General features: G+C 34.5%; 3 protein-coding genes across 4 annotated transcripts; 1 reads left to right on the top strand and 2 right to left on the bottom strand.

Annotated features, from left to right (window-relative positions):
- Positions 1-23,176: 23,176 nt before the first annotated feature.
- On the bottom strand, positions 23,177-54,762 carry LOC124365767 (GATOR complex protein WDR24). Of its 2 annotated transcripts, XM_046821770.1 has the most exons (12): positions 54,322-54,762; positions 52,380-52,496; positions 50,886-51,108; positions 49,593-49,806; positions 48,492-48,740; positions 44,726-44,883; positions 43,486-43,672; positions 39,560-40,016; positions 35,549-35,593; positions 25,734-26,011; positions 23,930-24,091; positions 23,177-23,814 (listed from the first exon to the last, which is right to left on the bottom strand). In XM_046821770.1, exons 1-12 carry the CDS (start codon positions 54,416-54,418, stop codon positions 23,686-23,688), a joined length of 2,316 nt encoding a protein of 771 aa, XP_046677726.1. In that variant the 5' UTR covers positions 54,419-54,762; the 3' UTR covers positions 23,177-23,685. The 2 variants fall into 2 exon arrangements, with proteins under 2 accessions (XP_046677726.1, XP_046677727.1); XM_046821771.1 differs by lacking the exon at positions 35,549-35,593.
- Positions 54,763-61,027: 6,265 nt separating this feature from the next.
- Positions 61,028-69,631, top strand: LOC124365765 (ras-related protein M-Ras-like). Its single transcript, XM_046821769.1, has 5 exons — positions 61,028-61,139; positions 62,661-62,921; positions 65,112-65,265; positions 67,573-67,738; positions 69,009-69,631. The coding sequence occupies exons 2-5, from the start codon at positions 62,735-62,737 to the stop codon at positions 69,093-69,095; spliced, it is 594 nt and encodes a 197-aa protein (XP_046677725.1). The 5' UTR covers positions 61,028-61,139; positions 62,661-62,734; the 3' UTR covers positions 69,096-69,631.
- Positions 69,632-79,795: 10,164 nt separating this feature from the next.
- Positions 79,796-91,452, bottom strand: LOC124365764 (splicing factor 3B subunit 4). The gene is made up of 6 exons (XM_046821768.1): positions 91,309-91,452; positions 90,327-90,410; positions 85,597-85,742; positions 84,573-84,701; positions 80,688-81,702; positions 79,796-80,030 (listed from the first exon to the last, which is right to left on the bottom strand). The coding sequence occupies exons 1-6, from the start codon at positions 91,340-91,342 to the stop codon at positions 79,840-79,842; spliced, it is 1,599 nt and encodes a 532-aa protein (XP_046677724.1). The 5' UTR covers positions 91,343-91,452; the 3' UTR covers positions 79,796-79,839.
- Positions 91,453-144,179: the final 52,727 nt, after the last annotated feature.

The following is a 144,179-nucleotide window of genomic DNA, read 5'->3' as shown; positions in this document are numbered from 1 at the left end:
TAGTGAATATAAAGTAAGGCCCATTTTGTTTCTTAACAAGTTCTTGACCAATTTCTTTGTTGAAAATGATCTTTCAATAGAACATGTCAGTAATACTGAATTATTTAAATAATAATAACCGTTTACTAAAAAAGTAATTTTACAAAATTAAAAATTTGGAGAGGGTCCGGACCCCTTGAATTTCCTTGCTGGCTACGTCTTTGAGTAGCAGACTGTTCATTTTTCTTAAATCTACATGACTGATATATATGTAATGAGAACTGAGCATTTGTTGGTGCCACAGGAGCAGTGTTCGTGCTTCACTCCTGCGAGGGATTGCCGAAGCCCAGAGCAAATCCTCTTCCCATACCTGACCCGAGCTTCAGCTTTGCCAAGCAGATGGGACCCTTCAAGGGCCCTATTAACTTGAGAGGACCTCGAGCCGAACACAGCGCTGAAGAATTTTCAAGATAACTCCACAAAATTGTCAGCTTTTTCTTGATTGACTACCAAAAAAGTCAAAGTACATCTTAAAACAGATAGCACAAATTATACACCTAAGTACCAGATTACTATGTAAAACTGTAAATATATCTTCCAAGCTTAATAGCAATATGTACTAACGTTACTAATAAAATTGAGGGAACTAAAATATACTGCTTAAATGTCTATGTTTGGCTTTTCTCTGTTTACAAGAGTAACTTCCTATTCAATTAATTTTCACTTTATTGAAATCAATGTTTAGCAATCAATTGTGTGTATTTGAGACATTATGTTGTTGGCTGTAATTGTTAATGTGTTCACAAACAACTGAAACGCACCACTATAGAATGTTTCCTTACCTCTTCAGTTGATGTTGTCTGCAGGTGCATTAGAGTACCTATGAAGATCTTTTAGTCTACTTCAAGGATTGTAGTGTTATTTATAATTGCCACATATATCCATGAGTGTGTGGTTTGGATGGCATAAGTGGTTGATCATGCAATTGTTTTTTATGATGCAAAGTTTTTTTACTTATAACCTAAAAGAATTAAACATTTATAATTATGTGAGATTATGACATAAATTATTACCATCCAAACAAAATGACTAATTTAACAGTGTGTTATTTTTTTTAATTCAAAAATTTTTGTTAGAAAGAATAAAAACAGTATAATTTAATAATGTCCAGTACTCAGTTTGGATTGGCTGATTGGAAGTTGACAGAACAAGTTTGACCTTGCAGGTTTTAGCCCTGACTGTCCTGCTGATTATTATCAGTGTGTTTTAGCTTAGTGGATGAAGAGTCAGCCTTCAGTCATTCCCCCTGGCAGAGATTAAGTTCAAACCCACTAAGAAGGAGAATATTTTTGTTTCCTGTAGTAATATTTACATGTTTTTTTAAAAATTTTATTTTGTTGTTATTGTTTTTTATACTGGAAACAGTTGGTAGGCTTTTAAATGTATTATTGTGATGTAAATAAGTAAAATTAATAAAAATAAACTAAATAGCTACCCTTATTTCACTAGGCTTAAGGTGCAAAATAAATCACCTGTGACAAACAAGAATTTTGAATGTGCAAATAAACATATAACTTTTGTAAATAAACATAAATCAAATAATGTTAAAGATGGGGCTTGTATTAGATATTTTTAATTTAATCACCACATTGAGAACACACCAACCAATACTAATAACTTTTTATTTTTGAGAGGCCTTTCGATGGCAAGGTTATCTTCTTCAGACACATCACAAAACATTGCATTTTGTGATGTGTCTGATGAAGATAGCGTTGTTATCGAAAAAAGGTTGTGCAGTTAAGATAAGCGTTGCAAATTTAAAATTGATTGTAGCTGGATTATATAGAACACCTTCAGTTGATGAGTTGTTAATAAGAATGAATCAGGCAATAAATATTCTGCCTAAGTTGTCTGATAAAATAGTTTTGGGGGGAGATATTAATATTAACATTTTGGAAAATACAAGTACCTATAAAAAAGTTTTTATTAATGTAATCTAATCACATGACATGTACTACTGTACCATTGATATTGCTACTAGAGTAACAGATCAAAATCTTGTATAGATAACTTCATTACAAATTTAGGAAGACGATTTATAAAGTCATATTCACTGATAACAGAGCTTTCAGACCATGACAGGAAAATTTTCACAATAAGTCAACTTTCAGGAAATAGAAATCTTTTTTAAATTACATTACTGTATAGAAAATAATATTTAGTGAACAAAACACGTTAATTTCTATTTGATCTAAACAAAGAAAATTGGTTAGACTTGTATTTATCTCCATGTGAGATGAAATTATCTTATTTTTACTCCTTTATATTTTGCAAACAATTCCCTAAAGTTAACAAGAAAATATAACCGGAAAATGCAAATGGAATGATGAGATAAAAATTTAAAGAAATATATAAATTAATAATATATATTGTAAAAACCAGTCATTCAGGAAAAAATACAGACAACAAAGTAAAAATTACAAAACGACATTATTTCAAAAAACGCATAGCTACAAAGTCCAAAAACTAAAGAATCAGCCAATATTTAAAAAACTATCTAGCAATTAGTGCATTCTGAAATTAAAAACAAAAAAGACAGATCAACCAATACCTTAGTTTTAAAAGTAAATAATGTCTTTATTTCGAATCGCAAAGAGGTATTGAATATGTTTACGTCTTTTATATTAACATGGTAGAAAATTACATAAATCCAGAAATTGCAAGGAAAAATACTGTCTGTTGTTAACAATGAACTTTCATAATCAATTTATTTTCATTATATGCCTTTGGGTGAAACAACATTGCTTAAAATTATAGGTTGAGTTAAGCTTAAGTAGTCTTCTGGGTATGATGAGATAGCCACAAAGTTAGTCTTAAAAGGAAAGGAAGTTCTTGTTAAATCTCTGGTAAATGTAATAAAAAGTTCTATTATATCCAACACATATCCTGCAGAATTAAAAGTCTCTAAAATCATTCCTTTGTCTAAGTAGGGTTACAGCACAGATCCCAACAACTACAGGCCTGTTGCAGTTCAGCCGGCACTGTCAACAGTTTTTTTTAATTCATGCTTTATCAGTTAACTGAATTTTTTGAGAAAGATAATAATGTCACTGGAGTGTTCTCGAATTTGACCAAGGCGTTCGACAGTGTATCCCACAGCAAATAACTAGAAAAATTATCATATTTAGGAATAAAGAATAAAGAACAGTCACGGTTACAATCTTATCTTGAGAATCGCCAACAATATGTTGAAATAAAAACACTTCAAAATAATTTCTTACAAAATATAAAATCAGATATTAAAGAAATTACATACAAAGTTCTCCAAGGATCAGTGCTGGGATCTTTTTTATTTTTATGCTACATAACTAATACAAAACTTCATTTAAATTCTATATCATGTGGATTAAACTTATGTATGTATACTGATGATTACAAGCTTGTTACTTCATGTCAAACAATCTTCTACTAGTAGAAACAAATATACAATCTCTAATAAAAGACATTGATAACTTTTTTGCAGACGAAAATTTGTTGTTAAACCTAAGTAAAACAAAATTGGTAAACTGTACTTGTAGGTCTTCTGTAAAAAAAAACATAACAATTTAAAAGTGCCAGTGTCATTTTTATTAAATAAGAAACTGGACTCCCTAGCTGAATTTCTGGGAATGATCTTAGATGAAAACTTAAACTTCAGACTACATATAGATAAAATATATAATAAAATAAGTTCAGCACTGCTTGCTCAAAAAATCCATTGCATTCAACAAATTCCTATTAAAAAAGACTCTCTGGTTAGTACCACTTGTGTAGTGTGTAGTCTGTTCTAAGTTTTGTAGCTCCCCCAGGAGGGTTCACTTCTGGCTGGTTTATACCTTCCAGTTGAACCCACACTGGGCACAGTAAAAACCAACGTGTCACTTAAATCTGGGCAACCTTATGGACGTCCAGGAGTGGCACATCACTAACTGAAAATTTCAAGATTCTGGGGTGCAAGGATAATTCGATAGGTCTAGTCTACTTTGATAGATGACTGTTGGAATTGGTGGGGTTCATTTCCTAAGAATCAAAGGTTCTTACTAATTTAGACATAAGGATGTGCCACCAACTGCCTGCTTTGACTGGAGAGACTGGTTCAGAGCTGCTTTCCCCTTCTTCTGAGGGAACATGACTTGAGATTAGTGCCCTAAATTCTTCCTCATGGATCTCAACAGGAGGCGGCCTCTAACCCAACCTTACCCATCAAGAATATTCGGTCACTCCAGAAGCACCGCAATAGTTCTTTTAGAATTAGGTGCAATTTCTAAACATCTTGTTCTAAAAAAAACAAAAAAGTTTGTAGCTTTTGTAATGGTTAAAATAATATTAATCCATCCCATTTAGTTGGAAAATAAGATTAATAACAATATTAAGAGTGAGATTCAATCTCACAATAGTTCATGTGCCGTGCTAACAAAAATTTTCTAATAATTGAAAAGTCTAACCTTTTAAAAATGTTTTTAATGCTAGTATATCTGGTTACTAGATTGCACACACTGAAACAAGGAAAAATAAACAGGTTTCTTATACAAAAAATGTACCTTGAAATATTTATAAAGCTGAAGGAGGAGAAAGATAATATACAAATTTGTATCGCTCATCTAACCCAACCAGCTGTAGAAAGTTCTAGTATACCATCAATGAAAAGAATTTCATATGAATATAAATAGTTCACTTGCTATAGCTGTCTAATTAAGTTCAACATTATTAATGGTAATGATAATAATTTTACATTGTCCTCAGGACAATCAATGATGGGTTAATTGGCCGTCAATTTCACACCTGAATCAATCCTGGCACTTTCCTCTTAGCCCATAGAGAGAAGCTCAAGTTTATCAAGCAGCACAACATGATCAACATAATCGAAAACGTTTAATACATTATAATACAGAGCAGAAAAATAATCAATTTTGTTTAAGTTATTTAAAAAAAAAAAACAAGTTTCACACAAACCCTTGATGAAGAAAATAATAAAATTATAAAGGTTTTCTAAATAATTTTACAAGTTGCCCTGTCTAATAAATTAGTAATTATCTTATGATGTTCTACAGGCACTTAAAAAATCTTATTTAATTTTATATAAATACATACTACAACAAGAAAAATGGCAATTAAACAGTTTAAATTGTTGTACTGCTTAATATCCTGCCAAAATTTTAGATTTCTTAATTAGATAAAGACTTGATATAACTTTTAACAGAGTTATATGAGAATCCCAAGTTGATAGAGCATTTTATATGAACATTTTGCTGATAATTTGTACCAATACATAAATATATATTGCCTCATGTTTCTGTTAAAAATTTGAATTCTATTGCGAAAACTATAAATCACCAGCTTTATAGAGTCTTCAAATAATTCCCAACAAAATCTAGGTCTAGATTTGAGGTTAATAATAAAAACAAGAAAGTCATTGTTATTCAGGGTTTAATATTCTGTTAACATCACCCCATATGTGGCAATGTGGTGAGTAAAAAGGGTAGTTATTGTGAGTTCAAGTGCTTTTCACATAATTCCATTAATCCATTATTCTAGTTCTGTTAAAACACTGTGCCATATGTATACAACACTGCCAATTGTAGTATGTGAGAGCTGTAAATAAATACAATTAAAAAGAAGGACCCAAAACGGAACCTTGTGGTATACCAGTAGTATCAGTTTTACATTCAAGAGAACAACTCTTAAATTGTTGGTTTGTAATTATTGGTTTTTGGCCTTAAATCTACAGCAATTGCAATACAGAAGAAAATTAATTTCTGCACATGCAAGGCAACTATGGTAACCTATACGAACTGAATGAAACGTACTTCCATATTGCCAGTTCTTAAATAAACAAACTGATAAGAACATAGTTTATTGTCAGTGGTTTTCTCACAGAGTAAACTTCTTCTTTACTTAAAAATAAAGCACAAACCTCGATACTGACTACCCTGCAAGTCACAATGTTGAGAGCAGCTTTTTTTCTTCTACTGGGTAAGGTTTAGATATTTTACAACCATTTATCAGTAGTTCTAGATAAAATATGAAATGCCACAAAAGTGCAGAATATCTGAATAATACATTAACACATTATTGCAGTACAGAGAGCAGACTAACTCAAAGACAGGAGTGATCGATCGCTCATATGTTCCGCTAACTGTGATAGTTAAAAATGAGTAAGAGACACGATAAGCCTGACATAGACTACAAAAAAGGTTATGATCTGTATATCTTTGGGCCAACTTTTAAGTGTTTTGTGGTTTTTAAGTCTCTACAGTTATAATTAAATTTATTAATTTAAAGTACAAGTTGTTATGTGTTGTGATTCAATTTGAAAAAGTAAACTATTTTAATAGTAAAAAATCTATAAGTTTATGATTTAACAAATTTTTCATTAATTATTTACAATTAAAAGTTTACTTACATGTAGGCTCTGTAACATATATTTTGTCTGAGCACACATATTGAACTTGCAGAGAGTGGATGTTTTGTATAAAGCAACTGTTATGAAGAGTTATTCCTTTTGAGAAAAGAGTTATTCCTTTTGAGAACTATTTATTTACTCGTTATAAATTAATTAAATAAATTGAATTGAATAAATAAAATAGAACTACTTTATTAAGCTGTAACTGGTTATTCTGACAACATCAAGTTAAAACTTGCCAAAACAGCTGATTGCCGATATTATTCACTTAGTGATTTAATCCATTTGACAACTGATCACTCTGCCTCATCTGGCCATAGATTGGTGACAACAATCAAACCCCATATGACATTGCATGACCTTGAACATATAAACCGGTTCATTCTTAATCTACTTTCTGATTTATCATCAGTTACATTTTTACTAATTAACTTTGCTTGTATATATATTTTATAAATTTTTAATTCGTATATTATAATATTCTGTCTATATATTTAGTTTATATTTTATTGTTTGTAACTTGACAAAAATGAAGCTGTGTAAAGTATAATGATTGATTTTAAGTGTGAAATTTAACTTCTACAATGGCTACTTCAATGAGAAATATGTCTAAAACTGATATTAAAGTCAATGACTTGATATTTGCCAAAGTGAAGGGGTTTCCCCATTGGCCTGCAAAAGTAACTGGCGTTGATGATGAAACGTAACAAATGTAACTAAGTATGAAGTTACCTTTCTTTCAACAAATGAAACTGCTTTTTGTTAATAAAACTGATATTGTTAATTATAACGAATGTAAATTGAAATATACTTTCGAGTCTGTAGCAAAAAAAACATAAAGAAAGTTACAAAATGGCTCTTTCTCAGATAGAAAATATGAATTTGATAAAACGATCTTACTTATGAAATATTATGATAGTAACCCATCCTTTTGGCATCCCGAGAAAATTAATAAATTTAGTTAAGATGAGTGTCACAGAGTCAAGAGGCTCAGTAAGAATTAATGGTCGGGACTGTGTACCTTTTGGGATAAACTCAGGAGTCAGGCAAGGAGATGGTCTTTCTCCAATCTTATTTAATATTGCCATAGAAGAAGCACTTCAGAGTGTAGCAGAGAGGGATTTAGGGGTGGAAGTTGGAGCTAAACTAAACATCCTAGCTTTTGCAGATGATGTTGTCATATTTGCAGAAAATGTAGATGATTTGAGGTCACTAACTAGACTATTTATGAGTGAGGCAGAGAAAGTGGGGTTGAAGACGAATGATGCAAAAACTAAATATATGCACTTTAAAAGGAATCAAAATCAAAGAGGAGGACCCCTATAAATTGATGGGCATGTTTTCGAACAAGTGGAGAACTTTAAGTACCTTGGGGTCACAATATCAAATAAAAACACAGATGAACCAGAGATACAAAATAGGATCAACTCAGCAAATAGATGTGTATATGCATGCAATAGGATACTTTCAACCAAATCTCTCTCTCACAAAACTAAAACTAGAATATACAAAACAATTGTATGTCCAGTGCTTTTGTACGGATCTGAAACGTGGAGGCTAAATAAGAAGGATGAGAAAAAGCTTCTAGTTTTCGAGAATAGAATTTTACGTAAAATTTATGGGCCATCATATGAACAAGGGGTATGGAGAAGAAAACATAATAGAGAAATCAGGGAGCTCTACAATAGTACGGATGTAATAGGAGAAATAAAGTGCAGAAGACTCCGTTGGGCAGGCCATGTTTTGAGAAGAGAAGAGGAATGCAAACTGAGGAGGGTAATGTACGGTAACCCAGAAGGAAGACGACCCCGTGGGAGACCGAAAGTGAGATGGTGGAACCAGGTGAAGGCTGATATGGAGAGGGTGGGCGCTTCAGAGGAAGATGCAGAGGACCGTTCAAGATGGAGGAGCTTTGTTGGTGCGGCTAAATATCACCTCCGATATATAAATGGCCCTGGGAGTAAGTAAGTAGTAAGTAAGTAACCCATCCTATCAAATGCCTTCAAGACTATGACCATTTACTTGAGCCTTTACAATTATTTAACAAAAACTATGTTTATCTTCCCAATTCATGACTTGAAGCAAGATGTTCAAGATAATTATCCAGAGAACACACAATACTTGTACAAAACAGAAGAGTCCCATTGGGCCTTAAGTTGTTTGTAAGAAACCTGTAAAAGATTTTATACTTTGATTCATGTGGCACATACAATCAGGTTCATGCACAGAAGGTGGCTTGAGAAGGTTCATAAGCACCTGGGTTTGGAAGGTGATATTCCTTTTCAAATCGTCAAAGTCCCTCAACAACCTAATACTGTTGGCTGTGGAATTTCCTTAACAATTTTCAAAGACATTCTTATACAACTGATAGGTTGTGGTTCTTTGGACCCACATAAGTTATAAGACTCATCGAATAGATAAGAAACTACATCTTATTCTTACAACAAAACTATATTACATTTTCAAAATAATTTTTGGAATGGCACATCATTATTTACACTGTTTCTAAATTCCTAGTGAATCTGGATTAAAATCATCATATGTGTATATTTCATTTTCCAGAAAAAATTCTGTAATAGTTTGTATGACGGAGTTTAATGTTGGCATCTCTTTCCACGCTAGTGGTAATTTATTTGAAAAATATTGGCTGTTATAAGAAAACTATTTTTTGTTTGTGTAGTTTTGTGTATTATACGTATCTAGCTGTAGTTGAATTGTTAGTTCTTATACAGAACTCTGTTCTATTATGAAAACATTTTGTTTGAAGGAGAAATCAATAAATTGTGAAGGAAACTGGATTTTTCCGGATATTTGCTATTGTTCAGTGAAAAAATATATTTGCTATTGTTAAAAAGTCAGTAACAATTTTGTTTCACTGAACGATGGCAAATGTCCGGAAAAATCCTGTTTTCTTCACAATAGTTCCATTGTCAAAAATAAACTTCAAACAAAGAATCAATAAATTGTGGCACATACTTCTCTCTTCCATACAATAACATACATTGTACAGAGTGTTTCAACTGAAGGTTATAATTTTACATAGACAACATTGTGAAAATAAACAAGCAGATATTTTTAACCCGTATTAGCCCAGATAATTAAGTGAGAAATTACTGTGACCATATGGTGACACTAGGCCATTACTTGTTGAATGGGTATTGTTGACTATTAACATTTTTTATTGCGGAATATTGCTCATCTCAAGAACACATTTGAATTATTTCTTTCTTTACTTTAAAGTGGTGAATACTTAACCATATGATTTATTAACTAAAAAATTAATTTGGCAACCACAGCGATAGAACTGGGTCACTTTTGGATGTGCAAAACCCTGAATTCATGTCTATAAACATCCACAGAAGTTACATGGAAAATAAATTAAAATTTCATTAAAAGGGTGGAGTCTGTTCCAATTAGTAAACTGTCTTCATTAAAATGACAATTCATACAGTAACTGAAATCACCTATAATGGATCAACTTTACACAGAGATCAAACTTGTGTGTGTGATTTCTTTATATTTCAAATTCAAATTCTTTGTTGCCGTTAAATAACATTAATGTTACAATAGGCTTTGTCACACATCATCTAGATATAAGTGTAATATTACATACAGTAGTATGGTCACAAGACTATAACGAATTTTAAAGTTGTATGTTGTAATTTAATTACAATATTGAAATTAATAGTATCTAGATTTAAATAAGTAAAATAATGATAAAATGCAAAACAATGAATACAAATTAACAAGGAACAACAAATAACGACAATTTAACATAATGAACAACAATGACTGTATGAAAAAACAAACAAAGGTTTAAGTAACATAAATAAATTAAGTAACATAATATAATCTAAATAATTATGGTACTAGTGTCAGAAGCTAGAAATTCATCTACATCTACAGCATATAAATGTTTTCATCTAGCCATTTTTATTACAATTTCAAACTTTTTCATAAGTACATACCATGCACTATGCTACACATTGTAGTAACAATAAAAAAAACATTCAAATTCTACTAATTAAGGTAAGTTATAAATTATTAAAATGTTCAATAAATAATCAATAAATAAAATAACAAACATTAACAAAGTCACACACAAATAAAATAGAAAACAACAGGATATAGTAACACACACACACACACACACACACACACACGCGCGTGCGTGTGTGTGTGTGTGTGTGTGTGTGTGTGTATTACTATATCCTGTTGTTTTCTACTATATATATTACAAACTACTGTGCGGTCAGACGTGTAATGTGGTACTCAATAATAGTACTTATGTATAAAAACAATCAAGATTCAGCATTAACAACTATTGCTTATTATATAGAGATATACTCAATATCTCCACAGTCCATGAATTCTTCAACGGGATAAACTTCCTCTCTTTTTAAACAATTGATTTTTAATTGAGTTACAAAATATAACTTGCTACAATAACTACCCTAATAAGCCCACTTTTACAGGGTGTACAGTAAAAGTGTTCCAACACTTTAAGATTTTGTTCACACATAAAAATGAGGAAAACATTTTATATGAAGGTGTGTCCTAAAACCTTTAGTTTTCCTTTATTTTTAAAAGTCTTCCAAAGGTTAATATAATTCTCAAGTTTTATAACTTTATCTTAACTGGTTCAAAAGAAATATTTTTTTATAAAAAACACATACAGACATATAGACGGTAAACTAAAGGTTTAAGGACATACCTTCATATACACTTCTTTGCTCATTTTTATGTATACCATACAACAAAATCACAAAGTAGTGGAACACTCTTATTGAGCACCCTGTATACTGCATTAATTCAATCTCTGTGACTTACTTATGTTTGTAGCAAGATTGTTCAGTGAAACATTGGGTTAAAGAACTTTTAGGTTAGTTTTATGATTACCTACTGGATCACTGAGACATGTATAGACAAAATTAGATAGTAATGGGGCTGCCAACTTTAAAAATAATCCACATAGCATAAAGGATGTGAAGAACTTGCATAATATACATGACACATAGGCCTATTTAAATATATATATATATATATATATATATATATATATATATATATATATATATATATATGCCATGGGGGCCATACCCCCTCCAAAATTTTGAAGAAGGACGCTTTTATGAGAAAAAACTCAATTACTCTTGTAATGTAATAAAAATAAAATTAACTTGTTAAAGTAATGATAGTGGTAAACTAAAACTAAGGTGGCTACAACTTTGAAAATGAGGATTTGATCATTAAAATGACACAACTATGTTACACTTGTTGACAATGGAAACAAACATATTAAAACTGTTTTGTTTTTCAATTCAAGTAAGTATCCAATTTGTTAAATACAATTTTGATATAGCTGTCTAAAGCTCACAGACAGATTCGGGTGCTACACCCTCATTCTTCAGAAAGGAGGGTGTGTGTCAAATTTGAGGAAAATCAATTAAAAAATGTGGTATGTTAAGAAGAAAATGCACATATATACAGTTTTGAACAATTACTAATAACATCTTCTAGAAACCACGATCAGGACACATTCTCGGTTCACGTATTATTATGAGGGTAAATGCAGTAGTTAATTTTGTCTTTGGAAATTTGCTAATAAAATGAAATAAAATTGGTAAAGCAATTAACCAGCTGGTTATTGGTTTAACAACTGTAAGCAAGGAGGAATGGATTTTTAATTCCTAAGTAATAAAAAATAATGATGAAAAAAAAGTATTGTCATTCTATTTTACAAAAATTCTATGATGGGATGGCCGATGAGATCGAACTACAAAAATGTTGATCAGTAACATTGCTGGCAAGGACGTAGCCAGTGAGGGAGTCCAAGGGGTCCAGAACCCCACCTCCCGCTAATTTTTAATTTTTCAATTATGGTTTTAAATAATTCAGTTTTACTGACATGTACTGCAGAAAGATCGTTCTGAACAAAGAAACAGGTTAACAACTTTTTAAGAAAAATAATGGGTCCTTACTCTCTGCCCACTACGGGAGAATATCAGTTGTCTGGACCCCCCAAAATTCTTTCCTGGCTACGTTCCTGATTGCTGGTACCTATGAATCTCTCAAAAGTTTTACAATGATCAAGTATTCATATATTTTTCTGGGGAACCTACTAACAAAACATACTCTTCATTTATTTATTCATAAACAGGGCCAAGGCACCCATAAAAAAAAAAAAAAAAAAAAAAAAAAAAAAAAAAAAAAAAAAAAAAAAAAAAACATTACCGGGCATTCTACAACACTGCCTACCACAATCACAGGTAAATTAAATAAAATATTCATTGGATGAGAGTCCAATATCTGGATGGATAATAAACTTTACGATTGGTACTGACTTTCTTTTGTTCCTTTTGGTTTTATTACTGATAATGAATTGCTTGAAAGGATAACAGATTTTGGACACTTACCATCATTATATGTTACAAAAATAGACCATAAGGTTTCAAGGATTGTAGCCCTATCCTCTTCTTCAGTTGTCAAAATAACCTTAAAGCATGATGAGTCACCTTCACTGTGACTCAATATTGAGTGATCTTGAGTAGGAGTGAGCTTACTCTATGGTGTCTATCAAATATGAAAGAATAATTATTTTTTGTTAGATATTTTTCTTGGCTTGACACACATAAAACCAACCATCTGACACATATTACGTGTCAAATCAGAAACACCTAACCATATACCAACTGGCCATTTGGCTAAAAGAACGACATTCAGTTTTTTATCTAGTCTTCTAACGGTGATATAACTATTTTTATGCGTGACAGTCGGGTTTAAGTTTGCCAAGCTATAGAAAATATGAGAAAAAATTTTTGTTTCATATTTTTAACCCTTTTGATACCCTATTATTTCGATCCTAACCAAAACTAGCGCAGCTGATTATCGATTACTTCATAGAAGAAATTCCTCCTATTAACTTCAAGAATAACAAATTTGGTGCTTATACAATGTACATTGGCTCTAGATGTCTAAACTATAAAAATGGTTTTCATCGTTACAACGCAAAAATAAAGAAAAGCACTGAACGTATTCAAATGCTAACTTTTAAATTAGCAAATATTATTTCAAATGAGAACAACAAACATAAACTAAAATTACAGGCTTCTGTGCACAATAACATATGTTAGATGGAAGCATCCCCATAAATTAGTCTGTTGTATGTAAAACCAATTAAGTCTTGTACGCCATGTGTTCATGACCATGCTCAGTACCATCCTTTTCAATTAACGTGACAGGAGCTACTGAAGACACTTTTGATTCATAAATGGTCATAAATTGAAGTAAAAATGTTATTTTCCAGGACTTCTTATGTGCCAGCTGATGCTAAGCTATGCTGAGCCTTTGGCCGATCCATTCACAGTGAGAACGGAAAAAGGACCCTTGCCAGACCATCTGCCCATTGATGTTTACTTCCATCATGATAACTGATCTTTGCGGGTTTTTGAAATATTTTGTATTTTAGAATAAACCTGTATTGAAGATCCAACAAATTGTGTTTATTTACGCTTTCCACTATACACACAGTGCAAGGCTAATATGATGATGCACAAATTCAATTTTAAGTTTGGTAAATAAATTTAATTTTTTGGGGTATTTAAATTCTAAAACTTGACATCATTCAGAAGTACATTGCTAATCTCTTTCACAGGGGAATATTTCTATAACACTTTTTAATTTGTTGACATTTTTTCATTTAATACAAAGAAAGATTTATTTAAAGTAATCTCAGAATAACTTTGACAAAATATGATTAATCCATAACAATTTCCCGTCAGTATTTTTGTATTAAAACATAATTTATTGATTCTGATTAAATTTGTGTCGTTGGGTACTTAAAAAGCTGACAATAGACAAATTCTTTATTTACAAATCATCAAGAAATGCAATGGAGTCAAAATATTACATGGTTCCTTTTTATTGAGAGTATTGCTCTTCTCTTTTCCAGTTCAGAAACTCATCCATGGTGTAGAATGTACGGCTAGAGAGCCATTCGGTCGGTGATGTCTTCAGTCTCTGTCCTTGTACCATTTTTATATCTTCAGGAAGATGGTTGAAGATTTTTCTGCCTATGTAGGATGGTTTTCTTTCAAATAGTGCAGTGTGATGTAATGGCAGGTGAAAATTTGAAGCATACAGCCCACAATGATTCTGTCAAAACGGGGTTTCTGGTGAAACTCGTTTATTCTCAATACTGCAATGATAGGTCTGCCCTCAAAGCCAATGTGTATTCCCAATCCTGTAATAACTTCACATGCCACAGTTGCCAATAAAGCCAGTTTACTCCAAATATTGTTATGATGAGATCCATCAAACCAGTGTGTATTCCCAATGACGCTACCATTCTGACATGAGAGGGTTGCCAATGAAGCTAATTGTTCCTAATATTCCAATTATAGGGTTGCCTTTAAAGCTAGTGTGTACTCCTAATAAGGTGTTCTCATAAAATTGAAACATATCAAGGTTATAATATTATTTTTAGCAACATTTTTAAAACCATATACACTGGAAAGCTTAGAGGAAAAATCACTGGTGTTCTATTCTTTTCCCTTAATCTAGTAGTATTCTGTGGAATCCAAATTTTGTACTCGTTTATAGCTACCAATTTAATAGTTACAAAAATATATTAATCTGGATTTCAAGGTGAAAACATATTGTTTCTTACCTTAATTAGCTAATTTTGTTCCTAACCAACACTACCAAGGTGTAAACAGATCACTCTTTACCTTACTTGTGCCTTAATTAGCTAAATTTTGTTCCTAACTGAACTCACCAAGGTGTAGACAGATTACTTCTTACCTTACGTGTGCCTTAATTAGCTAAATTTTGTTCCTAACTGACCTCACCAAGGTGTAGACAGATTACTTCTTACCTTACGTGTGCCTTAATTAGCTAAATTTTGTTCCTAACTGACCTTACCAAGGTGTAAAGAGATCACTCTTTACCTTACTTGTGCCTTAATTAGCTAAATTTTGTTCCTAACTGACCTCACCAAGGTGTAGACAGATTACTTCTTATCTTACTTGTGCCTTAATTATCTAAATTTTGTTCCTAACTGACCTTACCAAGGTGTAAACAGATCACTCTTTACCTTACTTGTGCCTTAATTAGCTAAATTTTGTTCCTAACTGACCTTACTAAGGTGTAAACGGATTACTCTTTACCTTACTTGTGCCTTAATTAGCTAAATTTTGTTCCTAACTGACCTTACTAAGGTGTAAACGGATTACTCTTTACCTTACCTATGCCTTAATTATCTAAATTTTGTTCCTAACTGACCTCACCAAGGTGTAAACAGATTATTTCTTACCTTAATTAGCTAATTTTGTTCCTACCCAACACTACCAAGGTGTAAACAGATCACTCTTTACCTTACTTATGCCTTAATTAGCTAATTTTGTTCCTAACTGACCTCACCAAGATGTAAACAGATTATTTCTTACCTTAATTAGCTAATTTTGTTCCTAACCAATACTGCCAAGGTGTAAACAGATCACACTTTACCTTACTTGTGCCTTAATTAGCTAATTTTGCTCCTAACTGACCTTACCAAGGTGTAATCATCTTGCTTCTTACCTTAATTAGCTAATTTTATTCCTAACTGACCTCACCAAAGTGTAGAAAGATTGCTTCTTACCTTCAATGGCTAATTTAGTTCCTAACCAACATCACCAAAGCATAGAAAGATCGCTTGTTGCCTTAATTGGCTAATTTTGTTCCTAACTGACCTCACCAAAGTGAAGACAGGTGAACCAACAAACTAATTTTTTAATACCAAGGATTGTAAAAAGGAATTAAACAGCATTTTGTTTATATTATAAGTTTGTAATTTGTTTATGTGCCTATTTCTCTTATTAGAATTTAAAATTACAGAAAAAAAGGTAATAAATGTTTTACTAATTTACAAGGTAAGTTTTGTAGTTTTGAGACGGAAATTCATAAAAGAACCAACTTTATAGCGCATTATATTGTTGCTACTTTAAATATAAAGATAACCTAATCTAACCTACACAATCAGGCACAGGGACTTCCTTTTTTTCCTGCTACAAACAGAGTATGTTCATAGCAATGCCAACTGATAAACTCAATTCATTATTCCCAATGCCTCCAGCTTAGCAAGTTGATATTCTCACTCGTGCTCCATTTTTTTATTAATGTGGAGAGTTTCAATACTTCAAACTATCCACTAAAAGACATACATCCTGTATACATTCATAAAAAGATCAGCTTATTCATTTGCTGGTACTTTTTAAACCAATATTAAAACAACTCCAAACCTGTCTGAAAACGGTTTATAAAAGCTAAGATAGAATTGAGTTTTCCAGAAAGTTAGCAGTTTTCTCTCTTTCCAACTGATATCTCCAGGTTTATTTACATAGATATGAAATGTGCAATGTAAGTCATAAAGATAAGGTTCTATTAAATAATTATTCAACGTGCACTGTTAACGTGGACATGAGGGCAACAGCATTGATCTTTACACTCGGTGAGCTTTGATCAATAATTAGACTGAAATGGAAAGTTATTTAACGATCAAAAATTTTACAAGCCAAATTTGAATTATCTGGCTTTTAATTTTATTACGATAGCTAATTAATATAGTCAAACAGCGTGTTAGTTTAAAGAAACTTTGCCCTCTGAGTAATATATATTAAATACATTTTTTAACTATAAGTATTAATTATTAACAAATAAATACATTCTCTACAGGGCGTTTCATAATGTTTGGCCAATATTTAGAAACTGGTTCAGGTATATAAAAAAATCTAATTGTAGAAATGTCTAAAAATTCTTTTTTTTCTAAACTAAATTTTATTTAAATTATTTTAAATAAAATTTTAAAAACAGTTAGCACCTAAAGTTTGGTACATAAATTATCGTAAAATATAATAATTGTACACATTAACAATATTATGCTTAGAACGGTTTTCGATTTCCAATACCAAAAATCTTAGAAATTGCAGGTTTTTACTATTGAATAATAAATTTTAAAATATGTGTAATGTAATAGCAAAACCATTGGTGGATAGAAGGAAATATTATACTAGCTCAACCTCATACAGAAGAAGTTAGTATATCAACTCAGCCATATCCAGTAACTAGAGAGTCAGCTCAACCTTACACAGGGTGTCCCATAACAGGTAACCCATATTTCAGAATTGGTTCAAGCCATAACTAATATAAGAAAAAAATATAATAAAACAAATATATGGCCAAAAATGTTCAATAAAAGTATATTTTATCTCAAAAACTGTTTTAGTTCAATTATAGAAAGTTGTGAAAGTATGAAAGGAAGAATAATGTCCCATATGAATTTTAAAATGATGACGGTTTTCAACTTTCAACATCTAGTTCGATAGAAACTAAAACTTTTACTAATATAAAAAACTATTAATAAACTATCTAGAATATAGTCACGCAACTAATTATACTATGTTGATTAAAATAAGTACCGTATTTTATTCATAAAGTATTCATTATAATAATTAATTAATACATTATTATATTATCTTATATATAAGTATAAATTTATAAAATAGATTTCTAACGTCATTTAATTAAATGTCCAATAAAAATACAATATTTTTAATTATTTTTGTTGAATTCCCGTTCTTGAATTTTATTAATAAACAAATAAGATAAATGCAAATGGGAGATTTAAATAAATTAAAATACATTAAAGGTAATAAATTACAATTATTATTAGAATAACTAATGGTGAACTAAAACCCTTTTTTTGAAAATTAATTTTAATTTTATTTCATACACGTGTTTCGGTATAAACCATCTTCAGTGTGTACATTAACCTCTCTTAACATAAAGATGACCCTATAATGTGGAGTAATAACATACAATTATTATATTTAAAAAATGCAAAAATCATTAAGGTAACAAAACATGGTTCAACTAATTACCTTATATACGTAAAAGAATTTTAAGCATGTAACAAATATTGAGATAATTAACTTTTCACCTGAAATGGTTAGTTATTTGAGAAAATTTTTGATTTATTTTGGTATGGGGTATAGGTACTGATGTTTTTCAGCATAATCCGAATATTTTCTGCCTATTTAACTGCTAACATTTGGTTGTACCAGGGATACTACTGCTGTTCCACCTGGGTCTGACCGAGGCCGCGGCAATTGCTGAACCGGAACCATTCTACGTCAAGACTGAGAATGGCCCGGCGCCCAACACTTTAAATTTTAAATACTTCTCCCTAAGATGAACGAAAAGGACCCAACCAGACGTTAAAATTCCAACTACTTCACCTTTTCGATGACACAAAAATCTGGGCATCTCATCCATTAAATCTTCTTCCTGTACTAAACCCAACCCTTTACTTAATTGTTAACCTTTTCCCCTTCCAATGATCTGAACAGTCACTGTACACCATACCTGTCAAACTCTTCTCTCTCTATCTCACAAAACAACCCTTTATATTTAATAAAACAGGACTAAATAAAATAACAAATTGTGTTTCATTTATCCTGAAAGTCCCCTAGATAATTTTAATAATCAAAATAACAAATCGTATGTTAATAAAAACTCCCTGATAACAAAAAAAATTCAAATCAAACTCCACATAAAAATCTCCAATCTGTCTATTGTAACGGTTTTACATATAACCGACATTTATTAAGTTGGTTGTAACTTTCCATATAATTTTAAAACTTTAAGAAAACATAAAATTTTAAAATGAAATACACACTTGAGAAGATAAATTTAACTTCACAAAAATCAACACAACCCAGTATAAATAATTCTGATAAACAATATAATATATAGGTAAATAAAATATTCCTTCCGAGTGACAAGTAGGCTACGTTAAAATTCATTGTGATCTCATAAAAAAAACTCAATATAATAGTGTAATTTTATGTTTGAAAAATATACATGGAGATTTCTCATTTTATTTTGATGTAAGATATTACTATGTATTTTCTTAAATAAATTTTAAGATGTTTAATCATCCCAGGGATACCATTGCTGATATTGCTGTGTCTCACCCATTCAAAGGCCTTCCGCATCAAATTTGATAAGGGCCCAAAACCAGACATCTGTACTACTAACACCTTCTTCATGCGATAAACTAAAATCACCATCCACGGACACCGCAGCACTTCTTCACTGCCAGAAGAACAAAAAGTACGATCACTCTTCTGCGATGAACCCTACCGTCACCAAATAACACACCCACCGGTTCTTCCTTTTTCTATGAAGCCAATCTTCTATCACCGATAAATAAAATATCTTAATAGAAATTCGCTGTTTATTATCCACAAGTCCTTTCAAACATATTCTACTTCTCAAGCAACTGCCTGATACTAGAATAAACTCTATACAGAAATCTTAAAATCATTGTACGTGCCTTCAAGATTTTTACATATATACTGATATAGGTTGAACAAGGACGCCAATAAAACTGCTTGTTGTTTGACTATAAAACATTTAATACTTAACAAATTATCTTACAATATGTATAAAAATCAATAAATTAACATAAATTATTTGTTTTCTCGATCTAGGAAACGATAAATTCAGTCAGAACTCTTGCTTGCTTTGTTCAATAGGATAAGAGTAAAATATTTCATTTAATTCGTTAATATTGCTTATATGGTAATTAAATAGGTGACATTTACAAATGAGAATATGATAAATTTAACTGCATAATATACAAATATATAATTTCCTAAGATTTGTACTCTAAAGGTTATACAAAATTTAAGATTGTACTAGTTTTTCTGGAAAAAAAATCACTACACACATAATTAACAAAAACTTGATTGTCTTCACAAAAATTATTGAATTGAATCTTTACAAAAAATTGTTTATTCAATGCAGAACACAAAACAGAAAACAAATTTGTAATCCACATGTTTATTGCTGAAAGTCAAAATCAGGAACCAACTGATCAAAAACAAGGACTATATTATTGCTATTATGAAATAGATAAAACTTATGGAAACAATATATTAAGTACATAAACTCTTGACTTGAGGTCAATAGTATCATATTACACTTATGATAACCCTAGTACAACAACAAAAGTTTAATGTCAAATTATGAATCAATGTATGAACAACTCTTGTTATGTGCTCAAATTTATGACAACCTATACAGTTTTACATGGATTCTGAACCACACAAACTTCAGTCTTGCCTATTTTTATGGGTTCAACCCAGTGGGGGAAGAGGGGAGAGGGTGAAAGAGTTGAGGGGTGGTAATATTTAATTCCATTTGTAATACTCATCATTTAGGTTAGTTAGGTTAATTAAGTTGTTATAATACAAAATTAATTTTTGGTTGATAATCTACCCAATCTAACATGAAGAATGTATAGAATGATAAATGTAACCTATACAAGTAATCACTATAAAATAAAATAAATTCAAAATATTTCGACGTTCAACTAGAAAAACTGAGTTATGTTAACACGTTTATGACGACGTGTACCTGATAGGGTACACGTGATCTTTCACAACTGCCATTGTGTATCTGATCGGGTACATACCGGGCTTTCGTAAAGCACATTGTGCGCCCGATGAGCTATTGACTATTTACTATTCATTTTTGTTTTCACTACCAGCCAATTTGCTTCTTCTCAACGAAGAGGGTGCACCGCATTAGTTGAACCTAACTGTACTCAAAGCATGAACACAAAGCAACCACTTTCAAATAAAACCAATTATCCCATATCTGCACATAAGTAACAGAAAAGAACTTAAAATTATTAACGTTTTTAGTAAGACTTCAATTCCAGTTTTCTTAAAATGTCGTACAGTGATGTACAAAAAGCCCCTGTAAAGCTTGAACATAAAACTCATGATTCATTTTTAACCCTCCGACTGCCATTCAACAGATATTCGTTGTTTATTTTCGTTCCTTAAATGCCAATCAAAGGATATCCTTTGATTTGGACCACCCGTTTATTGCTATTTGTTATAGCGCGTAAACAATCGAGTATTGACACGATTCATATACCATTGGGAAGGTAAAGAGTTGCCGAACACAGCACTAGATTTTTATTGTTCTATGACAACATAGGAATTTTAGAATAATGTCACAGATTTTGTCTTTGCAGAAATATTAGTTCCACCCACGTTTTTGTTTCTTAACAAAATATTACTATATCTAACAATTTCTGACCTTTAGGTTATTACAAAATTTTAAAATAACCTAAAAACATTATTACAATAACTGTTTTATCGGGTAAGTATCCCTTTTTTAGAAAATTATAACAATTATTTTGTTTCTACTAACCACAAAAAAAACCTGTTTTTTGAAATTATTTATTATTATAGTTTATTGTAAATGAAATGATACTAAATATAGTTAGGTTTACAGTTTATAACAATTTATGAACATTTTTACAAATTTATGTGTTTTTTATCACGAAAACCATGCTACTTATACTACTTTCAATGTTTGTAAAAATAATTTTTTACGCACACAAAACTATACATTTTCTGGAACAACTCTTTGTCTTGTAACCTTTAGACTATCTTTGAATTTGAAAAGTTTGTTACTTATTATCATTGTATTCTACTGTTTACTGCGAACAAAATGATACCAAATACAGTAAGGTTTGCAGTAAAAAACAAATTTTAGATTTTAGAAAAATAATTTGCAAAACTGGAAAAACGACTTGGTGTTTAATAAAATTACTAACGCAGTTGGAGGGTTAATGACTCAGCTTTACCAAAGTAAACCTCTCATTTCAACATAGACTCTCATATCTTATAATATGGAACAAATTTCACTTGGTAAGATCTTATCTACTCTGATAACATTGTATTAAACCAACTTCAATGTGGTTTAGAAAATAACATTTTTGATTAAACATTAGAGAATCATTTTTCATCAACTTACATTTACAAAATAAAATGCAATAATCAACCTGCTAGCAGACAAGAAGATGGTGCACACAAAAACCCAAATGAGTTCACTGTTGTATTTGAAACATACAATTTCAAAGCACCACATCCATATTAATAAAGAGAAAAAATGTTAGTTTTTGCCAGCTTATTTTCCTCCAATCAAACGGTGAATAAATCACAATAATAGGGTACATTAGAAGGATTAACAAGAAGATGTTATGATGCAAAGGTACGTTTGGTCAACAAGAAAATTATGATTTTACAGTAAAAGGATTAAGCAGTAGATTAATTTTTATTGATACTATTCCTTATTTGGTTATCTTTGATACGTAGAATATTATTTAAAGAGGTTTCTTTACTGTTACAATTTCAATTGATTGCCTGGTTAAGTAACTCTTCTTTTTAATTCAACTGATAGCCAAAGTTGCACAATTAAAATGAAAGGTGAGATTTATATAATTAACTTTGCACCAAAAAGATCTTAAAAAGGTGTAACTAGCTTCGTTTTTAATTGCCTAATGATGGATTTATTAAAAACTGATAATTTGAAAACATGAGCTTCACAAAGCTATTCTGCCTTAGGAAAACTGAAGCAAAAATTTAGAAACACTAACATAGCAGAAACCATCCAAAATTGACATAAATTATGTCACTATATTACAATCATAAACAAAATAATTATTGAATGACAATTTAGATTATGCATTACAAATGAATGCAATGTGTTTTATACTGTAAGTCTAAATTTTATCTCTATAAATAAGAGAGGTAGAATGTTTTGTTCCATGTGTACCAAAATGAATAAACAAGGGAGGAAATAAAGCAAAATCTACCATTGTATTATCTCAGACTCATATGTCTACCAACAAACTTGAATAAAATAATTATCACCTTTATTTCATTAACCGTTTAGAAGATAGACAATCATTGCAACAACTCTTCAACATCTCTTAAAATATTTTTCTGTACAAAACCGTTTGTTTGAAAGTACAAAAAACTATTTATCTCTACATTACTTAAAAAATATGGATATTACTATACACAGTAAATTTACGGACAACAACACTACATTGTACAACATGTTAACAGTTTAAGTAACAACTCGCTTCTCACCGTTACGGTTATCTCTTTACATACAACAATAAATACTTAAAATAATAACACTGCAGAGTGCATAGCTCACAAGACCGGTAGAACCACCAGCGGTGTTCCAAAAGCGTAGTAAATATTACTGAAATGTTGAGAAGAGAAACAAACTGGCACCGGTTTGATCTACTGATCTTGTGAACAATAAACCGAAATGGAACCTCAGTCTTTGGTCTTTGTTGAGAAAGGAATCAATGTTTACGTATTAATCGTGTGATGCGTAGAGCTTGGAGTTTAGGTGAATTCACACGCGTGCCCGCAACCGGTAGGGCACAACCGGTTCTCTGCGAACCAGTCCTGGAGGTGACCCAGGTGCCCGCCGTGTTCGCACCCTTGACACCACGAGTACAGCCCACGCACAACCTGCACAGTGTACAACGGCACCGGTTAAATCTGCCAAGAGTCGGTGAACAGAGGCTAAATGAATGCAGGGTAAAGGAATGGAGAAATAGATCACAATGAGCACATCGCTACTGACCTTGTTGCAAACGCTGCAGACGGAGCAGCTGGTGGAGTGGCAGCGGTCGCACAGCCAACCCGAGCGTATCAGAGGTTTGCGGCACTGAGCACAGGCCGAGTACACTGTCGTAGACTGCTGGTTGAGTTGCATCACTGACGGCATCCATGACAGCTGAATGATCTGGACAATGTATTCAAGTGTAGATTTTAGAATGGAAACAGGAATGTAAATAGATAGGTGTGCATGATCAATCTGAGAGTTTTACAATATAATGAATGTAGACTCCAGATTATAGGGGTCAAGTCTATAACAGTGTCAGATTTCAGACGCTGCACTGAATGGAAGGTGAACTGGAGCTAAACTCAACAATCGTAATGAAGCAACCCTTCCCACCATAGCTACGCTATGTAACCCCCATAAAAATTAAAAACTTTAATATTGTTTTTCCCAAATACCAAAGAATTCACTCATAGATAATTTACAAATAAATCCTAAAGTTTTTAAATATTAGAAGTTGCAAATAAGTTCAGACCCAATAAGTACTATAATTAGTTACTAAGGCTTTTTCATGCCAGGATGGCAATTTATGTCATATTGAGACAAATTGGTAAACAAGTAAATGAATAATTTTTAGCCTCAAGGAATTTCGTAAACATAAAGGTACTGTGAACCTGGAGAAACTCGGGGCAAATACATTGAACCTTGGCTGTGAATACAATAATTAAATAGATTTTGAAGATTTTGAAAATAATTTACATTAAAAGGATTGTATATATGTGCAATTAATATACCTTGAATTTATTTATTAAGAATGACGCATTCATGTACATTTTATGTATGTCTTGAATAAAGATATTATTGATTGATTGATTGATTAATAAACATTCTTATCCGTCCAACATTCTTATTTTTGACCTTTTGAGTGCTGTAGCAATTTCCCAATGTAGTACATTGCAGTACATGTACATTGAGTGCCATGCTATATTCTGTAAAAGACTGAAGATCATCCAACAGATTTACAAAAACTTTTTGCAATAAACTAAAGAGTATGAGAATTATATGCTATTATTGTTATGTTGGAGTGAGTCATCACTTCCAAAATTTACACTATTTCCCCAGAAAACTTTTATCACTTGGCAACAGCCAGCCAAAGAACTAACACATTTTTGTTCCAAAAGTATTTATTAAGTGTTGTTACACAACAAAAAGTATTACAGAGGTAATAATACTTTGTAATGCTTATTTTCACCCAACCAATTCCACACATAACGTAGCTATGGTGGGAAGGGTTGAATCAATCTGAATGTTGAATTCCAGTTCACTTGCCTCTTAGCCCAGTGTGTAGAATCTGATGCTGTCACAGAATAGACTTTTGGAATCTGAAGTCACGTTTGTCTGCAGAGATCCAACTTTTTTTTAATCTCTTCAGACGAACACAACTCCAGATTACAGGAGTCAAGTCTGTGGCAGCATCAGATTCCAGACGCTGGGCTAAGAGGAAGGTGAACTGAAACTAAACTCAACATTCAGATCCAAGTAAATTATTGGCACAAAGTAACGACAGAAATTTAGTGTAAACCTCAATAAATTTGATCGCTCCGTTAGTTACCAGGAGGAAACAAAATTACAACACAGAAATTCATAGACTAAAGAAAAAGATAACAAAATTTCCATATTCGTACATGGTGATATGGTTTCTTAACCGGAATAACGTAATGTAGTATCCAATATTATCAAAATACAAATCGTCTAAATAATCAACACAACCGCTAAACGTACGTTTTATACACCACAGCATTCGGAGAATACGTATGTGGCCTACCTGCGTACACACATTCCACAGCTTGTACCGGGATAGTAACTCTATGTAGGCCAGCAGCCAGTGCTCCTGAGTGCTCTCATCCACCGAGTTTTCCAACGCCTTACGTTTCTCGCCCAGCACAATCAGTACCGACGCAGAGGTTTGGACATCACCGCGTGCCGCATGGTGTCTCAACGCGTCTCCCACTGCGGTGCTGGCCTCCCACGCAGTCGGCCGCATCACACAGTTGACTGTCAGCAGTGTAGTGCAGGGCTCCTCGGCAGGTAGCATCTGGGTGTCTATAGACAAGTTCTCTGTTACACACTTTCGCTATTGTTCAATCATCATCAAGTAGGGTTAAATAAATGTTGGATATTTTACTTACGTTTAGTCACCAAATTTTTATTTTTTTATTAATACATATTTTAAGGTTTTTATGGGTTTTAGGCGAACCTAATGTGTTGATTCTGTGCACACTTTTACATAGCTGATGTTTGAAACACGGCTTTAATTACTATATTTAAGTCAAATTTTCAAGAAATTTGCACTAAAGCAGGGTCAGTGAAAAAACATGGCTGATGTAATGGAGCAACCACAGATCTTCAATCATAAAAAAGTAATCGATAACTTGTGATAAAATTTGAATACTTTTAGTATTAAACTTTAAAAAAAAGCATCAAAGGATGAGCAAATGAAAAACTGGATTGATTTTAATTCAATTTATTTATGCTACAGACGGCTTTGTATTGAGTAGTATACCATCTCTGGAGTAATCAATAATCCAGAATTACTGCTTTAAGCTCCTGACTAAACTGAAATGATGAGTTATAAAGATTAAGGCAGATCTATGGAATAACTCACAGATTCTGCCCCAGACCAATGCATAGAAGTATCCTTTAAATTTATTAACCAGCAGAAAATGGTAATTTACGGTTTTCAATTAGAATTACAATAAGTAGGACAAGAGATGAAGCATTAAAAACGGTTGTTGTGTTGAAAATAGCTTACGAGTGATACAGAACAAAATGAGGTGTATGAATGGTTTTCTCACTTAAAAGAAGGTAAATTGTAATTAATTTATAAAAAACTGAGGGAAAAGTGACTTTTGAGGAAAATAAGGGGAATATAGGGAAATTATGTGTCAAATATAGGAACATTTTTAGGGACCTTTGAGGCAGGGTCAGTGGCTAAAAATGGGTTGTAAGGTACAAAACAAAAATATACTTATAGGTATTTCCCATCCCCCCCCCTTCATTTTACTGGTTAACCCTTTGGCTGTTGAAGATGGAGCTTGTATTGGCTGCTATTAACTTAATCACTATATTTAGAACACAAACCAATACTTAAAACTTTCGTTTTTGTTAAGGCCTTTCGATAGCAAGGCTATTTTTGTCAGACATAGATAGCCTTACTATTTGGCTGCTCACAAATGTTTTTAAAATCTTTTCCTAAAACTGTTCAGCGTTTGGGATGGGTTATACCCAAAACTGTTCAGATCAGAATGACCTTTTTACAGAGTTTCACTTAAAATTTTTAACTAAAAAAATTATGATATTTGCTTGAAATTAGTTTTGTTTTTTTAGCCCATAGACTTGCATTTAAGAAAAATCATTTGAACGTAAAAGTACTGCCAACATAATAAATAAAAATGTTAAAAATTAAATAAACAAAAAAATATTTTTTTACTATTTGTTTTAATATTAGGCCTATAGAATAACAAATTATATTCTATTTATTTTTTATATTCATAATAGATTATTTAAAAAATACTAATAATTAAGAACAGATCTTGAACATTTTAAGTAATTTAGATAAAATATACCCACAATTTAGATAGAATATATATACAATAAGTTATACCAAAAATAGTAACTTACATGAATTAAAGGCAATTTTTCATCAATTACGTATAAGTCATATATACGTTGTCAAGTGTAAAACAACATTTTTTAGGGTGGAGAATTTAATTCTCTACAAATTGGTATAGGCCTATAAATGAGTAATTCTTGAAAAAAATTACATTACCAGAAATTTATTGCCCAACAATATATTGTTGTGAAAACGTTTTCGGTAAAAAAACAAACTACGATAAATTATTATTGTGAAACAGCCAAAGAGTTAAGTAGGTTCCATCTCTATTCATTTATTATTTTGTGTTTATCTACACAAGTTTATGAGTGAATAAACCTTTTATTGTTATACAAGAAAATGCCAAATAGCTGGAAAGGTTTTTATATTAATTTATCCTTAAAATCCCAAAGCAAACAAATCTTAGTGAACTGTTTAATTCAACCTGGATAAGATATATATCATAGATAGTTTTATTTCCATATTTATTATTTACAAAGAAGTAACTTTAACAACATACCCAGATATAATAAACATTTAAAAAATTGCATATTTTAACCTGACTACCTAGTTGGTTTTAGTATTTTCAACATCGCTTCTGGCTGTTCTTTTATAAAAGGAGTAAGCCAAAAACTTCAGATTTGATATAAATGATAGCATGCAATGAGCTGAATCAATCAATTTGTCTATGGAAAAAAAATGCTGCAGTGTAATCATATATAAACGGTGAAGTGAAGTATGTTAAAAGGAACCAACTGCTATTTTAAGTGTTTGATAAAGCCTACTTTACAAACAAGTCCCTTTAAATAATTGCAACACATGTTGTAACAATACTAGAACTATTAATGTACTACACATCTGGTTTCCAGCTGAATAAATAGCGCAGAACTTCGATCTTCGTTTAGGTTGTTAATTATTCAATTTTGTATGGTAAAGCAGACGAAGCTATTTGAACATTTCTTTTAACCCATGAACGGTTTCACTTTTAGGTTAAATCTATAAATTTTAGTAATGTTAAAATAAAAGTGATATTTTAAGAGCTATATTTTTGGAATACTGACCCTTCTCCATGTCCATTGACCTGTCTCGGTTCCCCTGAGACCTACTGCATGTGTTTTAAGAGTTTACCTAAACTCTTTTGTTCATATGTAATACCTCTGTAATACATATATTTATTTTTAGTTTGTTTGAACTACTTTTTTTGTACTGCACTTTTGAAGCGTGTGTTGTATTTTAAGAAAAAAGATTCACCCAGTCATGCTTCAATGAATTCGTAGTGCTGTATATATGTATTGGATATTTTCCATCTTTATGTGTTACAAGATACATAGAGCAACAGCAAATTTCTGAAATCCTGTTATTCTTTCAAGTCATCCAACGTCAATAACAAATTTTAAACAATATATACCGTCAGAACTGTATTCATTTGTGATGTCTACTTAATAAAAAAAAATAGTTAAATAATTACAAACTTATATTAGTTTATGTATTAAAATTATATATCTTGGTTAAATTAGTTGTAGAAAAATCCTTCTTATAACATAATACTTTATAATACTGTATTCTACAACCTGATTTACATCATCTAAAGTGAATTTGTATATTTGGAAAACACTTCAATTGTGAGTACATCAAAGTAAAAGACTAATGTTATATTGAACCTAACATGTATTTTGAACCAATGGTGTGATTTTTTACAATGCAACTTTTTGCGGTAATAGTAATAAATAAATAAAGTTAATTAAACCGAAATTCAACTATCTCTCTTCTTAATCTGGGATCAAACTCATTAAACATTCAGAACGGCGTGACCCACCGGTGGGTCACAAGTCTTATTTTTACGGACAAAGTGGCTCACCACCACAATGGTTTTCCAGTATTCTCTGAATATTATCTGGCTGCATTTGAAACTTTGTCCACATTTGCAGACTGTGTATGCAGACAGTCTGCCAACTTTCTGCCGGTTGTGCAGATCTTTCTGCAGACATAGTTTTTCATTCAAGTTTCCGACTTATTTTGTGTCCACACCAGACAGCTAGTGTTTGTCAATATGGTGACTGAAGAGGATGTGGTTTTTAGCTTGTGCGTGCTTTATCTTCTAAACCATGGGGCTAATATACTGAGAAAAAAGTGATGGTAGACCCGCAAGTTTTTTGAAGAAAGTACACAATATGGTAAAATCTCTTTTTAGTTAGATTTTTGTACTTTGGAAGGGTTGTATCCCACAATAATGGACGGGAATGTAATTCTTCGACCATTTTCATTGTCAAGTCTTGATTACACATGGCCATTTCAACTAATAAAAGTAGTAAATTGAAAAAAGAAAAAACAGCTCACAATGTGTGTCCCTACTGATAAACGACATCTGTGCTGCGGAGGACAGTTGCAGGTTGTACCTAGTCCCTTGTCAACAGACACGTCCACACATGCAGACTTGAGATAAAATACTTGTATTTTGTCTCTGTGTTTCCCATTCATTTGGAAAACAGAAAACATTGTACTTTGTTTCTAGAAACACACAAACTTGTCAGCCGACTGTCGGCAGATTAACTGCAGACATCGCCTGAACAAAAGGAAACACCGTGGAGACAATATTCCTGCAGACAAGTTTGTAAGTGTGGACTATTAGACATTATTAGCATATTAGCTTTAGACATTGAAATATGTTCACAGACACTAGAAATCACTCTAAAACATACTTATATTTTAAAATTTCTGGAGATTTTTCATTTTTGGTTGAAATTGCAAGAGTACGCAAATCGTCGAGACCGTGTTAACAGCCTCCCTGAAACACTAAAATTGAAAAAGAATAAAAAAAATCTTAAAACCCAAATTAAACACTACCTGGTGTCCTCTGCATTTTACTGAGTCGGCAATTTCATGGAATCATGGAAGAAACAATTACAGCTGTATTGTATTCCTGGGGGTCGATCCGATGAATGTTTGTTTGTATGAACGTGTGCCTGCGTGCAAATGTATGGAAGATCGAGTGAATAGTAAGATGAAAGGCCTAATGATAAATAGATATATTGTGACTATTGCAATACAACGTAAAATATTGTCAATGTAAGAAATACTTATTCCACAAAAGGAGAAAAACAATGATTTTGAGTTTATATTTTATATAAAAACATTTTTATCCAATATTCTTAATTACGCCTCTGTATTATTATCCTTGTAATGTAATGTATCTACAAAGATACTCGCATCTTTACTTATACAACCACGTGAAAAATATGTAGTTATAACTAACAAATACATTTTTGAAAGCATAGTCTAATCAGAATAAGGAAATAACAAATTTTTACATTTAAATCTTCACTAAGAAAAATTATGTATTGGTTCATACTGTATATCTTCACAAAAAACAATATTATGGTCATCACGCATGTATCTAAAGCTCCACACCTTTCCATTGATGAAATTATTTCAGCTGTATGTCATTCAAAGTATGACTTATAACCACGTTTCAAGCTCAGATCATTCTTACAATCCTTTGAATCACTTTTATTATTCCACTATTAAATCATGACTTTTACCATAAGATTTTCATCAGGTTCAGTGGTTGTTTACTATCAGAATTTCTTCGTTTCATTGTACATTTGTACAAAGTGTACAGTGAGTAGAGTAATGATTTTACAAAAACCTTTGAATAAACAGTAAAATTTTTTGTACAACCTTTAAAGCCACATTAAAAATATAACTAAAACCACTATCTTCTTAGTCGCATAGATAAAACAAAACATTCTACAAATATAATATAAAAAAACAAGAAAAGGAACAAATGAACCAACAACACAACAGTCTAAAAATCATTGTCTTGGATATAATCTTAAGCAGGAATGAATGGTAAATTTATATCATATGATTTCAGTATTAATAAAGTTAATAATAATTTTCATGTAACCTTCTATGTAGTAATAACAATAACAAATATTTTAACAATGCAGCCAATTTCTTCATAGAAAATAGAAAATTCTACACAGTAATTGTTTTCTTAAGTATAACATGTGTTTTACTTGTGTTTTTCTTACTTTCTAAATAATATGTATGTTTTAATGTTTATAATATGTTATAGTATGTTTTATTGTTTCAACTGTATAAAAAATACAGTATTACACAGGCATATAACAAAAAGAATATTCAAAAACTCCTAGTAAAATATTCTGTATTCTTTAAATTTAAAATACTGTAACTAATAATGCTGTTAGTAGAAATGGAAATGTATCTAGATTTTTTGTATAAGCTCCATAAACATTCATAACATAAGATGTGTTTATATGAATAAATGCGCAATAAATAATGCTTAAGTTTCTATATTATGAGGGCTGTCCCGAAAATAACAGCCGTTTTGACATGGCACGGCAATGGCCGGAACTAGTGCTGCTATCTTGGCGTCAGTGTTCCTACGAAGTGTGCAACCAGCCGTGGTATATTGTGCATTGTGCCAATCGTACTTTGTATAGAGGTTTTTTTTTGCAAAAAATCACAAACCAATTGAAAATTTAATACCAGATTTGTGATATATGATTTGTCAAAGAATATTGAGTGAAAACCGAGTGAGGCAGAGGTGCATTGATTTTCAAAATGGATGAACCAGTGTTCACGATGAGCATCGCAGTGGTTGGTAGTCTTGATTGCCACAAATTTTGTGCCAGTGGGATTGCGAAAATCCTAACGGAAGACCACAGAGACTTGCTGTAGCACTGACATTTTTGGAAGACTAAAACAAAAGTGGAAACCAAGTCATTGATCGTACCGTAACCGGTGACGAGACTTGGGTAAAGCATGTCAACTGTAAAACAAAACAGCAGTCGATGGAATGGAGACACACGGAATCGCCCAAGAAACGGAGGAAGTGTCCGCAAATGCTGTCACAAAGAAAAATCATGGCTACTGTGTTTTGGGACGCTCATGGAGTGATTCTCGTTGATTTTCTTGAACATGGCCAAACTGTAAACTCAGAGACGTATTGCCAAACACTCCAAAACTTGAGACGCGTAATACAAAACAAGGTTCAGAGAGAAAACTCAGCAAGAAAGTTTGGTTTCTCCATGACAACACTCGTCCGCACAGCCAATTGTACCCAAGAGCTTTTGGATGGGAAGTTTTCAATCATCTAATTTGACAATGACATTGAACTGCATGTGTGTGTAAACCAGTAGTGTAACTCACAGGCGGCAGATTTTTACAGAGAGCGTATAGAAAAGCTTATACCACGTTATGATAAATGTCTTATGAAATGGCGATTACGTAGAAAAATAGCCTTTATACATATACCGTAGTTTACCTACAAAATGTAAATAATAAAAATTGTTATTTTTATTTTGTTAATTTTTTATTTCAAAATGTCTGCTACTTTCTAGACAGCCCTTGAAGTATGATTTCACCAAGGATACCACTGGAAGTCTTATGCACTTTGCAAAATGTCCTTACCAACTCAGATACATTGTTTCATCAATAATCACACAGAGAAGTGACCTATCTAATTTCCTCCCTCATCATTTCAATTTTACTACTAGTTTGTTCAGTGATGCGATGTGGAATGAAGCATGTGTCACTGTCCTAACACAACCCAAAAAATGGCAGTTATGGTCCCCTTTCTTTAGACATACCACAGCACAAGGGTAACCACGCCTTTGCATTAATCCGTATGATCAAATCCAATTTATTACAAAGAAAACCATTTCTTAGATACTTAGTGTACTTGATACAGTTCCTAATTAATTATTAAGTTTTACAAAATCCTTTTTACAATATTTTGAGTTCAATAGTCCGTGTAAGTGGACCAACTTACAAGAGCAAACTCCAGTTTTGAACAAACTAAGGATTTATACACCCATTAGAATGATTAAATAATCCACTTTTGCACATATGGTTTGAAGACCAACATCTTAAAAGGAGTCCTGACAGTGCTGAAAACATGGCCTCTAAATTGTGTCATTTTTTTATCAATACAACTAGATTACGAAGTTTTAATCACTCTACTAAGTCTTATGCCAATATTGATTAAACAATGTTACTGATAATTTTAAATACTACAAATATTAACCCTCTCCCGTTCGAATTACCGCGACGTGCTTTTGGCGCTACTGGGCTGAATTAAATAACCGCTCTGCCGCGAGGGGACACTTATTCGCGTTTTTACTAAGTTAAGAACTTTATTTTAATAAAACTATTATGTATTATACATCGTTACAAAAATGATTAAATCCTCTATGATAACGTTGTATTTATAAAAAAAAGTATCAACCTTATGAGGTAAATAAAAATCAAACAAAAATTATGCTATCACGCTAACACCTTGAACCTGCCATCAATGAAGTACAGAACCAAATGTAAAGACTGCGAAAACAACTATCGAAATGATTTCAGTAAATAAGTGGTTATAAAAAGTCCCAAATAGTTCATCAAATTACGTAAGATAGCAGCACAAGTCAGAAAGAATTGTACTACTAAACAACTAGATCACCGTCAATGAAGTAATCAATGAGCCATTTCAAATTATTAATCCTAGATAGCGTCCCTAGTCATAAAACTATGAATAAACAAGGCAACAATGACACTGCCAATAGATATTTCCAGTATTAGTTCCCCAAACAACCGTATGACAGCAGCACAAAGCAGAGAGAGCGTTGATAAAGCAGTTGGAGGCGATTGGAGGCGTTTGGACTTTAGCGCCAGGCGCCCTGCCGAGGCGTTTGCTCGGGAGAGGGTTAAATAACTATTAGACTAGAGTCGAACCAGTCATTTGAGACAAATAATTAAATTTGATATACATTGAGAGAGAGCTCTCCACTCCTGTAATACAGTTTATTAAATATTAGATTCACTAACAAATTATTTTCGCTTTATCAAAGCTTTCCTATTTTAAGCTCATTTTACGCACCTAAATTCTAATGCATTTCGCATTTTACTTTATGTTTTGATATTTACTATCCATAACGTATCATGTTTAATACCTTTATTAATTCTATATACAATTTACAGTACATATGATCATTTTAATATAAACTAAAGGAACTGAAGCTTTAGATAAAGAACTAAGACAAACTCAGATTCAAGACTTTAAAATCAAAATCCTTGGAATACCTAGTTTAAAGTTAGTGAAAAATTCTAAATATAGTATTCTAAATAAGATTCTTGCTCATGAGCATAACATTTATAACAACTGTACACACCATAGCTTAAGAATGAAGATTTTTAAACTACATAAGGCTGCGTGGGAAGCTACTATATATGAGGAGTACTCAGAAAGTAAGTACCGTTTAATTGTACTGAAACAGCAGCGTTCCGCACTACTTTTCTTTGTTCTCTGGTTCTCACCTAATACCATTTTAGTTGCTCTTTGTGTTTTCACTTTACTGCACAGATTTAAAATATTTCAAAATTTCTAATCCCACAGACTGTAAGATTTGTGCTGTAATTCGAGTTCAGAATGCAAGAAATGTGAAACCGGCTGAAATTTATCTTTAAGTTTAAACATTCACAATATTGAGAGACTTTAAATAAACTATAGCGTACAAATAAAGAGAAATGCTCATTAAATAAATTGCGTTTATCCATGACAATGCTCAGCTCCTTACGGTTGGTGACACTTAAAAGATGATTCAACAGATTAATTGAAAGCAGTTAGATCATCAGCCCCCGAGCCTGAATTTGGCGTCGTCCAACTTATTCATGCAAGGTGGCACGCACGTATTCATGGTTATCGTCATTGGCGGAAAGTTTCTATGAAAGAAGGTATAGAAAAACTGATCAAGTATGACAACTGTTTCTACAGTTGGTATGTATATGTATATGTATGATAGTTTGAGGTGTGCTCGTTAGTGTAAAAATAAAATTACCTTAGAAAAAAGGGTATTACAGTTTTTTCTTCAAAACGGTACTTACTTTCACATAAAGGAGAGATAAAAGTAAACTAATGTGTCAGAAGCAACTAAAATAAAAAACAGAGAGATAGAAAGAGAGGAAAGTAACAAAAGTACCTGTTGGTGAAGAGCGGCTAATCAAGCAGTTTTTCCACAGACTTCCTGAAAAGTGAAAAAACTACAAGAGGAGTTACGGGTGTGAAAGAAGTGCAAGGTATGCAAAAAGCAAGCAATCTATCTGAACTCTCGAGCACCATGACATTATTTATGAAAATAAACATTTAGCGCATTCACGGCAACGTATGATCCATCGGGTACACGCAATCTTTCAAAACTGTCGTCGTGTACCCGATCGGCTTTGTAAACCGTGTTGTGCGCCCGATGGGATACACAAGGCTATGCATTTCCTTATTGCGTTTTTATCGTTTGCTTATCTTTGTGGTTTGTTAAATTTGATCCTGTGCTTAAATAAATATCTCAGACTATCGTGTACCCAATTTTCCCTAATTTTATGAAAAATTAAATTTTTACACCTTGGAGTACATGGAGAAACATTGAAAAAACATATTGAAATAATTTTGTTGTGCAAAATTGCGAAGCCTACATATTTTTCTCGTTATAGTTTGATGTTTGAAATAAAAATGATAATAATTTTTTTGTCATTATTATTGAAAATTCAATGGCATATAAAAAAGTTTGAAAGTTAACTGTCATTGTGAACGTGTTAAAAAAACATTATTAAGAAATTGTTGTTTTGAAACAAGTTGCATATTAATGAAATACAACAATTTTTGTAATAAGGGTACATTTTAACAAAAGATCCTAAAATATAAACATACTTTCCATTTCAAACTTTAATTATGAAATAAAATTATTAAAGAGTATAATTTGAATAAATTTAAGTGAAGTGATTGTTGACTGGATAAAAAATTCACATTAAACAAAGTCAAGATAAAATTTTAAAATAAAAAATGTATGAATTTCTATATAAACAGAAGATAAAGTATGACTACAGTGCTAAGAGTTCAGGTTTATATCTACAGCATATATTGTAAACTAATTTTAACATAGAAAATCGTTGTTTATTTAAATCAACAAATTATAAAGCTGCCAACAGTTTAAGTCCAAACTAGCTGAAGTATCAGTACCAAAACAAGGATCAATCCATATCAAATAAAAGTCAACATGCTCTTAGATGGTGAAAATCTACAAGTTGAAAACAAACTTACTTTGTACACAAGTGCAAAAACACATTCTACATTGTTTTAATACTGATGAGCAAAGAAATAAGGGGAAAACACTAGAAAATTGCATTTTAAATTTATTTAACTCTTTGTGGTAAAGTTTTACAATCATTGCTTGAAAGGACCAATGAACTGCTATGAAATGGCCAATGTAGTAAACTTTCATTAATCCGGCACAGTCAGGACTTGAGGAATGCGGAATTACCAAATATGCCGGATTATTGGACATTTGTTGTTCAAATATCCTTCAGGTGGTCCTCGTTACATGTGGATCTATGAGAAGAGCCAGCATAAACGCTGGGTCCAGGATGACCAGAAAAAACATTGTTGCTTGTAAATCATTTGTTTTGTTTTTTTGAGGAAGATATTAATTTTTCAAAAAAGCGTGTCGAACTATAGGATGCTGGATTAATGGAAAATTACTGTATTCGGACATACAGCGTTGTATTTATTTGAGACGACCTTTATTTTGTCGGGTTAGTCACCATTCTCCACAACATACACCGCATTTACGATGTTTAATTTACAAAACACGCTGCATTTGAGCCTGACCTCATTTGATTATAGAGATTTACTTTGTGACACAATTACAGTACTACATGAAGGCTATGAGAAAGAACCCCAGGAGGGTTCACTTCTGGCTGGTTTGTACCCTTCAGTTCAACCCACACTGGGCACAGGAAAACCGATGTGTCATTTAAATCTGGGCAACCTTATGGATGTCCAGGAGCGGCACATCACTAACCGCAAATTTTAAGATTCTGGGGCACAAGGGTAGTTCGATTGGTCTAGTCTATTGCGGAGGATGACTGTTGGATTTCCTGGTGAGCCTCTCTAAGAGTCACAGGTTCTTGCCACCCCCTGCCTGCTTTGACTGTAGAGGCTGGTTCAGAGCTGGCTTTCCTTTTTCCGAGGGGACACAATTGAGATTAATGCCCTAAACTCTTCCTCATGGATCTCGACAGGGGGCGGCCTCTACCACCAACCTTACCCATCCTGAATATCCTGTCACTCCAGAAGCAGCGCAAAGGTCCCTTTAAGGACTAGGTGCAATTTCTTAGCTTCTTGACTAAAACAATACACACAGCACAACATTGGCTAAAACGAGATTTTTTTCTTTTAATAGGGCACACCTGGGGATCCACAATATAAGGCTTAAGCTTAAAACTGTGTTAAAAATAACACCCAGTCTCAGATCTAAAAAGGTTTCACTTTCGAAACTTACATATTTTACATATCAATGGTGACGAATGGCTAAATTTACATGATGATCTGTTAATACTAATGGTTTATAATTTCTGTTTATTAAACTGATCAGCGATTTGTCGAACCAGTCCGGGAGAGAGTCGAAAGAGCGACAGGTGGCTGCACGATTAAACACACAATGAGCAAAAAAAGGATCCACACTTTGGCCCTTTCAAGCACAAAGAGTTACATAAACAACGTAACACGTAAAAGGGGGAGTTTTAAGAATAACTTACCTCTCAGTTGTAATATTTCACAAATTCATTTGTAAACAACGGTATACGAAACTACTGCAAACACTAATTATTTCGGAAAACACAGTTCTATAGAAGGAAAGTTATTCTAGTTAGTGTTTGTATGTGGATGAGGTAGGATGTAGGGGGGATAGGAACAGTGTGTACTAGTTTTGTTGAATTAGGCAGTAGCATTAGCAGAGCGGAACTAGTAATTATTTTATAGGTTTCTATGGATTATAAGGATTACACCTATCTATACTTCTTTGTACAGAGAGGTTGATTCCAACTTAATTATGAAATATCTTGTGTTTTGTGGGAAGTGCGGCCCATAAGGTACTCATCTGATAATAAAATAATGGTGATTTACATAAAAATAACAATGGGATTACCCTTCCTGTTTGTAGGGCAGGGATGGATAACTCTACAAAATGACATTATTAGTGGAATTTTAAGCAGTTCTTCAACTGGTACGGAAAAAGAATTAATTCTTAGAAAATAAACTGTACTTAATAGACCTTGAACTTTCTACTTAATTATTCTGTCCCATTCAACAGTATTTTACTTAATCATAGTGGTAAATGTGAAGGACTGCATTAATACTGATAAAAACAAGTTGTCCTGAAACTGCATCTTTCAATGAACGAAGCAGTTAGAAGCAGTGCGTGTGTGTATACGTAAAAGCATGAAAAACCTGGTCCTTCTTTAAGAATACTTGCTAGTGGTAAAGAAACGTTACGTTCATCACACTTTCTTCATTGTACTTTCTTAAGTAACGTATTAATTTTATCTATTGTTTATATTTAAATATAAATTCAAACAAAATATTTACAAAAAGGTTACATTATGTTTTGCCAAAAACTGATGACGTAAACGTATGATGACCACGTCTGATATTATTGATGATTTTTTTTAGTTTTCAGAATTTTAAAATTATCTTTGTGTATTACTGTGTGCAATAAAGACTCTTTAAATGTTACCACTCACATGTCACAACGGCTCTGTGCTAAGTGATCTTAAGTAATTTCACAGTGCCGTAAAACGTCTGCCGCAGTTAACGTGTTAAGTTATACGTCAGCTCTCCACTGGTTATATATCAAATTTATAATCATGTGATTAATTCAGTATGTGCAGTCAGGAGTCAAATGAAAATATTTACACACATGTCCCTTGCTCCTTGAACTTTGTTAAATGATATTTATATGGCAAGGGTGAAAGATACAGTGGTTTATTTTTATGTAAGTTTCAATCAATTTTTTGTAGTCATCAATGCATACGAGCAGTGTGAAAATGTTTATGACTATGAAGACTGGAAATAAACGAGAATTAGAATTTAAAATTTGTGGAATCAGCCTCGTTGTGCTTCAGAAAATTCCAACGAGAGACCTCCTCCACTGATGAGTTACCTTCGACAGGCTCAGGAGAATCACTATGAGGATACTGCTCAGGAGGAGGAGAGTGGTCACGGATCTCGTGGCGCAGGGGGAAGGCCTCAACAGGTAACGTCCAGTCCGCCGAGAATGTGCCCACCGTGAGTCCGACAGAGTTGCCCCTCTCAAAGTCCAGGCTGAGAGGGTCCATTTCACCGTCACCAAAGAAAAAGTCACCCAGAGAATGCGAGCCCGGTTTCAGATCTTCCAGACGCAACTTGCGCCCGGCTTTCTTCCCCTTGCTCGCCCCCACCTCTGGCTCCGCGGTCTCGTCTGCGTTGGCAGGCGGCGCAGCGGGCTCGGGAGCAGGATCTTCTTTCCCTCCCCCGCTGTCCCGCACTGTCTGTTCTTCACGCAGAGGAGTATGGTGACCATAGTCCGCGATAGTTTTAGGCGCGTACAGCGTCTTGATCATACTCCATACTAGACTCACCTGTACAAGTAGTTATAAATTACTAATTGTTGATGTTCCACATTGCACGAACAAAGGATAAAGGAGCACAGAGAGAATACAATGATTTGGCAGATCGAACACTAAGGTAATCGTCATATTTGAGGAATCAAAAGTGCGAATGTATCATGTGGCAGAATATCTCGAGAAAGATTTTACCTATACATTTTGAATTTTGTATGAAACTTATTTCTACATAAACAAGAATAATGATGATGGGATTTGGAAGCACATCACTCAATAATAGCTGGCAAAAGTTCTCTTCAGTCTGCCTTGGGGCTGTAAGAATTTCTTTTCTGTCTGTCTATCTGTCTACAGGACATCTCAAGAATTACATGAGCTATGGAAGCAACTTTAACGAAGCCTGTTACGCTAATTGTGGTATGTCCTACTATATTTTTATGTAATTAATAATAACTTACCAATATCCCTATAGTTAATTTATTTACAAAATAAAAATACATTAATACAAGTATAAATCTAATATGGCTAGATCTAAGCAATGATAACCTTAATAATCAGCCCGATTACTAAGCAGATGCTTCCATTAATGAAATCCAACTGCCCTGAACATTTACTTACTGTTACATCAAGATCTAACCATTGAGGATGTCAAATTTTGATACATATAAAATAAAACTACTGCAATAATTACATTAGATTGAAAATCATTCCAAAATATTACAAATGACACTCTCCAAGACATTGGCACTGGGAATGTTAAAAACGTTGAAAACTACTGAGACTAAATCCAGTATTTGAGGACACAAAATTAAAGTAAGGGAGGCGCAAAGGTCCTTTCAGGACTAAGCGCGAGGACAAACTGTCCTTTTCCCTCAGGAAGGAACAAAAAACCAGTATTTATAAAGTCAGATTGAGGCAAAAATACACATTATAAAAGACATATTATAAAAAATTTGAGTTTCTCTTCCAAATAGTCAGTTGAGTCACTCTACAAACAAAACTTTACGACTTTGTTACTATACATATTTACCACCTTCGTAAGTCACACAAAATACTCAAAATTATGAACGATGGTTGTTATAATACGTAGTACATGTTTAAGGTTAGACATACATAGCTATTTTGAATGTTTAAACTAAATTAAAATTAATTGTAGATCAGAGATATTTTGTTTGAAAAACTCGTAAATAAATGTTTAGGTCCAACATTTAATTTAACCCTTAGCACGCCGTAGACGGAATAATCCCGCGATGTTTTTAGGTCTTATAACGCCAAAGACGAAATAATCCGCCGATCGATAAAAATATATTTAATTACTGTTTTTGAAGTTTATAAGCTCAATATATAAGCCAAAATACTAAGTAATGTACTGGCTTGACCAAATAATCCAGTTGCAGCTGTCAGCTGGCCGCAGTAGGTAAGCAATAAATTGTTTTGTTGCTGGCAGCTGTTCTCCCACTCCCGTCTGTACGCCGAATGACGATACTATCCGCCATTACCGACTGTCAATGGAGCACGCATTGTGCCTTTGGGAAGTGTTCTTGCATTGTCATTCCTTATACAAACAGTTGTAAAAAGTTATTGTTACCATGTTTTTGTGTTATAATAAGTTTTTATTGTTTCTTTTCTGTTGTGTAATTATGGCTGATCACCCAGACGATTCTGATTATGACTATTTTGTTGCTAAAGTTTTGAATGCTACGTTTTCTAGTGCTTATAATGATGTGGATGAAGATGATATTCTTTTAAACAATTATACTGACAGTGACGATAATGAGGATGTTTTCATATTTTTCATCACATGTATGATTACTCTGTAACCTGAATTTGATTTTTATTTATATATTCCATTGTTATGAAAAAATATAATTATTTTAATGCAAGTATTACATTATTGTAAATTTTTTGTGTGTGTTATTAGTCATTAGGAATGAATAAAAAAATTAGCTTTAAGGAATTTTCATTTTCATTTTTTCACCTTAAATGAGCGTAATCTGAAAAAATGCTAAATTTAAATCGGCGTTCAAAGGGTTAAAACTACTAAAATCAAATTTTGAAAATAAACAGATCTTATCGGCTATGCAAATGCTACAGTCAAGTTTAAAACATTTTTCTTATTTTTCAAACAGTTTTAAACAAACTATAAAATTACAATACTGTTGACTAATGCATGCAAATTATGGAAAGCATAACTGTGTTTGATAACCACAAGTTTTTAAACTCTGCAAACTCTGTTAATGATGTTTCCAAATAGAAGTCTTATCTTTAAATGATTGTGTTATCTAACGTGTATTTATGGAACAGATTTATATTATCTTTATCACCATAAACATTGCTGGTGCAGTTATATGGAACTAAACTGTACAAATGCTATGTTGACGGTTTCGTTACGACACTGAAACCATGCAATTTGATGGCGAAACATTTATTTGTTGTTTTCCAAACAATTGTGCATTTATTTAGTTATTTAGAACTTTATTTTTAAACTAAGTGTTACAATGTATTAATATCACATACATAGTATTAAACCGTTAAGAAAACTTCAATACTTTGTTATATAATTTTAATTGTATAAAACTGCAAGAAATAATAACTTGTCAACAATAAACTTCAAATGTTAACTTTTAAACTGGCATGCATTTTTCCTAGATTGGCACAAAACTTTCTCCCTTTCTGCATTATATTTTTCTATGCTATACAATTGTTTATTTACCAAACAAAAGTATTTTTACTAAGCAGAAATCCATCTCCATAAAGCTAAGGCAAACTTAAATTATTTTTTGCTACTTAGAAGCAAAAAATAATTTGTTTGCCTTAGCTTTATGGAGATAAATTTCTGCAAAGTAAAAATTTGTTAGTTCCAAAACACTGTTTCTTATATAAAAAGAGATTACTAAAAATCTTTTAGATAAATATTCAAGATTAGAAAATGTACAGTTTTGTCGTAAACACAAGCTTTTTTAAGTTATGTAAATGTATCAAGTACAAAAATGGAAATATCTATTTCGAGTCATGTCTACTAATAAAACGTTACTTGCATTACTCAATATATTGACTCCACTAATACTCAATATCAACTTCTGACATTTAATAGTGATATCTGAGAGTAATGGAACATCCATATCAAACAATAATAGTTTCTAATCTTGTGTCAGGTTTTATTAATCTTTGGGTTTTTTAGCTGCGAGTGACAGAACTAAATATATACATGTATAAAATAAGTATAAACAAGGGGTGGAATCAGGTAATTAAAATTATATAACTTTTAAAATGGTTAAATGACCTGTATTGAGACATAATCGGCAAACGATGTTTGAAGAGTTTAGTATTTGATTCCAGTTAGTTCACAAGCGGTTTGTAAATTATAATTTTGATAGGTTCAGAGTTAAGAAATATTTTTATAGAAATGCTTATGTTAACAATTGATTTCAATAAAAATACAAATTTACCCTGACTGTGTGTATACAAAATAAACTATAGTACTCACGCTGAAGCGTCCCAACTGTCTGGCCACGTTGGCATTGTGGTCACACAGTTCTGCCAGTGGTTTGCCACTTAGTTGGTAGCCCTGCGCACAGCCCAGCAGCCACCTGCCCTCATTGTTTTGCTGCTTGTTGTACCAGTGCAGCCAACTACCCGCCTGTACAAACTCCTCACTGGTTGTCGGGGCTCGTCTGAGGAACAACGTTAAAAACTACAACAATAAGTTTCCATATATATTTTTAGATCAAAATCTTCGAATGTATGAACATCAGAAATATCAGCTAAACTAATAACGATTTTAGAAGCCATCACAAATGTTTTAATTTAATTGCCTAAGAATTTTATTGTATAACAGGAAAAGATTTTAATGCTGAAAAACACATTGTTATTCCAATGTTAATACTATTCAAGGTAAAAAAAGTTCAAATAAAAAAATTGTTTGGTTTGGAAATATGTACAAAATTACATAATAAGATATTGTTGGAATATTAGAATTAGTTAATAACTTTACACCACAGTTGAAGAGTTAACATGATCATGACAGTCAAATTTTGATGATTTTTTTATTTTGAGGATAAATTAAACACGTATAGTACAAAAAAAACTTGTTGATAAGTTGTGTATTTTTATAGCTTTCCACATCATACAACCTTTACCGTACTTGATAGTCTGGGAGCTGAGACACGATTTACATTGTATAAGCATACAACCTATTTTTTTGTGAAATCGGTTTAGAAATTTTCCTTAACACGAGGTACGATTGTCCAGCTGCATTATTTTTGGCAAACCAAAATGGTAGGTTTATTATGAGGATTAAAAACTAGGATGCAATAATTTTTTATATTATTTAGCATGATTTATGGTCTTTTTAATGCTAGGTATGGTTTAAATGGTTTTTAACAGCTAAAGGCTATTATTATGGTTATTATTCAATAATAAAAACATAAAATAACACAGATCAATTGGTTTTGTTTTTAGTAGTGAAAACAAAAAAAATGCAAAACGGGGTGTTTTGTGTCTGGTACACTTATACCAAAGTCCACTGATCCCATCACCTTCCATCCAAGCCAACCACCATTAATTTAAAGTGAGCACTTTTGCCAGCTCTAAAATGGCCAATGGCTGACATAAATAAACAGTAACACTGATAACGTTATACATAAAAGTTCAAATTTTAACACTATGCTTTCCAAAGAAGAGCCTATAAATACTAATCATCTTAGAAAGAAGAAAATGGGAAATACCTCAAGATGGACGACATTTTCCCCGTTTTGTTGTTGACTGGCTGAGATTTGCAAGCAAAGGCGATGTCCCCGTTGCTGTTGAATGAGATACCAGCAGGGTTCGCCTTGTCTGCGGGGCGCACCGCATCTTTGAACGCGTGCTGGTACAACGTGCAGTCCTGCCGACCGGATATTCAAGTTACAATTCATAAAACCTGAATTAACCAACCATTTTCCGACTTGGATAGAGGAACACTTTAGTTGAAAACTTGTCCTAGTTTAACAAAACTTTTTTTTCCTGAGGGAAAAAGTTTGTTCCCGCACTCAGTCCTAAAAAGGACCTTTGCATCTCAATTGCTGCAATCATGTGAATATTAATAAAAGTACTTAAATGACTCGTGTAAATGACTCATAAATGAGTTCAGGAGGATTTACGTTGCCATCGATTCTTATTTTCTGCTCCCAAACGAAAGCAACGTCTGTAGTGGAGGAAAATCTGTCCCTATCCACTCTTTGTTATTAGGTTATAATAAGTAAGTTTTAATTAGGTTATCATAAATATGTATATTAGTAGTGCAAAAGTTAAAGATAACCTTTATGAGCGCTCATGTGATCTTAGCTTGAATTTTTGTACTACCTTGAGAAGTGCGAGATGGCGCCGAAGGCGCCACCTGAGCTCACACTGATGCCCAGGGGCATTTTCGATCGGTACTTTTCCAACCTAAGATCACGCCCCAGATCGTCTAATGTTTCCGATGCTAGATCACGTTGGACAATCCCTTCCTTTTAGGAGGCAGAAAACAAGAACCGATCATCATAATGACATGTAATTTTCACAGTGAATCAAATAAAGTCTGAAGACACATTGTTTGGTCCAATCATGCACAAATAGATTATAAAAACTGCCCTTTCTGTGTCACATTACAGTGGTTTTAAATGTACTTTTAATACTCATTATATTTCTTTGTTAGTAATCACAACTATACAAGATCTCTTAAGTAAATACACAACAAAATAACTAATATTATTTACAGCCATATCAGTGGCTAGCATTCAATCTAACACAATAACCTGTCAGACTCAGTGTGATTGTTGAGTCGTAGAGACTTTTATTCTCCTTATAACTCTTCCTTATAGCAATATATAGTTATTGAGGATTATATAAAAAAAAACAGACAAAATAATAACCCAAAAAACAGACATATAATATGGACCTAAATGGGACCATGTAATTCAACAGAGGTCTTAATTAAAAATATTTTAATTTCAAATCAGAATTGTTTTCTGTTTTTACCACCTACAGTTTGACGTTATTTTAGTAATGATTGCTATTGTAGTCTGTTCTGAAAAAGCAAGCACTAATATACAACTTGGAACAACAATCTTTGGTAGAACATTCACCAAATCTGTAACGCAAACGTTGGAATCAGTCACCCGGTCACTACTTACCATAAATGAATATATTTGAATACATTTTTAAACCGTTGCAAATCCGCTGTGACTTATGAAACGGTGACAGACAATAAGCTATCTATGGACCAAAAAGAAACGGAATCCAAAACAACTACGACAAAATATCTTTGTTACATCGGTTCTAATGTGAAATTGATGTCATTAATTTTATATTTGAACCAGTAGTCTACAATAGATAACATTACAATTTATTGAACTTTCCTTCAAAATTGTTAACATATTTAGGAATTGGGAAAAACGTACGGTGTTAAATTGTAATACAGTAATATTTAAACTGAAGATTCCGAGTATTACTCTAGTATTTACATTGATAGGAAAAGAAGCGGGACAAAATATACACCAGAATTTCTTACTGTAGTATAATTTAAAAATTTGGAACTTAATTCATAATACAGGTTATATAACTTTAATCAGTAATTCAGAATTGGTTTTTGATGTGAAAAAAGAAAATACTTTAAAATACTTTACATTAAAGAATTCTTATGGAGCCACATCATTGAAAAATTTTGACAAGATTTGTGTACAAAAAAAAAAACTATTTAGAATAATTTTTAACCTTAAATCAAGACAGTCAGGGAAAGAATATTTTTCAGTATTAGATATTCTGACTCTGTAAATTTTAGAGACCATAATGTATATTAAGGCAAACTAAATATTAAGTCAATACCATATTTCCAGATATCCAATTTAACCACACAATTTAACATTTTTGGAAAAGAAAGCTAGATTCATGGGTACAACGGTTTTATTTAGTTTACTAAAAGACATTGCTTAAAAAAATAATTTAAATGATATTTAAAAATAAATTAAAAACATATCTAGTAAATTTATCACTATATTCATTTAAGGAATACTTTGAGTTGAATAATGTTTCAATTCCAGTTGTATTTTACATAATTAATACAATTATCACAATGATTCAATTAGTTGATTCAATTAGTTGATTCAATATAGCAGCTTAGTAAATTTAACTCTTTTTTAACTTCATAGTTAGAAGTATATTTTTAATTTTGTTGTCTCAAACAGATGAAAATAGTTAGTTAAAAGTTTACATTTCTATGTAATCAAGTGACACTATTAATGTGTATTTTTGTACATGGATAAATAAAACATATTTTATTTGATTTCATAGGGCTATAATTGTTTGTAACTTTGAATTTTCAACCTTTGTACTAAGAGCACTTTTTTAACATTGATAAATTGCAATATTTCCTTTATTATTTGTCCTAGCAATTTAGTACTATGATACAAGCCGTAATGAATTACAAAATAAACCTCCATCCCAGCACCAACAGAATAAATCTTTCTGATTATAAAGATTTTGGTTATTAAACCTTTGCGCTTGAAAGGCCAGCAGCACTGGCCACACCAAGGCTGCAGACAGCTCACGTTAGTTGTTCTGTAGTTTGTCCTCGCAACTCGTATGGCCAGTACAGATGACCGCGCTACTTTCATCGACAGCTTGACGGCCATATATATTGTTTGCCTCCCCAGTTCGGAATTATTTTTCAATTTCCTCCGCGTTATTTACATAGTAATTTAAAATGTTTAAAGAAAAAATAAAAACTAATTTAAAATTTTATTTTAAATTAATTTTTCTAATACAAAAATAAACATACATTTGGGAAATTTAACTCTTATACGTATATTGTTAAAAACACATGTACATAAAATATTATAAAGTAGGCATTTACGGTTATGTTATACTCAAGACATGAACTATTTTACATTTTTCTCAGTCTTTACATTTTTTTATGGAATAAATTTTTAAAATACACATCTATGTGTAGTCAAGAATAGTTAGCACACGTCTTCTAGTAAAATTTTCTATGTTTCTACCCCTTCTATCACTTCAGTGTATAGGTCCACTACGCGTCATTTGTCTTATTTGCACAGTCAATGTTTAGAAAAGAATTATAGGCTAATTTAAAATTTACTACTTTACCTACAAATTACTTTAAAAAACAGCTGCTTGATAGGTTTTAGCACTCACTATTTATTACAAATCAAATAGAATATTAGAAAATAACTACTATGTTTAGTGGCCAGTGGTGCTGGCCTTACGAGCTATCGACGTATTATATTTTGGCCAGTACAGCTGGACATACAAGTTGAGACAACATTACAGCAAAAATTAATCAGCGCTTCCAACAAAATGGCGGCAGCCAGTAGAGCTGGCCATACGAGCTCCAAGGACAAATTATAAATACTGCCTTCGAGTGTATAAGGTTAATAAATAGAAAGTCTTAGTACCAACACAATCTTTTAAAAAGCTTAAAGGTGTTCAACCATGTGGACATGTACGAGAACTAACCCTGCTTGTGGTGAGCAGAAGGTGTGGGTCGCCACGCCAGGCTATCCCAGTGGCAATGTCCTTGTGCTCGTTGAAGGAGGCAAACGGGATGTACGGTCTACGGACGTCCCAGATGTTGACGCTGCAGTCTACCACCAGCGCCACCGAGGCCAGGTGGAACTTGCGCTGTGGCCGCCACCTCACGCGCCCCACGGACGCTATTGTGTTGATCGTGTACTCTAGTGTCGGCTTGTTGGTCAAATCCCACACCTGCACAACACCCAATCAGGTCAATTACAAGTCTCATATTAACTGATCCAATTGTTCATGTACGTAAAATTGTGAAATTTTTAACTTTTACAGCGAAATCGTGTTTTTAGCGAAAAAGGCATGGTAAGTGAGTGGGCTATTACAGCTGCCCTTGCAGTAACATTTGGCTCCGATATTGATATTTAACTGTTTCAAGGACATTGAAAATTGTTTTTAAACTTCTAAAAAAATAAAACTGCTATCCTGGCGTAATAGTGGGAGGTCAATTATTTGAGCCCTAACTCTCCATTGAGTCAAATTTATACTTCTTTTTCTGATCTTATAGCTATACAGAAAGCTAGTAGCAGCCAGAAATGTATAAATAGATTCAGGAGCATGCCCAAAATTAATTAGGTGTTGCTAAAATCCAAATAGCAGCAGTTTAGGCAAGTCCCTATTCTTTCCCACATATGGCAACATCAAGGAACACTCTGGATAATTCCCTTGATGGGATAATTCAAATTCAAGTAAACAGAACAGAATTGCGCCAGAGATTGTAATTTCACTTGAGATCTCCCATAGTAACAAAGGCAATTACAAACAGCTTAATTTCTGCGTTTTTAAACGAGGTTGAAAATGTGTATGAGGGACTTCTATTTTGATCCCAATACATACAACTACCACTCAAAAGACATAGCTCTAGTCTTAAAGTTAAGAAAAAACTTGTCTACCTAACTAGCAGGACTAAGAGTTTCGTCTCAATAGCTAGTAATATTCACATTGAATTGTCCTGTAAGCAAAACATAAATCTAAGAAACACTGACCAAAAAAGTCATTTCCATTTATTATTCCATTTTCATTTTCACTTCAGACCTTGATAGTTTTGTCACGCGACGCTGTGGCCAGCCAGGGGTTTTCCGGATGCCAGTCACACGCGAACACAGGCCCGCTATGTGCGGTGAACTGTTGGTAGCATTTATCCGCGCGTCGCAGGTCCCACTGCTGCACTGTTCCGTTCTCAGCCACTGACGCAAACATGTGATGCGAGTGCGGACTGAACTGAACGTCACGTACACTCTCCGTATTGCTGAAACAAAATTAGCATAGGTCATCAATATAAGCAATAACGAACATTTAGCTGATACCAAGGCATAATTTTCATGTTGAACATGAACATGGCCAAATTAATCCTATTTGCCTGGGGCATTAATTCTAAGGGTTAACCAGATATCCTACTATACTATACTATACTAGTGTTCTCTACTAAGCAGTCTGGGGTAATTATACATCACAAGGTAGATTTGTAAAAAAAATCAATAACCCTTATTTTGACATCAAAACAAATAAATATTTCATCCTTTCTTTTTTTAAAAAATGTTGATAGCATATTATGTAAAAACTTATTTCTAGAGTTTTCATAAACATCAAGTTTCATGTTCTTGGTCCCAGAAAATCCCAAGTATAGTTTCTGGGAGTCATTGTTGATGAGAGCCTCTCCTGGTCACAACATATTGACAATCTCCTTCCAAACTTAACTTTTTACTTTATGTGATAAAGCGTATAAAATCAATAAGCAGAACAACTACTGCAAAAGTAGCTTATCACTCTCTGTTTGAAACACAACTCAGATATGGACTAGTGGTGTGGGGAGGAACCTCAGCAAGTAATCTCCAGAGAGTATTGGTGTTGCAAAAGAGGGCTATAAGAGCCTTAAGGCTTCAGGAAAAGTTGTACAGAAGCATTTATGTCAGAAGCATTTATGTCTGAAGATCATGACTGTACTAATAAACTTCTACATAAAAAAGTTCTAATATACACAGTATATAGACAGTTTTTGACACAAAGTAGAGATTTTCATGACAACAACACCCGATATAGCACAAGATACCATCTCCCACTATGAGAAGAAACCCTCTTACATTGGCATGAAGCTGCATAACCTACTGCCAGAGGAAATAAGCCGTCTCTCTGGAGGAAGATTGAAGAATACCCTTACAGACCTGTTAATCAGCAGCCATTACTCAGTGGCTGAGTTCCATGAAAGAAGACGATGAAACACTATTTGAAAAATGTTGTTTTTGTTTAAATTACCTGACACCATTTCAATACTTAATGTATTTGGAAATAAAGTGATTTTGTATTTGTATTTGTTAACAATAGGCTTACCTAAGAAACGTACGGGTGGCCTCCTTGACCCGCAAGTCAAAAATCTTCATGGTGCCGTCCTGAGAGCCGGAGATGAGCCAGTGCGGCTCGGCCGGATGGAAACTCACTTTGTTGACCGTACGTTTGTGGTCCAGGAACACGTGGTCCTGCTTTGAACGCGAGGGACGGTTGAGGCTCCATAAAACAACGGCACCGTTAGTCGCCGCCGTCGCCAGCACATGGTCTGGAAGGAAACGGGATCAGTTTCTCTTCTTCATTTATTTTTAACAATTTAATACGACCAATACTTTCTTAAATAGTTGAAAAAGTCATACGTACATTATGTTCATATTTAAAAATTAAGTTAAAAAAATTCAAATTTAAACTTAGCAAGTGAACATAATTACAGTACCTGCTAAAATCGTTCTGTAAAGATATATAAACTAAAGTTTTTTTGAAAAAAAGGCACATTTTATGGGTACAAAGTTCCAATTCTACCTACCTACAGAATTTATAACGAGTACACAGTATAAAATCTAAATGATTACAAATACAAACTGAAATCATACCTAACAAATCTGAATCTGTACTCTATTGATGATTTTAAAATAATATTAATTATTTTATACCTTAAATCAAGACAGTCAGGGAAAGAATATTTTTCAGTATTAGATATTCTGACTTTCTGTAAATTTTAGAGACCATAATGTATATTGAGGCAAACTAAATATTAAGTCAATACCAGATTTAACAAATATATTGAACCACACAATTTAAAATTTTTGGAAAAGAAAGCTAGATTCATGGGTACAACGGTTTTATTTAGTTTACTAAAAAGACATTGCTTAAAAAATAATTTAATGATATTTAAAAATAAATTAAACACATATCTTGTAAATTTATCACTATATTCACCAACAGAATAAATCTTTCTGATTACAAAGAGAATCTGCAATCTATTGATGATTTTAAAATAATATTAATTATTATATACCTTACTTAAAGCACTAGTTTTAAAGGTTTGAATACAGTTAACTGTCTACAATCTATATTAGCATATATAACATAGTGACAATGTCATTCATTGCACATATTGTACGATTTATGAATAAAGTAGTTTGAATGAATAAATGAATGGCAAGAGATTTTCACAACAAATGTAGTCAAGAGAAATGTTTGGCGTATATTGATTGTATAACACACAAATTTCTTATGTATTCATCTTTAATAAACCTGTATAATATTGGATAGTTCTTTCGATTTATACTATTCTCTCTCTCGCTTATTAAAATCTCGCTTATTTTATAAAGCTAAAGTTATTATAAAAAAGAAATGAAAAAATATATCTTGCAGTACATACCTATCTGTATTTGATTTGCATTCCATCTGATTCAAGCCGACCTTAGTGAATGTTTTATCCTCTGTCAATGCTCGCACACAACCAAAGATATATTTGCACAATACCAACATTTCATTACATAATAAGAAAAGAAGTCTTAAATATAAATTACCTACCTTCATGTAAACTCCAAGCCACGTCATTACACGAAAAATTGAGATTTAAATTTTTTCCCACACGGAGATTGATGTTCTCGACAAATTCCTCTTCCTCAATGGAGAATACTTTAAACACTGTAACAGAAAAATTCAGGTAAGTTAGACACATCAAATGTTACAACCGTCATATTACATACTCTGAAGCAAAAACTAATGTAAGCTTAGTGCACTTTAGGGGGGAGATTTTAATAAGCAGCCTACACTCGTTATTCAGTTGCTATTATTAAAAGATTTTATATACTATCCAAATTCGATATTAAGTAATCATCATGCACAACAAGAATTTTAATACATGAACAACAGGAATACATTAACATTTTTAATAACATAAATCTAACAATTAATGTTCTCGTTCCGTCCTTTACATGGACATGGAAAAGAACTGGCCAGGTATATCTAGTGTACCTGTTTCTACAAAAATACAAAGGCTTTATCTTTTGGTATCAGTGAAGATAACTGGCCGGAGTGGGCAATCAAAATTTCAACATTATTAAAGTATTTTGCTTGTCCTTCTGAACAAAACTATATCTAGTTTTAGGGGGTGCAAATCACATATGACTACGTTATTAATAATTGAAATGGAAATGCCATATTTTGTATCTGTGCTTTTTGTTATCTATGATTTTCAGGGTTATCTGCACCCAATAACTTATCTAAATATTCTGTGGCTAAATAAATAACGCTTAATACAACACCAACAACCACCCCGTGCAGTAACCTTCACTGCCTCAAGGATAACTATGGCTTCCATTACTCTATCACATTAAATCTAAAACTATCAATTAGTTTTGAAAGTTATTTACAGGTTTGAGTGTGACTGTGAGCAATTAAATTATTATGAACTAAGTATATTACTTTTTAATTGGTCATTGTTTTTTTAGAGTGAGTATGAGTTCATCGTGTAATCATATGTTATTTTTAAATCAAGAAAATATATTTTTATGATATCGAAAGTTACCACATAGTTTGTAAGTAGTGTTTTACAGACGATATTAGGAAGTTATCGATAGTTTTGCTTAGCCTATTTATTAAACACGTTTGTGTTTACATTGTTTATTCTTTTGTAGAAAGGTTGGCTAATTTGTTTGCGATTTTCAAATTTAATTTTATTCTCACACTTAATGAGATTCGTGTTATTAAGCCATTGTAATCGTCCTCCTTAACAAAACAATACAAGGTTTTAGGGGATGAAAATGACAAATAATGAATTTTAGAAGACTAAAAGTGAAACTACTCTTCATCTAAGATAGTAGGAAGTTATGGTTCGGTAAATTTACAAAATATTTTTGCTTTGCCAAGTTGCTCTAGAATCTGATCTTTGAGTACCACCTCAAGGGATATTTTTCTTATGTTGCCATCAACTCAGGGCAGTTGCCGTAGTCAGCCCTGACTGCCAGAGGCCCCTGTGTCAGGCCGATATGAAATTTTATTTTCAGAAAGTCTGAATTAACAAAAACGTATTTTATTAAGGTGGAATTCTCTTGATTTCAACATTATTGTTATTTTTCCTATCCAAAAATAGCGCAATGGCTGACATCTGCAGCAACCAGTAGGAGTTTGACTCACGGTTACAAGACCGTGTGAGCCCCAGCACAGATGTAGAACATGGAAATATTATACTATGTGTGAGAGTAGTTACACTTTTAAGGTTCTATAAAGTAGTTATTTGTTACTGTCAGCACTTGAATCTTTATATTCATTTGTTCAGGGCGATAGCAATCATTAATTAATGTGAAACTCGGTTTTTGCCACTCAGCCTGTTAACTTCACATTTACCTACCTTTTAAGATTGAAGACAAATAATCTTTGAAATCAGAGAGGTTTCCAACAATTACATTATTTACCAATATAAATCCACAAAGCCTAGCTTATTTTATTTTAAATTGTTATAACCCCTTACCATTTCTTCCTGCTACTACAACTTGGGTAAAATCTTTATTCAGAGCCAGAGCATTTGCAGGACCATCTTGTGTTACACATATAGTTTTAGCTGACATTTTAATTGACTTTTTAAACTAATTCATGGAGAAAAACAAACTTATCACTGTGAAGCCTATTTACTTTCAACACATAACCATAGTAAACGAGTCAGATGGAGTAGCTGCTAAATTAACTATGCTATAAAATAAAGCAATGCATACATATAAGTAACAATATAATAATTATGTGTGTTACAATTCAACTGAGTAGATAAAAAAGGGATATAAGTTTTAATCAACGCTATCACATCCCACCGACAAAAACGAGTTGAATATCCCCTCAACCTACGTCCAACTTTATACCCACAGACTATGCCTACACTAAATTTATACTAACTTCAAGAAATTCAACGGCAGGCGACTGCCGACTACCTTATTCTAGTGATGGGAGAATCGAATACGGAATCGAAAAGTATTCGAAAAGTATTCGAATACAGAGCCCGGGTATTCACATGTTCGAATACCTAAAAATGAATTCAAATAATTTTTAAATGAATAAAATCTCTCTGGAAGAATCGAATTCAAACCTACAGTATTCATTTGTTGGGACTAATAGGATTGATTACGGGAAGGAAGTAAGACAAGTCTAGACTTGTCTGTTAGAAAATACTCAATACAGACAGATCTGAATAATTATGTCCCGTTATTTAGTTGTATTTTATTTAATACATATTTTTGCAACCTTGTTACTCGTTACTGGTTAATATAAGTTACATCCGATGTTCTTGGAACTAAATTCTTAGCGGATTAATAAACCATTTTCACGCGTATTTATATTTTTTCTCTCGTGAACTTTGTAGTTGCCGATCCTGCTGCCGAGCAACACCTCGCGCATGGCCTAATGGAACCATTAGAGCCCACCTCCATGATATCATTTAGTTCATTATCACTCATTTGGCAGCAACGTGGCAATATATTATTTTATTTTTAACATCTATAAGCGGTGCTTTAATGTTTATTTGCCGCCATTTAACTTATAAGTAAACTTTGAAAATCGAGTATCCATTACTACGACCTCAGCGGTATCCAAACCCATGTGTTTCGTCCATTCGGTACAATACAAGAATGATTTTGAATACAATGTTTTCGATTCTTTCAAGTATTCGATTCTCCCATCACTAGACTGAGGTAGTCGGCTGTACCAGTCGCGTGGCTTGAAGATTGCTATGAGTATGATGGTTAATGAAGCAATGAATGGGGGATATGCTTGAAACAGCTGGCTGTCAGCTGTGTTAGCCATCGTGTGTGAACTGTGAGAGAAAATAGAATAACCTACACAACAAAGACGTTTTCTGTCAGGATGTCATTTAAAGAGTGCTTTCCCTAAAAATGTAGAGACTTATTTTTTAAGTTGTAAGACATGTTTGTTTATATCGGTTATTTGAGGGCTCTAACTGCAAAAGTCACACTCTCCACTTTTTAAAATTTTACGAAAAATAGCAAAAAACTGCTACTTGCATTATAAATAAAGTAACCTTGGTAACCATTATATGTTCTTAGAGTTGGCATTCCCATCGAATTAGATTTACAAAACATTTTTTGTATATAAAAGCACTCTAACATAGTGAAAAATGCCTTTAAACTTTGGAGAATGTGAGTTTTGTATTCTCAAACTGGAGAATGTTAGTTTTGCAATAATCCGATATGTGAGATTGTTACTTTTGACACCAAACATTGTAAGGCTTTCAAAGACAAGAAAATAGTAATAAATTAATATGCTTAGACATAATTACTGGGGATTTATAAGGTACGGTATTAAAACTCATAAAATGAAGAAATCAGAGAACCAAAGTTTTATTGCCTATTCATTTAGGACTTCTGTACAGTATTTTAAATTTGGTAACAAGGCATCTCTTCGGCTCGTTGGCAACCTTCCTCATCGTCACCAATTACTTCGACTTCAGGGTCATCTAATACATGTCTAAAAAACTCCAGGGATTCATTCTGTCGCCATTCATTTCCATAATGTTTTTTAGTAGAAGAGTGTTTAACATCAGCCTTTTTTTCTTCCTTTCCAACACTGTTTACCTTTAACAATAGTCACTGGTCTTATGTTGTTAAGGCTTCTCCCTCTTTTTACTATACTTCTTGCTGCTTGTTCAGGATTTGCTTTTAGGCGATAGGTACATTCTCCTTGTACCAAAACCGTTTCATTGTTACCATTACTCTCCTTAGTAAAGTAGAACCCGCCTACAAGACTGGATACCAAAATGCCATGTACTTGTCTTGCGTATGTGTTGCTCCACCTCAGATTTCCAATCAAGGTTCACAGTATCAACGCCAAGTTTTTTCACTGTAGCAAAATTTCCTATGATGTCAATGTACTCCTGTGGGCTTACAATTACTTCACATCGCTTTATCTCCTTCTCGACATTGCCAAACACCCTATCTGGGGGGATAAAACTATGACCTGTCATTGGGAAAACTAACTGTACCTCCTTGATGTTATCAGGTGCATTGACAAACCATGAGCACACCATAGTGATTAAAATTGAATTTTTATTTTGACCCCCACACCCGTCGCTAATAAGTCGAACAGTCAGTCATGTAGGGGGTCAGATCAATAGAATTCAAAGTGTCATATAAACAGGATGAAATCTCATTGGATCCCTTAGAAAACTCATTCTCTGTCCACGTGTAAGCTGTTACATTATCTTTGTCAAGTTTGGATTTTGAATGGCCCTTTACAACACAAAAATTATTTAAATATAGCTGACGGGTGTAGTAGAAGGACTGATCCGAAGTTTAGGTAGAGGTTGATTTTTTTGGCAATCGAAAGATAATATTAGGAGATCTTCACGGTCTTCTTGTAACAAACCGTAAAAATGCTTGTGATCGTAGCTTGTGGACCCGTTTTCTCAACAAGAAGCATGTTTCGCTCGGCATCACTCTTTGTCGACTTTATTTTTTCTGCCAATTCTAGGCAAGTAGAACATACGTCCACCCTAGGTGAATCCGAATCCCAAGTTGTATTTTCTATTAAAAATATATCTAAAATAACTGTCTTTCACTTTAAGGTGATCTTCCGCATTGGTCTGATACATTCGCCAGAGCTTCTTTATATTTAGTTCTGCAGGCAAATATTTCCGGCCACTTCTGTTTGTACAGTAATGAGTTTCACTGCACTTTAAACTATTAATAAACGTCATAATACTTTCTTTTTTAGCCACAAATCTGTTTACCAGTAGTGTCACCGCCCTCTCCTCTCCTTCGGCATTTCATGTTTGTAATAAAAACCGGTCAGCAATTTTATTAATTCTAAATCTGGAAATATTTAAGGCCCTCAGAAAAGTACCCAAACACACACCGGAACCATTTTCTTCTCACGGTTTTGTTATGAATTATTTTGCTCTAGCTTGTTTTTTAAATATTTTTTTTTGGTTTTTGGGTCTTCTTTCGCTTTATCACGTTCATTGTTATATGCTTTAGAACAAAGTTGTCTTGGTATATTTTATCATGTTCCTTATAAAAAGCAGAATGAAATCTTCTTATGTCCTGGGCTGTCAATGATCGGCAAAAGTAGGGCGCCTTTGGTGTGGTTACACGTAGGAAAATCCGGAAAACCCTTCGAGCATATCTGAAAACAAAAAAATAAAAATAATATGCTGATTCTAACATTTTATTCAGCAATTATTTCTAGTTTCTTGTCTCAGAGAACCACAATGATATATTAGCATTTCGTGTCAAAAGTAACAAAGGCCTAAGTCCTATTTGCTAAAATTGCATACGCCTAGAGAATGACAAGCATCCCAAAAGCTATGCCTCAGACCGGTACGTAAGTTAAATATAGTTAAATAAGTAAATATTTATGCAATAAAAAGTTTTATTTCTTAATTAACCCGTCTTTGAAACATGGCAAATAGGTTATGAACATAGAGGTTATGTATGAAGGTTTGGTTACCTTTTTCTTTTTTGCCTGGGCTCTTTTCCAGTGGTTTGGTGCTCGAAACCTTCTTCCTGGTGTTTCTCCTTTACTTTTATCACTTGGTCTTACACTAATATCCATTTTTAAGCTATTTAACGCATAAAACAGAAACAGTACACCACTACACTGACTTCCTACTTACAAAACATTAGCAAAACAGACGATACAGGGTGCAGTGTCACGTGACTCAAACAAGCCTTCCTATTGGCTGAAATGGAGAATGTGAATTTTGCATTCAAAGACTTTGGAGAATGTGAGTTTTGAAAACAAACGTAATTTTCCACCGTTAAAAATAAAGTGGGATACTGGTTAGTTTGCTTTAAAACTCTTAGATCAATATGTGCAAAGCTATGAATATAATTAGAATATACCCAAAAGTCAATTTCGAAAAAAATTGGAGAATGTGACTTTTGCAGTTAGAGCCCTCATTTATTTCCGTCTACGCTACTTTTAATCATTATTCTAAAGATAATAATCCATATCTATATAATCTATGCTCTTTGAGTTTAAAACGTATTCAAAGACTAAATATATTAATCGTAATGCAATGAAAACTTTCTTATCATTTTAAAGCAATGTTCAGTATCTCTAGGTAAACATTAACCCAAGTATGTGAGTATTCTTTGTAATTTGTCGTTTTTCGTTTAAAAGTTGTTAGCCCTACGTAAATTACAATACATTTATTACATCTTTTGTTTCAGCAAAACCCATTATTCCATTTTATATTGTAGGCTTAACACTTAAAGAATTGCTTTTTTCTGAAGATAGCATGCTGTCCCAGAAAATAATACTTTCAAGGCCCGTTGAAAGTGTTTTACGTTTGGATTTTTGTAATTATGTACTCCCCGAGATCTAATGCATTACAACGGCAAATAAAATTAAATTATTTTTACTGTCATCGAAATAGTCTTGAGAAAACTTATTTGCTAAGAAATTTTAACTGTAAATAATTTAACAGCTTTTTGCTAAGACCCTTAATGAGCATTCATTTGTCCTAAAAATAAGCGCAAAGGTTTTTCTGAGATGTAGCTGAATGTTAACTACTTAAATCTCCTTCTAAAATTACACTATGAGGATGTTCAATCTTGTTATACGTTGTTTTACATACCACCACCATCTGAAGTAACATTACGTACATGAATGTCTGATTCGTACAGTTTGGTAATAGACATTTTAATCAATTTATAGTTACTCAGATCCTATTTTGACAATATAAAATGAAAATGCCCGTTTAATGTTAGTGACACTATTTGAAAAACTATAGCTTCAATAGCTAATGTTTCATGTTCATCGATTACCTATTAAGTCATTTCCTAAACTTGCGTAACCAATGAACTTCCCTTGCTTCTCATCTTATAAAATTGTATTTAACCTCAAAAATCATGCAAGCAAATCATGATGAATCTAAACACACCTACTCGCGTCAGAGAAAGCCTGAATCAGAAAAATTTTAACAGAGTGTAACAGTGTGGCCGGGCGCATGCCTGGTGAGTGGTGTGGGTAAAACGTGAAAAGCAGACTGCGTTAAGTCATCACTCTAGCACTAGCACGATCAATCCGTATAGTTTATATCGATGGATGGCACGGGTATTACATATTTAACATTTTGTATGATTTTAAATAATACATACCAACAGGTACACACTATTTCAGGTTTACAATTGGAGCCAATAGTATAGGTCCTCAGAGCCTCCAATAAACATAAAAACAAGATTGCACAATTGAACTCAAGTATTTGACCGTTTTGTTTTTCAATAATACTGGGCTCAAAGAATTTACACTGCAGACCAATTGTTCAGCATCTCATTTGTGTCATGTACTACTAGAGATCTTGTTAGAGCGTCATGGAGGAATGGGCTATACCGATTAGCTTGAATAAATAATTTATTACGTATTTCAAAAGAGCAACTAACTTCGGATACAATAGATTAACTGTAATTCGTTTGTTAAGGGATAAATAAGTCAAAGTTAAGAAGTTATTTCCAGACCTGAGGGATAGCGTGTCTTATTCAACACATCACGACCGTTCCTACTATAAACTTTTTAGACTTGGGACTAAAGTATTCTGAAAGTACTGAGACTGAGCTGACCAAAAAACTCACTCATGTATGTAACTACTTATTCATCCTCACCACGCTAGCTAGCACGGATGCCCGTTGGATTACTTTCATGAATTCGTTTAAGTTTAAACCCGAACACGCCTTTTCTAAAGTTTCATAGTTGATTGTCTTAGTCACTTTTTTAAAGCGTTTGAGCTAGTCTAGAGTGAAATGGCTGTATTCGAAAATAAAAATTTCAAATCAATAATAACAATATTGCAGAACATTTGCAAAATGTTGTTTAACTATTGCCGATCACCTAATCGAAGATAACAATAGTACATTTGGTGGCATTCGTTTTTATATAAATAGCATCACAACATTCCTCAAAAGCAGTAAGGTTTTACTGTAGATTTAGAAAATCAGATGTATTCTGTATTATGGAATTGAGTTTTATGTAATAGTTTTGTCATTGCTAAACTTAAAGGTGGTATAAATGTAAATAAATAGATAAAATAGCACCTCAGGAAATATAAGTACTAAAGAATTTCATAACTCATTGCCACATGATTATGCTTGGTATTTGATATAGTAACGAATATTTATTCGATTATTTGTGATATTTTGACAGCATGGTGGTAAACGTCACATTGGGTTGGTCCACTTACATCAGTTGCAGACGACAAACGTCGACAGAATATCACAAAATGGCCTGATAAGATTGTCCAATTTTATAGTATTTTAGTGTTTTATACAATATTTTTTGTATTAGAAGGTAAGTTTGTAATCACACAATAACATTGAAGTAAGATATAGTTAGTGTTTGCTTTAATACCAATTACTGTAGTATTTTGTCTAATTTTAAACTTGAGAATCCATTGTTTTCAAGGTGTATTTATAAAAGCATAATAAATTTGAAGCTCCTACATCCATATAAATTAATTGTTTTTTTTTATATAAATCTGATTTACAGTAAATAATTTAATTTATTTTGTTTGGTAATGGTTTGAAACATATTAAAGTATTTAAACTTTTCTTATAAGTTAGCCTACTTTGTAAAAATCACCATTGTTTCTGTATAATACTATAATAAAAGCACAAGTAATAATTTATAGGATTGTTATTTACTTTATTCTGTGTACAAAAAATTATCCATCAAAATTTTAACAATTTCCAAACTATTATACTTCATTTTGACAATGAATTATGAGGCTTTTGCAAATTGTTATTGCACAAAAATGTATAACACATTCTGAATAATGGTTTCCTTACCCAGAAAATTATGTTTGGGTGAGTGTACAGTCTTCCAGTCTTTCATGGAAATTTTAGAATCTTAATCTGTTACTTAATTTAGGTTCCATTTATTTTATTTTATTTAGTCTTGAGCATCACATCACATCAATTTATGACAAGTGATTTGTCATGAAACTTAAAAACTAAAATATATTAAAATAGAATATTTAAAATATACGTGTATGTTATGACTCAATAATAAATAAAACAATTTATATAAATTAAAGCACATATAATACACACAATAAATAAATAAAAATAAATAAAATACCAATTTAAATGTATAGGTTTTGCATTTAGGATAAGATGCTTTTCTTAATAATACTCTGAATATTCTGTTAAAGAATAGAATACCTTTGTTCTACCCACTTATATAAATTTGTTCTCTATTTACTTGGGCAAGTAGTATCTCAAAGGAGCATCAGTAACTTGTTCTACACTTTTGGCCACATGTACTGAGGCAAACGTTCAAATTTAGCTTGTGTTGTACCGGTTTTATGACGTTTTTATGTCTTGTGTTATGGCTGTGGGCTATCTTCGTCTCTATGAAGTTTTGACTTCACTGAACATGCCATCTCCAGTCAATATGTCTAGAGTATTAAAAAAGTCTTACTATCTCGTAGAATGTTTTCTGTTCGTTGCCAACGGTGTGGGCTATGGCAGTAGAGGTTGCCACTGTCCGCACTAATGACCGGAGGCATTGAAGTCAGCCTGTTCTACTAGTTTCTGTTTTGGGAATTTTACAATTTTAGTCCTTTCAACTTTTACTGTTTTCTGGTCACTGTTCTATTCATTTTATAAATTTTTTTCCACTTGAAAAATCATTAAATAATGTGAAATAGCTTAAGTAAATATATACTATGTATAGGCAAGCTGAGCTCCAATAACAATAGTCAAATTCTGCTGTGTAATTTAATGTATTTGTGTATAATAGACTGTTTAATTTATAATTTAAAGTTTATTTAAAATTTAATTTAATTTTCTTATTTTAAATTGTACGCAGACTGATTCCCGGTTGCATGAGGGCAGCTGCGGAGCTGCGTACGCTGCTCCACAATAGGTAAACGTCGGGTTGCCATGTCTCGAGCTCCGAACAACAACCTGGCCACTTACAAATTGGTAGTGGTGGGGGACGGCGGTGTGGGGAAGAGTGCCATCACTATCCAATTCTTCCAGAAGCTGTTTGTCACAGATTACGATCCGACTATAGAAGACAGCTACATCCAGCACATAGAAGTGGATGGTGTTATGTGCATTTTAGATGGTGAGTCATTGTGAGTTGTTGGTCATTTAAATTTTGTTATTTTCCATATTATATAGCCCCGAACTGTGAATTGACTAATAACAACAACAAAGTACCTTCGTCAAACAGTTCAAAACTGTAGTCACAACACTACTATAATTTGGACTTTTAGTAAGTCATCTTCTGGTGTGGTGTCTTTTTCTTCTTCTTCTATGAGGCAGCCTATTGCCATGCACTTAAGCCTCAAGGGCCTTTTGCGCACCCTGGAAGCACACCATGAGACCTGCCAGTCTATGATTTCAGCAGTTCCACAAACCGCTGAAAACAACCTATCAGGTCCTTTTGATAAATTCACCTCTCTTGTCCAGACTACCAAAGATAGCATACCGCTCCTTTGCTATTGTAGGACAATCAAGGAGCAGGTGTTCAGCAGTTTCATCCTGCTCATCACACATTCTACAGAGCGGATCCTCCTCAGGTGACCATGTCCCGTGATCAGACCTATAACCCAAGAAGACATCGATCTACTTAGTGAGAGAAGGTCAGACGCCACTCTGGAGGAAGGCGACTGTAGTACCATTCTGTCATTCTCATACCTGGATGCAACCTCCACCATCTCTCATGTTTAGCGTGAACCCATTTCGAGACAGCCCTGAAGGATTCACGCCTTGGAATACCGCAGATTGGTTGAGGATCTGTCATAATTGACCCTGAGTTTTGGTTGCCTATCAATAAATATTAAAAGCGAGGATTATCCTTTAGGAACCGTCTTAGTTTACAATTCAGCTCCCATTATTTGTTCAACATATTACTCCATCATAACAGCGTCTTGCCAGCCAACCGATCAGCTGATAACGTCGATGCATCAGAAACTGGAATCACATAGTGTGAGCTGTCCTGTCTTCTGCCGGCTGTGATGTTATATTTTGTTTAATATTCGTGTGTGATAGGCCTAACAAATGTTGTGTTTCTCGTTATTGTTTATTTAATCCTTGTGTTTTTTGCTGAGTTCATAAATAGCATATCTTGAGAAAGACTTAATCTGTATATTTAAATTGTGTTTGATACTTTATTTCTCCTTAACAAAAATTGAGTTCTATGATGGTGGATATACATCCATGGAATTTGGATGAGCGTCATTGGAGCCAATATTCAGTTATCTTTTGTCTGGCAGGGATGGAAAATGAGCTATGGATTTGAAATTCTCCATGCAACATCAGAGAAGCCATGACTCGTGATGTGGCGTATTCATCACCTTGTATTAACAACCACTAATTGTCTGGCATTTAAAACGTTTACAAACCTTGTCATTAATGTTTGCTATAAATAATAAACTTTAAAATTATAAGTCCATACATACAACTATAAGACGTGCTTAATTAATGGTTTGCTATAAATAATAAACTTTAAAATTAGAAGTCCATACATACAACTATAAGACGTGCTTAATTAATGGTTTGCTATAAATAATAAACTTTAAAATTATAAGTCCATACATACATACAACTATAAGACGTGCTTCATTAATGGTTTGCTATAAATAATAAACTTGTAATTTACTTCCAGACGAAAGCAATTTCTGTTGCCATAGCTGAGGTTGCTTTGTTACCCCGAATAAGAAAATATATACATACACGTTTCTAAGAAGCCTACTACTACCAAAAACAACTAAGATTGGTTTTATAACGGTTTTAAAAATCCATACAGTAGTACAAGTTAGATAGTAACTTTGTCTTTGAAATCTGCATTACACTACTGAACAAATACTGTGTAGGTACTTAATGTTTGCTAGAATGTATAGTTGAAAGTTTATTATCTGGAGAAAAAGGTGAATTAATAAGAAGTGTTGTTACGTTCAAGCTTACTGTATGGTTTGAAGACTATAAATGGACAATACTTTAAAATTGGAATTTAAATAATTAAACAGTTTTTTCATAATATAACATTTACATAGAGCATTTGATTACATTTAATTTCAGAGGAGAAAATAGTAGAGAAATATTATTCCTTAATGCTTCTCTTAAGGACCATAAACAAATATATATATATATAAACAAATGACTGCTTGAAATAATACAGACAGCCACCAAAAGATCATATAGAAATAGTATTTACACTAAAACGTGGAGTTTATGTGAAACCACTATAGTGTGGTGAGTTTGCCAGGAGGAGAGTAGTACAGGATGGGTGACAAGTTGTAACATGTTACAGTGCTGGACACAGCAGGACAGGAGGAGTTCAGTGCCATGAGAGAACAGTACATGCGGAAGGGTGATGGGTTCATGCTGGTCTACTCGGTCACAGACGAGCAGAGTTACGAGAACATCGTCAACTTCCACACTCAGATCCTTCGAGTCAAAGACAGGTACATTTTTCTGTCTTCTCCAAGTTCTTTGTTTGTATTATATTTTACCTAATGAACTTTTTTTAGCACTGTAATGTGTACAAGTATAGTAAAACCTCAATTATCACAAATTATAGGGGCTGAACACATTCCGATAAAAAAGGTTATGTTAATCAAAGAACTTCTGAAAATAAAATTATAACATTACAGTATTATTATTAAGTACAGAACAAGATATATTTTAGAGCAATTTTTACAATCAAGTTGATATAAACTTATTTATTCTTTAAAAAAAATCAGAGACAAGAGTAAACGATTCTAAACTTGCCACTGCAAGAGAAGCACAGAGCGGCGTTAAGGAAACAGTTTTTGCTGCTGCCAACAGGTTTGACGAAGATGGCACTGACATTTCAAGATAAATGTGTTAGTCTGGCTAAGGCCTATCTTCATAAGATGTTTCCTTAGGGGGCCATGTCCTGTCAACATTCCTAATATTAGTCTTATATCCTCCTTATTCTGATCTAAGAGAGATGTCCACCCTTTAACGTAAGGAGAGATAAACATTTTGGATAGTCTTAATCCTGAGGCTCTACTCCAATTATTGTGTCTTATCCTCTTTTTTCCCAATCTTTGACCAGAGCTTTAATGTTGGAGAAGGCTAGCTCGCAACCTGGCTCAGGCCCCACCATTGTGGATTCCGCTCCCTTTTGGGCGAGGATGTCTGCTTTTTCATTTCCATGAATGCCTTCATGACCTGGTACCCAACCGAGTGTTACTCTGTTATTCATTGCCAGCTCTGCTAGAGCATTCTTACATTCCCAGACCGCTTTCGAGTCAAACAAACAGGTATCAAGTGTGTTTAGTGCAGCCTGACTATCAGAAAGTATTAAGTATTTTAATCCTTTTGTCCTCATTTGTATGAGTCTTCTGGAACATGAGTCCATTGCCATGACCTCCGCCTGAAAAACCGTGGCATGTCTTCCTAGGGGCACAGCCATGTCGACTCCTGGTCCGTGTATTCCGTAACCTGCTCTAGAGTCAAGTAGAGTATTGGATTCTTCTGCGAACATCAGCCTAGCGGTGAGGCTGTTGAGGTGTTGTCCAGTATTGAAAGCCCCCGCAATAAATATTTTGAGTAATCTCAATATAATATTGGGGTTGCCACGTGCCAAAATTATTTGTCTTTTCTGTAGCTTCAAGGTTACTGAAACTGTGTTTATCACTTCTTAAGTAGTTTTTGATAACCTGGGTTACTGATAATTGAAGTTCCGCTTATTGAGGTTTTACTGTAGTTCGAGGTATATCCAGAAAGTAATTGTACTGAGGCTTACATGGCCGTGGGGATTGTTTTCTGATATGTTGGCTATACTGCCGTGTAGCCTAATTCTTTCCCTCTTCAGTGAGACTGGTTTGAGTTCATTACATTGAGAAATGTCAATGCAACAATATGTTTTTTGAAAAGTGTCAATCTAATCTCTTGCAACGTGCGATATACACAGCGTCATCCATTATCTCGTTTGGAAGGAAAAACCTCCGGCTAACGTTTATAATTAGGTAAACACTGCATAATTCCAAACAATGGAGCGGAGAAATTTATGTTTATGGAGTTTATAGAGTCTCAAAACTTTTGCTCGACCTTCACTCAATTCAACTTGTATTGGTCTGTCATCTGTTTTGGCACCCACTTCACAGACAGTTTCCGATGATGTTTTCTATGATGGTTTCGTGTAGCAGACATCTGGAGATTTGCGGGAATATCGCAGGAAGTTCATCACAAGCAGTCTGTGATCATTACGGAGGGCATTTTGAATTTTTTTCCAAAATTTCAGTCACAACCGAAGTTCTTCCGCTCCTTTGATCATTATGCACAGAAGTACAACTGTTTTTTTAAACTCATGACACCAATTGAGCACACTTCTATGATTCGTAGCTTTATTACCATATACAGTCAAAATGGCACTAAAAGAAATTTAAAAATGATAGAACCAAAGAGAAAGCAAAGGAAGTTACAAACATTCTTACCAAAAATGAATGGCAACCTGTATTGCACCTTGGAGCATTGATATGAAGCTATGTGTGCATCAAGAGGAGACTGCTTACTTTTATTTCCTAATCGGTGATTCTATCGGCCTCTTGTTTATGCCACTTTGCAAGCTTAAAATTATCAATATTTTCATGTAATAGAATAGACGTTCATCTTCTTCTATGGGGCGTATATAGAGAAGATGTTAAACTATATTATGCTTGGGTGTTGAAGCCAAAAGGCCTATTGTATATCCCAAACTGTAGATTCGTAGAGTGTTGATTTTCTGTTTAAACTTGTTATAGAGACACTTATCCCATGCTGCTGGTGGCCAACAAGGTAGATCTGGTTCACTTGCGCAAAGTGTCGGAGGAGCTGGGACGAGAGCTGGCGCACAGACTGGGGCTGGAATCCTACATAGAGACCAGCGCCAAGGACCCCCCTCTCAATGTTGATGCTGCCTTCCAAGAAGTGAGTTAATATCATTAATGTATTTGTTTTATCCTACACATAAAAAAATGGAATGAAGAACTCTATTCCTTCCTCAAATTAAAGACGTTTACATGCAGTGCAGTAATTTTTCCGAATTCATTTTAAGATTGAAATTTTAACATGAAGTTTCATAGTTTTCCAGAGCAAATAAAACAGCAATACACTTGAATCATGAAGTAAAATTTTACTTTTAGTGTTTTATTTTAATGTAGAAAGGAGTGTTATATAGAATTTTTGGTTATGTAACCTTCTTTCTGCAATGTTGGAAGGACTTTTTTTGAGGATACTATATTTCACACAAAAGTTGTGATAGTGTATAGATAAAACTATTATTTATTGGATTTGAATCATAAAAATTAAACAGGAAATTTATCAAGGCAGATTTGTAAATTAGATCTATAATGATGAATGTGATAAAAATGGTCTCCAGTATGGTTTCAAATCTATTTTTATCCAAAATGAAAAATAATAACGTTTTAAATTTTTAGAGAGATGCAATTTTGTTCATTTTGTTAGAAATCTAATGGACTACAAGTGTTTAAATTTAGTTAAAACCATTTTGGAAATTTCTGAGAAAAGTATGATTTTTACTAAAACATAAAAGAGTTTTTACACTATATATAATTTTTTTCAAGGGAACCTGGCTACATCAGATTCTAATATTTATAATATTATCACACCTTACCAGGGGCTGTCCCACCACTTAAAAACATTTTTTATGGTTTATGTTTTAATACATAATAATGTTTTTTAATACCATAATAATTATTATCTCCACATTTTCCTGAAAAAATAATGTACATACATATACAGGTTTATAGTAATAATTTGTTTAAATAAATGTTTAAAGTAAGGGTACAAAACTAATAAATGGTCTGTCAAGTGAGGAAAAAATTACTTCCAGTTCGAGGCTTATTACGCAATATTTTCAGCTTTTAGAAAAAATGATGATTCACAAAGTCTTGAGATTACAAATGGTGGCTAAAGCAGTCCTTCTTTTCAATACATATAAACATAGATATACTTCAGGTTTTAGGGAATCCCAAAACAGATTTTTAAGACACGTGAACATTTGTATAAAAAAAATCCCCTCATACACTTTGTATGGGAGGACATAACAATTAAAACGAGATAGCCTGCACTCAGTATTTGGTAAGTGGATATAAAAGTGGATTAGTCACCTGAACGTCACTGAATAATTTATGTTGTTTCTTTATATCTAAGAGTATTTGTTTTCTTTATCTTTTAGATAGTAAGAATAATTCGAAACCAGCCACCAGTAGAAGCAGAAAAAAGTCGGCAACGTCGTCGCTCAAAAAAATGTATTCTGCTGTAGAAACGTGCAACTCGGCAAACGCCTCTTCTACTGCCAACCATTCCTGGTATACAACAGTCAACTTCATTTGTATATGATACATTCTGCATCATTCACAGTTCAGGACTCGCAATGCTCCCACTCACGTGTGAGACGTGTGGAGTTTCTGGTCAATTTTAAGGTTATTGTGAACCTTCAGCTAATTACTAAATACTTTTTGTTTCTGAAGGTTAGGAGGCTAGAAATTCTGAGGATTACTTTTGCATTCCTTACGTATTGTCCCACTACTACGATAAACTGGGGAATAAAGAATGGGAAAGGCAAACATAATGAAGAAACTTTCTGGTTCTGTAATTATCATTAAGGGAAGTTGGGGATTTTTCTTAAGCTAATTTATTGGTCTTTTGGTTTACCACTTAAATCTTTGGAGGTTAACATGTTAGACACCTATCACAAACTTTAAACAATTCTTATATCATATATTAATCACTTTCTTGTTCCCACTGTAGATCAGAGTCATATATTTGTGGCTTGTCGGTCCACATTATGGATCAACGTAACATGGATTACGTACATATGGATTTGTGACATTTAATTCCAAATCAGAGCCCAACCACACATTTGTGACACAATCCAAGTTAGTTATAATAGCGTACAATGTTGCTGTAATTTTTTGACTGGGCTCTTGGTTGTAGGTCTTTTGGAATATATGTAAAATACATTTTATGTGATGAAGTAAAGTCTCAGCTGAACTTTTTTTTCTTCATTTGTATGAACAAATTTAACAGGTTTTTGTGTACATTTGTGTATGTATATTTGTTTGATGCAATTCACCAACACGGTGATTTCTTATGAAATGGCTTAATTGTCACATATTTCATATCAAAAAATCTTTTAAACCAACAAGATGTGAAAGATGCATTAATATATGAATTGTATTTCGAGTGGAAGTTTAATATTGGTTGGGCTTATTTTGAATTCCCAAAAAGTTCGGTCAGTGGATAAAGTCAAAGTGTCGAGTTACCAAAGGTGTTTACAGAAGAGATCTTTTATTGGATCACATAATGGTAATTGGTAGCCAACACGTTCATAATCCTCAAGTTCGTAGTAGGTTGGTTAGGGAGCACAACTTTCTTGAGCTTCAACCTCTTTCTGTCCTAACTATTCTATACAGACTGACTTCACCTTTACTAGAAGTTCCAAACTTCTAAAGTTTCTCAGTGTGACCTGACTCTCAGTGGGTATGATGATAGTAACCCTTCCAACATCTATGCCTCCGCAACCTTCAAGTGTACACTAGGTAACCGTATTCAAATTTAATTTTTCATGTACCGAGCGTCACAATAACCTTAATACTGTTGTCATAAAAAATTAAGCTTTAAAAGGGTAAGTTGAACCTGCCTTTACCGGGTTTTAATCTTGGGACTTTTGTGCTTCTAAAGCCCACAACGGTTACAATTTTAATTTTGTCAACTATGAAACTATTTTGACTGTACTTTTAATTATTATTTAACACAGCGATATTAAATGAACTGGTTTTATAAAAACATACTTCTAGAATTAAGAATTGTAATAGAAATTTGTTTAAATTGAACTAGATTAAATCAGTTAGAAAATCGTTTATTTTAGTGCTGCAATCGTTGTTTCCAACTATCTTCTGTACAGTTGTGAGATAAGGAACGTGTATTCAAAGGAAGCCTGGTTAAAATTCAAAGAGGAGTGTATTTCGGTTAAGAGAAGTGTACCCTATAGTTTTCACATTGGCGTATTGAGTGGTCGTATTTGTGTGTTCTACACAACATATTTTGTGTTAGATCTATTGTCACCATGTTTTACAAGTCGTGTTTAAAAAATAAACCGAGCTTTGAAAATACTTTAAGAATTACATTCTAAAGTCGTAGTATCCGTGAAATGCTCAAAATCTCATAAAGCACATTCAAATGATCTGTAAATTTTTGCCTTTTCAGAGGTTTTCAATGTTAGTTTTCTAGTACCTGTTTAGAGCTACAATTGTGTAGTAGTTTGGTGGTTGAACTGGCAGCAAAATACTAAAATGGGTTTCTTTTAATTTTATAAAATAAATTGGCACACACACTTTAATAACAGATACGAGTATTTGACTACAAGATCTGTCCAATGAATACATGAACTAATCCAGTCAAGTTTTTGCCTGCCAAACTATGTATCTCCAAGTCTGTTGCATTGATGATAAAATTCATTATCGCCCTCTGTCTTTAATATTTTTGAGCCATGGTGTGCATGCAAGCTGAAAAACTTAATTTAGGGAGATTATCCGCAAAAATAACAATCCTAAGTAAAGACCTGATGTTTATAAAAGACCCCATGCCAAAATTGTTCCTGATTTGCAGACTGAATGCATGTGTGACTGAGGAACACGTTTCAAAATCGCTCTCGTAGGTTCCTAAAAATTTGTCTTTAAAGCCCTCAACATCTGGGCATTTCTGTGGGTTTTGTCTAATTCTCTACACTTTATACTGGATGTTGTGTTGATGCTCGACCATTTTAATTAATTTTCGTTTGATGAGTTGAAAGAGCACAATTAAATTTACCACATCTATAACGGTATTTATAAAACTGACCAATCTGGTAAATTATTGACTGTCAGGCTAAGGACGTTGTATATTTTGGACAGACCTTGTATATCTATTCTGTTTTAAATTGCAGCTTCTTTACGTTTTATTGTTGTAACATTAAATCATGACAATATTATCTTTCTAAATTTTAGTTCGGAAAAGGTTGCATAGAAGAAATGTTTCCACTTTTTTTACTCTACAAGCTGACAATTATTTGGTAGCTAAAATTCAAACTGACAGTTCATTTTAAATTTTAAAAATGGTGGCTAGAGCATTTCAACTGCTTATAAATCTTAGTAAGGATGATTTACTACCTTGTATTCAATGGTTTCTACAGTATTATTAACTTTATTTATGCCATATTTATTACTTTCTCTTTTTACTATTATGTTTAGTTGTTAATATTATTTTCCTTTCAAATCCATGACTCAAACTTGAACTGTGTTGAAGTTCTTTTGGGTTGTAAGATATACATGACTTATTGTAACTAATTTAACCAAACATTATTTATCCATTGTTATAATCAGTAGAGGACAACATTTATATTGTGTTGTATGTGCATTTATTTACTACATTTGTGTGACTAAACTAGTCGTTATATTGATAAATATTGTAATCTATGTAATAGTTGTGCTCTTACTCTAACACTGTGTTATTTTTAGTTTACTGTTATGTACCATCAGTATTTGCTTAAGTCCTGGAGTTTATTGGAAAGATATTTTCTAAAGTATTTAATTACAAATTATGTTTCTGATGATGTTCAAATGTCGTGGCCAAGGAAAAATTATTGCTTTGATGATTTAAATTTAAAGAAATTTGTTCAGTTAAAAATGTTTTTGAAAACCTGTTAAGAACATAAAACTAATGCCCTTTTTGCTGTACAGGTGCTACTGGATTCACTATTTTGGGCTAAAAGCAAATTTATGATTACTATTTTTGTACAGAAAAAATGCCAGCTGTTATTTTTAAACGATGTATCAATATTTGATTTAAAGAAGTTTTAACTTTATTAATATGCCCTAAGAACATTAGCTCAGAATAACTTTTGTGCAATTTAATTTTCAGTAAGTTAAAATATTTATATTTGGTCATTCATTTTCAACTGTTTTTATCACATGTAATCCGTCTCTAGCAAACTTTAAATTACAATTTTAATAATAATATTAAAGTTTTGCTCGTAACACAGCTTAAGGTCATGCTAGAAAAATATTTAATGTCATAAAGAAAGATTAAAAACTCAACGCACACATATTATCTTTATTTTTTTGGGAGATATATATTTATGTAGAACTTAAAAAATACATGTACAAGATTTAATACTACATTGAAACGTATCCTAATCCAAATTTATTACCATAAAATAACCATGTTATCGTATAATAATAAACATGTACTGTGTATCTAGGTATATATTTGGAATAAATATATGACATATAGTTACTATATTGTGTTAATGGCATATTAAATATTATATTTTATTATAAGCTATATATTTTTGAAGAAGAATGTGTATTATTAGTTTTAAGTTTTTCATTTACTGAAGAGGAAATCTCGGTATACAATATTTGTACTCCATTTAATTTATTTTTAATTATCCTTAAAGGTCCCACTTTTTACTAACTATATGAGTCTTCTTCATTGAAAAAATACAATTTATGATCTACTAATCTAAATTTTGTCCAACATTGCTTTTAAACGAACTTTTTCATTGAATAATTACTTTAACACGTTCGTGATGGTCAAATTTTTCTTATTTTAAACTTTATAAATGAGACTAAAAAGTACTTTAATGTTTTTGTTGAAAAGTGTATTATTATAAACTTATGACATATGATTCTTGTCAGAAAAAATGCATTTAGAATAGAAAAATATGTCAGAGAAATCTTTTTCAGTTTCAAACCATGGCCCTAGGTTTATTAGTACTGTAGCCTATTGCTTCTGATTGTCACGATGGAAACATATAGGCTATCATTCTGTAACTGTTGCTAGCACTTTAAATTTGGAGCTAGCTATGTTTTTAATTCTTAAAGGCCCATAACCCCACAAGAAATTCTAGAATGTAGAATAAATTATTTAAAGAGTTTGCCAATCAGCTGTTACGACTACAGTTAGGTGGGATTAAATCATCTTTCAACTCCGAAGCACTGACGTGATCGGAGCAAATTTCTAAACATGTAGGCCACCTAACTCCTGGTTTTGCGCAAAACTTCATATTAATGCTTAACATATATTAGGCCAGGATTTAGATTTTTTTATTTTTAAATTTATAGTATCAGATTATCAAAATCTAATGCAATCTCAAATTATGTCTCAATCTGTACAATGGCTGTATCAACTTGTATCAATACCTACTAAGTCTAGTAGGCCACGTTCCCTTTTGCTAGTTCAAAACTCAAATTGCACAAGAATTATTTCTGCTTAAAGACACTTAAAAAGGCCTTAGAAATTTTTATAAGCAGTTTCAAACATTTTCTCAAACAAAATTATTTCAAAATATCTTTCAACTTAATTTTTTGAAAAATAAATTGAGTGACAATTTGGTTGCTAACAATTCCAATTGCAAAATGTCCTGTATGAACTATACTAATTTTCAAGTTTAAGTTAGTATTTTTTGTACAATGTGAACCACAAATCTGATTTGACCCACAGCTATGGTGTAAACATTTGTGATTCAAATATTACAATCTCAGTAATCTGCAATTTCAATAGAATTTTTAGTTATTTTTACTTCACTACCAACTATTATTCATGTCTACTGCATGATAATTATCCTAAAATGGTTTATTTTAAATATGTTGTTAGGTTATGTTATGCAATATATTATTGTTTGATGATGCAGAATAATTCACGCATTAGGAGATAGAGCCATAGGGAAAATAAGCGCTTTGAAGGACTAATCATACGTTGTCAGTTATTGAAAATCATCCAAGAAATTTATGAATACCTGGGATTAGGCATCATCACAAAAGCTAATTTTATTTATGAGAATTTGCTAAAAAAAAGTGAAATGTTGGCTTCTTACGTGCTCTGTACAGTCAAGACTACTGTACTAGTATCGCACCCACCATGTGCGAAGCAGCAGAAGCCAATTTGGGCTCATGCCATTGCGAATGTTTTAAGGTAATTTATGTAAAAATATGATTTTAGATTGAAATTCTGTTTGTTGGTAAAAATGTAATGTATCGAATGTCACATATTCAGTCAGTGGACCAATATTGATAATTATCTACGTTCTCTTCAAATATATCAAATTACTTTGATATTTGTTATGTTATTCACTGTATCTTTAATGTTTTATCTGTTATGTATACAATTAAGAGCATTTAACATTATGTTACGTTGTTGTTTTATAAGAAAAAATAAATGTGATACGTATCTAGGGGTGTTCATGCCACGTTTTTATCAAAACCGTTTGTGCAGAATGAATTGCATTTGTTTTTAACAGACTGACTCATTTTATTTTAGGATTAATTTTTAGTTTGATAATGTTTTATTTGCTTTCGTGGTTTTAATTATCTAGTCGGTTGTTTACTCAGAGAGGCAGCGTCGATGTTCTGGCATGGACACTTTTTGTACTGAATGTGGCTTGATGTCTGTAATTGATATGTACCAAGGAGAAAGCTTGAATGTGCTCAACATAGTAATGTGCACAAATAGGCAGAGACTCAACGCTTGTACAAACTAAACTGTGTCAAATAAAATTGTTTGTATTTTTTGTCACTGTGTATTATTAATACCTGTTCCAATCCTGGGTTACCATTTGCCATTACAAGATATGGCCTTGTTACTAATACAGATAATGATTTTCATATAAGAATGTCATTAGTGAAAATTTAAAAGACAGTTATGTGCATATAAGAACTGTGAACTGATGTTAGTTATATCCTTGATTGAGTTATACGAATAGATAAAACGTTCAAATGAGTTTACTGGCAGTGCCGACACCTGGCCTTTGCGTCATTGTGAATCTCGGTGTTCCACTGTAAATTACCAAGTCGCTCCCCTCCCCAGTCACTTGCTAACTTTAAACGATGCACTGGTCAGTCAGCTCTGTGCCGATCAGGCGCATTGCTCAGTCAGCTCTGTGCCAATCAGGCGCACTGCTCAGTCAGCTCTGTGCTGATCAGGCGCATTGCTCAGTCAGCTCTGTGCCAATCAAGCACACTGCTCAGTCAGCTCTGTGCTGATCAGGCACACTGCTCAGTCAGCTCTGTGCCAATCAAGCACACTGCTCAGTCAGCTCTGTGCTGATCAGGCGCATTGCTCAATGCCAATCAGGCGCATTGCCCAGTCAGCTCGGTGCCGATCAGGCGCATTGCCCAGTCAGCTCTGTGCTGATCAGGCGCATTGCTGTCATCTCTGTGCTGATCAGGCGCACTGCTGTCAGCTCTGTGCCGATCAGGCACATTGCTCAGTCAACTCTGTGCTGATCAGACGCACTGCTCAGTCAGCTCTGTGCAGATCACCTCACACTTATGGCACCAGTGACTGGGCATGGTAACGGCTCAAGTTCAACACGTTGCAGTGTTTTTTGAATACTGTACGATTAACATGCAAGGCAGTAAATGCCTTTAACACGTTCACGACGACGTGCGTCACCGGTGACACCCGCTGCTTCGTTCGTTCAGAATGCCGGCGTGTGTCACCGGTGACGCACTCTATAGGTTACAACTGGGCGGAGTGTGGCACGGGTGACGCACTATCGCTATACGTTGTTATGATGAATTGTTAACTTACGCCAGAGTTTAAGGCCATGGTTTATGTTCAATGCCTATCATAATAATGTTTGTTTTAATAAATACGGTTAAAATAAAAGTTATCATGGTGTTTTCTCTTATATAAAGTGATTGTGGGTGGAAGGTAAAAATGTACGCAAAGTCTCAGTAGTATTAATAAAAATGTGTATTTAAAAATAACCAATCACACTGTTGACAAAACTATGAAGAAAACAACTACAACATTTTATGTTTGATATATAAAATTATATATGTTTTCGCATTGTAACATTCAAGGCACATGGCAGGTTCATTTGGGCACCCACTGCAATACGTTACAACCCGCTTAGAGTTTTTCCGTGCTTCTTTTGCTCCCCTTTCACTGCTCATTTTCACGTAGCACGGCAGGCATCGTTTTCGTGATGATCGTGCTGGTCCTGGTCTCTGCAAAAATTTGTGGTTCTGCGATGGTCTCCTCTGAACAGGTTGCTGAGGTGCTGCGGCTGGTGCTATAAGTGACTTTACCAGTGATTCTCTGAAATGTAACATTTCTATTTTTTTCTGCCGATGTTCGTTGAATATAACATAAGCGTTGACCACACATGTACCCAACAGAAGCTCGATTGCTACCTTCTTGTACCATTTTGTACTTTTTCTTAGAGACGTGTAGTATGCAGACATTTGGTCAGAATAATCGACACCTTTTTTGCAGCATTATAAGCAAGTACAGCTGATGGTTTCCGTACTTCCTCACCTCTTCGGTTGCGCCTTCCTGTTGGTATAAGGTTATCGACATCTTCTGGACGAGTGCTCACCATCAGAACTCTTCGTTTGTCTTTCCAACTAATTACTTTAACCCCAAACTCATTCTCTTTCGCATGCATATTCCCATTCCTCATTTTTTTCAGCACACAACTCTTTGGGATTACCTCGTCGATATTGTCTCAGTGTTCCACATACATAGGTTTTTTCTTGCTTAGTAATTGTTCAGCAAGAGGAACACTGTTGTAGAAATTATCGCAAAATAAGGTACGGCCACTATTCAGCAAATCTTCCATCAAATGTATTACAACTTTTTGTGCATGACCAACTTTAGCCGTATCATCACTTTTTCCTGCATATACTTTGACTTTTTGTGTGTAGCCAGATGTTGTGCATATTTTATAAAGTTTTATTCCATATTTATGGGATTTTTGAGGGTTATACTGGCGGAAGATCAGTCTTCCCCTCCAAGGCACCATCGACTCGTCAATGACGACTTCTTCCCCAGGAACATATATGTTTTTGAACAAAGTGTTCAGTAAATTGGTTAGCTCCTTTATTTTAGAAAGCCTAGGTTCAACTGTATCAACAACATCATTGTTTTGAAAATGAAGGCACTTTAAAATACTCTCGAACCTGTCCCTGTTCATTGTATTTTTGATCAGGTCTTTTTTGTAAATATCTTTACATGACCAGTATAATCTCATGTGGGGTAAAGGACACATACCCATTATCATAACAATACCTAAGAACTGCCTTATTTGGTCTCTGTTAACTGGAAGCCAGTGACGCATCATAGACCTTCGGCTTACATCGTTATTGGTCAAAAACTTATCTGCAAACTTGTTTGTTTCCGCCACAATAAGGTCCAGTACATCGTTATTTAGAAACTGTTCAAAAACCAACATAGGATCAGAAACATCAACATTGAGCTGTAAGCCAGATATTCCAGTAAATGGAAACTGCCTAACAGTTTCTGTGCATTCTCCCCAAACTCTTACAATCTCAGTTTGTCGTTGAGGCCTATGAGGTTCAACATTATTGGGGTGATGATCTTTTTGTGGATTATTTTCAGCATGTAAATTATTTACAATCTGGGGGGGGGGGCTGAGGATTAGCTACAATGTCAATGTTTACAAGCTGTTGATTACTTACAGGTAGCGGGTTATCTTCCACATCACTCATATCATCTACAGATTCTGCCCTGCTGTCGTCAGAGCAGATAGACGAAGGTACATATTCGCTTCCTGAGTACTCAAAATCAGTTAGTTCATTTATATCAAAATCGTCCAAAGCGTTCTCAATGTCATTGTCATCCATCTCCCAAGCTAAAATTCAAATTGCACAATAACAACTAATATAAACAATATAAAACACCACAACAGTAGCACTGAGCTAATTGTGATAAACAGAACACAAGCTGTTGTGAAGACGTAAGAGCACTGAGCAGCCGCAAGTGAGTGACTAGGTTAGCTTGATGATTGTGCGGGAAGAGAACAACAAGGAAAAAGGCGGGAAAGTAGTGATGTGGCTCGCCACCCGCCAGCAGATCGTAGCATAGAGTAGGTTAGGTTCAGTAAAACAGAGTGTCACCGGTGACACACGACGCCCATTGAAGCGAAGGGCAATGTATAGGCGCCGTGTGCCACGGGTGACACACTGGTTTTAACTTATTCATATACATTTTATCATTGTTTTTCAACCTATAATGCATTATTTATGCATTACAGTATGGTTTTATGGAAAACAACGTTTACGCCTATTTTGAAGATTTTGTGTTATATATGACTGCTCAATATTTAACAACACGTAAAATTGCCGTCGTCGTGAACGTGTTAATTTTTCTCTTGATAATGCCTCTAATTAATTAATACAACAGAGCATCAATAATCCAAACTGTGAGAGGACAATGTCCTTGGAAGTGTTTCTTTTGAACCAATCACTCCTCCTCGGTTCGTAGCATGTGATATTTTACGGTGATATTCCTTTAATAATACGTAAAGTGTTTATTTTTATTTATCCACACATTTTTAGTGTAACTAGGAATTTCTAGGTTATATCCGAAAAACCGAACAAAATATCGGAACCCCCATCCCCATTAGTTTTGCGTATTGATACTTATCTTAAAATAAGAATATATATAGATAGAGAGAGAGAGGGAGGGGGAGAGAGAGAGAGGGGGGAACCCTTGTTTAATAAAAAATAAATATTTAATTTTGTTTATTACATATCTATTTTTATATAACTTAAAATACTAGCTATTTTTTAACCAATCCCTCTAAAAATAAAACTAACGTTTTAGTTACAGGTGGAGGATTTTGGAGTGTATTATACAAATAAAATTTTATTTATATGTGTACATGTTTATATCTATTTTTTATAGTACTGTTTCATTTCACACATTTGAAAATGATAGTTACTTCAACTCTAAAAATTACCCCAAAATTTACAAATTTGGAGATTTAAGTAAAGCACATCAACAAATGCCCAACCCTGTAATTCAATGACTGTCAAGCTTCAAAAAGTAGAATGTTCAGTATTTCACAATTTATTGTATTCAACAGTTCATCCTTCACCTACAGGATAAATTGAAGTTAATTGTAAAAAAACTCCAAGTATGAAAGAATAGGCCACATAAATAAAACATCACTTTGTTTGAACTTACTTTTATTAGTTTTTTAATCTAATCACAATCTAATAGTTCTCGCCGTAATCGTTATAACTGTCATCCTCATAGTCATCTCTTTCATGATAGTTCTGGGGAGGCCGTTGTCTAGGGGGTGGTGGTGGGGGTCCCCGAGGAGGAAATGGGGGTCGACCAAATGGAGGGCCTCCTCTTCCTGGTGGTGGAGGTGGAGGTCTCCAACCAGGAGGTGGCCGGTTACCTGGAACATTGTAATGTAATTATAACCATTGACAATGTAATCCATATGGAAGAAAATATTTGGTTTCCTACTTTCTTTACAAAGTAATAAGAGAATTTAGATGTAAAACAAATACATCAGATTTTGCAGGCACATTATTAACTTATATATTTTACACAAGTTTTATTCAGATATTTTATATCCTAGAAACTAAACAGCAAAACCTTGAAGGCTACGAGATAAAGGTCATTATAAAATTTGAATATGTTGTCTAGGAATGCTTACAACTGAAAAGCTTTTGTAAGGAGGGATAGTGCTTGAACAGCTAACTTGAGATTTTTCCAATATCAACTTTTTATTGGTTTAAATAAAACTAAGCCCGATTGGTATAAAAATATTTTTGTTTGACAAAAATTATTTGAATAACGTGAGTAACAATTTTATGTTATATGAAAAAAAGAGAAGATAAACTTGAAAAATACACAAGCTTGTAATGTGCCACAAGATATTAATTCAATTATTAAAAAAGCAAATAATAATTGAGGAAATGTGATTTACCAAAACTGAGACTATTAAGTTACATTATCAGCTTGTTAAGTCTCACAATTAAAATTCGAACAACACTTATAAATTTATTGTATAGCAATCCATGAACAACGTTTACTTCTATAAACTTACCATGTGGGGGAGGAGGAGGTGGGAATCTACCCCCTTGGTTTTGCATGTGTGGTGGAGGCCCCTGTTGTTGCCATGGGGGTGGAGGCATCATCCTGGGTGGTGGAGGTCCGCCCATGTTGGGTGGCATATTCTGCATGTTTGGTGGACCTTGCATGTTAGGAGGTCCCTGCATATTGGGTGGTCCCTGCATATTGGGTGGTCCTTGCATATTGGGAGGTCCTTGCATATTGGGTGGCCCTTGCATATTTGGTGGTCCTTGCATGTTAGGCGGACCTTGCATGTTGGGCATGGGAGGTCCGGGCATAGGCGGCATATTTGGTGGACCAGGCATTGGTGGCATATTGGGAGGTCCTGGCATCTGGGGCATGTTCGGCGGGGCCGGAGGCATATTCATGTTTGGAGGACCTCCCAGACTGGGAGGTGGCATAGGTGGTCGTGGTATGTTCTGAGGTGGTTGTATTTGAGAGGGCACATTTTGCTGCATGACATTCGCCGAAGACGTTGGCGGGAGAGGTGGTAGCGGTGGTGGAGGGGGGTTTTGCTGGTTCATCATATTCTGAGAATGAATCTGAGACATGTTCATGGGAGGAGGTTGTTGTGGAGGGAGAGGTGGAGGTGGGAGAGACATCGGTGGCGGTATAGTCCCTGGTGGAGGCACCGGTGGAGGAGGAGGAGGATTGAACCCTACAGGAGGAGGTGGAGGAGCAAGTCCCATTCCCATGACATTGACTGGAGGTGGTGGTGGGGGCAGGGGAGCAGACGGTGGGGCGTCTGCAAACAGCTGATGAGGTCTGTCAGCCTGGGACAACGGGTTCTGAGCTGCTAGCAATCTCTCAGCAGCAGAACCGTGTCTCTCCCCCTTTGCATCCTTCTTGTAGGCATACGAAACCGACACTGGCCGATTGCAAAGGTACTGGCCATTCATAGCGTCTATCGCTGCATCTGAGGCATCAAAACTGGCATAGTTGATGAAAGCAAATCCTTTGGAGTTTCCCGTCTCTGGATCACGCATTATCTGGAAACATCAAAATATAAGTTTCGATCAAAATAAATAAAGAAGTTTTCCTTAGTAGATATAACATTCACTCGGAAGAAGTAGGTAGATTTTGTGATAACTGGAATATTATTGATTTATTCTCATGGGATTTACAGTGTTCAATAAAACAGTTTATCACATAATGAATTTTTTAATAAAAAAAGTATAGGAAATGTTATACGTACAGTAGAGTCCCGTTAATCCGACCTAATTGGGACCGAGCCCTATTCGGATTATGTGATTGTTCGGATTAGCCAGAATTACAGAAAAATACGGTTTTAAACTTGAGAATGGGTCTATTTTGTTATAGAATTATCAACATTGTTTATTAAAACATGTTTTCTGACTGTTGCATTGTATTTCTTGACAAATAAACGTGTTTGCGAATACTAAACACATTTACCATATTTAGTGTGAGAGTTCTATTGTTAAGCAATGTGAGCGTACTGGATATTGTACGGGTCCACGCGCTACGGGACGACGAGAACCTGGGTGATAAAGGAGAGTTGGTGCCACACGCAGACGGTGCAGCAGCGCTTAACCTTGCACTACGATACTTAGAGCAACAGGCTACTGCTACACCTGCCGATATCATGTTTATGACACGATGGCGAAACTACGCGTCATCCAATAGACTCTCTTCAATGCGACAGAAGACAATAACTGAATTTATGTCTTTTAACAATTAATATTGTACTCAATAATAATATCAGTACTGTACGTCCAATTTTTGTTTGATTTCGTTTCTTAATACAGTAATTTAACTCATACTATTAACCTATAAGTTTCAATTTGGTACTGTATTTAACTTCATTATTTATGTACTGTACCGTACACAATTTGTCTTAATAAAATACTTTATGTCTATTTTATTAAAGTTTTCTTTGTTTATGTACGAAATGATGCACCCATTTTCATTTTTTAAGTAATTAGTTCCGATAACTGTTCATTATCGTTATAAATAATTCCTCCTGGACCTGTTCGGATTAACCGACGTTCGGATTACACGTGTTCGGATTAGCGGGACTCCACTGTACTTCAGAACAGTTTTAGTTTTTCCCTTGGTTCATAAATAATGGAGTCATGAATATTTTGAAAGTTTAAGTGGCTGCCCCATTCAAAAGATATATTACAAGTTAATACATGACTCAACCATATATTACAACAATATACAAACTAGAACCTACCTTGCTTTATGCTAACCTACTTGCTACGACACAGTATGTTTTACATCACATATTACAACAGTAAAAAAATGAAGATTTGAATAACTAGAGGTATAGTCTCTGGTGGAGGGACCAGTGGAGGAGATGGGGGATTGAACCCTACAAGAGGAGGTGGATGAGAAAGTCTCTTTCCCGTGACATTGACTGGAGGTGGTGGTGGGAGCAGAGGATCAGAGAGATACAAACTACTAATAATGGAGTTTTTTTCTATAACATATCACGGTGAGAATGAATATTTTACAAACTACATACACGAGGGCTGTCCAGAAAGTAACTTTTTGGCATAGCGTGGCAATGGGCAGGACTAGTGCTGCTATCTTGGCATCAGAGTGTTCCTACACTCAGTACGTGACCAGCCGTCGTAGAATGTGCATCATGCCTATCACACTTTGTGTACAGTAGAGTGTTGAAATGAGCGCTGCAATTGAAAATCCAGCACAGTTGTAAAGTGCGTGTGATATGGTTTTTGTTGGTGAAAAATCAAAAACTAATTAAAATTTATTGCCATTATTTGTGAAGTGTACGTCAAGGAATAATGAGTGAAAGCTGAGTGAGGCAGTCGTGCATTCATTTCAAAATTGGAGGAACCAGTGATCACAATCAGCATCAAAGTGGTAGGCCTAGTTTTGTGAGTGATGAATTGGTGGTGAAAAGCAACGAAACAATTACAGAACTCTCAGAACATTTCTCTCAAATGTCACGGAGTTTCATTTATTACATTGTGGTTGGTAAACTTTCCACAAAAGTCAGTTTCGAATATCCTAACTGAAGACCACAAAAAACAAGAGACTTGCTGCAGCACTCACATTTTTGTTAGACTATGAAAAAAGTGGAAACTAAGTCATCAATCGTATCGTAAAGCACGTCAACTGTAAAACAAAACAGCAGTTGATGGAATGGAGACACACGCATTTGTCAAAGAAACCAAGGAAGTGTTTTCAAACGTTGTCAGCAAGAAAAAGGATAACTATTGTGTTTTGGGACTCTAAGGAAGAGATTCTTGGTGATTTTCTAGAACGTGGCCAAATCGTCAACTCAGAGAGGTATTGCCAAACACTCAGAAACTTAACACACACAATGGGAAAACAAGCATCGTGAAAACTCAGCAAGAAAGTTTTTTTTCTCCACGACAATTCTTGTCCACACATAGCTAATCGTAACCAAAAGGTCTTGGATGGCAAGTTTTTAATCATCCACCTTAAAGCCCGGATTTGGCCCCAAGCGACTACAACCTGTTCCTAGCGATGAAGACGTGGCTCGTTACGAAACGGTTTGACACTGACGCTGAACTGCATGCCAGTGTAAACCAGTGGTCGAACTCTACCGAGAGAGAGCTTATTGAAAAGCTTGTATCACATTATGATAAATGTCTTAATTTAAATTACAATTATGTTGAAAATAGCCTGAGTTTACCTTCAAAATGTAAATAATAAAAATTGTTATTTTCACTTTGTTAATTGTTTATTCCTAAATGTCTTCTACGTTCTGGACAGCTCTCTTATTATAAACACTCTCTAAGCTCGTGGAATAAAAAAAGCTAGACCTCTGTAAATATTATAGAAATAGAGAATTTTCTTTCCTACTTAGTAAAATCCTTATTCAAATATAATAATCTTTACTCACTTTAGGTGTTTGTAAAATCACACCGAAAGCAGAAAAGGTGTCGTAGAGCAGTTTCTCATCTACTTCTGCATCCAAGTTACCGATGAAAATGTTTGCTCCCACGTCCAGGTTCTTCTGATGTGCAGAGGCCTGAATTACAGAGAACATAAATATACATGTTATTGGATCAGTCGAATGGAGTGCTATGACAACTATTTCTACTATGACAATGTCAAGATTGTAAATGAGCTAACATACAACATAAATAACATTGTAAGTTCACTTTCATGTACACTACTTTTCTATATAAAGCGTCTAGTTATTGCGTTCAGCCAACTTTGTTCGACGTCTTCTAAATGCAACTAAAGCATTAATTTTTTACAAAACTGCTAATCTTCTATAGAAACACGATTTGTTCTCTTATTTTGTTATTACTGACCAGTTATTGCCATCTCAGTTTTCCAAACTGTGCACTAGCATTAAAGTGGTTCTAAAATATTGTTCGCTTCTGTCTTCTAGTCACTGACATTCATCAACTCTTGACTTTAAACATATTTTTTATTTTGACCCACTAAACGAAGCTGTTTGGATGGATAAGATTTAAACTAACAGTAAGAGAACTCTACTGTAAGGTTTGTAAATCAATGATTTCCAGTCTCAGTACACCAGTTTACATTACTTTGTAAACCTACAAGGATAAAGAAGTTTGAAGTTATAGTAGATTAGATTTTACTTTATGTGTGAAAATTAGCTGTGAGCTACTTAAAAAATACTTACAGTACATCTGGACATTTTTCTCTCTTTAACCATGTTTCCTGGGTTTTTATATTGAAAGCAGACTTAACACTACTTCATGCCTTTGTTTGCGTTGAACTACTTGGTCTTAAGAATAATTAAATTCCTTGAAGACCAAAATTCAAAGAACTTTTTATTTCATTGCTAATTTCTCAAACCAAACTGAGCAGTTTTAAATTTTGAATCGATATACAAACGTTTTACCAACTACAGCAAGAGGAAAACGGTATAGTCTAAAGCCAAAACTTACCTTATTAACCCGAATTGGTTTTCCATAAAGCTTGATCATGTTCATGATCTTGATGGCGTAGTCTGCATCATCCTCTCCCATGAACTCAACAAATCCGTAGCCTTGGTGCATCTGTGTCACCCGATCTTTGGGCATGTGTACGTTCACTGCAAGAATCAGATGTTATGTACGTTTTCGTCTTTGAACACACATGATAAACTAAAGATAAGATAGTCAATGTTGTGAAGAGGGTTTACTTCCATGGTGTTCATCAGATAACTTTTAGTTCATTCCAAAATATAAAGTTAAAAAAAAGAGTATGCTCTCAAACTAACCTTTGCAAATGTAAATGATTAGTTAGGCACTTTCAGTGGGGATGATTACAATATTGAAGTATTTAAGTTTGATCAGTGTACTATCAATACATCTTTCAAGGTACTGATCTGAAATGTTTTAAGAATGCCTAATACAGACTGAACTAACAGCTGGAATGGGTGAATTCTGATGTTAGCAGAACAATATCGCTTTGATAGTGCACGCACATAAGCTGCTTCGTATTTCTTTGTCAATACACATCTTTACTGACAAAGATGTGTAGGTTCTGTAGATTCTCCATAACCTCACAACCAGTAAATTTAAAGTAATTAATACATTTATTGCTAAATATTAATTACAATGTTTTGTCACTCTTTAAATTTAAAATGTTGCTTTTTACATTTGAGGAAATCCTTATATGGTTGTGAAAACGTTTTTGGTGTAGTGTCGTACACTAACGATATCACATCAGTCAGAACAGAAGTCTGATTTGATGTGTTATCGTTAGTTTGTGGAATTTCAGTTACCCATTGGCATTACCAAACAATCCTGTGGGAAGCTGGCAGTCCACATGCACTACCAAAGGTTTTAGTTCAAACCTTCAAAATGTGTTGATCTACATATAAAACTACCGTTAAAAAAACATATAAAATAGTTATAAGTGAAGTCTATTTATATACATGTTATTTGATTCCCTCTCATAACCTACCCGTACTTTCAAGATTACACTAGATCACACATGGTGCCAATGATGTCGGAATCCACAAACCAACAAACACATTGGTTCCATCATACTCAACACCAATTGTCTTCTCCCTACAAAGCCTGAGCTAGTAATGTAGTAAGTAGTGGGGTGTCAATGACGCATGCACTTAGGCCACACTACTGCCTTGGTGGGATGCCTCCGCAACATGCAAAGTCAACATGTTAATAAAATGGTGCAAAAGAAACATATCAAAGTGCACATATGGGCAGATCTGTTAATTATGGACCCTAAGATTAATAATGCACTTCCTTGTACCTTGAGGAACCTATGTACCAACTTTCTAGCCTCTAGAACCTTTCTACCAAGAGTTAACTCACAAATAGGTAGATGTACTGCCATTTGGCCCTTTTATCCAAATATCAATATGGTTCATCTTCAAACTAAGTTGAACAGACAGACAGACTGCCCTTTTAACTTTTACGTCAAAATCAAAAGGTTTCATCTCTGGACCAAAATGAACCGATGATATCTGTCAGTTCCGATATAATAGATAACAATGTACTAAATAGGAATGAAACTTACAACAAAATTTAAGTCAATAGGTCAGATCATTCTCGAAATATCGTGCATACAAACAGACAGAAATAAAAATTTGTCTGCCCTTCAAGTTATAAGCTTTGTTAATGCTCAGCCAACAACGCAGTGCCAGAAGCAATATTACAACCACAAAAGGTACGAACTAAAAAAGAAAAGGAAGAGGACAATGGGTCACATTTAAAAAAATGTTTTGTAAAAAAAATAAGCTTAAGGTACTATACATTCACAGACGGTATAAGCTAAAGAAAGAATTTAATAAAAAATGGGACCAGAACAGAATATGTTTCCAAGTAAGATAATACTTGCTTAATTTCAAAAGCTAATTTTATAGAAATTCATGAAGATTGATTCAGCATACATTAACTTTCCTGGTTACTCAGAATTTGTATTTACCACAACGAGCCATAAAGTACACACAAAGTCAAAACAAAGTTCCAAAAGATTTTAAGCAATCACACACTTATAAATAAGTATTGAAGACACTCTTAGTGTTAAGGGTTCCAAAAAGATGTCAGAAATTTGATTTTAGGATACCATAAAAATCTTTTCCTATACAATTTAAAGAGTGGAAAAACTCAATTTCCTTTTGAAAGTTTTTTTATTAACCCTTTTAGTGCTATATATAAAAATATGCTGCGTCTATGACGTAGACGCTGCGTTTATGTACATAAAAGAGCTAGCATCTACGTCGTAGACGCAGCGTATTTTTATATATATTGGTTCAGTTTATGCAAGTTACTGGCTGCAAACGATGACAGTTCATCCAAAAGCCATAGAATAATGATATTTGTCTATTTGATTGCTGACGACCAGCTGTTTATACGTCTTTGACTTGAAATAAAAAACAGGTCAGTTCGGATGTTAACGTTACAAACAAACTGACACTGTGCTTTGTTTACTCTGTTTTATCTTATTTTATCCATTAAATTGTGTTATAATTGTGAAATACTACTTCATTAGTTTCCCAAATCATTTCCACTTCATTTTTCATTTGTGTTTTCCTTGTGTATTATACATATTTTACTAAGTTACAAACTATGTCTAATAAGAACATTGCGGGTTATGATGAGTTACTTCACCTTTTTTTATAGTTTTATTACTGAATAAACAATTATTTAGGTAAAAAAAGTGTTAACTAGCCTATGCTTGAATTTCTTCTTTTACAAATAATAATAAAGTTAGTTAAGTATTTATGCTAAGAATAGTAAGTGTATTACTTTTTCTCTTGAGCATTTCAAACATTACATGTAGGGCAAAATTTGGCGCGGACAACATATTATATTTTTTATCCATACTTCATATTTGTTGTGTAAAAATAAAGTAAAATATATGGAATTTGTTTAGTTTTAGTTGCTCTTTCCGATGGTAGCATCAGAAAAATAATATAAAATTGTTGGTACTTTGGGATTATACCGACCACACCCAGACATGAATCGTTATTTCACATTTCGTTTCTACTGATTACTAGATTAGCGTAGAACAATATTTCGTCAATATAAAACAGGAATTGTCTTATCGCAAACCCCTCCCCATCCTCAGACAGAGGTCAAAGTCGAGCGTCTAGTAGATAACGTGATTGCAGAGTCTCGCCGCCCGTTCAGCTGGTGCATCGCTTTGTTGTACTTCCGTGTTTTACCTCTACATTTCTCCAAACACAAAAATTCAACAAAAACAAACATTTACCAAACTAAACTCTTTATTAAAAAAAACACTAAAAACTTGTTTTTATTCTTGATCACATTCCGCCACCCAAAATGCGAGTGCCTCCGGCCATCAGCGCGGGCTTTGGCAGCACCTTCGGTGCTGCCCCGCGCTGATGTCGACGAAAGAAAAACATCCCTCGAGATAGTACCTATCAGTAAAATATCAAATTCTAGAGGGGCTAATCAGAAATATAAATTGAATTGTAATGGAAAGGCAATTATGTACCGTGCAAATCACGTGATGCCGCGCGGTCTGCCGTAATCAGGATTCTCGAGAAAGATAAGATAACAGCGACAACAATAACGATCACAATACCTGGAAATGCTTGTAAGTTTGTAATTTTGTAATTGAAGAGTTGTTTTTTTCGTTCTATCATGTTTGTTTCTATAAATTTCTATTTTTGTGTTCTTCATACTAGTGTGGTCGGTATAATCCCAAAGTACCAAATTGTTTACATACTAAAATTGTATGCCAAAGTGAAAAAAAAATTTACAATATAAAGAAAACTTTTTTTATAACAATCCAAATAGCCTATGTACAAATGTATTTCTTTTATTTATTTCTGTGTATTGGTTATTTATCTTCAATACATTGCCAGACCCCTTAGCACTAAAAGGGTTAACGATCTATGAGTTTTAAAGATAATAGGGGTACGGTCCAATAAGCGGACCCGGTTTTTTATATCGAAGAATATAATCATCGATACCTAATATTCGCATATCGAATCATAGACTATCAATCGATATAAAAGTAATAACAATCATATGTTTAAATTAAAATGTGAATTTAATGATAACAAATAATAAATGAACATAACCAAAATCAGGGAAACTAATAACTTTAACTAAATGAAATAGAACGAAAACGTTTTTACTAAAGTTGTGTCCACCATTACCTTCTTTTTTTGCATCTGAAGACGACCATGTTAGCTCCTCTGACAGTTACATTTGTTACCTTTCCACAAATATCACATAATGGATTCTTAGGTACTAACCCAACATCCTGAAGCCATAAAAAACATATTTTGTCGTCTTTTAAAGCAATTTCGTGAAGCTTCCTAAGATTGACGGCCATTTTAATACACAATGTTACGTGAAATTTAAAATATTACCTTAATTGTATTATTTGAAAGTGTTTACAGCTGTTCATATAGATTATTTAAGTTGTTAAAAATAATTCATCAGTATCGATTGATTATATCGATGGTTATGATTAAGTAATATCGTTTGCCAATTTCGATATAAAAAACCGGGTCCGCTTATTGGACCCTACCCGATAATAGTATTTTGAACATTTACCATCGTTATATGTTAAAAAATGGAACACTATTTTTGGGAGGATTAAATCTACCCTCTTCCCTCAGGTGTAAAAAACCTTAAGACATGCAGAAAAATAATGTAAAACTAAAAAGTGTAGAAAAGATACTTACCGACGGGTCCAGCTTGTACAAACAGCTCCCACATGAGAGTCTCCGACACTTTGTCGTCCAGTCCACCGACATATATTGTGGCATCTACAACATAAGACCACAACTAATTCAGATTTAATTTACACCATAGTATTTAAGACTTTTATTCTGACAACAATCTTTCAAGGGGATGGAAGAGGGTGAACATATTTGTAGTTTTTTCTATCAACCACATGCAATACATCACAACTTTTTCAAATAGGATACAACAGGTCAAGTTTTTCCTTCATGTGCATATGTATGATGATATTTTAGCCCTAGTAATGACAGCATCGGAAGTGGTTAAATAGCAGACTGCTCATTTGATTAATGATTATGGTTCCTTTATTATTTATAACATTTCATAATAGTTCAAACTATTTCTATTAATTTTAATGATTGTAATAAGCGATATAACAACCGGGTCCGCTTATCGTAGTCTGCCCAAGAAATGTTATTTTGTTCATGAAGTTAACAAAAACTTACCTAACCTAACTACTAAACTTACCTATTAAGGGGCCTGCCACACTACCAGAGGGCCTACTGCCCTATGTAAGAGCCTATCGCCTTATTCAAGGACTACCACCCTACTTGAGAAACAAACATTACTCGAGAACCAACAGTCCTACTTGAGGGCATACCTACCTTCCTTACCCAATAGGGATTTTCTCCCTTCAGGGTCACTTAATAAGCTCTTTCCCTTCAAATAATCAACAAATAATGTGAGGTGGGTTTTGAAAATTAGCACCAAAATAGTAACATTTTAAGTTAGGCCTACAATATCTATTTCCTTTGAGTCAAGTTAGTAAACAATATTAGATGTAGAAATCCTAACCTCCAAACTATTACTTCAGATGTATTTACGACCGCTTTGTGGGTGTTAATTTATTTGCTTTATATAGTTATTTATTTTTAAAGCTAGATTATTAAAGTAACCTAACAGATTTGATACGTAATTATTTACCTTGGTTGCGTTCCGCTATAGGACCCGCCGCCATGTTTCAATTCAAGTGTCTGTCTAGTGTCTACTGTCTTTGCTGTTTGTGTTTGCTTGTTTTTGCTAGTGCTGCTGTTGTTTTTTCAGTTCGGTTCGGTTCCATCACTATTATTCTATGTTGCAGTATATCTGTGAAAGGTTCTAGTAAAGACAGTCAATTAGTGTTCTGTTTTACATACATTATAACAACTGTAGTATTTATTTTAACAGTGGGGCATGTACTATACTAAATATCTGTAATGAAATTTATTGAGTCTGTAATCTACACGCACACATTACAAATAAACACAAAACCCTTGGCAGAATTTGAACTGATATTAATGTAATAACACCAACTTGTAACTAATCAAATTAAAAAGAAACTCAATGCAATTATGAAATAAAAATGAAAATAACGCTTGGATACCATATTTTATTGTCAAACCTCAGTTTTTTTACTTGCACTAATTACAAAAATAAAACAACTGCAGGTTTTCTTACTAGCCCTAATTGATAACTATATAATTTTATATGTGTTAGTCTTGGCTGTTCGACGAGAGATATTCTTCGGCTAGTTCATGTGCTCTTTTGCGTTTGTAAATATTATAAAAGTTCACTTGTCCATTGTAATCCCAGTTAATCATAGTAAATTCAAGACCGGCTCCCATAAAGAAAAATACTGGCAAAAATCTATAAACACCAAATTTACGACCTGGCCAATGATAGAGAATATTTGCAAGTGTTTTACTGTAAAAATTCATTTTATGAAGTACTTATCTTAACTTTTTCACAACATTTAAACTCGTCCTGAGCAATTTGAACGATGGCCATAGAGAAAGGAAAGAACAATAGATGACGAAGGCCTTAAAGTAAAGAATAATAGTAACGAGACCTACCAGTCACATAAAACTAAAACAATTTAATATTGTTATGACCTAAGCATGTTAATGTAGTGTTGTATGCAATCTGCATACTAGAAATGTACATTCTTAAACTTTGAAATGTAATGAATAACAATTCAGTTTTTTATGTATAAGTATGACATTTAGTTAATTTTAGTTTTTTTTATAATTTTGGTTACATACACACATTTCTGTAAAGTGATACAATTGTAAATAAGACTAGCGATTACTCTATAACTAATCGTTTTTTAAAAGATAGAGTAAAGGTCAAAGATCAGTTATTACGTCCAAGATGATAAGCTTGACTAAGATGATAAACTTAAATTACACCACTTTTCTTAGTGGGCGATCAGCCTTAGCTTTGAGAATGCGAGTTGTTGTATTATCTCATCTTCAGAGACAGTTCTACCTGAGTTCGTGAAGAAATCTTATTTGTCTGAATCCGGCTATACTTAGCTTGATACACAAATCAACTGGTCTGTTGTGTAATATATTCCTCCCCACTCAGTCATAAGGGCATACAACTACCAGTCGCAAACATTAGAGGATGTTGTTGCTAGCAACTTCCCATTCAATCAAAGCAAAAAGTTGCATAGAGTGATTTACCTTTTAAGACACCTTAAACAATGCATACCAAATGATAGTTTAAGAATGGTTTATTTTGCATCTTTTCATAGCACGATAGCTTATGGTTTGCTTTTTTGGGGCAACTCCAGTGTCATAAACTGTGTTTTGATCACGCAGAAGAAGGCCATGAGAATTTTGGATGGGAGTGATCCCAGAGCTCACTGCAGACCTATATTTGTAAAATTAAAAATATTAACAGTGGTAAATCTTTACATACTTTTTGCTTTGTTGCATGTTAAGAAAAATTTTAGCAGCTTCACGCTTAACAAGCATGTACATAATTATATTACTAGAAATAGAGATTTAATTAATAGACCATACACAAGATTGAGTAAGATCTTGTTTTCCTATGAGTTTGTTGGTCTATCGCTTTTTAATAAATTACATTTAAGTGCTCAGAATGTCAGTGTAAAACGATTTAAGAAAGTCATGCATGACTGGCTTATTGAAAAACCTTTTTACAAACTCGATGGATTTTACAGTTCTGACATTAGCATGTTAATGTTTGAGGAGATATAAGTTACATGTGTATTTTAATTTTTACCTAAACTGTAGCTTATTTTGATTATCTTTTTGCCTATGTTACAATTTTTACCTATAGTATATAGTATTACCAAAAGTATAATTTTTCCATGTTACGTTCACATGTTAAGTTAAATTAATTTCTTGCACTGAGTTGCACGTTTTGTTTGTTTTTTACATTGCTATTAGTCTACTTAACTTTTTAACTTAATATTATTAAAAATCACTTATTAACTATTGCTTTTAGCTATCGCTTTGATTCAACGGTATTATGCCCGTGATTTAACTATGAATTTACTGCACGATTGGTTACCATTGTTTATATGCAATGTATATTTATTTGAATCTGTTTTAACTTGCAAATTGTAATTGCATCATATTGTGACGAGATCCATTGCATGTAAATGTTTAAAGATCAATAAAGATATCTATCTATCTATCAATCATGTCTTAATCATTGGAGACTTCAATCTTCTAAAATGGATGAGCTCTGACACTAACCCCCCCCCCTAACATCGTACCCTTAAATCCTAAATGTTTTGTAGTTTTGTCAATAATCTGAGCCAAAAAGTAGAGAACGTTCGTTCAATTACAATCTTTTTCTATTTAAGCAAGAGCTCGATGCTGGATATGGTTAGGTCTTTCTTTAATTAGTTTTCGAGTATAAATTGTTGGACGGAATACTGTAGTTTTGCCGATGGGAGACCTACTGTATCTAACCTCCTCTCCGTTCATAGTCAGGTGCTTAAAGCATTTAGCAAAAGACGCCAGGTTGATTCAGTTTCCAATTATCTTTGCAAGACTTTCGACATGATCAAACATTGTCTACGTTTGGCTAATCTTGAGGCACATGGAATTTTCGGTTCTATGCTCATTTGTTTTTTTTTTACCTCATTGATCATTCCCCAGCTGTATGTTATGTTGTTATGACACCCTCTGCCTCATCGCTACTTCTGATGTTGCTTAGGGGTGAGCTATAGGTAAAAACGTTGAGCTCTATTTACCTGCCACTTCTTGCAGTGACAAAGATCTGGCACTTTCACATACTTGACTCCTGAAATCCAGGTCCCCGTCCGTTCAAAGAGATACAAAAACAGTCGACGACAAAGACGTTCAAAACGAACTCTTTATATAGTTTCGACATCAGAGACACATATACTACAAATATATGTTTAGTTACCCAGCAGACACCCAGTCTAATCAAAATGAAGAAGCCATTGTCTCGTTAGATGCACAATTGAGTTCACTACCATGATTTAAACACGAGGTTTATCGCCAACTGCGGAGATGAGGCGGTTTGTGGAGTTCGGAACCCTTACGCGGAGGCACCTGATTGTCGGTTGTGACGCGAATGCCCACCACACCGCTTGGGGGAGCAGCAACATCAACAATCGGGGTGAGTGCCTCTTGAATTTCATAGTAGAATCTAACTTAGTTATTATGAATCAAGGCTGTAAACCTACTTTTGTACAAAGAAGAGGTACAGGGGTAAGAGAAGAGGTCTTAGATATAACTCTGACTAGCAACTTTATTGCAACTAAAGTTTTAAACTGGAGTGTGCTTGATGAAGCATCTGCTTCAGATCATAAGTATATCTCCTTTGACATGAGGTCGTATAAAATAAAGGAGACCTATAGAAACCCAAAGAAAACAGATTGGGTAGCTTTCAATGCAGAGCTAAAAAACAATCTAGTAAGGGAAAATGGGTATCAGGGGCAAGGGGTCGAGGACATGGCGAACTCTTTGAAAAACGCCATGATAGAATCGTACCACAAAGCCTGCCCCGTGATTGAGAAAAACTCAAGGAAAAAAGCATGTTGGTGGAACCAGGGGCTGGAAACCTTGAGGAAAAACCTTCGCAGAGCATATAATACATGCAAACGTGCAGGGAACTGGGATAGGTACTCTGCTGCTCTAACAGAGTACAATAAAGAGGTGAGAAGAGCTAAGAGAAACTCGTGGAGAGAATTCTGTCAGAGTATTGATAAGGCTCCTGACTGCGCAAAACTCCAAAAAGTCCTAGCTCGAAGCCCCACAAATGCGGTGGGTACTATACTTAGGGAAGATGGGACTCACACCAAGGATCCTGAGGAGACTCTTCAGTGTTTACTGAATACACACTTCCCAGGATCGTTTCAAACCAGTGAAACAGTTGTTAGTGAATGGCGGCGAGAACCTAGAGATAGCTCGTCTAAGGTGGACTGGAACTGTGCAAAGACTGTCATCAACTACTTAGGGATAAAACGGGCCTTGGAGTCTTTTAAGCCGTTCAAATCACCAGGTACCGATGGCATTTTTCCCGCTTTACTGCAGGAGAGTGGGGACTTGGTGATACCCCTGCTCCTACGACTGTTTAGAACTAGTCTAGCGACAGGAGTCATACCCTCATCTTGGAGGACCTCTAGGGTTATATTTATCCCGAAGCCAGGCAAACCCTCCTATGAGGCTGCAAAGGCTTATAGACCAATAAGCCTAACATCCTTCTTTGTCAAGACCATGGAGAAGGTTCTGGATAGGCATTTAAGGGACACAGTCCTCATCAATCGTCCCTTACATCCAAATCAACATGCCTATCAGAAAGGTAAATCTTGTGAAACAGCCCTACACTGTCTGGTTGGCAAGATTGAGCAAGCTATTGAACAAAAGGAAATAGCTTTAGCAGTGTTCCTGGACATAGAAGGAGCTTTTGATAATACGAGTACTCACTCTATAGTGTCTAAGCTTACATCCAGGGGTACGGAGGAAACTGTTGTTAGGTGGATAAGTAACATGCTTAAGAGCAGAAGAGCACAGGCATCTCTGTGCGGAATCACAAGAGAGGTCAAAACGCAGCGAGGATGTCCACAAGGAGGTGTATTATCACCAAGCCTGTGGAACATAGTTGTGGATGACTTACTCTGGACTCTGAATGAACAGGGTATGTATGCTCAAGGCTATGCAGATGATGTTGTTATACTCATAAGAGGTAAGCATATGGTAACGTGTCTGGAAATGATGCAGAGAGCACTGGCCATTGTGGAGCGATGGTGTGACGAAGAAGGACTTGTAGTAAATCCTTCGAAGACCGTCATGATACCATTTACAAGAAGAAGGAAACTGGAAATCACACAGCCAGTCCTATGTGGGGGCCAGATACAGTTAAGCAGGGAGTTCAAATATCTAGGTGTCAAACTGGATGATAAACTCACCTGGAATTGTCATATGGAATACTTAATCAGACGATCTCAGACTACATTGATGATGGTGAGACGTGCAGTAGGATGCACATGGGGGCTTAGACCCGACATGTCACACTGGCTGTACACCAGAGTCATTAGGCCAATGATGGTGTATGGCTCAGTGGTATGGTGGCCAAAAGTCCAACAGGTGACTGCCGCAAAAAAACCTGTCAAAGGTACAGCGGTTGGCATGCTTGGGGACAACGGGTGCCATGAGAGGAACACCAACCGCTGCTATGGAAGTAGTGCTAAACCTCCCACCCCTAGACATATTCGTCATAGGAGAGGCTAGGATGGCTGCCTACAGACTGAAGTGCAATGGGAACTGGCATTATCACCATGCTAGTAAGCACTCCAAGATCGTTGACATTCTCAAACTGGATATTCTAGAAATGATGTCTGACAGAATGGCAAAGGTTACGGACTGGGAAAAACCATTTCAAGTCAACATTGTTGAGAGGAAGGAATGGTCAAAAGGTGAGCCTGACTACATGAAGAAGGCTCTAACCTGGTACACGGACGGGTCAAAGACTCTGAAGGGTACTGGGGCAGGGGTCTGGGGAGCCAGACCGAGGGTTAACTTAAGCTTTAGCCTAGGTAAACTGGCAACTGTCTTTCAGGCTGAAGTTTACAGCCCTTGCAGAATGTGCAAGAGTTAATGTGGAAAGGGGCTACAAAGGCAAAAACATCTACATTAACTCGGACAGCAGGGCTGCTCTGCAGGCCTTGGCCAACCATGACTGTAATTCGAAGGCAGTCTGGGAATGCCATAAGGTCTTGAAATTGCTTGGCGAAAACCAATAAAGTTATTCTAACTTGGGTGCCTGGACATAGAGGAATCACAGGAAATGAAGGGGCAGACGGTTGCGCTAACTTGGGAGCCAACCGTCTTCTTACCGGTCCTGAACCAACGTGTGGGGTCTCATATAACTTAGCACGTAGATCAGTTACCAAGTGGATGGCTAACAAACACCTACAACATTGGAGAAACACTGAGGGGAATGTACAGGCAAAGCGGATGCTCAAGGGACCATCAAGGAACATTGCAGCAGATGCCCTTAGAATGAGTAGAACGGAGATCAGAAAGGTGACTGGTTTTATTACAGGTCATTGGATATTCCGAAGTCACCTGAACAGAATAGGTATTCCAGTTCAGGAAACACTGTGCAGGAAATGTGGCGAGGCTGACGAAACAGCCAAGCACGTCATATTTGAATGTCCGGCATTACAGAGCAAACGCTCAAGATCCCTAGGTGTTCTTATGCATACGGAAGAGGGGTTGGAACAGGAAGGCATTGTTCAGAAGATCTCATGGTTTTGTAAAGGCCTGGGATTTGATACAGCTTTGGGGGGGGGGGTGGGGGGGGGGGGGGGTGGGGGGGGGGGGGGGTGGGGGGGGGGGGGGGTGGGGGGGGGGGGGGGTGGGGGGGGGGGGGGGTGGGGGGGATTTCCATTCAAAACTTTAATTATGAAATAAAATTATTAAAGAGTATAAATTTGATTAAATTTAAGTGACGTGATTGTTGACTTGGATAAAAAAATTCACATTAAACATAAAAGTCCAAGAAAAAATTTTAAAAATAAAAAATGTACGAATAACTCTATAAAACCAAGAAGATAAAAGTAATGACTGACAGTGCTAATGGAGTTTCAGGTTTATATCTACAGCATATATTATGAATCTAATTTTAAACATAGAAAATCGTTGTTTTAATATTAAAATCAACAAATTATAAAGCTGCCAACCAGTTTAATTCCAAACTAGCTGAAGATATCAGTAACAAAACATGGATCAATCCATATCAAATTAAAAGTCATCATGCTCTTATATGGTGTAAATCTACAAGTTGAAAACAAACTTACTATCGTACACAAGTGCAAAAAACACATTCTACATTGTTTTTTATACTGATAGAGCAAAGAAATACAGGGGAAACAACAACTAGAAAATTGCATTTTAAATTTATTTAACTCTTTGTGGGTAAATTTTTTACAATCAATTGCTTGGAAAGGAGCCAATTGAACTGGCTATGAAAATGGCTAATGTAAGTAAACTTTCATTAATCCGGCACAGTCAGGACTTGAGGACATGCGGAATTACCAAATAATGGCCCCGGATTATTGGAGAACCATTGTTGTTCAAATATCCTTCAGGTGTGGTCCTCGTTTACATGTGGATCTATGAGAAGAACCAGCATAAACGCTGGAGTCCAGGATGAACCAGAAAAAACATTGTTGCTTGTAAATCATTTGTTTTGTTGTTTTTGAGGAAGATAATTAATTTTTCACCAAAAAAGCGTGTCGAACTCTAGGATGCTGGATTTAATGGAAAATTACTGTATTTCCGGACCATTAGCAGCCGTTGTATTTATTTGAGGACCGACCTTTATTTTTGGGTCCGGGGTTAGGTTCACACCATTTCGTCCACAACCATTACACCGCATGTACGATGTTTTAATTTACAAAACCACCGCTTGCATCTTTTGGAGCCTGACCTCAATTTGATTATAGAGATTTATTACTTTGATGACTACACAATTACAGTTACTACACTGAAGGCTATGAGAAAGAACCCCCCCCAGGAGGGGTTTCACTTCCTGGCTGGTTTTGTACCCTTCAAGTTTCCAAACCCCCACACTGGGGCACAGGAAAAAAACCGATGTGTCCAATTTAAATCTGGGCAAACCTTATGGGCATGTTCCCCAGGAGCAGCACATCAACTAATCGGCAAATGTTAAAAATTCTGGGGCACATAGGGTAGTTTAAATATGGTCTAGTCCTAATGCGGAGGATGGGAACCTTTTGGATTTTCCTGGAGAGCCTCTCTAAGAGATCACAGGTTTCTTGCCACCCCCTGCCTGCTTTGACTTGGAGAGGCTGGTTTCAGCAAGCTGGCTTATTTCCTTTTTTTCCGATGGGGACACTATTTGAGATAATAATGGCCCTAAACTCTCATCCTCATGGATCTCGACAGGGGGGGCGCGGGCCTCTACCACCAACCTTACCCATGCCCTGAATTATTCTGTTCACTCCAGAACGCAGCGCGAAAAGGTCCTTTAAGGACTAGGTTGCAATTTTCTTAGCTTCCTTGACTAAAACAACTACACACAGCAAACAACATTGGCCTAAAACGAGATTTTTTTACTTTTAATAGGGGCACACACCTGGGGATCCACATATATGGGGCCTTTAATGCTTAAAACTGTGTTAAAAATCAAACACGACCAGGTCTCAGATCTAAAATGGTTCAATCAACCGTGCCTCAAAACCTATTGTATCAGAATTCTTTTTTATATCAGATTTTAATTTTCAATCTCAGGACGTTATGAGCATGTGACTCACATTTTTTCAAAAAAAACAGCTAATCACTTCTGAAACTTCAAACAACTTCGCGCCAACATTCAACATTCTTTTTTCAAACTCTAACATTCAGTTTATCCAAAAACAAGGTTCCACCTGTTTTACCTAGTCCCGCGAACAATATTTCAAATTTATTTTTCCGATATTAAGTGAAGCAGACCCTTACGAAGAAGGAGGATCCACGTTTACGTTTCAAATTCCTGTTCACTAATCGATATCGATCTTCTTTCAGTAAGGTCGTTCACTGTTCAGGGCATGTCGCCTCTGGAACTCTCTTCTTCCTGATGATATACGTTAATTATATGAGGGCCCGAGCGTCGTTTTGAGGGGCAAAGGTCAAAGGACTTGTTGCTGGCCGGTCTGTGGGGGGGTGACCGGGGGTGGCAGGGTGGCTCTGAGTGGCGGTGCTTGTGGTCGGGCTTGTGTGTTTTGAGAGAATGAATGTAGTAATTAACGAGAAAATTCTTTTAAAAAGTAATCTTGTTAATTTAAGTTATGTAATTTAAACTTTTGGTTTGAAATTTTTCTACATATTGAAGCTGGATGAAAATTTTATTTTTTAATTATTAAATAGTAATGTATAATATTTTGGTTAATTTTTTAAGCATTTATTTTTAATTTTAAAATTTGTTTATTAGTTTAGAGATCATTCACTGTACATATATCTGTATATTAATGTGAGGTTGAGTGGTAGAGAGGGCTTTAAATAGCCCTAAACTCCCGCCTCTTAAATAAAGGGCATATTTTCATTTCATTTCATTTATTTGGTTCACTTTCTCCCGAAAACTTACATATATTTAACCTATCAATGGTGATGAATGGCTAAATTTACAATGATGATCTGTTAATTACTAATTGGTTTATAAAATTTTCTGTTTGTTAAAAACTGATCAGCGATTTGTCGTGAAACCAGACAGTCCGGGGAGAAGAGGTCCGAAAGAGCGACGAGGATGGTCTGCACAATTTAAAACACACTCAATGAGCAAAAAAAAGGGATTTTTCCACAAACTATGGCCCTTTCAAGGCACAAAGAGTTACATAAACAAACGTAAACAACGTAAAAGGGGAAGTTTTAAGAATAACCATACCTCTCAGTTGTAAATATTTTACAAATTCAATTTGTAAACGGTATAGACGAAACTACTGCAAACACTAATTATCTCTCCCGGAAAACACCATGTTCTATAGAAGGTGAAAGTTAATTCTTAGTTAGTGTTTTGTATGTGGGAGGTAGGAATGTAGGGAAGGATGAGGAACAGGTTATTGGTACTAGTATTTGTTTGATTGAATTAGGCAGTAGCATTAGGAGAGTGGAACTAGTAATTTATTTTTATAGGTTTCTATGGATTATAAGGGATTTACAGACCCTCTCTTTGTACAGAGAGGTGGATTCCTAACTTAATCTATGAAATATCTTTGTGTTTTGTGGGAAGAGTTGGCGGCCCATAAGGGTACTCATCCTAGATAAATAAAAATAATGGTGATTTTTTCAACATAGAAAATAACAATGGTGATTCTTACCCTTTCACTGTTTTGTAGGGCAGGTGAATGGATAAAACTCATACATAAATGACAATTATTAGTGGAATTTTAAGCAGTTTCTTCAACTGGTACGGAAAAAAAGATATTAATTCTCTAGAAAATAAACCTGTAACTTTAAATAGACCCTTGAACTTTCTACTTAATTATTCTGTCGCCATATCAATCAGTATTTTACCTTAATCATGAGTGGTTAAAATGTCTGGAAGGACTGCATTAATACTAGATAAAAAACAAGTTGGTCCTGAAACTGCATCCTTTCAATGAAACGAAGCAGGTTAGAATGCAAGTGCCGTGTGTGTAATACGTTAAAAAGCAATGAAAAACCTAGCGTCCTTCTTTAAGAATTACTTGCTAGTGGTAAAGAAACGTTACGTTCATCACAGCTTTCTTACTCAATTGTTCCATTTCTTAAGTATACGTTTTTAATTTTTATCTATTGTTTGATTATTTTAAATATAAATTCAAGAACCAAAATATTTTACAAAAAGGTATTAACATTATGTTTTGCCAAAAACTCCTGATGACTGTAAACGATATGAATTGGACCAACAGTTCTGGATATTTAATTGGATGATTTTTTTTTTATGTTTTTCCAGAATTTTAAAAATTATCTTTGTGTATTACTGTGTGCAATAAAGACCTCTTTAAAAATTGGTAACCACTACCACTCAACACACGGGCTCTGTGCTAAGGTGATTCTTAAGTAATTTCCACAGTGCCGTAAAAACGTCTGCCCGCAGTTAAACCGTGTTAAGTTATACGTTCAGCTTCGTCCACCTGGTTATGATATCAAATTTATAATCATGGGTGAATGTTAATTTTCCTAGTTATGTTGGCAGGTCAGGAGTCAAATGAAAAATATTTTACAACACATGTCCCTTGCTCCCTATGAAACCTTTGTTAAAATGGATATTTAACTTATTATGGCAAAGGGTGAAAGATACTGTGGTTTTATTTTTATAGTAAAGTTTCAATCAATTTTTTGGTAGTTCATCAGAATGCATACGAGCAGTGGTGAAAAATGTTTATGACTATTATAAGACTGGAAATAAAACGAGAATTTGGAATTTAAAATCTTTGTGGATATACAGCCTCGTTGTGCTTCAGAAAATTTCCAACGAAGAGACCTCTCTTCACTGATGAGTTAAAAAAAAAAAATAAAAAAAAAAAATATTAAAAAAATTTATAAAAAAAAAAAAAAAAAAAAAACCAATAAAAATAAAAAAAAAAAAATTAAAAAAAAAAAAAATAAAAACCGTTTCGACACGGACGTCAAGGGAGAATCACTATTGAGGGATACTGCTCAGGAGGAGGAGAGTGGGTCACGGAATGCTCGTGGCTGGCGAGGGGGAAGGAGCCTCCAAACAGGATAACAGGTCCAGTCCGACCGAGAATGTGCCCCACCGTGAGTCCGACAGAAGGTTTGGCCCCCTCTCAAAAGTCCAGGCTGAGAGGGTCCATTTCACCGTCACCAAAGAAAAAGTCACCCAGGAGAATGCGAGCCCGGTTTCAGATCTTCCAGACGCAACTTGCGCCCGGCTTTCTTCCCTTGCTCGGCACCCCACTCCTCTGGCTCCGCGGTCTCATTCTGCGTTGGCAGGCGGCGCAGCGGGCTCGGGAGCAGGATCTTCTTTCCCTCCCCCGCTGTCCCCGAAACTGTCTGTTCTTCACGCAGAGGAGTATGGTGACCATAGTCCGCGATAGTTTTAGGTGCGTACAGCGTCTTGATCATACTCCATACTAGACTCACCTGTACATACAGTTTACAAATAATATACAGATATATTATAGTACACTATGATTTGGTATTGTTAATGTTCTAGATTGGATGAACAAAGAATAAAAAAAGAATGATTTGGCAGATCGAACACTAAGGTAATTCGTGAGGATTTGTGGAATCAAAAGTGCGAATGTATCATGTGGGGGAATATCTCAAGAAAGATTTCACCTATACACTTTGAATTTTGTATGAAATTTTATTCCTACATAAACAAGAATAATGATGATGGGATTTGGGCAAGCACATCACTCAATAATAGCTGGCAAAAGTTCTCTTCAGTCTGCCTTGGGGCTGTAAGAATTTCTTTTCTGTCTGTCTATCTGTCTACAGGACATCTCAAGAATTACATGAGCTATGGAAGCAACTTTAACAAAGCCTGTTGTAGTGTATTTTAGTGTGAGAAGTACTAAGTTGGTAGGTATCCATAGTGATATTTAATGTCTGCACCAGTGATGTTGGCAGTATGTATTGTCAGGCGATGTAACATACGATGTGGTCTAAAAGAATAAAGAATGCTCATAGGCTGCTCTCCTGTGACGTCACATCACGCCACTACCCTACAACCAACGGTCCAAGCTGGCCAGCCTCCAGTCCACCGGAGTCCCCGGAGTCCACCACCAGACACCGTCATGTAAACACTCCGCGGTCCCGTCCCGTCTCCTTTACGAGCGGGTCCTAGAGCAATGTTACTCTAAATGTGTAGTTTAATTATTCTTCCCGACCCATAGAGAGTACAGTGTCGACCCGCATACATTACAGTGGCGACGAGGAAAACAACTGCAACAGTGGAACGTCGCTTACAGTGGCGACGAGGAAAACAACTGCAACAGTGAATTACAGTGATTTTAGTGCGGAAGGGCAACAAGCGTAATGAACACGTGCAAATAACAACGAATGTGCAGGGACATTCGGGACATTGAAACAGTGAATTACAGTGATATAGTGCGGAAGGGCAACTATCGTAATGAACACGTGCAAATAACCGCGAATGTGCAAGGACATTCCGGACATTCCAACGGTCGGGAGTAGTAAGGTACGCCGATCGATAATAAACTATTCTTGGTGTAAGCAGCGCACAAGCTGATTTTAATCGTTGCAATTAATGCCGTTAGACGATTTATTTTTACCGGGGGGGACATTTTAAAACAGTTATTACGGAGTGTACAAGAAAACAAAATGGCAACTATCGGGTCTATGGGTTATTTTGATAGTGCGGAAGAATCGTGGCAGTCTTATATAGAGAGATTTGAGTTTTTTATTGATTGTAATGATATCGATAATTCAAAGAAAACTAAGCACTTTGTTGACAGTTATGGGTGTAAGGACCTATACGTTACTGAAAGACTTAATTACACCAGACAAACCGTCTGACAAGTCGTACAAGGAAATTGTGGACACTATAGCGAATCATCTGCATCCCAAGCCTTCTTTTATCACGGAAAGATTTAAATTTAGTAGGCGGAATCAATTGGATCATGAAAACGGTTAGCGATTATATTGTGCATTTAAAACAGTTATCTAAGTATTGTGAATTTGGTGATAAATTGCCAGACTACTTAAGGGACAGATTAGTCGCGGGTCTGCGAGACCAACAGATACAGAAAAGACCTTCTCGGGGAGGAGAACCTCACTTATGAAAAAGCCGTGCAACTAGCTACTGCAATGGAATTTGCTGAGAAGGGGCGGCGGCCAGATGGACAACTGCAGGAGGACGTATTCACCGGATGCAGAGCAGCGGGTCGATACCGAAAAGGACACAGGCGGCCGAGCATCGCAGCGAGACGGTCATCGGACGGCGCACGGCGGGAAGGCGCTGGGAGACATCACCTGCTATTGTTGCGGCAAGCGCGGAGAGGATCACACAACAGCAATCGCAATGTCGGTTTCGTGAGTAACACGTGTGTAATCATTGTAAAAAGAAGGGACACCTTGAAAGAGTTTGTAGATCGAAAAAATTATGTTAACAAACCTAATGAGAACAAACCAAATGTTTTTACAAATAGGTCTAAGGAGCCTTCAGCTAAAGGGAAACAGTTTTACAGCAATAAAAAGCAATATGTTTATAAAGGTAGGCAGCACTATGTAGAGGAAAGTAAAGAATCAGCAGAGTCCGGTTCAGATAATCACTGGAAACATAAAAGACAATGACGATGTGTAATGACATGTCCATTCTATTTACGGTTTAAAGAAATAGAAACTAAGATTAATAAAATTGAGCCAATAACGGTACAGTTATTAGTGGAAAGTAAGGAAATTGTATTTGAAGTCCGATAGTGGAGCTTGTGTTTCAGTTATGTCAGAAAAAGATTGTAAGACTAAGTTAGGAAATATAAACATGTATCCAACTAGCTTAGTATTAAGTTCATATACACATGAAAAAGATCAGGCCTTTAGGTAAGGTTATGGTCAATGTACAACATAAAGGTAAAGAGAAACAATTAGCTTTATACATCGTAGCTAATGGTGGGCTAATCCCTTGTTAGGGCGTGATTGGATGCAAGCATTAGATTTAACAGTTAGAGTGCCTAGTAATGTAAACAATGTACAGTCAGCTGATCGCACGAGCATGGTGGGGGTTGTGCCAACTGCAGGCGGCAGCGCGGCAGACGCATGCACGCCTGTCAGTGGAAGCCACAACACACCTGTAGAGGTAAACAAACAAACATCTGTCAATCCGTCTGTTGTCAACAACAACAAACAAGTAGAATTTACTGTACAATGAGTTTCCAAATGTATTTACGGATAAGTTGGGATGTTTCAAGGGTGCACCAGTTAAATTAAAGTTAAAAGAAAATGTAGTACCAAAATACTTTAAACCTAGGACGTTACCTTTTACACTTAAAGAAAAAGTAGAAGCCGAGCTGACTAGATAGAACAAGAGAACGTTATTTCACCAGTAGATACCAGTGAATGGGGGACTCCCATTGTAACCAATTATTAAGGCTAATGGGAAAATAAGAATTTGTGGGGATTATAAAATAACTGTAAATCCTTTCTTGGAGGATTAGACCGACACCCGTTAACCACGATAAAATTGAAAGACATATATTTGCCAGCCTAATCAAAACGGAAAGAAAAAATTCTCCTAAAATAGATTTTATCTTCAGCTTATTCATGACAGCTATAAACTAGATGTGAGATAAGTCAAAACCGTATTGTACCAATTTAGCACACACAAAGGATTGTCATGCTTACAATCGCCTATGTTTCTGGTATCAGTTCAGCACCGGGATAATATTCCCAGCAGAATAATAGAACGAACATTACAAGGTAATCCCGGGCGGGATAACTAGTATTTTGGGGGAAAAATTTAGGGGGGGGGGGGGGGGGGGGGGGGGGGGGGGGGGGGAATAAAAAAAAATAAAAGGTGGGGGGGGGGGGGGTTTTTGGGGGGGGGGGAATAGTTTTTGGGGGGGGGGGGGGGGGGGGGGGGGGGGGGGGGGGGGGGGGGGGGGGGGGGGGGGGGGGGGGGGGGGGGGGGGGGGGGGGGGGGGGGGGGGGGGGGGGGGGTGTTGGGTTATGGTATTGTAAAGGGGTAATGTGGTTTAGATAATGACATCTCTGAGTAACAGGTAAAAAACAATGAGGAAACACATGCATTAGGACTTAGGACTTAGATGGTGTCACAAGACTTGAAGACAAATGGGTTTCACAGTGAGCGAAGAAACAAAATGTAAATTTTTCTGTGACAAGTTGTAGGAATATTTAGGTTTTGTTATCAGTAAAACACAAGGATGTTTTGCATACCGCCACCTAGTAAGGGTTTGAAGCAATTGTCAAGGCACTCTGAACCTCAAAATGTGACCACAGCTTAAAAGCCTTCCTTGGTTCTTGTTAATTACTATTCACCGTTTTTCAATTCCGAGGATATCCACTTATTTTTAACCCCAATGTATCAGTTGTTAAGAAAGGATACCGATTTTGTAATTTAATTTTAGCATGTGAAGAAGGCACTATCAAGAAAAAAGATTAGAGCAAAAGTATAATCTCTGCTGAAGTTTTTAGCCGCATTATGATCCTGCCATTACCACTTAGTGGTAGCCAGTGTGATGCTAGTCCATAATGGCCATTGCCATTCAGTTTTGAGTCACGATTCAAATACGACGGTACAGAAATGACCTATATCATTCGCAAAGTTAGAGTGGTTATAAATAGCGCTGAGAGAAAAAACTATTCACAAAATTAGAATAAGAAAGCCATTAAGCATTGTATTTGGTGGTTTAAGAAAATTTAGTCAATATTTTATATGGTACACAGTTTTTGTTTTACAAGACTGGATCATAAGCCTTTAAGTGGCTATTTTTGGACCAAAAGAAAGGAGTTTTACCTGCATCTTCGGCCGAGCCAGTTAGGTTTACAACGGATACGCTTTTGTTTTTTAAGTGGTTTCCAATATGAGATTTAGTGTTATGTTAAGTCACAAAACCATGGACAATGCCCGGATGGGTTTATCTAGTATTTACACTGTTAAATAGTGAGATTAAAGATTGAAAATCTCGGCATGATGATCCTTAATACTTAATGTCATAGAGTACCATGAATTTGCAGTGTTTAGGCTGAAAATGACATCACCATTAAGCTATGTAGACATAAAAAGAGAAATTCAATGGGTAGATAGTGAAATCAAAAAAGGATAATTATCCTATGGTAGAATTAGGTTGGCCTATTGTAACTGAACCAGATCTAAAGCCATTTGAAATTAGACAGTCGGAATTAACCTTGGAGCAAGGAATCCTAATGTGGGGGTACAGGGTGGTAATACCTAAAAGGTTCAGAATAAACATTCTGAACGAATTGCATACTTCACACATAGGTATTGTTCGCATGAAGGCATTAGCCCGTGCATATGTATGGTGGCCTAATATCGACCGGGACATAGAACAACTAGCTAACAGCTGTGCAGCCTGTTTGGAGGAACGAGCAAAACCGCCCAAGGCTTTCCTGCATCATTGGAATGTTCCGGAACGAGTTTGGTCTCGAATTCATATTGATTTTTTTGGACCTTTTCAGTCCAAGTTATTTTTGGTGGTAAAAGATGCGTACTCTAAGTGGCCAGAGGTGTTGCCCGAGTGCTTCAACGGCAGCTGTTCACACGATTGTGAAATTAAGGGAATTATTTAGTATGTATGGTATTGTAGACCACATAGTGTCCGACAACGGACCACCTTTTACCAGTCAAGGAGTTTTAAAGAATTTTTGATGTCAAATGGTATCAAACACACGTTTTCACCACCATACCACCCAGAAACCAATGGTTTGGCAGAACGGTCAGTCAGAAACTATTAAAAATAAATTGAAAACAGCTCTTCATAATTCCAAGGATTTAGAATTAGCTTTGAGTAACTTCCTGTTCACTTATAGAAATACAGTGCATTCTACTACCAATCTATCGCCAGCTCAATTAATGTTGGGCAGATCGCTAAAGTCTAGGTTAGATTTAAAATTCGCCCAAATGTTAAAGCAATAATGTCAGATAATCAAGAAAAAACAACGATTGTACTATAGGGGTAGTAAAACTAGACAGTTAGCTATTGGACAACCAATCATAGCCAGAGATTACAGAGGTAGAAATAAGTGGATACCAGGTGTGGTAGTTTCACGATTAGGACCAGTCACGTATTTAGTTGAACTGAATACGGGCATGAGGTGGAAACGACATATCGACCAGTTGGTAGGTTTACAGTGTAGTCCGGAAATGTCTGAGTTGACAACAATGCCTAGACTCCCAGACGCAAGCGTGGCAACAGAGCACACGCAGGAAACGATCGATATACAGTCGCGGGACAGAGCGAGCGCAAGGTCGCCAGTACTTTTAGCAACGACCTTGCCCCCCTCTCCGCAAAACCATAACAATAACAGAAACGCTCAGGGGCAAAGCCCCAGCCCAGTACAAATGTAAACAATAACAGTTCCAGCGTTTCACCCAAACAAATGACACCTGTTAGACGATACCCACTAAGGGATCGTAAACCTTTAGTCAAAATGGACTTGTAAATACAACCCAATTGTGACTTGTATATAATTAATATTGTTTAAGCATTATTATTATCGATTTGTTAATTGTGTTCATTCAATGTGTTATTAATTGCTATATTCTGATTTATTGGTTTTGATTGATGTGTTTGTGATTTGTGTTAAATGATTATATTGAGTTTGTATTTTGTTCTCTATAATCTATACTTTACAAAAATAAAAGAGTATAATGTCAATTTTCTTATTCATTGTAATTGATTTAAAATTGGAGAATTGTAAAACAAATTGTAATTGATAAATTTCTAAAATTGTAGGGGACTTATGTATTTAAGGGGGAGGATTGTAGTGTATTTAGTGTGAGAAGTACTAAGTTGGTAGGTATCCATAGTGATATTTAATGTCTGCACCAGTGATGTTGGCAGTATGTATTGTCAGGCGATGTAACATACGATGTGGTCTAAAAGAATAAAGAATGCTCATAGGCTGCTCTCCTGTGACGTCACATCACGCCACTACCCTACAACCAACGGTCCAAGCTGGCCAGCCTCCAGTCCACCCGGAGTTCCACTCCACCAGACAACCGTCATGTAACACTCCGCGTACCCGTCCGTTCCTTTACGAGCGGGTCCTAGGAGCACATGTTACTCTCTAAATGTGGTCAGTTTTAAATTATTCTTCCCGGACTCCCCATACCCCATAGAGAGTACAGTGGGGGGTTCCCCGGAAGCCCCGCCAATAAAAAATACATTTACAACCTGTTTATCGCTAATTGTGGTAATGTCCCTTGACTATACTTTGCTTTATGTAATTTAATAATACCTTAACTCAATATCCCTATATGGTTAATTTTAATTTACAAAATAAAAATACATTTTAATACAGAGTATAAATCTAATATGTGCCCTAGATCTAAGCAATGATAACCTGAATAATCAGTACGACCACGATTACTAAGCAGATGCTTCCATTAATGAAATCCCAACTGCCCTGAAACATTTACTTACTGTTACCAATTCAATGATCTAACCATTGAGGATGTCAAATTTTTTGATACATAATAAAATATCTAAACTACTTGCAATAAATTACATTAGATTGAAAATCATTCCAAAATATTACAAATGACACTCTCCCAGGACATTGGCACCTGGGAAATGGTTAATAAAACGTTTGAAAAACGTTACTCACTGAGGGACTAAATCCAGTATGTTTGAGGACCAAAAAATTAAAGTAAGGTGGAGGCTCAAACGGTCCTTTCAAGGGACTAAGGCGGTGAGGGACAAACTGTCCTTTTCCCTCAGGAAGGAACAAAAAACCAGCTATCTTATAAAGTCAATTGAGGAAATAAATACACATTATAAAAAACATATTATAAAAAATGTTGAGTTTCCTCTTCCAAATAGTCATAGTTGAGTCACTCTACAAACAAAAACTTTACGACTTTGTTACCTATACATTAATTTTTACCACCTTCGTAATTCACAACAAAATACTCAAAATGTAATGAACGATGGTTGTTTATAATATGTAGTACTATGTTTAAACGATTAGACATACCTAGCTATTTTATGTTTTTAAATTAAATTTAAAATTAGTTTGTAGAATCTGAGCATATTTGGTTTGAAAACTCGTTAAATACAATGTTTTAGGTCCAACATTTAAATTTAAAATCTACTAAAATCAAATTTTTGAAAATAAACAGATCTTATCGCACTATGCAAATGGCTACACTGTCAAGTTTTAAAAACATTTTCTCACTTCTTGTATATTTTCAAACAGTTTTAAACAAACTATCAAAATTACAATACTGTTGACTAATGCATGCAAATTATGGACAAGCATACACTGTGTTTGATAACCACAAAGATTTATTAAACTCTGCAACACTCAGTTAATGAATGTTTCCAAATAGAAGTCCTTATCTTTAAATGATTTGTGTTATCTAACGTGTATATGTATGGAACAGATTTATATTATCTTTATCACCATAAATCATTGCGTAGTGCAGTTATATGGACAACACAAACACTGAAACCATGTAAAATTATGATGGTGTAAATTCAACTACTTTGTTATATATTTTTTAATGTGTATAAAACTGCAAGAAATAATAACTTGTCAACAAATAAACTTCAAATTTTAAACTTTTAAACTGGCATTGCATTTTTTCCTTGATTTGGCACACAACTTTTCACTCTTTCTTCTGCACTTATTTTTTAACGCTATATGAACTTGTTTTATTTAGCCAAACAAAAGTTAAAAGCCCCCCCCCTATGTATTATTTTACTTTGAAGAATATGTTTGTATAGCAGAAAAATAATTTAAGTTTGCCTTTGCTTTATGGAGATGGATATTATGGCTCAGTAAAAATTTGTTATGGTTGGTTCAAAAAACTCTTATACACTCGTACATACACTTATAACACAAAGAAATTACTAAAAATCTAACAGATAAACATTCCAAGATTAGAAAAATGCTCAGTTTTGTGTGTAAACACAAGCTTTCTTGAAGTTATTTAAACATAACTAAGTAGAGATGGAGAAATATCCTAAGTTTCGAGTCATGTCTACTAATAAAACGTTACTTGCATTACTCAATATATTGACTAAGGTCCACTAATACTCAATATCAACAACCTCTGACAATTCTTTAATTCGTCTAGTGATATCTGAGAGTAATAGGAACATCCATATCAAACAATAATATGTTTTCTATATCTTCGTGTCAAGGTTTTATTAATCTTTGGGTTTTTTTAGCTAGCGAGTGACAGAACTATAAATATATACACTGTATATAAAATAAGTATAAAACAAAGGGATGGAATCCAGGCCAATTACAAATTAATGTAACTTTTAAAATGATTAAATGACCCTGTATTTGAGACAATAATCGGCAAACAATGTTTTAGAAGAGTCCTAGTATTTGATTCCAGTTTAGTTCAAAAGCGGTTTGTAAAATTATAATTTTGCTAGGTTTCAGAATTAAGAAATTTATTTTATAGAAACTGCTTATGTTTAACAATTGATTTCAAATCAAAAATACAAATTTACCCTGACTGTGTGTATACAAAAATAAACTTGATAAGTACTCACGCTGAAGCGTCCCAACTGTCTGTGCCACGTTTGCAAATTGTGGTTCACACAGTTTCTGCCAGTTGGTGTTTGCCACTTAGTTGGTAGCCCTGCGCACAGCCCAGAAGCCACCTGCCCTCATTGTTTTTGCTGCTTGTTGTACCAGTGCAGGCCAAGCCTTACCCGCCTGTACAAACTCCTCATCAGGTTGTCGGGGCTACCGTCTGAGGAACAACGTTAAAAACTACAACAATAATTTTCCCATAGTATATTGTTTAGATCAAAATTCTTTGAATGTATGAACATCAGAAAATATCATGCTAAACTAATAACAATTTTAGAAGCCATCACAAATGTTTTAATTAATTAATTGCCTAAGAAATTTTTTATTGTATAAAAGGAAAAGATGTTGATGTTGAAAAACACATTGTTATCTATTCCAATGTTAATACTATTCGAGGTAGGAAAAAAGTTCAAATAAAAAATTGTTTGGTTTGGGAAATATGTACAAAATTACATAATAGGAGGAATATATGTTGGAGATATTAGAAATTAGTTAATAACTTTAACATCGCACACAGTTAAAGAGTTAAAACATGATCATGACAGTCAAATTTTGGATGTTTTTTTATTAAGGATAAATTAAACACGTATAGTACTCCAAAAAAAATCTTGTAGATAAGTTTGTGTATTTTTAATAGCTTTCGCACATCATACAAACCTTTAAGAAAACCTTGCTCTCACATTGGTTTAGTAGCTTTCTGAGGGATCGCAGCCAGGTAGTAGAGATAGTGTCAAAACAGTGGCATTGGTTCTGTCCATAGAATATCTTATCTCCTGCCCGCTATTTGGAGGCAGGCGTACCCCAAGGGGTCAAGTTTTAGGGTCCAATATTATTTTTAATTTTTTATAAACGACTTACCCAAGCAGTTCAATTTATGTGACAAATTAATTCTCTTTGCTGATGACCACCACTAGTTTTGATTAAATCTGACAATAAAACTGAACTATCTCAAAAATTATAATGTGATAACATTATTTTTGATTTTTTAGAACTGGCTTAAAGCTAACAAACTATCCTTAAATTATTTCCAAAACATGCCATAACTTAATTTTCACTTTAATATAGAAACTTTAGAGAACAACTTGAAATAACTTTTTTACCAAAGTAGAACCTTACTTCTTACAAAAAATTGTAAATTTCTTGGTGTTACTTTAGATGACAATCTTAGATGGGAGAACAAATCACATCAGTCAGTTAAATGGGAAAGCTAAATATCAGCTATGTTATTGCTATATCCGTAAAATTACTCGAGACTTGTACTGACTTAAGAACAGCAAAAACTATTTATTTTGGCTATTTCGAATCTGTGTTGAGATATGGAAATTGTTTCCTGGGGAAGTTCACCATTTATTGTAGACAGGTTTTCAAAACTCAAAAGAGAAGGGAGCAATTTCCGAATTCCTAAACGAAATTTTGAAATTTAATCAATCATCGTTAGAGGACAATTTTTTTAATCTTCAAATTTTAACAGTAAGAAGTAGTTTAACATAATGGAAGTTTTAACTCAAACCATATAAAAGCAATAACAGTCCCAATCCCTTTATCTCCCCAATCATAACTAGCACAACACGTAATTGTTATTCACTACCTGTTCCTATACACAGAATCAACCCCATTTTTAAAACATCTTTACTCATACAATAAGTCAGCATTTATTTAACCAATTAACCTTTAGCGATGGAGAGAGATTCCTACATTAAAGGCATTTCAAAAAAAACTATTAAAGAATACACATGCTTCAAACGTGAAATTGTATACTTTTGTACGATTTTCGTCCCGAATTCACCAGAAAATAAATAAGATTTGAAATTTATCATACCACCTAGTATTAGCTATATGTTACTTGTGTTGTAGTTAGTATTTTTTTAAATTGTTTATTTAGTATTTAGTTTTATTATTTCTTGACGAGCCTTAATAACATTGTAATGTTCTATTGGTGGGGTGGGGGGGGGGGGGGGTGGGGGGGGGGGGGGGTGGGGGGGGGGGGGGGTGGGGGGGGGGGGGGGTGGGGGGGGGGGGGGGTGGGGGGGGGGGGGGGATAGATAACGTATTTAAGTTGTTAGTGTATAAGTTTTAGTATTTAGTATAATCCAATGTTGTTCCTTTTAGTTTTAATCACAAGTCTTTGTTATTTAGTATTTAAGGCCATTTAAATGACTTGAGTTGTTCTGCAAAACAGTGTATGTACTGAGAAACGCTTGTAAATAAAGGCATTTTGATTTGATTGATTTGATTTGCGATGATCGTTTGGCGTTGAAATGTGTTAGTGTGTTAACATCAACATAGCTACTAATAGCATAGTATGAATTGATTTTGTACATGTTCATAGCTTTTAAATTAGACCTTAAGTAACCTAACCTGAAAAATTCCACAACCAAGGAAAGTGTGCACAATAGAGAAAAATCCGGAAGATGCGATATTTCGGAAAACATTTGCGTCAATAACAATATCATTAAACTGATCCAACAGTTAGAAAATAAAGCACTGCAAGATTAGACAAGCATTTCGTAATTTTCATATCATATATAATGTTGTATGTTATTGTGGTTATATTTCCTTTCTCTCCTAACAGAGTCATTAATGTGTTAACTTTTGTCAGTTCAGACCAGATTTTTATATAACGGTTTGTTTACGTTTCGGTAAAGCTGTCATTCTTCTTTGAAGGCAGGTGGAAAACACACCTCCATAGTCTGCCAAAATAAGTACTCACTTCAACTGAATAAACATTGAATCACAAAAAGTACTTGCTTATCCAAGACTCGAACCCGGCTCTCTTACTTGCCTGGTGAGTGCGCTACCACTACACCACAGAGCCTTCACTTTTTACGGTTCAGTTATTTTTGTATTTGGCCTTTTCTGTCACATATCCGTTTAAATATACAAACTAACATAATCCAAACCAATCAGAAGACCAATTAAATACATGATAATAACATGACAATAGTCTAATTTAATTTATATAAAATGGCTATTGTCAAGTATTATATTACTTAAAACCTGTGCTCGGTAATTTTGAATCTAGCGTCTTTTATTTAATTATGTGGTGTGTGTATTATGTGCTTATATTTATCAGCTAAATATTCTAAAGAAGGCATATATATTTCAAATACTACAGGTTTATTCACTTCTAAATGTAAGAAATCTATTATTATGTTCAAAGTTACAATATGACTAGAATTGAATCTAACATGATTTCAATATTAGTAAAACTTACTAATTTAACTACGTATAAATATAGTTTTCAACCCCAAGAATAGGGGGAGGAAATTGACTGAAATGAAATTAACTTATATTTTTTTCAATGTATATCACCAACACTAAGGCAAATCCGTTCTTCAACTTAAAGTTTATTATCTTCAGTTTTCCAGTATAGGGTTTATGTGTAAATCACTATAAAATAGGTCTGTATGAAATCGCTTATTTATTATTAGTTTGAGATTATAATGGAATGTACAAGTAAAAATTGTAGAAGGAAAGACACAACCAGATCTGCATGTAAGATAAATGAAGATAATACTACACTAGCTTAAGTATTAACTGTTATATAACCAATAAACTCTCTTGGATTTATGAAATAATTTACATCGATGTTTTATAGTCAAATTTGGTATGTGTAATGTTTATTGATTGAGAGAATAATCATCATATTTTTAGAACAGTTGAAAATTTATGCATTTCAAACTCAAACTCAAATAAATTTTATTTTCAAAAACAAATTTCCAACACTTGTACATGTTAATGCATGAAAATTGACAGCACATAGAACAAAGTCTGTGCGTGCTGTCCAGTTCAAATCTAGAATGTACAAAGTATTAATAATAAAATAAGAAATTCTATATGTTAATGAAAATAAATAAATAAATGAACTAAAGGAAACTTTAGATAAAAAATTAAAACTTGACAGTCTATACATAATTTAAAATATAACATTTAATCAAAATCACATAAAAAATTCTAGAATATGCTGTCTTAGCACGCATTTAAATAAAACACGGTAAAAACAAATGAAGATGGACAAACAAAAAAATACATTATCTCAGAGACGATGACGCACGGATGACAGTAAAGAGTGGAAGTTAATGACTGTATCGGTAAAGTTAGTAATAGCAATGATTTCGTTGTTCATTTAAAAATCACTATTACAGCCAACGAAAGATATTGATTAACGACTGGCGAGAACCTAATCACGGAATGTTTGAGACGCACTGTTGATTCTTGCACTTTAGGTGCAAGCTGACGCTAATGGATGTCACGTATGCTGCACGCTGACGTCACAAAGATAACTCCTTGAAAGCTCTAAATAGAATACCTTGTATAATGTATTAACACTAAAACAATATTAGTATGGAACTATAAAACCTTAAAACAAAATAGACATACAGTAAATATAAACACTAGTCATCATGTAGCAACCATTATTTACCAGAGAATCAGTGATAGTGGCGCAGTGCGGCGGTAGTACACAGAAACGTGACCAACTGGTCCTTCTATAAATATTTTGCATCTGTGTTCGTTCGCTCTTTTATGCAGTATATGGCTTTTTGGACACAACACCCTCTAAAATTTAAATTAATATTCAATGTAATTAGGAGCTTTTAAACGGTTAGTTAAAGAGACAAAGTAATATATCTACTTCTTTAAATGGAGATGGGCAGATGGGGGTGTGAGGGTTGACTAATCCTCTGCAGCCGGCTACGCTATACGTCAACTCAACTCAGTAATTGGTATACAATAAACCGCCAATAATACTATATTGTTCTTTTGAGCAATATTAAAAATCAGAACTGAATGTAAATGTTTTAATCTCGGACATATACGATCTCCATATTGATAATGATCAACCTCATGTTACTCAAATAACCAAGCAATCATCGAAAATATACACAAGGCTACTGCCTTTTTTAAACTGTTTAATTTATGTTCATCCCACTGACCAATATTTTTTTTATCGTCAAGGATAGCAAAATGTTTCTAAGGATAGTATGAATCATTTAGACAGACTTGTTAGTTTCCGGTATAAAAGGCTAGTCTCAATCGTTGTTATTTAGATATATACATCCATTCTGGAAAGCCCTTATAGATAATTCCCACGGGCCAGCCCGTTCGTTACACTAAAAAACAAGTTCATCAGTTTCAAAAGTATCCATCCAAGAAATGATAAGGTGTAATCTATTGCACATATATCATTCTTGAAAAACAATCCCATACTAATTCATCTTGTACGTGGCTTTAATCCTTTATATAGTTGAGTGAGGAATAAAGTTTTACATTAGCTTTACTTTAATCAGACTAAACTGATTTTCCATAAATTTCTGTTTTTTCTATTTTAAGATATCAAATTCATTATCATCTGAAACTGTAACCGGGGTTTATTTTAAACATTCATTCGTTTTAAAATTGTCAATCAGAAATTACTTGTAGAGCTTATAACAACTAAAACTTCTAGATGTCACATTTTGACCGACCTTAAACACGTCAACCATTAACGTTATAAGTAGGCCTTTTATATCTTTGGCTGAGTGGTAGTGAAGCCAATCACACAAGAGGCTGGTAAAATTTCATTTCTGTAAGTCCACACGATATCTCAAAAACTGTCACTCAGTAAGCTGTCACAATTTCTATTTTGTCTTCCAAGTGCGTTTAAATTCCTCTCCTGTATGATCTCAAGCCTGTAACGCAATACGACATCCACGAAGTGTTTTCTTACTCGTAAGGTGTCTCTAACTGAGTTATTAAATCTGACGTCTTCCCCACCCTGGCTATAGGGTCAATTCTTATCAACTTTGCAAAATGAGATTATTCATATCATGCCCTCACAGAAAATTAATTATATTCAGTTCTTTCTATTTCTTGTACAAGAAAGATTGGAGAAATCAACTAGAGCAAATTTGATAGAGAAATAGTGTGTCCATCCGATACTATTACCGTGGTAGGAGTTTTATACGTTTTTACTCGCCTTCGGCTCGCTGGGGGCTACGCCCCCAGGCCCCCAAAGTGGATGCTTAAAAATTTGGGGATTAGATGGATTTGGTGATTGGTTAAATTCGGACATAAGGTTTCATGTTCCCTGCTCTATCCGATTCCGAGAATCGTACGAGTCATATCGCTTCGCTAACGCTCAGCCAATTGATATGTGGTGTATAATAATAATCAATAGACATCGTAGAACAGTAATTTATGTGTTCGCGAAATTAGAAGACAAGAAGAATTTGATGGTAACTAAAGTCAGCGTATATCATAGTTTAATTTTCCGGATTCACCCAAACTTTTGACATTGAGAGCGTTTTACGGCTTAACCGTTAAAGATACGACAAAAAGTTACTGGACCTTTCTTGTCGGAAATTTAATTCCAATTCCGATTCCGTTGTCAGATTTGAGGTAAGACGTCTGGTTTAGGTGTTACAACGCTTTTGATAAAAGTCTGCACTGGCAACTATGGTGAATTGTTTAGTGTAAACAAAATAAAAACTACCTTTATCAGATTATTAGGTAGTTCAGGGGGTCTAATTTAATCAGGAATTCATCTACCAGAATATTTGCGGAAGGGGGCTATGTTATCGGGGGTTATAAGAACGCGTGGTACTTTTCTGGGAAATGTGTGTCTGTGCTACAAAAATATGTGTACAGTAATTTTTATTTAAAAAAACGTTGATCAGAGGTTACAATTACTTAGGAAATTATCATTCCATACCACAGTGTTGATAAGGAATCACTATTTCATTAAATTAATTAAAACGTACTCTGTCCCCATCTACTATTGACGCTTAGCTAATTTCAAATCTGGGGTTGTATTCACTCGTTAACCTAGCAAAGCAAGTGCAATCGGAACCTGGAATGAATTACACAAATATTAGTCGCATATAAACTAAAATCTCAAAAAATTGCCAATTCACGATAAATATTTTACTATTTAAGGCGAGTTTCGGGCTTGCGAAAGGATATACGACAAAAAGCTACTGGACCTTTTTTGTACACCTTGTCATTTTATATTAGTAGAAACTTTTATATTTAATCTAAGACTGAAGGTTCGACCACTATTCACTCCAGAAACAATTATCACGTCAAAATTACATAATATATTAGCATTTATTAGCCAAAAAATAAAGATAGAGCAAAAAGCTACTTAACCTTTTTTGTAGATCGCTTCAATTACTAATCAAAACAATTTTTATATTTAAGCTAGAACCAACGGTTCGGTCACTATCGAGCCCGGAAGGTAAGTTTTTAAGTAGCCTACAATCTTCAACATGATCACGTTTTACGGCTAAACCAATGAAGATAGAGTAAAAAGTCACTGATTCTTTTTTTGTAGATCGCCTTATTTTGTATTGAAATCACATTTTTAAATTTTTGCTAAACTTAAACTGCTGGTTGCAATGTAGCCCAGAATCACAATTTTAACGGAAAATTTAAAAAAGTAATGCGTTTAAACGCGTTTTTCCGGCCAAACCATGGGGGATAGGGGCCAATATGTTACAGGTCCTTTTTTGTAGATCATGCAATTTCCTAAATCCTGTTGGAAATTTTTTTTGAGCTACGACCCATAGTTTAGCCGCTATCGAGCCCGAAATGTAAATTTTAAGGCGAAAATTTCCAAAAAAAATTCACTTAATCGCGTTTTGCGGTCAAACTAATGGAGATATAGTAAAATGTCACTAAACCTTTTTTGTAGATCACATTATTTCCTAAATCTAACCTTTGTTTTATTTTGACCTCCGACCAATTTTTTCGCCGCTATCGACCCCAAAAAAAACAAAGTTTTCACGTAAAAATTACAAAACAATTGCACATAATCACGTTTGTCGGCCAAACCAATGGATATAGGGCAAACAGTCACTTGACCTTTTCTGTAGATCGTGCGATTTGCTAATTTTATGGGTCAATCAGATTTGAGCTACGACCTACCGTTCGGCCGCTATCGGGCTCGAAAAATTATTTTAAGCGAAAAAATCTCTGGAATGTCAAATATTCGAGCGTTTTGTCGCTTAACCATGGAAGATAGAGCAAAAAGTCACTGGACCTTTTTTGTAGTTCACTTCATTCCTGACTATGAATTTTTCGTCAGATCCGAGCAAGCTCCAACAGTTCGCCCGCTATCGGGCTTACAAAAAAAAGCCTGCAAGGGTAAAAAATGCGCGTTTTTTTGCGAATTTTTTTTTGAGGGATTTAAAATTTAAAATTCCCGGTTTTCAGACTTTTCCTGTTGGTTATACGGCAAAAGGTACCTGCGTGCAAAATTTCAAGTTTCTAGCACTTCTAGAAGTAGGTTAGAATTTGTATACATATATCAGTCAGTCAGTCAGTTTCACATGCGGCTGTATAGTATATTAGATTTAGTTCTTTCTATTTCTTGTACAAGAAAGATTGGAGAAATCAACTAGAGCAAATTTGATAGAGAAATAGTGTGTCCATCCGATACTATTACCGTGGTAGGAGTTTTATACGTTTTTATTATACATTGATTACATTGATCTTAACCGTAAAATAAAATAAAAGCAAAGCTGCTGCTCTCCAACCAAGAGATGGATTTCATTCATACGAGATTATCAAGAGGCTTTCAAATTGATTTGGATCGTTTTCTCTTAAAAATAGTTCAGTGTAACCAATTGAAATATAAATGACGTAGAAATAACCTGCCTTTCAAACAATTACACTGTCTTTAATTTTAAATTTATATGTTAGAGTTAACTAGTAGATTATTAATGACAAAATACTAATATATTATAGTTAAATCCTTAATAAATTCTGCTTATTGACATTTTAAGTTAGAATACTTGGAATTACATGTACTTCACAGTCTTAGTCTATTTTACGAGATACTGAGTAAGAATAGATATTACATTATATTTCTTATTTGTTATAACATTATTATACTTACATTATTATAACATATAATTATTTAAAAATACATAATAGAAAGTTGGTTTTAAATCTTAAGGGTATCAGTTTAGTCACTCCTTCTGAAAACATATTTCGCGTCACAAAACAGATTCCTTTACCACAACTCCTTCTCATCTTGCCCATCATTCTTCACACTACCAGTGATACAAAATAAGATCTGAACTATTTATTACTTCTTAGCCGACATATGACTCGCAAACAACTCGTTCCTCTCTAGAAATATTTCACACTGAGAAAGGAAGAAAAGTAAACATAAATCACCCACGTCGTATTACAAACACCAGCCATGTGCTCATTATTAGTTACCAGGGTATCAGTGACAGTGGCGCAGTGCGGTGGCAGTCACAGGAAACGTGACTGACACGTGACTTTCTAAATATTTACTCTCTCAGTCTAGAGGTGTTTCTTACTGAGGGAGGAAGAAAAGTAAACATAAATCACTCACGTCGTATTACAAACACCAGCCATGTGCTCACTATTAGTTACCAGGGTATCAGGGACAGTGGCGCGGTGCGGTGGCAGTCACAGGTAACGTGACTGACACGTGGCTTTCTAAATATTTACTCTCTCAGTCTAGAGGTGTTTCTTACTGAGGGAGAAAGAAAAGTAAACATAAATCACTCAGTTCGTATTACAAACACCAGCCATGTGCTCATTATTAGTTACCAGGGTATCAGTGACAGTGGCGCAGTGCGGTGGCAGTCACAGGAAACGTGACTGACACGGGACTTTCTAAATATTTACTCTCTCAGGCTAGAGGTGTGTCCCACCGAGGGAGGAAGGAAAGTAAACATAAATCACTCAGATCGTATTACAAACACCAGCCATGTGCTCACTATTAGTTACCAGGGTATCAGTGACAGTGGCGCAGTGCGGTGGCAGTCACAGGAAACGTGACTGACACGTGACTTTCTAAATATTTACTCTCTCAGGCTAGAGGTGTGTCCCACCGAGGGAGGAAGGAAATTAAACATAAATCACTCAAATCGTATTACAAACACCAGCCATGTGCTCATTATTAGTTATCAGGGCATCGGTGACAGTGGCGCGGTGCGGTGGCAGTCACAGGAAACGTGACTGACACGTGACTTTCTAAATATTTACTCTCTCAGTCTAGAGGTGTTTCTTACTGAGGGAAGAAGAAAAGTAAACATAAATCACTCAGATCGTATTACAAACACCAGCCATGTGCTCATTATTAGTTACCAGGGTATCAGTGACAGTGGCGCAGTGAGGTGGCAGTCACAGGAAACGTGACTGACACCTGAATTTCTAAATATTTACTCTCTCAGGCTAGAGGTGTGTCCCACCGAGGGAGGAAGGAAAGTAAACATAAATCACTCAAATCGTATTACAAACACCAGCCATGTGCTCATTATTAGTTACCAGGGCATCGGTGACAGTGGCGCAGTGAGGTGGCAGTCACAGGAAACGTGACTGACACCTGAATTTCTAAATATTTACTCTCACAGGCTAGAGGTGTTTCTTACTGAGGGAGGAAGAAAAGTAAACATAAATCACTCAGATCGTATTACAAACACCAGCCATGTGCTCATTATTAGTTACCAGGGCATCGGTGACAGTGGCGCGGTGCGGTGGCAGTCACAGGAAACGTGACTGACACGTGACTTTCTAAATATTTACTCTCTCAGTCTAGAGGTGTTTCTTACTGAGGGAGGAAGAAAAGTAAACATAAATCACTCAGATCGTATTACAAACACCAGCCATGTGCTCATTATTAGTTTACCAGGGCATCGGTGACAGTGGCGCGCGGTGCGGTGGCAGTCACAGGAAACGTGACTGACACGTGACTTTCTAAATATTTACTCTCTCAGTCTAGAGGTGTTTCTTACTGAGGGAGGAAGAAAAGTAAACATAAATCACTCAAATCGTATTACAAACACCAGCCATGTGCTCATTATTAGTTACCAGGGTATCAGTGACAGTGGCGCAGTGAGGTGGCAGTCACAGGAAACGTGACTGACACCTGAATTTCTAAATATTTACTCTCTCAGTCTAGAGGTGTTTCTTACTGAGGGAGGAAGAAAAGTAAACATAAATCACTCAAATCGTATTAGAAACACCAGCCATGTGCTGACAATTAGTTACCAGGGTATCAATACAGTGGCGCAGTGCGGTGGCAGTCACAGAAAACGTGACTGACACGTGACTTTCTAAATATTTACTCTCTCAGTCTAGAGGAGTTTCTTACTGAGGGAGGAAGAAAAGTAAACATAAATCACTCACGTCGTATTACAAACACCAGACATGGGCTCGCTATTAGTTACCAGGGTATCAGTGACAGTGGCGCAGTGCGGTGGCAGTCACAGGAAAGGTGGCTTACTAGCGCCTTTATAAATATTTACTCCATGTGTGTGTATATTACTTACGATCTTTCTGGAACAACAAACATTTTTAGGGAAAAGCATTTAATTTTGTATTTATTTCCAATACAATTATAATTTCAACTATTTAAACAAGTATGATCACGTCTTTAAATCAGTTTACAATACCTACGTTTTAAAAATGTACACTTCTTCCTCATTAAGAAAAAGCCGATTTATTTTTCATTGATCATAATGTTTGATTACGAGAAAATCTGTAATAAATACATCCAAATACCAACGTGTACACTCTTGCCAACTTATATGGTTTAAGCCTATAAGCGGTAACAATAAAAATTATATAGCAATTCAACTAAGATACACTGGCTCTTTTGATAGCCTACACCGTTTTGAAGTTTTAATACTCTAAACATGTATGGGTTTTAATCTGTAACTATCAAAATTTTAATGCAATAATCATATTTTTGTATGTGCTAGAAGCAGACGGTTGGATATTACAAACAACCTTCATATGAACCGTGTTGAGTAATAATTTTGGCCCTCTAAAGCGTGTTGTACATATAAACAACTTTTACTGTGTTTTACTATATTTTAGTTACAGAAACACGTTACCCCTGCAAGAGCATAGACACGAATCATTGAAGGCGCCATCTCTCATATTCATATTGATTTTTAATATTTACAGATAAAGACAAATCAATGTTTTGACTTTTGTTAAGATCTTGTTAAATTTCTTATATTAAGCTTAAAATTATAGAATAGAACGAACTCTCCTGTGCGGTAGGCCAACTTACACAGTACTGAAAAAGTTTCGTCACGTAAGTTTATGTTTTCCACGTGTACAGTTCGAGGACATTAGCTGAGCGCGTGACCTTGAGTGTGTGGTGATGGGCGGGAGGGTGGCGGGGTAGCATTATGCGCTGCGTCCCGAAAACATTTCCTGTGATTCATGGGTAAAACCCTCCTTTCAGGAATCGTATTGGCCCAAATAACTCATCACACACGCTACAATCAGTCTGTTTTTTGACAGTGCTGATTGTGGTGGAATGAAATAATAAGAGAATACTAAATCATAAGCAATAATACGACTTATCCTGATTTTTCAGTTGTTATTGTGTTTTTTAACGTGTTTTTGAAAATAACGTATTTGTCAATACTTATCTGCAAATCTAAATCGTGAGTTTAAAGTCGTTTAAAGAGATTGTTGCGCCTTCATCTCAGCGGCTAGCACGTAAACGCAACCCGCCACACAGATAGCGTTTATTTGTTGAAAGGGTAGTATTAGGGCACTACGAGCACAGCTACATTCGAGAACTGTATACAAAGTAGAATGACATCTTGGCCGAAACTTAAGCAACAAACTCTGTGAGGAGATATTAAAATGAAATATAAATCACAATAACATACAGCATTATATATTATAAAGAAAATAATGAAACGCTTCTAAAATCTGGTGTGTTTTTCACTGATTTGTTTTATAACTGCTCGATCAGTTTACTCATATTATTATTGACATAAATTTCGTTGACATATCGCAACATCTGGATTTATCCCTGCTTCTATAAGCCTTCCTTGGTTATGGAATTTTCCAAGTTAGGTTAGTTAATGTCCAATTTCAAAGCTGCCAAAATGTACAGAATCAATTCATACTCTGCTATTTGAAGCTATGGTAATTTTAACACACTAACGTAAAATTGATTAACTTACTGCATAATTTAGTAGCAGTTTTTAAAGCTAATCGGATTAAAATTGAATTTCAGGAAGGTTAATATTAATTCATAGTCTAGTGCATTACTTGTTTCGCCCTGAAGGATTTAAAATACATTTATTAAATCTGTTCTAGCGAACAAAGCTGTAGTTTTATTTAATCCTGGAAGCAAATTAGTCTTTCTGTTAAGTATAATTATAACCTTTACTCAATTACATTGGACCTTACATTACATTAACTTAAAAAATAAATTACGTATTGTATTACAAGGTTTGCTGAAGAAACGTCAAAACCATCAACTGCCTTTTTCAAAGATAAATACAATTTAACAATGTCAAACAGATACAGCGTAAGAACAACGAGATATTGAACAACAATTAATGCTGTTTTACGAGACATTTAGCAAGATTTATTCCAGAATGTTTACAACTTGTTTCAGTTATGCCAATATTTTCATTTTTGCAATATAGTTATAACGAAAATTAAGTAGTTGTTTCCGAAATACAATATTGTATTAAAAATAATACTGACAAAATTATAGAATCTGATATAAATGATAATAATGAAAACGAATAAATATGTATTACTTTAGTATTTAGAAGTCAGGAATCATTGTACTACATGACATGTAAAAAATATTACAAAAATGTTTAAAATCTAAAGAAATATAAAACAATTACGTTAAAAATTTAGTGTCTCATATTATTTAAAAAGTATTAAAAATAACTATTTAATAATTATGAAACGTACTTTTTTAAGATAAATATTCAAAGTTCGTTAAATGAAGTAGTCACTACTCTCGGTCAGTCCCGACTGCCTTTCCATTTATTTTTGTTGTTAAATATTGTATTGTTTCAGTTGGCCAATATACTATTTTAAGCTACCATTATCAGTCTTAGTAAGAGAAAAAACAACTTTTTGTTTTTTTTTATCCTCCTGAGAGCACTAAAACATTTGCCTGACTATATTGCTCTTCTTTCTTGTCTTTGTTTCAGTTGGCCAATATACCATTTTAAGCTACCATTATCAGTTTTAGTAAGAGAAAAAACAAATTTTTGTTTTTTTTTATCCTCCTGAGAGCACTAAAACATTTGCCTGAGTATATTGCTCTTCTTTCTTGTCTTTAAGTAAGACAGACAATACAATTTATCCAATCCCTTGACTTATAGGCTCCGATAGCGTTCAGCCAATCACATGAAAAGTAATATTAGCTTTTATAAAAATGTAAATAACATTTTATTTCTAAAAATAAAGCGTTTTAAAAATAAACATTATGAGCTGTCCACCAAGACCAACGTTGGCTGTGCTTCATTGAGAGTGGATAATGAAATACGTGACTTGAATGTTTACAATTTTATTATTTTAGAAAGTAACGAGTTTTCTGAGAGTATAATGAACAAAGCCAAATAGGGAGGAAAAAGTCTGCTATTTTCTGGTGTGGAAAAGAGAAACTTTATCTATAAATGTACAACGTACCAGAAAATTTTCGTTTTGTCTATAATTCAAACTGTTTTTATTCATGTTTATTACTTTAGTCATGTACTTTTCCCAGATACTAGAAACTTTTAGTTTGATTTTAGTTAATGAGGAACTGTTTTACTGTGGTCTATATGCAGCTTCGCAATTGTATTTCAAGATTAAGGCTCCATCAAATGGCTCCTTAAATAAGCCAAAATTCTCAAATTATTCCTGAAAATGAGAATTTTCAATACATATCGCTTATTTCATGATTTTTAAATGGTTGCCTGACAAGGGATGTGAGGTGACATATTTTTTTACAAATCTTTTACTTTTAGCTTTTCACATGTAAAACCAAAGATGGCAGTTATCTAAATTTCAGCGAACGGACTTAAAATGTTAAATTTCAGATCATTCTCAGAGTTCCTATCTTAATAATAAATACTATTTACCATTCATAGATAAGGTTGCTCTACAAGTATTTCAATGCGGCGCTATGTGGATGAGTGACTCAACTGTTTTGAATGTCCATACTCCACGCATAATGGCGCAATGTTTTACATTCCTTCCTGGCTTTATACTATATATATTAGACTACGAGGGCGTAATTGTACAAGTCATAATTTATCCCATTGAATCAAAGTCATTTACTATTTCTGCCATTGTAAGAAAGCCATTTTAATCTAATTTTGTGTTTTTTGCATCATGCAGGATGTTTTCAAAACATAAATTTGAAAGGACTGCATAGCAAGATTTTATTAACTTGAGTTGATGTATACTAGTTTCTCCTTTAATGCATTTGTGCTTAGTTTATATTTTTTTAGATTTATATATTTCACTATTCTCTTATTCTCGCAGTGTATACCAAATTTTTAGTTACGGTTTAAGAATACCACTAAAAATTTAAGAAGTGGAAAATTGATAAGAAGAATCGAAAATAATTTAGCGATAGTTATAAAGGTTTGTAATAAAAACATTAGTTTCTGATACTAATGTTTAAACTACATGAATTTCATCTAAGATCGGGTTGTTTATTTATACCATTCTTTTTCTTGGACTGTTATATTACATTCCCAGAATGTTGTAAAAAGCATTATTCCATGGCACAATGATGTTAGTAATTGGTGTGTATGTTTGATCTGCATCAGAAACTACTTAGGAAGACAAGACACAAACAGAATGGCTGGGAGCATTATGCTCAAGTTAGATTTGTACCACACAGAACTACGAGCAACATGGTTCAGTAGCTCTAAGGGATCAAATAATTAGTTTAGGTTTCTGAATTCAAACATTTGCGTCTATTAAATTCTCTAAATACCCTTTGACTGCTTGATAGTATGTACCTTGTATAGAATTCTACCTTAATTTATTTTATTGTATGTAACTCTCTCTGATGTATGGTATGATTATTTAGAGATAACTTTTTGATGGAGACCAAATCTGGTTTTGCGGTGTACGTTCATCTCCCAGAACCTAACCTAACCTAGCTAATGTAACATAACCTAACCTAACTAGGCTATTCTATACTGTGGCAATGTATGATTGACTAGCAATTATTTTAATCAATTTATAGTGATTCTATCTGATACCCAGGTTATATTATTATGGTTTTTAACTCGACAAAATGAATAGCAAGAGTAGTATGGGAATGCTTGAAGACTTTATCAATGTCCTAAATCCTAGTCATAATTCAGGACACCTCAGTAGGATTCTGGCCATGCTCTGGTTTAGACGGCAATGAACACGCTGACTTTGTGGCAAGAAATGGTTCGAAGAAGCGGTTTATTTGGTCTCAACCAGCTCGTGCCATATGTAAGTCAACTGATTATCATGAGGAAATTTTTTACAGATAACATTATCACGGTTGGATAGAGTTTATCTGAACAACTTTCAACAAGAAACTAAGACCAACAAGAAGCACCAAAGTTCCCTAATTGGTAAGTGAGGCAAAGTAAATACCTTTTAGGACAGGTATTTTCTTTTATTGCTGGACACAGTCCATTCAGTAAACACTTTCATGCTCTAGGACTCACCACTAAAAGTTCTAAGTGTAGACCATGCAATCAGTCTAAAAAGATTGCTAAACACATAATTTGGGATTTTTATTGGTTTTTAGTTAGAATTGTCTTATTTTGAATCTCATTAAATCTTCAGGAAGATTTAAACCTTGGCGGACTGTGTGTTGCTCCAGGAATGTCTCGACTGGGTGCTCCGGTGGTGTGAGTTCAACTCCATGTCCCTGAACATAAAAAAGTGCATATGTGTGACATTTCATCGTACAAAAACTCCTATTCTCTTTTCCTACACCTTGGAGGATGAAATCTTGGAACGCCGCTCCACTGTGCGTGATATTGGTGTACTTCTGTCACATTATCTTAGCCCTGAGCAACATGTACTTGATGTGTGCAAGAGAGCCCAGAAAAATCATGTTTTCCTTTTTCGATCTACCAGAGGCATGACTAGCACTACGGCACTCAAAATGTTGTATTCCTCTCTCGTAAGATCCACTCTTGAATACTGCTCTTCTGTGTGGTCTCCGCATCAAGCTACTTTCCAGGCAGAGCTCCGGAAGATTCAGGACCGCTTTTTGCGAATGGTTGGTGTGAGACTGGGTTTTGCTTACTGGGATACTCCTATTTTGGCGATTGGCCAGTCTCTGTCTCTTCACGCACTCTCTACCAGGAGAAGTGTCCATGATGTCCTATTCCTGTTTAAGCTGCTGAACAACTTGGTGGATGCTCCAGAACTACTTGCCTTGATCTCCTTCAGATGCCCCACTGCTCAAACTAGGTCCAGGGAGCTTTTCGTCCGTAAGCACGTGGACACCAATTATCGGGCCAACTTTTTCAGCAACAGAGTCCATCATTTGGGTAATTTGGTGTGCCAGCATCTGGACTATTTCGCATGTAGCTATAGCTTTTTTAGAAATAGTCTTTTCACCATGCTCAATGATGCTTTTTTTAATTTATTTATTTTTATGTTATTATTTTTTTCTAATAGATTGGTGGTAAATTGAACTTATTTGTTTTGTACTTTTTTAATGAATTAATAATTGTTTCTAAAATTTCACTGCTGAATGAGATTGTACATTGTTAATTGCTGATTTCTTGTAAATGTATAGACTTTTTCAAGTAAATCTACTACTTTATTTCTTGTTGTTTGTTATTTGCTCTAAATTTATCTTGTTAATTCTTAAATTTTTATCATTGCTTTTCTTTATCTTGTTGTTTTTGTTGTTGTTATTGTTATTATACTCAAGTTATATTAGTTTTCGAGTTGGTTAGTGTTATTTGTGATTTGTTATTTTTTTATACTTATTGCATAGTTAAAACTAACACACCATGTTTTATTGTAAATTTGTTCGATTATGCTGTCTGTCTGGAATTAATTAATTTCTATTATTCTTATAAAAAATGGTTGTCCGTTGATAAATAAATAAATTACAAGAGGATGAATTTGATGCTGTTATTGAGAAAAATTCTTAGATCTCGTTGAAGTTACATACTGTAGGTAGCCTGGCCCTATTACAGCATCCGGGGTGCACAATAAAATATTAAAAATTTTCCTTGTGTTCGTAACTTTGTTAAAGCCATTGGGAAACTCTCTATTTATGTAACGTACTCCATTTGAGATCTCAAAAATTGTTGGAATGCGTTATGTTAAAATGGCATCATCTACAACTGTAACATGAACGGCGAATGTCTACTTAAATTACTTTCAGTGTATTATAAAAAATTCAGTGCCTGCAGTCTATCGTATGATGTTAGAAGACATTCTACACAGCTTATAATAGTGTCCTCTTTTGGAACCCCACGGCATGTATCTTGAAATGTTCTTTATAATCTCTGATGCATGTGAATGATGGCCAGTAGAAGAAAACTCCATTCCTGAAATCCGCTCCATCTTTAGGCTCTATTCCTTTAAGGTACCTTGAAATGAAAGCCTGGCATCATCCACTTGCTTTCTCAGTGGGTATGTATATTTCTTCAAATTCCTAATGATTTATAGTCTTGCACTCTACTTTCTCTTTCTCGCTGCTACAAGACTAGTGAGTGTGTTCATTTGCATTAACAGAAACTTGATTGTAAACCGGAGCAACCGGATTGTTATTTCCTTGTGCATTTTTTTAACTGATTTTTTTTTTTTTTTTTTGTTGATTATGTTCAGCTTGGAATATGGATTGTGGTGAGGGGGTTCTGATATTTAATGGTTTGTAATTGTTTCTGTTTTAATCACTCATTTTAAAAATCCTGTTTTATCTTTCCTTTTATATGAATACCAATAGTTATATCTTTGCCAATATTGTCGTAAATATTTGCATGGACTTATGTTTAGCATGGATTTCCACTTAATTTATTATTATTAGCTTGGGTTTGTTTGAAGGTTTGTTTGTAATTTTGGTTATCTTTGCATGTTATTTATACTATAAACGATTTATACCTATTTATACTATCATTGCATGTTACAATCGCTTGTTAAATTTTGTCATTCTATTGTACATATTCGCCATATACTTTATTGTAATTACTATTGTTAAATGTATTGACCGTTGAATAAATAAATAAATAAACCGGAAAAGAGTGAAATGTTGGCTAGGCTACTGAGCTAATTTGTAATCTTTTGTAGAAAATTGCAGTTTTCCGAGCCACTCTATTTGGGGTTTCCACAATATATTTTATAATTTCCTGTTGACAGAGGCATAGCATATAACTGTATCACGAAAATCAAAATATATCCTTAGCGTTACTGAATTTAATCTTCATCTCTCAAAGTAACGATTCTCTGCACACCATTTTATCTGACATACCCACAGTTAATCCATATAGCCCCAGCATGTACGTAACCGTGTACTACAAAATCATTAATCATGAAATCTTTTGTCAATTTAATTTGCTCCAAATGTACGCGTTTTATAGTATATTGATTATTAACTTTTACAGAACATATTCATTTATTGTTTTGTATGTCAATAATTAATATACAGGGTGTTAATCCTCGAGAAACCCGACAAACTTCTCAGGCGGGACTCTCACATTTATTTAATAAACAGATATTGCATATTATGTTTTATTTTTCGTAAGTCTTGATTTAATTGCCCATTAATTAACTTACTGTTTGTTTATTTTTAGCCTATTTTACATTATTTTATTCTGAATCGAATTCTCTAAAAGTGTTCGTTAAAAAGTATGAGTGTTTATTACCTATTTAATGAAGTTAATATACTTCAAATCTAAGTAAAGCATGTTTTTTTAGACCGAATTTTGCATATTTTGTCTGAGATCTCAGAAATGGGTGGTCTTACAGGTATGTGACGTATTTGATTTAATTTTTAAGTTCATTTTACATAAAATACAATAAATTTAACAACTATCTTCTTGACATAAAACCATCAGTTTGCTATTACTTCCGTCCTTTCCTAGAAAATCGGGCAGCATCTTTCGCTAGCCGTAGCTCGCTAACAAAGCGTTTTCAGACACACTTTTAAATGGAAGTTTTCATTATTTTTATGAGAGGAAGCCACCTGAGAAGTTTGTTGAGTTACTCGTGGGACACCCTGTATAATAAACTTATAGCAAGTTCATGGTTTTTTTAAATGCTGCTTAGTTTAAGTTTCCACGTTATTTACAACCAAACATAAAAAAATATTTTCAAACTCTATCTCACTCGAGATTTGTTTTATTAAAAATATGTTTTGGCTAAATACAAACTGATATATTTTGTTAATGTTTTATTATAAGTCATAATTAATTAGTTATTTGTTGTGTACAAGATTATATAAACAATTATTCAATAATCCCGTTTAGTAATGTATGAGTGCTTCACAGTCACAGTTATTGCAAAACTAAGACTAACTGAAATACTATATGAAATTACACATGCTATATTGCATGGTTCATAAAATATAAATCCGATTACTTCAATAGATTTCCGTAACATTATTACCATTTTTAAGAGGATATACAAATATATGCAATACTATAAAAATTCTACTATAATTTGTTTCCACTGCTGATACAATCGCAAGGTCAGAATGCCTGAGAGAAAAGTAACAACCGATATCAGTTCCTCCTATCTCCAAACATAATGAAATTCCAGTCCTTCTGTGAGACAACGATTCCCCTCAGTTCAGTCACCTATTGGATGTTTGAGACCAGAGGCCTTGTGCTGACTATGTCTTTGTTGTGTGGAACATAATGAATATTTATTGAAGACACCATTTTATATATATATTACTCGATTGTCCCCTATGATTTTGTAATACATTAAAGTATTTTAAACCTAATGATGTCTGAATATATATTGACTATCTTCAATTTAAAAGCAAACCTTTCTATCTAATAAATATCACATTGAATATTTTAATTTGGTTTAATTCATGAAATCAGAATCATACTTTTCTATAAGAACATTGAACAAACTTCTGAGTATTGAACAATGATAACAAAGTGGAACAAAGATAAGCACAAAGAAAAGAACGACAGCAGAAGATGAGTTGCACGCAGGATGTCAAAAGTCAAAAGCGACGCATTGTAGTGAGAAAAGTAAATCAAAATCGTATTTATTAAAAAATATAGCACATATTAACTAAATAACACATATTAAAGAAGAAAAATATAAAATTATATAATATTAATTCTGAATAGTTACAATTAAATAATTTAATAACTAATAATAATTAAAAAAAAACAAAAACAAACAAATTGATACATCTAAAGTAAGAGAGGCAATTAAAACTTTTTTCACAACTTGTCTTTTGATTATAATGCTACCTAAATATCGTTAATTTAATAAATACTTAAGGGAAAATAGCTTGCGTGTGCCTTAATGTAGACTAACTGAATAATGCAGTTTTATGATTTTTATTTTGAGCAATGTGTGGATTAACATTATGAATTTTTAACTTGAAAAATGTACGCTGAAGTTGGAATATGTGATAGATATTATGTACTAATTCTGATAATTTTGTTGAGGAAAGGAACAAATATAAAAAAAGTCAGGAGTGAAAAAATATAAAAAAACAGGTTACAAGGTGAAAATGGATTCTTGTATATATAGTATCCACCATTCCACTTGGATATTCTACATAATCTACTGAGGACAGTACTAAAGTATAAGTTGAGAAGGAATAATAAGAAATAATTGGGTGTTGTGCAGTTCATTAAGCTTTACCTACAAAATACAGTCATTTTAAGACATTACCTGCTACACTTCAGTAAGTGTCTGTTACGGCCATGTTACAATACAAAGTGACGTTAACGACAGTGTTAACAGGTCGCGTGGGATATCTCTGACATTCAGTGATTGTGGCTCTCTGTCATGTTACAATACAGAGTGACGTTAACGACAGTGTTAACAGGTCGCGTGGAAAATCTCTGACATTCAGTGATTGTGGCTCTCTGTCATGTTACAATACAGAGTGACGTTAACGACAGTGGTTAAAAGGTTCGTGTGGGAAATCTCTGACATTCAGTGATTGTGGCTCTCTGTCATGTTACAATACAGAGTGACGTTAGCGACAGTGTTAACAGCTCGCGTGGGAAATCTCTGATATTCAGTGATTGTGGCTCTCTGTCATGTTACATTACAGAGTGACGTTAACGACAGTTTTAACAGGTCGCGTGGGAAATCTCTGACATTCAGTGATTGTGGCTCTGTCATGTTACAATACAGAGTGACGTTAACGACAGTGTTAACAGGTCGCGTGGGAAATCTCTGACATTCAGTGATTGTGGCTCTCTGTCATGTTACAATACAGAGTGACGTTAACGACAGTGTTAACAGGTCGCGTGGGATATCTCTGACATTCAGTGATTGTGGCTCTGTCATGTTACAATACAGAGTGACGTTAACGACAGTGTTAACAGCTCACGTTGATTGTGGATCTCTGTCATGTTACAATACAGAGTGACGTTAACGACAGTGTTAACAGCTCACGTTGATTGTGGATCTCTGTCATGTTACAATACAAAGTGACGTTAACGACAGTGTTAACAGGTCGCGTGGAAAATCTCTGACATTCAGTGATTGTGGCTCTCTGTCATGTTACAATACAGAGTGACGTTAACGACAGTGGTTAAAAGGTTCGTGTGGGAAATCTCTGACATTCAGTGATTGTGGCTCTCTGTCATGTTACAATACAGAGTGACGTTAGCGACAGTGTTAACAGCTCGCGTGGGAAATCTCTGATATTCAGTGATTGTTGCTCTCTGTCATGTTACATTACAGAGTGACGTTAACGACAGTTTTAACAGGTCGCGTGGGAAATCTCTGACATTCAGTGATTGTGGCTCTGTCATGTTACAATACAGAGTGACGTTAACGACAGTGTTAACAGCTCGCGTGGGAAATCTCTGACATTCAGTGATTGTGGCTCTCTGTCATGTTACAATACAGAGTGACGTTAACGACAGTATTAACAGGTCGCGTGGGATATCTCTGAAATTCAGTGATTGTGGCTCTCTGTCATGTTACAATACAGAGTGACGTTAACGACAGTGTTAACAGGTCGCGTGGAAAATCTCTGACATTCAGTGATTGTGGCTCTCTGTCATGTTACAATACAGAGTGACGTTAACGACAGTGGTTTAAAAGGTTCGTGTGGGAAGTCTCTGACATTCAGTGATTGTGGCTCTCTGTCATGTTACAATACAGAGTGACGTTAGCGACAGTGTTAACAGCTCGCGTGGGAAATCTCTGATATTCAGTGATTGTGGCTCTCTGTCATGTTACATTACAGAGTGGACGTTAACGACAGTTTTAACAGGTCGCGTGGGAAATCTCTGACATTCAGTGATTGTGGCTCTGTCATGTTACAATACAGAGTGACGTTAACGACAGTGTTAACAGCTCGCGTGGGAAATCTCTGACATTCAGTGATTGTGGCTCTCTGTCATGTTACAATACAGAGTGACGTTAACGACAGTGTTAAAAGCTCGCGTGGGAAATCTCTGACATTCAGTGATTGTGGCTCTGTCATGTTACAATACAGAGTGACGTTAACGACAGTGTTAACAGCTCACGTTGATTGTGGCTCTCTGTCATGTTACAATACAGAGTGACGTTAACGACAGTGTTAACAGCTCACGTTGATTGTGGATCTCTGTCATGTTACAATACAGAGTGACGTTAACGACAGTGTTAACAGGTCGCGTGGAAAATCTCTGACATTCAGTGATTGTGGCTCTCTGTCATGTTACAATACAGAGTGACGTTAACGACAGTGGTTAAAAGGTTCGTGTGGGAAATCTCTGACATTCAGTGATTGTGGCTCTCTGTCATGTTACAATACAGAGTGACGTTAGCGACAGTGTTAACAGCTCGCGTGGGAAATCTCTGATATTCAGTGATTGTGGCTCTCTGTCATGTTACATTACAGAGTGACGTTAACGACAGTTTTAACAGGTCGCGTGGGAAATCTCTGACATTCAGTGATTGTGGCTCTGTCATGTTACAATACAGAGTGACGTTAACGACAGTGTTAACAGCTCGCGTGGGAAATCTCTGACATTCAGTGATTGTGGCTCTCTGTCATGTTACAATACAGAGTGACGTTAACGACAGTATTAACAGGTCGCGTGGGATATCTCTGAAATTCAGTGATTGTGGCTCTCTGTCATGTTACAATACAGAGTGACGTTAACGACAGTGTTAACAGGTCGCGTGGAAAATCTCTGACATTCAGTGATTGTGGCTCTCTGTCATGTTACAATACAGAGTGACGTTAACGACAGTGGTTAAAAGGTTCGTGTGGGAAATCTCTGACATTCAGTGATTGTGGCTCTCTGTCATGTTACAATACAGAGTGACGTTAGCGACAGTGTTAACAGCTCGCGTGGGAAATCTCTGATATTCAGTGATTGTGGCTCTCTGTCATGTTACATTACAGAGTGACGTTAACGACAGTTTTAACAGGTCGCGTGGGAAATCTCTGACATTCAGTGATTGTGGCTCTGTCATGTTACAATACAGAGTGACGTTAACGACAGTGTTAACAGCTCGCGTGGGAAATCTCTGACATTCAGTGATTGTGGCTCTCTGTCATGTTACAATACAGAGTGACGTTAACGACAGTGTTAAAAGCTCGCGTGGGAAATCTCTGACATTCAGTGATTGTGGCTCTGTCATGTTACAATACAGAGTCACGTTAACGACAGTGTTAACAGCTCACGTTGATTGTGGCTCTCTGTCATGTTACAATACAGAGTGACGTTAACGACAGTGTTAACAGCTCACGTTGATTGTGGATCTCTGTCATGTTACAATACAGAGTGACGTTAACGACAGTGTTAACAGCTCGCGTGGGAAATCTCTGACATTCAGTGATTGTGGTTTTCTGTCATGTTACAATACAGAGTGACGTTAACGACAGTGTTAACAGCTCGCGTGGGAAATCTCTGACATTCAGTGATTGTGGTACTCTGTCATGTTACAATACAAAGTGACGTTAACGACAGTGATAACAGCTCGCGTGGGAAATCTCTGACATTCAGTGATTGTGGTTCTCTGTCATGTTACAATACAGAGTGACGTTTAACGACAGTGTTAACAGCTCACGTGGAAATCTCTGATATTCAGTGATTGTGGTACTCTGTCATGTTACAATACAGAGTAACGTTAACGACAGTGTTAACAGCTCGCGTGGAAATCTCTGACATTCAGTGATTGTGGTACTCTGTCATGTTACAATACAGAGTGACGTTAACGACCTTGTTAACAGCTCGCGTGGGAAATCTCTGACATTCAGTGATTGTGGCTCTCTGTCATGTTACAATACAGAGTGACGTTAACGACAGTGTTAACAGCTCGCGTGGGAAATCTCTGACATTCAGTGATTGTGGCTCTCTGTCATGTTACAATACAGAGTGACGTTAACGACAGTGTTAAAAGCTCGCGTGGGAAATCTCTGACATTCAGTGATTGTGGCTCTCTGTCATGTTACAATACAGAGTGACGTTAACGACAGTGTTAACAGCTCGCGTGGGAAATCTCTGACATTCAGTGATTGTGGCTCTCTGTCATGTTACAATACAGAGTGACGTTAACGACAGTGTTCATTATATGAAATTACTTACATATTACCGTGCAATGTTAGAGCTGTTGTTCGAAATGTACACCTTGATTTTGTAACATTGTCTGAGCAACGGTCTGTAGGTTTTCTTTGGTGCAAACTGATCGTGGACGACCACACTTCGGGGCATTTAAAACGTTTCCTGTGTTTCCAAATTTCTTATTTAACTTTCGCACGTACTTTCAAGTAGATATTGCGACATCTGTATATCTCCCACTAAATTATTCAATTATTATAGCAGTATTCTATTTATTATGATTTCACCACAACTGAACGATGTAAACTCGTTGATGGGTTTTAAACATTTTAAAAACACACACAAGCAAATAACAGATACAAAGAGCGTCACTTTACCTAGCCACTGGAACAAACAACAATGAAATTAAAAAAAAAAAAATATATATATATATATATATATATATATATATATATATATATATATATAAATAATATAGAAACAGAATATTCCAATTTATGGGGAAACTGACATATGCGTCACCCTGTACTATTGAACAAATGGGTATACTTTGATTATTTCAAACAGTCACATGGACTAAAACACTATATATTTTTACTAAACCACATGTTTCACCAGAAGGAAAGTTCACTTCTGGCTGGTTTATACTACATACATGTAAACTGGCAAAAAGCGATGTGTCACTTATATCTGGGCAATCCTTTGGATAGAATCACTGTCGAGGTATTGGGGTGGAAAGCTGGATCGATATGTCAAGTCTACCATTGAGGATGACTATGAATGGATGGAGCTCCTTTAGTGTAAAGGCTGCTGCTAGACTTTGATGGGGGGGGAGGTTGTTCCCTATCCGCTTTGACGGGATATGTCGGAATAGAGCTGGTCCTCCCTTCTTCCAAGGAAAGTACCCATCCTGAATATCCTGCCAATCTATAAGCAAGCGCAACGGTCCTTACAGGACTATGTGCAATTAGAAGTTTCTCAGCTTCTTTTCCTAAATGTACAAAAGAGGCACAATATTGCAATGCTTGGCTTTAACACTTCAATATTAGTCTTAAACATTTAGCATAAATATTGTTGCAGCAATGAAATAAATAGTTATTAATCCGAATTTATGTTTGTAAATATTTCACTTATAAAAATTCAATTGGGTTTAATTGTATACTTCTAACTTTAAACCACCACCATCTTGAAACCTAAAGAGTTATCGAGAAATAAGTAACAATAAATGTTATTTGAAATTGTTTGAGAGTTTTAAGAAAAGTGCTCATTTTTATGTAAGTTACGAAATATCCGAAATAATAATTTTGCCCAAATGCGAATGACAGCCATCTTGAAACATGTTATTTGTTGGAACTGGCAAACGAACTCAACTAAACTATCTATAAGTACTGAATGTATACCAAGTTTAATCTGAATACATTAAAGATTACAGGAGTTTTTGGATTCTTGGGGTTATGATCACAGAAATACTAGAATTCTCCTGGAAATTTCGTAACGAGGTTGATTTTATACTATTTTATAAAATGCATACTCTGCTGCTCACTTAATATTAGGTCCTAATGTGAATACATTAACCTCTTTCGTTATTAACCTCTAGCAGAAGACGTCAGATGTTTCATATATACGTTGTTTCGACAACTTAAAACTGTCCAAGATAAATTAGAGCAGGTTATTCACATGGTTGGTTCTCAGAGCTAACTTTTCAAACCGACACACCACACATACTTACTTGTAAACTGTTCTACTGGATTGGAAAGTTAGTAGTGAGAGTTGCGTTTGAACTTGTCAGGCGTTGCATGTCTAATCTTCAACTTAATGTATACGAATTTCTCACTCTATGCTGTACATTTTTCGATGGTAAAAGTTAAGGGCTAAGGACTATCGTAAAATAATTGTATGTATTAGATAGTATTTTGCAACTGGAAATATGTAATAATTCTGAAGCAATTCAGTAACATAGTTCCAGTGGCGTAAACTTATGAGTGCAGTTAATTGGCGCCAATTCTTATTTTTAAGCTTTTTTGTGATTTATTGAGATTTTTGGCACGTGAAGAAGAGGGTAGATTCTAATCCTTGAAACGTACTCTTATACTTTTTGCAACATTTAACAATTTAGAAATCCTATTATTCTTTCATGGAATGGTAGTTAGAGATTAGAGCAATACATTAAAAATGACATAGACTTTTGTAGGATACACAGTTTTCAGTGACTATTAATTGGGAGTTTTAAACTGAGAGTGCGTTGGTTAGTACAAAATCTTAATAAACATATGTTTTAATGCTTGCTGAGGTGCTGTATTTTAAGGATCAAAATCACTAATCGTAATGTTTAAGTATTCACTGATCAGGAAACTGTTAGAGGCAGTTCTGGCCACTAAGATCCATTTAGCTACAGAACTTGATGGAGTTATACGTTTGTAATGTTACGTGATTTCATTATCCACCATAGTCTATGGATGTTATTATGTCCAGTCTATGGGGACATCTGCTCTTTCCATTTCTAGAACTTTATTCATTGTAAAAAGTCAGACTTTGCCTACCCAGCTGATTTTCTACTCAACAGTAAATCAGAGATTGAGTAGTAGAATAACAGTTACCAATCACGTGCCACCATCAGCTGTTCAGCAGTGCGTGAAGTTCAGCTCTGCGTAAGCGAAATTGTTGCCGCCATCTTGAGCGAGCACTCTGATTACTGCGAGCATCAGTCTGATACTCGTTATCAGCATCTCGCGGTATTGTATTATCTACGAGTAGTTTCCAGAACTGGAAATGATAAATTATGTTCACTGTACGAGAACACTAGGATATGTTATAACAAAAAAACTTAACTCTACAGTTCCCGGAAAGAATTATAATATTAATAAATTTAATTGTACTTTCAAACATATTATTCAAAAACTATCTACATGAAATGCAAATAATATGATTCAAGATGTTAAATAAACAAATGTGAAATTTGATACTATTAAATAACCAGTATTATCATGACGTTTGCTCTATCTAATTAACGAGAAAACATTTTCCAGCTTACATTATTCTGGGTCGTTCTGAAGATATTCTGTGGGTGGAGAGATTCGAATCGTTCTTCAAAGCTGGCTGCCCCGCTTCCTATAGGTCCCGGTAGTGTTGATTCGAGCCCTTGCCATCCAGAAAAGGTCAACGTACCTCACAGTTTTATTTTAGAGCCCCGTAGTTCTTCCAAATTCAGTTATAACAACCTTAACCCTTGACCAATATAGTCATTGCAGCATTAACATGGATTTTGCTTGTGTACTGAGTTATTCTTAATTCCTTTTGCATCCAAGACTTATTTGGCAGCAATTACAAATGACGTCTTCATGTAAGTTTACCATAAAACTGTGTTATCAGTATACTGTATACCACATTAAGATGAGCCATCGCGGATATTTCACTATGAATGATCTAGTCATATACTCACGTCAGTCTAAAGTCTTACAAAGATGCTATAGTAACTTTAAATAATTAAGCATTTGTATTTTACTAACCATAATATTGTTAATATTAAATAGGCATTACGCTCTAAGTGTATCTAATTTGGCACATAATTAAATTAAAAGTGTATTTACCTTTCCTAACATTGTTTAATCTCGATCATAAAGCGACATAACTTCGCATGTAAACGATTTTCTAGAATTCTTCAAGAATTCTGTCAAATGTCAAGTACTACTGAGGTGGAAGAATACTTGACATTTCTGACCCTATCTTATAGTCTTATCATCTATTCTTGAGGTAGAACTGAAAGATTAATTTTAATGTCACTACAAGACTACTTGTAACTACTACAAGCTAATGTGAGGAGCCACTTCTCACAGTAACGACCCGGTACTTGTACAGGCTAATGTGGCTAATAACTCGTTCTGTGAGTTGTGTTACCGAGAAATCTCTCTAATGTACTTAGTAGTTCTTTGAACTTGTAGTTTATAATCATTTAGATGCAGAAACTAAAAGGGGTGTACTCTAGACAGGATTTTAGAGGAAACAAAACAAGTTGTCAGTTTCAAAAATTTCGATTTCGTTTGTTTGTTGCTTATTTTTCTCCAACTATAAGCTTGTAAATAGTTTAATTCGTTTTTTAAGAAAGCCTCAAAATTAATAACTTAAAAACTGTTCCAGTTGCATTGATTAAAAAGGATTGAAAAAAGGACGTCTTTTCGACAGGGCAGCATGTTAGAGGAAACAAAACCAGTGGTCAGTTTCAAAAATGCCAATTTCAAATGTTCGTTGACAATTTTTCTTCCTACTATAAGCTTATAAATAATTTCATTAGTTATTTAAGAAAAACTCAAAATTAGTAATAAAACATACTCCGTGTTTGAAAAGGGGATCTTTGCATTGACTGGAAAAGTAACACAACAATAGTTGCAGCAGCCCGTACGAAAATAGTCCCATGGAGGTTGGTGTGACTCCCCCCCCCCCCCAAGCAACACCCTACGCCAGACAGTGTTGCCAGTTTTTATGTGTATGGAACATTACTGGTCTGTCACATTTGTTGCAATAACAAACATTGTCAGCGGTTACTGTAAAGAAATATACGAAAATATCAACATTTCATCTTATTCGCCTGTTTTACAAACTACATTATATTAGCCTTTCAGTATTTGACCATATCCACGTCATAATGAGAACAGCTGGTGATCAGCAGCGATATGGAAACACCGCCTCAGTTATCATTGGACTCCATTCGTGCGGGTTACAGTATTAGACTGCTTTACTTACATAACCACTAACGTTGCGTATAACATTTCGGAAAATTATCGTTGCCTGCAAACTAATGAGATTGTAAACTAATTAATTCTCATAAATAATCCATTTGTTATCAAGTCATACAAGTCCAAACATCGTAGTCCGGGAGAAGAGAATAATTTGTCTCATAATTTTCGTTGAGACAAACTAACGATGCCAACGCTCATACATCTTACCTGTTCACAGTTTATCTCACAAAACAGATCGCACAAGCCTTACTTGAACCCTACACTCTCAGCGCCATCTCACGGCCAGGCCTATGAAAGACCACTAGCGAAGATTGCGCAGGATTAGTGATTCTGCTGGTTGGAAATCGGTTAATTGGTTTTGTTACTAACCTCAGTGAAACACCTAGGTTTGAATTGTCTGTGTTTTTAACTTCTGAACAGCTTTCAGTTACAGTATATGAATTTTTTGTTAACAAAATCAGTTTACAATAATTGTACATTTCGTCGAAAATACTATGAGATACATATATTAATGTAAGCAACACTTGATTTGAAGTCCCTAAACTTAGTTATTCCACGACTACTGTTACATGACCACGAAAAATTAAACTATTAAATGATGTTTCTTTTTCACATGTTAAGATCCTACACAGCGATAAGCTAAAGTTGTTAAGACCTCGCGAAAAGAGCAGTGATAATATTAGTGATTACTGTTTTGGCACTATCTCTGGATCACCTTCTTCTGATCATTACGCCCTCCAGTAGTTAAAATATATGCAATTATGTATACATTATTTATCATAGTTTATCTTAAGTGTTTATTAAACCGTTAAATGTAAAACGTACTAATTATCTTGTTATTTGTATGAATGTATATTTGTAATTGTATCGTATATTATATATTGAACGTGTATACACAGGGTATAAATAAATTTATTATACGCCTGGATATATTCTAAACCGATTGAGATATCGATGTGCAATCTTCACCGTCCTTATTCAAACACTGCTGTGGATTTTTTTGGAGGGGAAAAGATTTCCCCCTCCCCTTTTAAAAGGGGGGTAGAAGTGGTAACTTTAAATTTTCTAATTATAACCCCTATCTTGTGACAAGTTATTTTAAAGGTCTATTCAAACACAAGGACAAGGAGACAACTTCTCTACACAATTAATTCCTAGCAAACTTTAAGGGTAAATAACACCTTACATTTTAATGCCACCGAAACCGCAAAAACTAGATACTACGTAAAGGGATAATAAGCTGGGCACCTCAATATTTTACGGAAAGATATCAACACATGCATTGTGTTGATATGCGCAAGGCAATGCGTTATCCCTACAGATTATTATTCACGTTGTGCAATTTGAAAATTTAAATGTAACCCTTTTACTCCCCCCCCTTAGAAAAGGAAAGAGAATATTTAACCCTCCAGAAAATAAAAAAAATTGTGATAAGTATAGTGAAGATTATACATTGATATCTCAATCCGTTTGGAATATATCCAGGCGTATCATTACTTAATTTACATCATTAATAAATATACACACACACTATGTGTATTCTTCCTATTAGTTTTCGGTAAAATAATTATGTTGTTGAAAAAGTGAATAAAAACATCACCTTTAATACT

The sequence above is a fragment of the Homalodisca vitripennis genome, chromosome 7, assembly GCF_021130785.1.
Source record: "Homalodisca vitripennis isolate AUS2020 chromosome 7, UT_GWSS_2.1, whole genome shotgun sequence".
NCBI lineage: Eukaryota > Metazoa > Arthropoda > Insecta > Hemiptera > Cicadellidae > Homalodisca > Homalodisca vitripennis.
Note: the sequence above shows the minus strand (reverse complement) of the source record. Positions and strands in the feature narration are given on the sequence as shown.

Coding starts and splice junctions, on each gene's coding strand:
- LOC124365767 (XM_046821770.1), bottom strand. CDS start 54,418: ATGTCAGCTAAAACTATATGTGTAACACAAGATGGTCCTGCAAATGCT. Junction 40,017..43,485: donor GACAGTTGGGACGCTTCAGC/GTGAGTACTATA, acceptor CTACTTGTACAG/GTGAGTCTAGTATGGAGTAT. Junction 35,594..39,559: donor TTCTCCTGAGCCTGTCGAAG/GTAACTCATCAG, acceptor TTCACTTTTCAG/GAAGTCTGTGGAAAAACTGC.
- LOC124365765 (XM_046821769.1), top strand. CDS start 62,735: ATGTCTCGAGCTCCGAACAACAACCTGGCCACTTACAAATTGGTAGTG. Junction 62,922..65,111: donor TGTTATGTGCATTTTAGATG/GTGAGTCATTGT, acceptor AACATGTTACAG/TGCTGGACACAGCAGGACAG. Junction 67,739..69,008: donor TTGATGCTGCCTTCCAAGAA/GTGAGTTAATAT, acceptor TTTATCTTTTAG/ATAGTAAGAATAATTCGAAA.
- LOC124365764 (XM_046821768.1), bottom strand. CDS start 91,342: ATGGCGGCGGGTCCTATAGCGGAACGCAACCAAG. Junction 85,743..90,326: donor TGTACAAGCTGGACCCGTCG/GTAAGTATCTTT, acceptor TGATTCTTGCAG/TGAACGTACACATGCCCAAA. Junction 84,702..85,596: donor AACCAATTCGGGTTAATAAG/GTAAGTTTTGGC, acceptor TCTGTAATTCAG/GCCTCTGCACATCAGAAGAA.